The sequence below is a fragment of the Lottia gigantea genome (genome assembly GCF_000327385.1).
Source record: "Lottia gigantea unplaced genomic scaffold LOTGIsca_63, whole genome shotgun sequence".
In the NCBI taxonomy this organism is placed as follows: domain Eukaryota; kingdom Metazoa; phylum Mollusca; class Gastropoda; family Lottiidae; genus Lottia; species Lottia gigantea.
Window position 1 is genome coordinate 677056 of NW_008710145.1, and position 121242 is coordinate 798297.

At 30.9% G+C, this 121242-nt stretch overlaps 14 protein-coding genes across 14 annotated transcripts; 8 read left to right on the forward strand and 6 right to left on the reverse strand.

The window, feature by feature from the left end:
* Positions 1-1493: 1493 nt before the first annotated feature.
* On the reverse strand, positions 1494-6244 carry LOTGIDRAFT_220533 (hypothetical protein). Its single transcript, XM_009064497.1, has 8 exons — positions 6003-6244; positions 5502-5593; positions 5305-5357; positions 5035-5141; positions 4618-4780; positions 3486-3598; positions 3045-3188; positions 1494-2399 (listed from the first exon to the last, which is right to left on the reverse strand). The coding sequence occupies exons 1-8, from the start codon at positions 6081-6083 to the stop codon at positions 2217-2219; spliced, it is 936 nt and encodes a 311-aa protein (XP_009062745.1). The 5' UTR covers positions 6084-6244; the 3' UTR covers positions 1494-2216.
* A 1031-nt stretch (positions 6245-7275) lies between these two features.
* On the reverse strand, positions 7276-9585 carry LOTGIDRAFT_220534 (hypothetical protein). The gene is made up of 6 exons (XM_009064498.1): positions 9428-9585; positions 8829-8968; positions 8461-8613; positions 8017-8161; positions 7704-7735; positions 7276-7444 (listed from the first exon to the last, which is right to left on the reverse strand). The coding sequence occupies exons 1-6, from the start codon at positions 9558-9560 to the stop codon at positions 7379-7381; spliced, it is 669 nt and encodes a 222-aa protein (XP_009062746.1). The 5' UTR covers positions 9561-9585; the 3' UTR covers positions 7276-7378.
* A 1799-nt stretch (positions 9586-11384) lies between these two features.
* On the reverse strand, positions 11385-16724 carry LOTGIDRAFT_235322 (hypothetical protein). The gene is made up of 8 exons (XM_009064499.1): positions 16567-16724; positions 14752-14875; positions 14189-14435; positions 13756-13862; positions 13218-13334; positions 12742-12823; positions 12417-12502; positions 11385-11841 (listed from the first exon to the last, which is right to left on the reverse strand). The coding sequence occupies exons 1-8, from the start codon at positions 16619-16621 to the stop codon at positions 11751-11753; spliced, it is 909 nt and encodes a 302-aa protein (XP_009062747.1). The 5' UTR covers positions 16622-16724; the 3' UTR covers positions 11385-11750.
* A 353-nt stretch (positions 16725-17077) lies between these two features.
* On the forward strand, positions 17078-20047 carry LOTGIDRAFT_220538 (hypothetical protein). Its single transcript, XM_009064500.1, has 5 exons — positions 17078-17221; positions 18268-18304; positions 18748-18853; positions 19073-19243; positions 19734-20047. The coding sequence occupies exons 3-5, from the start codon at positions 18757-18759 to the stop codon at positions 19862-19864; spliced, it is 399 nt and encodes a 132-aa protein (XP_009062748.1). The 5' UTR covers positions 17078-17221; positions 18268-18304; positions 18748-18756; the 3' UTR covers positions 19865-20047.
* A 32-nt stretch (positions 20048-20079) lies between these two features.
* On the forward strand, positions 20080-24401 carry LOTGIDRAFT_207074 (hypothetical protein). Its single transcript, XM_009064501.1, has 10 exons — positions 20080-20127; positions 20333-20440; positions 21056-21205; positions 21492-21590; positions 21808-21934; positions 22428-22515; positions 22686-22739; positions 22879-23002; positions 23246-23361; positions 23782-24401. Exons 2-10 carry the CDS (start codon positions 20378-20380, stop codon positions 23831-23833), a joined length of 873 nt encoding a protein of 290 aa, XP_009062749.1. The 5' UTR covers positions 20080-20127; positions 20333-20377; the 3' UTR covers positions 23834-24401.
* Positions 24402-25429: 1028 nt separating this feature from the next.
* Positions 25430-29422, reverse strand: LOTGIDRAFT_129058 (hypothetical protein; the record flags this gene model as incomplete). Its single annotated transcript, XM_009064502.1, has 9 exons — positions 25430-25636; positions 25869-25962; positions 26214-26287; positions 26542-26636; positions 26785-26928; positions 27241-27326; positions 27720-27782; positions 28234-28286; positions 29297-29422. Coding segments are annotated over 9 exons (942 nt in total), but the record flags the coding sequence as incomplete, so codon positions are not given.
* A 915-nt stretch (positions 29423-30337) lies between these two features.
* On the forward strand, positions 30338-34189 carry LOTGIDRAFT_167034 (hypothetical protein; the record flags this gene model as incomplete). The annotated part of the gene is made up of 8 exons (XM_009064503.1): positions 30338-30352; positions 30643-30744; positions 31043-31126; positions 31375-31921; positions 32196-32355; positions 32817-32955; positions 33167-33318; positions 34009-34189. 8 exons carry the CDS (start codon positions 30338-30340, stop codon positions 34187-34189), a joined length of 1380 nt encoding a protein of 459 aa, XP_009062751.1.
* Positions 34190-35546: 1357 nt separating this feature from the next.
* On the forward strand, positions 35547-38057 carry LOTGIDRAFT_220547 (hypothetical protein). Its single transcript, XM_009064504.1, has 4 exons — positions 35547-35699; positions 36287-36395; positions 36624-36979; positions 37190-38057. The coding sequence occupies exons 1-4, from the start codon at positions 35643-35645 to the stop codon at positions 38003-38005; spliced, it is 1338 nt and encodes a 445-aa protein (XP_009062752.1). The 5' UTR covers positions 35547-35642; the 3' UTR covers positions 38006-38057.
* Positions 38058-39499: 1442 nt separating this feature from the next.
* LOTGIDRAFT_128945 (hypothetical protein) lies at positions 39500-45354 on the reverse strand (the record flags this gene model as incomplete). The annotated part of the gene is made up of 10 exons (XM_009064505.1): positions 39500-39734; positions 41036-41282; positions 41512-41664; positions 41947-42151; positions 42361-42455; positions 42598-42670; positions 43034-43120; positions 43302-43539; positions 43797-43974; positions 45204-45354. 10 exons carry the CDS (start codon positions 45352-45354, stop codon positions 39500-39502), a joined length of 1662 nt encoding a protein of 553 aa, XP_009062753.1.
* A 725-nt stretch (positions 45355-46079) lies between these two features.
* LOTGIDRAFT_235330 (hypothetical protein) lies at positions 46080-58832 on the forward strand (the record flags this gene model as incomplete). The annotated part of the gene is made up of 22 exons (XM_009064506.1): positions 46080-46172; positions 46678-46973; positions 47166-47314; positions 47509-47714; positions 47999-48370; positions 49170-51539; positions 51863-52547; positions 52755-52936; positions 53186-53256; positions 53404-53485; positions 53757-53882; positions 54012-54170; positions 54451-54543; positions 54838-54956; positions 55341-55411; positions 55604-55718; positions 56140-56248; positions 56436-56618; positions 56863-56987; positions 57296-57473; positions 57681-57788; positions 57943-58832. The coding sequence occupies 22 exons, from the start codon at positions 46080-46082 to the stop codon at positions 58027-58029; spliced, it is 5979 nt and encodes a 1992-aa protein (XP_009062754.1). The 3' UTR covers positions 58030-58832.
* Positions 58833-59912: 1080 nt separating this feature from the next.
* LOTGIDRAFT_220559 (hypothetical protein) lies at positions 59913-65602 on the forward strand (the record flags this gene model as incomplete). The annotated part of the gene is made up of 9 exons (XM_009064507.1): positions 59913-60059; positions 60760-60985; positions 61293-61443; positions 62474-62537; positions 63517-63589; positions 64028-64196; positions 64481-64564; positions 64960-65135; positions 65366-65602. Exons 2-9 carry the CDS (start codon positions 60803-60805, stop codon positions 65600-65602), a joined length of 1137 nt encoding a protein of 378 aa, XP_009062755.1. The 5' UTR covers positions 59913-60059; positions 60760-60802.
* Positions 65603-70923: 5321 nt separating this feature from the next.
* LOTGIDRAFT_87040 (hypothetical protein) lies at positions 70924-71876 on the reverse strand (the record flags this gene model as incomplete). The annotated part of the gene is made up of 3 exons (XM_009064508.1): positions 70924-71011; positions 71128-71235; positions 71632-71876. Coding segments are annotated over 3 exons (441 nt in total), but the record flags the coding sequence as incomplete, so codon positions are not given.
* Positions 71877-83463: 11587 nt separating this feature from the next.
* Positions 83464-92424, forward strand: LOTGIDRAFT_179365 (hypothetical protein; the record flags this gene model as incomplete). Its single annotated transcript, XM_009064509.1, has 21 exons — positions 83464-83645; positions 83911-84028; positions 84167-84229; positions 84605-84733; positions 84881-84955; positions 86077-86169; positions 86497-86639; positions 87018-87147; positions 87756-87853; positions 88003-88140; positions 88436-88611; positions 88894-89085; positions 89305-89431; positions 89787-89850; positions 90010-90171; positions 90457-90575; positions 90869-90986; positions 91245-91328; positions 91577-91647; positions 92231-92235; positions 92282-92424. The coding sequence occupies 21 exons, from the start codon at positions 83464-83466 to the stop codon at positions 92422-92424; spliced, it is 2430 nt and encodes an 809-aa protein (XP_009062757.1).
* Positions 92425-113549: 21125 nt separating this feature from the next.
* On the forward strand, positions 113550-114614 carry LOTGIDRAFT_167044 (hypothetical protein; the record flags this gene model as incomplete). Its single annotated transcript, XM_009064510.1, has 1 exon — positions 113550-114614. The coding sequence occupies one exon, from the start codon at positions 113550-113552 to the stop codon at positions 114612-114614; it is 1065 nt and encodes a 354-aa protein (XP_009062758.1).
* Positions 114615-121242: the final 6628 nt, after the last annotated feature.

Genomic DNA, 121242 nt, shown 5'->3' on the forward strand with positions numbered 1-121242 from the left:
CCTCATGCCCACTTTCCTAAAGGAACATTCCCCATTTTTGTAAAATGTTTTCATAATCAAAAACGTTATAAATTATACCTGAAATTATTTCTAAAATATGCTATTTATATTTCTATGTTTTTCTTGATCAAACTGAATATTGTTTTAAAAGGGTTAATTAAAAACTAATTCATTACTAATTGTTAATTAAGCAGTTTGTCCTAGTTTTGTTGTTTGACTTTTAAATGGCTCGTTATATTTAGTTGAAATCTATAGAATACGTAGGAGACATATTTCTCTACAATTAGGCCTTTATTTTATTCAAATCCGTACAGTAGTATTCTAGCAGCTTCCATAAAGCATAACGGACATAAAAACCTGACATAAAAACCGTACATATTGTTTTTAAATATTTTTGTCATTAACGGCTGGATTTTTTTTTAGATAACTTTCATATATGTTTAAGGACACATTTCCCTAGATTCAGGTGTATAGTTTTTCACAAATTTTTTTGGACCTACAAACGGAATGTCCTTTTCAAATCATTTTGGTTTTGTCATTTTATGGAACATCATCAGTGTTATTAGTCATCTTTGCTTTTCAAATTTTATTCTTACTATTTAGCTGATATTTATTTGCATCATACATTAGACCTTTGCCAGCAAATCAAATATAAAGCAACCAAGTCTATACTTGAGAGAGGTAAGCTACAATCTTCACCCATATTTGACGTTTGAACTACACAAACATACTGCCTATAGCAAAAAGGAGAATCTTTTAACCAACAGATAGCAAGCCAATAAATAAATTTGTAAAATAAAGGCACAAATGAAATGGGTGGAAATAAAACATATTTTTGATATTATATAACTCATCCATCAGCAAAAAACCATTTTGATATTAATCGATACTAAATACAACATATTATAATAATATGATCTATGATTATAGCTCAAAATAACCATATTATATTGATAGAAGTATATTGCACATATTTTTATGTTTATAAATATCTACATGTATATGGGAAATTAATCTTTGAAAAAAGTAGTAAAGCATTTAATAAAAGATATACAGTTTAACCACATAATAGAGCAAAATTTGACCATACTCCTTTAATTATAGTTAAACTTGTGAATTAATTTCAGACAGTCAAGTATTTGTCAGAAACTTGAATACCTTATGTAGTAAAAATATTTCATGTACCAATGTCCTTTTATAGGCTAATGTCATTAAACCGATATTACTAACAATATGGGCTGCTAGGCTTTGAACCCTAAAGCCATAAATAATACTGTTACATTGTTTTGTTATTAACATCACATTATGCTCATCAAAATCATTAATCTTAGAACTTCCAACATTTATAGTGATGATGACACTAATTGAATCACAACCTTTCATTAAATTATTTCTGTGACACGAGTAATTCAAAGAAATATAGTTTAAAGATAGCTTGTATCAATGAAGTAATTAGAAATAGAAGTGAATAGTAATGAATAAAATTTAAAAAAACAGACTTTCCCAACCAGATGAGTTTTTGTAGGTAACTATTGTAATTATAAGATCTCTTAATGATTTCTATGGAAACACCTAAAAAATACATTGTTTCAGTGCCTATAATATCACAATCATCAGGTATAAGTGTCATCATTTGTTAAAGTAATGGTAAACTTAATATAGTTATCTGTAAATATACGCCACTGAATAAATGGTCTCACAATACTAACAATATCACAAAGGAACCCATGTCCCTTTAGCAACGGTACGATGATTATTTACATCTAACATTATCATTATCATCGTACCGTTGCTAAAGGAACATGACAGGAACCATTCATTGTATTAATTTGATCTAGTTGGCATTTACTTCAACAATTTTGACAAGGTGAACTTTAAATATACATTTAAATCAAACTTTTCATATACCCTTCAATCATAAAACAAATGACGCCTTATCTCTTGGAATGCTTTGGCTTGTATCCTCCATTAATTATAAATGAGTATAGATCAATATTCACATACAACTTTTTCAGCCAGCTCACTAGCAGGCTTCATTCCAGATTTTTTTAGGGGGGTGATTGACACAAGAAGTGAAAGATTTAACTTTAAAAAGACTGTTCTTAATTTCCCAAATATATGATCTTCCCCAGTATAAATTAACTATTGTTCCAGTATTGTTAAATACACATAGTTGTAATATCACCATAAATTAAATAAATATTTCATTATTCCTGCTAGCTTTTAGTAGCAATCAATATAATTATTAATAATATAATTAGAACAGCTAAAACCATGACTATATACATTTTACGATTTTTCTTCTGATATTTTTCAGCCTTCTGAAGTTGTTGTAAACCTTTTTCAACGCCAACACTAGCATGTTCAATATTATAGTCTATTCTATCTAATATAGAACCCTGAAAATAAATAACATGTAGTCCTCAGAACAAAAAAATATGTTTTCATTTATCAGCTCTATACATTATGCTAAGTTTCAGGAAATTGTTAATTCTATAGTGCTTGGTAATGGTAATTATTGAGATTCATCAAAAGAGCAAATGTGAAGGATAGGGCTGCAACGATTCTTGAAATTGCAATTCGATATACTATACGATACTCTATCAACGATACGATTATTGCGATAATTATCGCGATTCATTTATTAAGGAAGGAAAAAGAAATAATAGCAGAAAGTTTGTCACTATTAAGCACTTGACAACATTAAGAAGTGAGGAATTGTGAAAAAAATCTCAAAATTTCAAAGTAAGAAATGAATTTTTGCAAATTTTGATGTGAAAATCATACTAGGAAAATGAAAACATGACACAATTTCTTATACACAGAAGAATTCTGTGTCATTTGTTATTAAAGTTGGCTAAGAATTAATTGTGCAGATAGATCACGATTATTTTTATCTACACAATGCATCAATAAGAAAGAAAGAATCACAGTTCACTGATTCATCGGTGAAACATTGCAGCTATAGTGAAGGAAGAGATGGTCATGAGCACCTAAATGAAAGCATATTGGACAGGTAACTAAAACATTAAATAGCTTTTTACCTGATCTACTATCATAGTAGATAAATCTTTAAATATTTCATTTAAATCTTGTATAGATCTAGTTATTTGTAATATTTCCTTTTCTCTATGTTGTACAGATACAGAATTATCTTCTACTAACTGCATCTGTCTTGAGGTAAAACCCTGTAAAGAAAAAATTATCAGAACTGTATGTAAGCTAACTTCGTTTTACCATTAACATTACTATCAAATCAGTAGGCTTAATCTTAAAGTTTTTCAAAATTGCACATAGTATGTATCTTATGCTTACTATGTCAGTAAACACAGACCTGTGTGATTTCTTGTGTTTGCATTTCTATAGCATGTTCTTCATGTATGGCAAGAGCAGACAATTATTTCTGTATTAGATATAGATTCGATGTACAATGAACAGTTCAATTTATGAAAGACAAACAAAATTTTTAAACCTTAAAATCTGACCTTGTCATAGACTATATCTTCTCCCCCACCCATTAAATCTTCCATTAAAGCTGAATCATTAGTTACACTAGGTCCAAAATAATGTAACGATCGTTCTTCTCTTGATTTTAATTCTAAAAATAAAATCACATCATCATTTATTGGCAATCCATAAATTATACTAGTACAATCTCTTATTATACAGTGGTGTAACCTATTTTCGTGGATATAAGGATTGAACACCGAATTTCGTCAAAGTTAAAAAAAAGGAAAAAAAATTTATGTCTCAGAGGTTTCCTCAGATATTCTACCAAAAAATTAAAATTGGTTTATTTCGATTTTCTTTATGAATCCTTCACTTTGACCCATATTTCATGAGCAACCAACTCGGCAACAGCGGCAGAATGTCTCACCTATTTTCGTGTACAATGTTTGATCCATAAATAAGTCTAGAAAAACACGTTGTATGGATACCAGGTGGTATAATTAACTTCTCTTAGTATTTATCTTTAATATCAATTCATTACAACTGGTGACAATTCTGATTACCGCTTGGAATTATAAAGAAATGCGTCAGATAAAAAATGGTGACGTTTGGTAATAAGTGAAATCCGCCATTTTGTATTTGTCATAGTATACATAATACGTTTTACCTTGCTTGAAACTACTGGATTCATTCTACTAGCTGATGTTGTAGAGAAAACTCATGTTTATCAAAACAAACTAATGCGGAGGTCGCACAAGGTCGCGCATGTAAATTATTAATCCTTTCCAGAAATCTACGAATAATAGGTTTCCACGAAATTAGGTTACTAGACTGTATATATTTCTATATCATGTGATTAGTAATATGCTATTATACCAAAATAGATTTTTAAGGGATTGATGATACAGATAAATTTCTTTCCCATTCCTTACATATGAATAATGATGAGAATCAGCCGTCCAAAGTTGAAATGAAAGATTGATTTTGAAACTACTAATGGAGAACCAACAAAACATATATTAAACTTCTAAACATCATTGAGAATCAATTGAAATGTCACCATTCTAATATTTCAAATAAGCAAAACATGTATCTTATGGATACATCCATGTTTTTGATATAAATTTTCAAAATAAAGCCAAATATTATAACAAAGATAAAACTTACTTTTAAGATATGTTGATTGAGATTTCCTGAAGTTTAAAGACATTTCTTGGATCATTCTAGCTAAAGATGAAACTATATTTGTGGATAATTTTCTCTCCTGATTAGTACCAATTTGACTTTTACTACTAATCTGATGTACAAGTCTTTGGCATCTTGTGAACATCTGTAAAATAATACAATATTAATTTTACTGACATCAACAATGCAAATATCATGTTATTCCACCACACATTCTTCAAAACTTGATGAAAATGGCCATTTAGAAGTAAGCATCATGACCTTGGAAATAAAAACCAACCTTTACTAGGTATATCAAGCTTCTTAAGATATTAGTACAATATTTTGTATTTACTTGATCATGAAAGAAATTTATTAACGCTTTCGTGTATGATCAAAACTATGTTAGTAACCACAGACCTGTGTGATTTCTTGTGTTTGTATTTCTATAGCATGTTCTTCATCAACATTATCATCTAATGTAGGGCGATTTAAATGTCTATCATGAAGAGCAGACAACTCTTTCACTGAAAAAATATTAACATGTTTTGAATAAAAACAAGCCAGGCAAACGAAACAATTGGCAAAATTTCAAATATTTTAACAGAATCCAAAATATATCATATCAAACATAGTAGCCTATATTGCAAGTGTTACCAATTTATAACTGATAAAGACAAAAATAACTACTTTTTCTCTTAATTCTTGATGCCTCAAATTGGATTTCTTCCACACCATCCACCCTGAAAAGGAAAGAATGAAATTAAACATAAACTGAAATTTGTTATCAACCACAATAATAAATTCAATAAAAAGCCTAATATTTTTGGACTGAATACTTAACACAATAGGCCATTCACAAACAAGAATCAAATAATGAAACTTACCATTCTGGTGGTAAATTAGACGATCTTGATGAAGCTATTCCCAATTCAGGATCTATAGAACTTGTCATCAATGCCATTCGGTCATCAGCAGTCTAAAATTGCAAAAGGAAATTAATGAATCATTACAAAGAAAGAATAGCTTTCTAATACTTAATACCTCTTATATCTACAATCTAGGCTACAATAATGTAATAATGTATATGATATGTACTTTTGACTGTCTGTTGTAGCCTGTAAGCTATCTGATTTTCTGTTAATTTTAATTTTCAAAATGCAAAGACAAAGCAAAATATGTGATATTTAACTTAATGTCATGGTTCATGGACCGGAGGTGTGGAAAATCTCCATAAAACAGGGCCTAGTTTTCCTGACTCTATACCAGCCAACACCTGTCATAATAGCTATCAAAGGCTGGAAATTTTTTGGACTAGGGCCTTGCAAGAAAATCACTTTTAGGGTACAAACAAATCTAATTAAGCTGATAAAAAAAGTTTAGCTTACCTGTTCTGAGAAAATATGCCTGCTTTGAAGTGCATTGTTTCTCATCAAAATAAACACTTCTGTCAGACCTCTGGTCGCCATTCTGACCACTTCTTGACCCTTTCAAAAGGGTCTTGTTAGTATTTGCTTCCAAGTATGATTTCAAACCGATTATTATTGGATATGTTAAGTGAAAACCATGTCAAACTTTTAATTTTGGACAAAATGCAAATATTATGAATGAATGAAAAACCGGTGAACATCTCATTTCCGGTAATTTAAGTTCGTGAGTTATGTCCCTTGGTTTCAAGACTTTTAATTACCGATTAATATTTAAACAAGCGCACCAAAATAATAAATTATGGAAAGCGCCATCTGGAAGATTAAATTAAAAATCTATTCTTTTAAATAAACCAAATTAATCTTTTATTCTATTGATTTCTTTGAAGGGCAGTATGCAAAATTTTCCTTATCAAAAACGTCGTCAATTATATCTGAATCTTTGATTATCTACTTGATCAAACTGGATTTGTTTTAAAAGGGTTAATTAAAAACGGAGAGTACTAATTAACAATAAGCATTTTGACCCAGTTTTGGTTGTTGACCTTAATTAATGACCCAGGGTTAACATGAATATTTCATTTTTTTTTTATATGGCCTAGTCTATGATGCTATGATGCTATGATTCATATTTGAATCCCATTTGTTGCAAACTTCTTTATTTAACCCTTTCTATAAAAGCTAGTTTTCCTTGACAGTCAAATTTTGGAAAGTAAATTTGACAAAGTTTTCCTGTTTTATCTAAAGCTGGATAATAAAGTTTTCCAACCAACATTTGCTAGTAAAATCCCCAGTAATGACAAGTTGATCAACAATATCATTTACAAATTCCAGATGACAGTAGGCCTTAGCAAAGATAAAGAGGCGATTCATCCAAAACAAGCCAATTGGGTTCTCTGATAGGGAACTCGTTTAACTTGTAATTTCCATATTGTTGATAGGCCTATTTGTATTTTTTCATATTAAAATCTGAATAGTTTTGATCAACAAAAAGAACTAATGGAAAGAATTCAAAAGAGATTTTCCAGCCCATTCTGAAACTTATGGTGGATTTGGTATGTTTGATTTTATTAGCTGTTGTTTTGTTATGTGTGCATATTTACTAGTCAAAACAAATCAAAAACCAATATAATTGAGGAGGTAATTAATGAATATAACTTTATATTATTTCTTTTAAACTAAGTTTGTAGCATACATCATTAGCTTCACTGACAGAATTGCTATAGTTGTAAATCCAAATCATTGGCACAGACTCTTGATGTGAAATCACAGAGTAGATATCTCAGATACACTGATCCCAACAATGTCATTCTCCTTTTACATATTAAAAATATTGTTCATGTATTGTCAAAAAACTTTTTAATATTTCTAGCACATGCCATTCCAACAATGTTTCCAAGGCTCTGTAACAAAGAAACCAAATATATATGATAGTTGACATGAATTAAATACAATAATCTTAAATCCTAAAAAAAATGGGATCTGAAGTTAACTCTAATCATGTTTTGTTTTAATTGCGCATTAAATATTTTTCAGATAAAAATTGATAATCTTGATTTTGAGTAAAAAATAAATTTAAATTTTATTCCCCCACGGCCCCCAAACACTTTAACAAATGAATACAGTTATATGTTTGAAATAAAGCAAAATAATAAGATATACCTCAGTTGGTGCATTACAGACATCCTTCAAACCTGAAATACAATTAATTCAAGTAAATATTCTTTTAGCAACATTTAGGGGTAGATATCACTTTAAATAACGGAACACAATTTTATTGTTTACTACTTCTTAGTTTTATTACACACTACGTTTCAAGAATCTACATTGTCATCATCAGGTGAATGACAATGTAGATTGTTGAAACATAGTATGTAATAAAACCCTGGATTAGAATAGATTTCTGTCTTTCCCAAGATGAAAAAAAATAATCAGGACAATTTCTTTGATTAAAAATTAAATATAAGATATATACTTTTGTAAGTTTGTAGAATTAATTTAGCTTTCACTTCACCCAATTTAGGGACACACATTAAAGTATTTAATACAGCCTCATCATAACTACACGGTTTTGGTTTCTTCATCAAAGGATTAATGTCAGTTTTAATTTCCACATGTACCTGGAAAAGAGCATTAAAAATATATAATTTTATATGCAGGGAGGATTATAATAAATTAGGAAAATTTTTATACGACCAATTCTCTCTCCATTAGTTTGTAATGAACATTATTTATGGCTTTGTGATATTCCTACTCTTTGTTCTATAATTAAAAGAATTCCATGACTTCCCATGCAATTATGAATTAAATTGATCTTATGCGAACAGGTCACCAAAAAAAACTGTACACCAAAATCATAAATTAGTACATCTATAACAAATCAATCACTGGCACCTACACAAGTCATCAAAAAACATACCATTTGAATCAGCAGCTTAGCAGCTTCCGTCTGATTTTCAACTAACAACAAAACCATTCCTAATTCTAAATTGGCAAATTTCTGTAGATCTAAGATATACTGCTCACTGACAGGACTTTTTTCAGCTATCACAATACCTCTTACTTTATTTGCCTTAAAACAAAAAATAAATATAAGAAAATATTCTCAGGACTGGTATTTCACATTATTTCTAAACAACAACATCTATTATGCATCAAGGATTAGCACAGAGAAATTATTTTATTCATCATTTTCGTAGTATGTATCACCCTTTCATGAAATCTACATGTCACTTCTTAGTGAGGTTTATCAATTAAGCAAAACTCCTCCTATGAACCAAAACATACCTTTCTTAATTTAGCCAATTTCCTTTTGTAACCAGTTGAAGAAACAATATCTGCCTCACTAATATAAATAACCCCTGTATAATTTGATGGATAAAAATCAACCACAGCTAAATTGTCTTCGAAATGGACAGGAATTGATGCTGGAATACAGAATAATTTCATTATAGAACCCATGATTGTTATATTTTGTTACAAAATGTAATGAAAAAAAGTTTTATATATCAAATTCATATCCTTCAAATTAAAACTAGATTACAATTCTGTTTCTTGGATAGCAAGTAGAGGAATGTGACAGCCTCTATGTGTTTTCGCTTTTCCAGAATTCATGGGTGTTATCCGTTGGTATGTCTAGTGAGGATCGCAATGGAAATTGACAGAGGAAATATATTTCCCAGTCAGTGTTCAATTCTCCAAAGCAAGTGTCAGACTGAGGCTTCTACCTGTGACAAATCTTATGTCACAGGGTGTTTCAGCTTTTCGAAATATTACTTGATAACCTGAAGTCAAGAACGAGCTCCAATCCTGAGTCTGAGAGTATGGAAGCTGGTGAGCCGAGAGGCAGTGCATTTATAGTCGTATAGACTATTATTAGTTATTACATTGTAAAACTTCAACCAAGTCCGAATTACGCCATCTCCCACTAACAACGATGTGTCCTAGAGGAATTCTTATTAGTCCTGCCATTGTACTGTTCTCGGTTGTATCAAGTTGATTCGATTTTGTGTTCGACATTTTGTTTACACTTGAACCAACCGCCATTTTGTCCAATGATATCACGTGATAGCATCACTACTTGAAGCCACTTGAAGAACTTGAAGTTCTTATTAGGCTATAGTCTATGCACTGGGCAGTGAAGACAATTAACAAGTTTCTTTCAGAAATATAAGGGTAATCGTGTTTACTTTTCAACCTTTGTTGATGATTTGCTATAAATTTTAAGTCGAAGTCGTAGAACAAAACTTATCAACAAACTTTCCTGACGTCTATCGCTACTGACTTGACAATATGAGGCAGTTACTCATATTTTCGGTAGTAAAGAGACTAATTTTGTTTAGTCTTTTAACTACCGAAAAATAAGTTACTACCAACAACCTTTCACAGCGTTGCAAATAGTTTTGGTTGAAAACTAAATAATAATTTTGTATGAAAAACTGTGTGAAATGCCACTTTGAACATCAGTTTTGTGAAAGGTAGACATTTTTTTTGTAGGTTGAAATTTGAGTGGCTGTCATGTATCCGTATTGCTTTGTTCTGGTAACTAGGGAATGTATGACCGGTCGGACCATTACCGTGTCGGACCATTACTGGTTCGGACCTAAAAAAAAATGTTTATAACCAACTCGGACCAATGATATTTTTCTCACTACCGACTCGGACCAAGGTTTTTTTTCTCACTACCGACTCGGCCCACTAGACTTGGACCAATACCTTAGTGACTCGAAGTAATTTTTACGACAGACTTGGATCACATTTTTTATAAATTTGGACCAATACCTTACCGACTCAGACCACTTTTGTAAACAAATTGAAAGTAAAATGGTAAGGACAACTCTCACTAGGACTCAGAACAATGTTAAAAGACAATGCATATGGCGGCCATTATATTGACCGTGTTTTATATATATTAAACTTTATTTTCAATGTTTAGATGTCCCTGAAAAGGGCCGTTTAATTATTTAGGGCGAAGATGGCACCACACTTCTTTAATAGTTGGCTGGTACTCATTTCACCTTCTGCTTGCTTTGATATCGGGAATGGGCACTAAAGGCAACGATAGTCTTGTACTCACGGCTGAGGGTACAGGAATAATCTCGTCTAATCCCTTAACTAATCTCAATGAACAATTCACATCAGAGTGATAATTAATACCTAATAATTGGTTGAGTATTGTTAATTAAGACTTGGTCCGATTAAAATAAAAAATAGTGGGCCGAATCGGTATAGGTCCGACACAGTAACGATCCGAGTTGGTAGTGTAATGAGTGGGCCGAAACGGAAACGGTCCGACCAGTCCTGATTCCCTAGGAGGGTATTCGGTTAACTCGGTGACAAATTTTTGTTGGTTAACTCAGTGACAAAATATCACTCGGCGACACTATTTGCCGAGTCAACTCGGTTTCAGATTTTGTCTTTTGGAGTTCATGACTTATCTTATGACTATGAATTGAATGTATCAGTGTTTAGCAACCATGTGATATAATTATGTGCATTATTCAAATAAAGTTTATTTCTCTTTAGAGTGCATGCGTCTGTATTGATTTTTCAAATGTGTCTCAAATTCCCAGTAGGAAATTTATCGCTTCCATGAGGTTAAGGAATAAAGCATTATGTGCATATTAGCCATAGGTATTCAGTCAACTTGTCTACAAAGTATACAAATTCTTATGCATGCTCTTTTAAAAAGTAATTCAATTTTTAATTAATAAAAAGTTTAACTCTAGCACAGTAGAATATAGTAATAAACTCGCTCAAAAAAGAAGACTATTATGTTAGAAAACCTCCCCAGGATATGCATACAGGTAGGCCTAAATACACAATATAAATAATCTATATGGTGATGTTTAAATACAAAATCTTTATTTTATAAATTCACATTTCTTACATCCACTTTGTAAAGTCTAAGTTAGATTTGTTGTAGACATTTACCAAATAAAACATTTCATTTTACAGAATTAACAAATACCGGTAGCACACATATTTTAATCCACAATAATCTACTAGCGTTTCTTTCATCTCCCATCAAAACTGTTTTAATGATGTTAAAGAAATATTTATGAAAGCACTGCAAAACTGACAATAAAAGCTGATCCTTTTTAATTTAATAGACCATACACCGTACATTGTAGATTAACAGTTATTGGACTATCTTCTGATTGTGCTCTAACCATTTCACATAAAGCAAGAAATTGATAATTTTCAATATCAGGATCTTTTACTGCTTTGTCTAAGATTTTTCTCAATTTCAAATTGTCTTAAGTCAGTTCTTTCCAAGAATTTCATTCGTTCAATGTACCTAAAATTAAAAACAGTTCAGACACAGGTTAATACAACAGTACAACTTAAAGCCTAATCTTCTAAGAATTTACCTGTATATTGACCTATACATCATACATATGATAATCCGAGGAAATCTGACCATATCTACAAAGTCAGAAAGATGATTTTGACTTGTCAACTAGGTTAGAAATGTACTATTTATACGAAATACAGCACACATTTCAATAAGCAATATCCACAAGTTGTACATGTCTCTTTCAGCCTTTCCCAGGCAATTTGCAGTCAAATTCATCTTTGGGAGCCAGTAGAGTAAATCGTGTTTTGAACCCTAGTTCAGAGACAAATGACTATACAATAAACATATTCAATGGCATATTATTGGTTTTGGTTCAGTGGATGCTTGTTTTCACAGCAATGATGTAAAATGTTGCTTTTAAAGATATTGTCATAATAATATTCCATTCAATACACAGTTGTACCATGATCTTTGGTTTACAATTACTTATACAATATAAAAGTTAGAACCTGAAACTATAAAGCCTCATTTTGTCAAAAACAAGCAATTTATATTCACAAACAAGATAATCTTACCCTTGTTTACTGTTATTATGGATTTTTAATTCATCTTCAATACCTTCATCTTTCTTAAAATTATTCCAATCCATTTTAGATTTCTCCTGAAATAGAAATACAAATATGATTACCAAAAATAAATTTTGTGTGACAGGATTGTTTGAACATAAAACAATGAAATTCAATAAAACATCAACAAATATCAAATATCATTCATGGAAATACTAATATTCAGAGTGTAAACAATATAGCATTTCCTTCCAAAGATGAGTCAAATATGGTACACAAGATGAAACAGTACTAAACATTACTTTGTTAGATAAAACAATGAATGGGTACTTACCAGGACGCTGATCTTTTGTTTCTTTCCAATTTTACTGAGAATACCTCCTAATCCACCCCCACTGGCTGGTCTTTTTATTCCACTAAAATATAACAAAATATCATGTTTCCATCATTTCAATAATTGAATATGATAGATCACATTAACTATATCATATTAATAAAAGCTTATTCAATACTCAGTTACTTGTGATAATAAGCGAGTAATTAGACAAGCATAGCTTTGTCATGACCTGTTACTATCTTTCTTTGTAAGTAGCCTGAAAACATACAGTTGAAAATATATCTTTGATCAGATATTCCAGATGTAATAAGAAAATTCAGATGCACATAGTACTTTAAAACCTCTGTAGTTGATCTTCAGCATAGTACATCACACACTACTTATTCAATCACCAAGACAAATATCATTAAAATCAAATTTTTTAGTCATCTATAACAGTGTGAATGATAGGCTAGTAATGTATATTTACTTACATATTTGATAATACTGAAGCACCAGAATTAGTGGCTGTTGATCCCTCTTTTTCTTCCTCTTTTGATTTCAATTCTTTTTTAGCTTCTTTGGAATCTGCTGCTACAGTTTTTGTTACCCTGATACAACAAGTATCCATAATAAATCAAATTTTTCAGTAAACACATCATATTCTAATACTTTAATTCAGTCCATCACTAACTCGCAAGACCCAATATCACTAAACTCTAATACGACAATACACAATCTAAAATCCTTCAGTTGTATTACTGTGAATAGAGTAAGTGAACAATATCTGTGATGAATTTGTGTCATAACTTCATTTCATCTAACAGGTCATTATTACAATAAGACATGGCAATATCATGAATTTCTAATTTTAGCTTATTTATAAAGAGACTTTGCCAATATGTCTGTATAAAATATAGATTGTTGTCAAAATGTTTTAAAACAACTTTCTCCGAGCATAATGTATTGTATACATGTATACACTAGAATCCATCTTTAACTAAAAGTGTAATAAATATTTTCTACACTTACTTGACCTCTTCTCCAGCAAAATCAAAAACTTTGGTAATTTCTACTGTTTTATTAGGCGCATCATCACTTTTACTGACTGATGGTGAAGCTTCACTTTCTTTACTTTGCTTCAAAATAAATAGTTTTAAGAAATATATTTAATCCTTTTTTGACATATGTTTATCCTTGATTAGATATCCAAACTCCCAAGTTTGACAAGCACTAACTCATATGTATTCAGAGTAACTGTTACGTCAAGATTCACTACAATTAACACAAGCTCAACACTTCACAAGATGACAAATTATTTTTACCGTGAATAATTTATTTGATCAGATGTTATTTTAGACATGTACGAAAAAAATGAATACATGTACAGGTCACATGAAACATACCCCCACAAGTGAATTGTATATATTTGACAAACAGTAGTTTACACATGTTTAAGACCAACCTTAGAAAGTGTACATAGACTTCCTAAACCCGAGGAAGCAGTCACTGTTTTCTTAGATGAGGGTTTAACATCTGTTAAGAAACTATTCCATAAATCATCAGCCTTTTTCTTTTCATTAACTTCTTTCTTTTTCTGTTTTTCTTCTTCTATTTCCTTTGCTAATTTCACATTTTCTTCATCAACTTCTGTTTCTTTATTTTTGTCAGTGGTTTTTTCTTCATCTAGTTTAATACCACCTTTCCGTTTCCTAAAAATACAAGTTTGATTTAATTAAGAATGTACTTTTGAGCATAAATACAACAGTTAAGATATAAAATATAAAACAAATGAATAAATTTGTGTTTCTCAGTTTTGTGCCAAAATTTTTGTTACTTAATAATAATCAGGTTTTCTTTTTGACTCCAAAATATGACTCCTAGGTTGATTAAGTCAAAGATAGCATAAATAAAATGTGCCGAAAAAGCAACCATCAATATCATTCTACAGAAAGAAATGACAACATAAAATCTACTCATTGCTTCTATTGAATCAAATGATCTGATAATGACAGGATAAGATATTACCTGGGTTCCAAACCATTTTTCTTTGGTTGTTTCTTCTGTCTGGGCCCAGTAAGTTTTTCATTGTTACCCAAAACTGACAAATCCTCATCTTCTCCAGAATTCTCTTCTTCACTTACATCTTCAGCTACAAAAATTGTCAATAATGAACATATTTTTTCGAGTTAAAGTAGAATATCTGGTTTTATGTTTTGATGAACTCATTAATGGTTTAGCTTTTAATAGATACCAAAAATTATGCCAAATTTGGCTTATGTCATGGTAAAAATTCTCAAAAATATTCTCCAGAAATGGATGGGAGCAACTCCTCTAAAAAAGTGAAATATTATATCTGGTCCTAAATCTGTGGATATCCCATACGTAACACGTCTTATGAACGAGAATGTTCAGATTGTCTGCGTAAAAAGCACAAGCAAGCACTGACCAAGATCAGCCATGCCTTTTTACATATGAAGTTCAGCCATGCCTTTTTTACATATACAAAGACTAGCGCTAGTCCTTAACAGAAGTAAATCATTGTGACATGCCAATCAAATCACTCATGCAACATGGTCCTTCAGTAAAATGGCATAGATACAATATTTTCCCACTACTCGAAGATCGATCAAAGGATGGGTGCACCCGCGAATCAACATGATGAAGTTATGCCAAACAAAAACAATGGTAGAATTCAGCTTCTAGTGTACTTTATTACAGTGTTTGAAGAATGCGTCAGAATGGGCGTTTTGCCCATGCCGTAGAACGGAAGCAAGTGTGTAAATAGCAACTGTGCATGCCGAAATATGCATTTTGTTTATTGCTGTTGGAAAACGCGATGGATAACTAGCTACTGTTAAAACAAAATAATGTCAGTTTGAAAAGGAGTTTGCCACTGCCTATTGTTGAATAGTGACCTGTTGCTTGCCAATAGTAACTCATTTCTTTTCAAGCACTCTAATCTACAAACTACAGTACACTGTTGGAAGTACTACCCGTCTACTGTTTGATTAGCATCAAGTAAACAAGTCCGAAACAGAAACATTTGCCTAGCTATACTATCCCCTGGTAGATATTTTGACAGTTATTGGCTGGAGTAGAGTCAGAAAAACTAGGCCCTATTTTATGAGGATCTGTCACACTTTTGAAGATGCGTTTTTTCTCATAAAATATTAATTTACCTTTACGATGAGTGTAAATTATTGTTTTTTAGTATTACAGGACTCTGTGAATGACCCATGAATTTTTGGCTCCCAAGATGTCCAGCACTCAATGACAAATATAAGGGGTAATCTTAGGCAGTTTTAAACATTTAAATGGATTCCTTTCACACATTTGACACACATAAATACTTAAACGCCATGGTCTAAAGTGGGTGATCTTCACCAACGCTCCTAACAGCATTCCTGTCGACAATCGCTCCTCCAGTAGAAATACAAAAAAATACTAAAAAAATAGGAATTGTCCAGCAGCCGGACAGCCTGCGCTCGGCACCCAGTTTTAAATGGCCCATGTGAAAACAGTTCCGTTAAAAAACTTTGGACTTGAAGACATGACATAATTGGTGTAGGCTGTAGGGGGTTTATTTGAGTACGACTGAACAACAAAAACATCCATATTTCTGAATGTATTTGGGCTGACAGGTTGGATTTTAATAAATAGGTTTAAAAAACGTGCACCTTCGGAGGTGTGGAAAAGGTCCCACAATACAGGGCCTTGTTTTCCTGTCTCTATATCAGCCCACAAATTTCAGAATAGCTATCATTTCACACTCACAGACCCAGAGACAGAAGAGAGGCAGAGGCTGGAGAATACTATCTATAATTTATCATGCAGACGTACCCGCTGGTATATAATCAAGATCATCTTCTGAATCATAATCTTCCTCATCTGACATATTGTTTAAAAATTTGAGGTTCAAAAATACATGAAAATGACAAAGGAACTTAGCAGCTAATATAATAGCATTATGTTTGTGATTTCCTTAGACGCCATTAATTTACTTCGGCTCAATTTAACAGGCCGGTCCAAACCATTAGCTTCCAAAATACTCATTCTGTCACATTCAGAGTAGTCTGTACCGACCTGAATATTATTCTGAATTCTGGTTGTACTTTGTTTGAAGCGTCTCGTCTATAAAATACCCAAAACGTTTAACAAAGGCAAAGGTCATTAAGATAAGTGAAGTATAATAATATTATATGGAAATATATAGGCTCTTGTATTGGAGCCATATAGCTTGTATCAAATTCTTAAAAATCTTACCCAGTGATAATAATTATATTATTTCTTATAATGATTTCGCGCTTTCATTAAACGAGTTAATAACTTCCGCTACATTAAGAGAAATGTTCACTTTTTTGCAACTTTCTGATTTGTTTAGTTCTCAATCAGCAAGAGTACAAGGGAGAATCTGTTTCTTTAGCGATATGTTTATGATGTATGATGCCGTCTCTGACCGTCACTAAATAACTGGCACCAATTGCTTAAGAGCAAAGTGAGAAACCATTTTAAGGAATACTATGTCTCAGTATGAACATACATAAAATTTAAGAATTTTAAACTTGGCCAATAAGAGCATACAGTGAAGTAACCTAATTTCGTGCTAATCAATTTTTCGAGCATTTCCGGAAATGATTAATAATTTATATGTGCGACCTCGCGTGACCTCCGCATTTGCTTGTTTTGATAAACATGGGTTTTCTGTACAATGTCAGCTAGTAGAATGAATCCAGTAGTTTCAAGCAAGGTAAAATGTATTAATGTATACTTTGACAAATACAAAATGGCGGATTTCAGTTATTACCAAACGTCACCATTTTTTATCGGCCGAATTTCCTTATAATCCCAAGTGGTAATCGGAATTCCAAGTGTCGTATGCTAGAATGTAGTCGAACGAATGAGATCACGTGATCAACTAGCGGATTCCGTGTCAGCAGAAAATTTCGATGGAACACAAAGTGGGCCATATTCTTATGTTGTTTCAGTGACTTTTAGCAATAAATCACGCTACATATCTTATTTTGTCAGTCACTATTTTTTTTTTAAATCGTGGTTCTTTGAAGGAATTGTCACTAGTTATAATGAATTGATATTAAAGATAAATACTAAGAGAAGTTAATTATACCACCCGGTATCCATACAACATATTTTTCTCGACTTATTTATAGATCAAACATTGTACACGAAAATAGGTGACGCATTCTGCTGCTGTTGCCGAATTGGTTGCTCATGAAATATGGGTCAAAGTGAAGAATTCATAAAGAAAATCGAAACAAACCAATTTTAATTATTTTGTAGAATATCTGAGGAAACATTTAAGACATAAAAAAAAAAATTCTTTTTTTTAACTTTGACGAAATTCGATGTTGAATCCTTATATGCACGAAAATAGGTTAGACCACTGTATATTCATCACTATCAGTGACAGTAGATATATTTGGTGTCATAAATAACATAACAGGATCCTTATATAATCCAATAAATCCAAAAAAACTTAATAATTATCTTTTCAATATTTACTTAAGTTTATGAATTTTCCAGATTTTACAGAGGTTCTGTTGTAACTTTATGACACCAGGTAAGTTCACAGATAAATATACACTCATATTGACCATTCTTGAGAACTTAAATTTCATTCTAAGAGTATCACTTTAAAAGGTAACGGTTAATACTGTAAAGTGTAGTGCACCAATCCTGGAGTTGCAGTATTTACGTCAAACTATTTAAACTTAAAAGAAAAGTCTCAATTATTTACACTGACTTAATAACAATCAATAGATATTGTTACTGTATATGAAAATTAGATGTTAGTACAGTTACGGTTCTTCATGAAAAGATACATTCACTAATTGGCACAAGTTCCGAATTCCTTACCTTAATATTAAACTTACGCATTTGTGAAATTTATTTGAAGGAAAAATCTGTTAAAACTTTCTGCATTTTATAAATTGAATATTATTATAACATCCTGGTAATGAATGATGTTAATTCTATTTCTAAAAATATACTTTTATCTTACAGCACGTAGAGATGGCATCGGCTGGAAAAGATTTTAAAACTGAAGATTTAGATTCAGTTTTAAATGTGATAGGACTGTCACCTAATGATCCTCTAGATAGTTTTGGGGGTAATTTAATACTTGATTCTTGATAACAAGTTTATCTTTTAAAAAAAGGAAATATACGCCTATCATTTCTTAAAGTTTTATCTAAACATTTCAACACACCTGCAAGATCATGTAACATTAGGCCTAACTATTATGTGGATACAATAATTTTATATTCAGTACAAGCTTACAATATAAAATGATTTAAAAATAAAGCTAATTTTGTTATTTACTTTTTAGAGATGTGGTATCAAGTATTTCTATGGACATTGTTTTCCTCTATGTTTGTGCACATCATTGCTTGCTTGATTTCTTTGTGTCAGTTACGAAAACACACAGTAGGGCGATGGATACCTCTTAGTGTTTTTGCCATGGGTGTTATCTCCCCTTTGACTGGTGGAGTTGTGTCAAGTAAGCATTTTTTGTTTGCATGTGAAAGTTCATCTTCCTTTCAAAGGCTACTCTTGTATGTGGGCTACTAATTGTTTTGTAAACTCTGAGAAACAGCATCTTTGTTAATGGTTTATTTCGTTTTTTATCCTCACAGTTTATCAAAGATGTTGATAATGAAAAGCTTAATTGGTGACACCTGGCCGACCTTTTGCCGGCTGCATAACAAAAATTTGTGTTTAAGCTTGTGTATATCTATTAACACTTGATGACTTAAATTTCTTTCATGGAGCTGGGCTACTTCTAGCAATTACATACTAGACTGAGTGGCTGTCACATGTTAAAACTGTTTCCATTCATTCTATAATATAGCTATGTCTTATTTTCTTGTTTTTCATTAAACTGGAAGATATTTCAATTTTTTTTGTGTTAAATACCTTTGTCCAATTGATATTTTTTTTACAGTACATAGAAACTAGTAACAACTTTGTATAATTTGTTTGCATTTCAGGTGCTGCAGTTGCTGCCTTGTATAGAGCATCTGGCTTTGTTATGATGCCTTTTTATGCCTTAGTTTGGGGTGTGGGACAAACAATAATTGTGTGTTTTGTGTCGTTTACACGAATATTAGCAACTTTATAACCAAAGAGTGTAACAATGAAACTAAGCATATCTGTGATAAAATTTTGAAAAGTTGGAATGTTTTGATAAACTGAAATCAGTTGACTTTTCATCAAATTAAATCTGTTATGAACTTGGAATAGCAAACCCACAGCCAGAAGTTATTGCATGTAGTTCAAGACTACGCTTAAAGGGGTACAACTCTTAAATTTTACAACTGTTACTGTTTCCTGTTAAAAGAATATCAGTTTTTAAGGATTCATTCATACATTGTTTATCAAGAGGTAAACATATTACACTCCCAAATTTGTTTAAGGTTTTTTTTTTTTTTACTTTACTGTTATAAATCAAAATGAATTCAATTGCATTCTAGCAATGTTTAGCTGAGTGACTGAAAAAAATTACTGTACTTCAGACCACTTTCATTATTGAACAGTATTTAGTGCAATGAGTTTTTTTTACTGTTATTTATTACTTATTAAATTGCAGCCGTGGCCTATTTATTGGTTATTTGTTATCTGATATTAAAGATCTATGACATGTTTATTAAGAAGGTTTCACCCCAATATAAGATTAGTCAAGATTCAAATCATGGCAGTATGTATATTTTTGTTTCATTGTTTTTGAGCCTAATATTGTAAAATTATTATAAAAAAATAAATTTTCCATGGCAACATAACAGCAAACTGTCTGTGTGTAATTACTATAAATTATCACAAAATGTATGTTAAATAAAGAAATATTGAGAGAGTTCCAATGTAGTAGTAGTGGAATTCATGAGGGAACTCATTAAAACACTTTCATACCTTTGATCCCAGAATTTAGCCACAGGACATAGATGCTGGTCTCCAACTCATGATCTTTATGTTAGCTTGATATTGGTTGATATCATAGCATAAACTACATATCATTATTAATGGGATTATAAAAAGGCTTTCTTAACTTTTTATGTGTATGTGATACTAATAGTATTGAATCATACCATTCAAATTTTCAATCAGACGTCTGTGGATCTTGCAAATCCAATTAAACTAAGTGATGGATGATTTCACTTAGGTATTATTAGAAACTTTGAGATAGTGACATCATTGAACGCTTAGATTTGGTGCAAATTTATTTTATCAATGTCCCCAATACACAAAAAGTTTAGAAAACCTTATTTACAATCACTTTAATAATTATATCTTAAATATACTTTAAACATGTTTTCAGAAACGACCCAGTTCTGATATGGCTGGTTTTAGAGAAGAATTCTCCAAGGCAAAACACATAGTAGTATTAACTGGTGCTGGGGTAAGTGCAGAGAGTGGGGTACCAACATTCAGAGGTGCTGGAGGTTACTGGAGGAAATGGCAAGCTCAGGTAGATAATCAGTTATAAATGAAACAGTAGTTTAAAAGGGAAACAGTCTAATAACATTCAATTCTACTAATATTACTTTTTTATCTAGAATTTCTGAAAGTTAGATAAAAGTCCTATAACATATAGACAACTAAGCTTGATTTGAATTATACTTTCAAGATATTACCAAGGCATAAAACAAGAAAACAACAAAATTGCTGATTGAATAATTTTCATAAGAATTAGAGGCACAATAAATATCTGTAAAATGATCCAAATTGATTGTAATTTCTGAATATTTTTCTAGCAACTGGCATCTCCTGAGGCTTTTACTGACAATCCATCCTTAGTATGGGAATTTTATCATTATAGAAGAGAAGTTATGGCCTCAAAACACCCAAACCCAGTAAGTTGTTTTAACAGATACTATTAATATTATTATGCTTTCTCCAAATTACAAAGAAAAGAAAATATATTTATTATATGCATTGTGCCTAAACTGTAAACAAAGGAAAATAAACAAAAACAAAAATTGAATACAAATGTATTTGAAGTAATTGACTTATCTGATTATTTCAAATTGTTAAGATGCCAAGTTATCAAATGTTATATTTGTGGTTTAGGCCCACATTGCCATAGCAGAATGTGAAAAGCGTTTAAAATCCCAGAATAGAAGAGTTGTGATTGTTACTCAGAATATTGATGGTTTACATAAAAGAGCCGGATCAGAGGATATTATAGAATTACATGGTAAGTTTTCATACACACAGGACAAACTCTCTAAAGCAATAGCTGAAAGTATTTTGCCTTTCAAACCTATTGCAGATTATTTCAAAACAGAGTTTCTTTTTTTAGAGAGGTGTAAAATAGGTGAAGCCAGTTCTCCAATCCTTTTCATAATTAAATGTATATCTTTGAATATAACTGTGAATAACATATTGTTGACTAATTTTTGAAGTATGTAACACAGATTTTAACTGAATACATTAGACATTAAGTATAAAATCATATAAAATCAAGTCATAAGTACTGTACAATCCTCCTCTACCTTACAAAGTCAGGCGCCCGTCATGCAAACAAGTCAACTAAAATATTGATCTTCATTCTCAAATGAAGACTCACCTTGGCAAATGGTTATTTGTGGAATCCATCATTAGAATAAAGTTTGTATTTAGACATTGTATTGAGCTGGGTTAGAATGTTTGCTGTTATATATTCAACATATTATGTTAATTTATTGTAGGTAATTTGTTTAAAACAAGATGTCTAAAATGTGGAGAAATAGCAGTTAATAATGATAGTCCTATTTGTGAAGCTCTACGAGGAAAAGGGCAAGTTTCAAATTTACTGATTTCACCTCATGATTAGAATTAATTCATCTTATTCTGCAATATTGAAACCCATAGTTTGTTAGTTTATATGTTGAAGTATCCTTTGATTACTCAGTCATAAGACAAAAGAGAAGTAAAACATATTTATAAAAAGTGTGAAATTATTTCAGGGCTCCGGAACCAGACGCTCCAGATGGTAAAATTCCTGAAGACCAGCTTCCAAGGTAAGTCTCTGGTTTTTGGTGATATCATATAAGTTCCTGTTCAGTATTTTTTGTTGTTCAGTGTCAATCTAAACCGTGATACAAAACAAAGACTGGAAGTATTCTAAACAAGATGTTAAATTTAAATTTTAATTTTTAGATGCAAGAAAACAGATTGCTCTGGTTTATTGAGACCCCAAGTTGTCTGGTTTGGGGAAAATTTGGATCCAAAAGTTTTGGACAAATCTTTTTCAGAATTAGAAAACTGCGATCTCTGTTTAGTGGTAAGTGTTGTAAAAAGTATTGAGGTGAGAAAATTGTTTAATAGAATTTTTCTCATTTCTTAATAATGTTCATATTGTGTAAGTTGCACAAATTTGCAATTTAACTTATTCATCTTCATACTCTTTATATATCAACAAAAAAAACCATTTAGTATATTGATTTGCTTTGTAAGTTCTAATACTAAACTATTTCAATGCAACAAATATTTCCACATTTTAACAAATTATTATTTGATAATGTAGGTAGGAACATCATCTGTTGTTTACCCAGCTGCCATGTTTGCACCACAAGTAGCCAGTCGAGGTGTTACTGTAGCAGAATTTAATATTGAAGATACTGTATCTACCGGGGTTTTTAAGTTAGTTTTCATTTAAGTGTATATCATTATCAACCCGTTGCCCAAAACAACCAAAATAATACATTCATAAGTTCCTTTTATGGCCAGATCACCAGAATAACACATAAATCTATAGTTACGCTGAAATTTGTTAATTCGAAGGATTATAGTAAATTTTCCATTGGGTAATGGCCAATGGTAGCACATTAATATGATATTTATGAAAGCATATTACATACTAATAGGCAAAGATATAATATTTTAACAGTGGAATTACTTTATTATTTTAAATAAATATATTTTATATTATCTTTGCCTTTTATTATACAGACTGCACCTGGAAATTTAAAATTCCATTTAAGCAAGAGTTAATGAAAACAGCATTATTCTTCCCTTGGTTATGTTTTTAGCACTAATGTTAGATCAATTCTTTTATTGTAGGTATCATTTTCAAGGACCTGCTGGAGAGAATTTACCAATAGCTTTAGCTTAACATGATACAGAATAACTGATTTAATTTCTATTCTTTCAATCAATATTTTCTTTATGAGATATTAATTTAATAATGAATCACAAACCGAACAAACTGATGCCCATCAAAACCATAAGCTTTAATACATACATGCCCATACTGATGTATATTTGAGATTGTATTTTATTTTATTATCTAATTATCTGGATCTCAGCTGTTTGCCTATAGTAGAGCTATGATATTGGTCCAATTAAAAACATGAACAGTCCTATTCAATTTCAGGAAGTCTATCAACACAATGTATAGTATCAGTTATCATTTATTTTAGTAATTAGCAGTCGTTGAAAGTCAAACAATGCTTATAATCATTGATTCCCAATCATAAGTCACCAACGTCTTGTATTTTGTTTGTTTGTGTTGATTAAGGAAATATAAATTTGCATTTTGTGTTAAGAGTTGACTTACATTGTAATTTCCTTCATCAAAACTATCATAATTAATCAAACAACTTTGCTCCACTTACTACTAGCTAATATAAAATTTTTTGTTTTGTAAAATATATTCTGAATTAAAGAAGATTTTTACTAAGAAATTAAGTTTTTCATAGCCAATGTCGGGTCTGATTCTATATTTTTATACGCCCACATGAAAAAATATTTAGTACGAGTTATTGCCCTTGTTCTTGAAAACGTGTTAAACTTTTAGTCCAAATATTTTTTTAAAGAACAAAGCTGCCAGTGGGTGTATATTACCTTGCCTGGCAAGCTATCTTTACAGTTGGCAAGGCTTCTCCATATTTTCAAATATGACAATTGACTGTACTACTACCAAAATAACATTATTCACAATAGTTGTAATGAAAACTTTGAAATAAATTAGACTTTTTTGGCTTGTCTCGTGTAAATTAGGCTATTTAAATATAGAATCTAGGGGTTTCATTGTCTGAAGAGACATACCCTATTTCTTTTGCAATAAAAGTCTATTCCAGATAACAATAATTTGCTCTAATTGAAAATACACGGTTAACATGAAATAAATGAAATATTTTCGATTTGATTTATGTGACAAATGCATTATTTACATTGAGTGTTCATAAAATATCATTTAGATTTTTTACTTTTAGGACCTTTCTTCTCGCTCTGAAATAACAAACACATTAACGATGTTAGTTTTTTTATTGATTTGATGATAACACGATAATTAAAGGAATTGTAAAGAGGTTTTCTATACTTGTTATGTTAACACTGATAATATTAATTTGCACCTTTTTAATTTTCATTCTGACGTCTGTGGTCTTGCAATTCCACTAAAACTAATGCGTTTTATGACGTCACTAGAGAGGAACTGCATAGATATCATTTGTAGCTTCCGGTAGCTCCCCTCTAATGACGTCATAAAACGCATTGGTTTAAGTGGAATCGCAAGAACCACAGACGTCAGAATGAAAATAAATATGGTGCCAGTAACATCACCAGTATTATTCACATGAGATATGATTATTAATATATGCATAAAAAGGTTCATCAAAACCAGATAAAAACTCTAATCTATCTTATCTCAATACAAGTAGACAAAATGAGAGATACTGAAATATGCAACTACATTTTCATAACCATTTCACATAATGATATGCATGAATGAAAGAAAATTTATAGATTTGAGAATAAATGTGCATAATATGAAATTTACCTTATTTTTGATATAACCACCCTGTTCAAGTATATTTCTAGCACAACAATTTATATGTTTAAATCTATCGGGACCTAAATGTATACCACCATACCACCTTGTTATAACAACTAATACATTCGTAGCTTCTAAAATCTGTTATAAGTATATAAGAATCATAATAAAAGATGTTGAAGAATATAATTTTGTTGGTGAATTTGACTGAATTCTTAAGATCATGAAGCTGCTTTGAGATTATTCAACACTGTGTTCATTGCATCCAAGGCTAGGTGATATAAAGTGGAAATTTCAACAAAAACTAAGATTCTCTACCATGTATTTCAGAAATTTTATGTTTTGATTCAAAAAATAGTTTTGATTAAATTACCTCCATTAAATGAAGAATTCTATTTCCTGCATGTATTTCACCATCATCTTTACAATCTTGATACCAAACAGTATGTTTACCTTCTTTACATATTCTATATTTGATAAATGTAATACAAGTGTGAATGTAAAAACCAACTTGACATCAAAAGGAGTGTCAAGGTAATAAACATTGCTACAGTGTGGCATCAGGTGTTCAAAAAGAGTGAGCATGAGCTATATGCAAGTACATGTAAATTAATGTCTTTAGGGTTTGTAACATTTATTTGTTGTTTATCATGTTGCATTTACAAGCAAATCTAATTATGAAAGACATAGTGTCTGTATAAACTGTATAGAATCTCACCTATATGCTTGTATATTATGTGTTGCTGCTGCTACTTTCCTATTTTCCAATAACTTTTCCATGACTAATTGCACCTATAAAAAATTATCATACCGCAGACATGACAATAGGATAATTTTTGTTAAAGTGACAGTGCAGGGTACATTTGTATATTTGTGAACCAACGAGACCATTACAATATACACCCAAATATTTGTGTGCTGTTGTAGGACGAAGTCAGACTTCTAAAAATAAAAACAACCTTTTTTTAAAATTATTTCGAATTACAAGCAAATATGATTTGAAGATTATTATCTAATACATTGAGGGCATAAGATTTGAAACATACTTCTTCCTCCGAATGAACTGGTGCTAAATGAGCTTGAAAGACACTTTTTCTATCATGAACAAATTCTCCATGTAAAATTTCTGGACATTTATTACCTGAAGCAGAAGTAGAACATATATAAGATTTTATTTTTCACTTCAATAATATTTTTCAGCAACAATTCTTTAAAAACATTTGAGGCTTTTAACAGTCATGCCTTATGAAATCAATATGCTCTATAATTTTGTTTTAAATGTGACTTACTTGTCTCCATTTCTTGTGTCTTTTTTTCATATTTCCCCGTATACTCATATTTATAATCTTCAAAATCTTCGTAATTCACAACATCTCCTCTTTCTTCCTCTTCTAGCTGTTCATCAATAACATCAATATCATTGACAGCACCAGCTTTTAGCACTCTATAATGGGCTGCAATAAAGGAAAGTTCTGTGTAAACTCTCTCTCTTAACAAGCCAAAACAATGTTTTACAAGAGACTGAATGTATCTGTTGATTAAACATCGATAAAAAACACCAATGACGTAGATTCACTGAAACCTGTTTCGTGATTTCACATAAATTTATAACATCAATGTAGTAGAAGTGATTTCATCTATGTTTTAACATTTCAAAAACCACTATTTACTTTAGTTGTACAGTTTATATGAACATTAAAATATAAAATCTAACCAATTATTACAGGCCTTATGTTATAACTTACCATGGTTGGCATCATCTAAAATTTCTTGTAAAAATTCTCTAATTTTCTCAATCCACAAGTAAATTATACTATCACCCATATTCTCTCTTAAAACAAATAGACAATTTTTGGGTTAAAAAGCAGTTAGCATGTAGTGAGACTTATCAGTGGTAAAAGGGAAAACCTAAAGAAAATTCATGTATATTCTACTAAACTTAGATAAAAGTTGACGTTCTCTTTCATAAGGATTTATGGAGCTACAATATTATAAAGAAATTTTGTCAAGTCAAAAGCTCATATGACTATCTGTGTTAATTTAAAATCTAAGCAAACATAAAGCTAGGACTAAAACAAGCTCGGTTTCAAAACCATCAAAACTAGTCTCCATCATTTACAGCATGTATCTTGTTCATCATTCAGCTGTTGATTAATCATGGAGTAATCAAAAGAATTAACTAATCAGTTTCATATAGAATACTGATATAAACCATTAAACTTACATAAATATATCAGCTAAACCATTATCTAATACCCTTCTTTCATCTTTACTTAACCAGGAGGCTCTTTAAACAAGCAAACATTACATTATATTTTATATTCCTTCATTTGAAGTTGTTCTTAAGTTGTAGAAATATCACTTTCAAGAAATACCAAAAGAGAGCGCCATATTTCATTTACTTTGCCCTGTGTCCTAAAAATAATTGCTATTTCCTAAGCAGTTGTGATTTATAATGATAGTGTGCAGAGCTTTTGTCAATAAGAAAAGATGGATTTTATTGTCATAATATATTTCTATTGCGTTGGAGTAACACACTAGTTTATTAGAAGGTATATCCGTTATTGTAAATTTGGTCAAACTAAATTTGTCACAGGTTAACCATCATAAGGTAAATCGATGACAGCAATAAGTCATAAAAGTCTTAGTTATTTGGTAACAATTTTGTTGGAGCCCTGTCTATTGCTCTGTGATCACTCACTTTGATAAACAATTTATTTATTACTGATACAACTTACTTGAGTTGATATTGAGGTGGTGAAGATGTAGGGTAATCATCTGGTAGAGTAAACTGTAAAATTATTGACTATCAATAACAATATGTGTCAAATAAAAACTTTTTTCAAATATCCTCACATTATTTACTTCAAAAAATTATGACTGATATTAAGGTTACAGGAAATGCCTGGATCATTTTTGTTGATTTTTAATTGAAATGAAACTATCTATAAAGAAGTGAGATAACAATCTAACTCTGGTTGGCTTTTAATCCATGTCAACTATCATAGTTTGGCTTCCTTAAGCCCAACGCAGACGTGGAACATTTCTGTCGACGAACAAAAACATCGAACAAATAAATTTGTTTTCCGTTATCCGCAGACGACAAACATAATTCCGCAGACGAGGAACATTTAGCTCGAACAATACGCCAGTGCCACGGAAAATCACATGACCTCAACATGGCGACGTCTAAAAGAAAAAGTAAAATTGCGTTAGCTATTTTATTAATTTTAAAAAGACGCCAACGTTGACGGTAAAATAGGAGCATTTGGGTCCGTATCTGGATTCAACGTCGTACAGAGCAGGGTGTGTTCGGCAACCTTGTACAGGAGCTGTCGGCTGACGACCCAGCAATGTATCGGCAATATTTCGGGGTTGACAAAGATGGGTTCAACACAATATTGAGGCAGATTGCGACCACATATCTACTAAAATCTGCTCCTTCTCCACAGTCCAAATTTTGTGTTGGTGGATTCACTGGACGTCGCCATTTTGAGTGTCATGTGGTCTGGCTTCGATCGCTGATTGGTCTTTCGTCGATGAATGTTCGGCGCTAATGTTCGTCGTTAACGCAGACGGCGAACAAAGAATTGTTCGGGAGGCGAACAATTTTAAAAAATCAAACATGTTTGATTTCACGAACAATTCTCACGAACATTTTTGTTCGTGTTTCTGTAATCCGCAGACGGTGAAAAAAATGATCGAAACAAAATTTTTATGATTGTTCGCTTAAAATGTTCCCTCATCTGCGTTGGGCTTTACATCAATTTTTAACATACATGTTGTCACTTTTAGACCTACCTGTAACACAATGTATTTATCATTCTGTTCATCTTTACAAACTTTTATTTCATATTCTCTTTTACTTTCATTTACCACTTTCAAATCATCATTATAGATAGCTGTGAGAGCTTCAATTTCTTCAACCTAAATTTGAAATAGTTGATGTCATTAGTTATTTACTTTTCAATAGGTATAACATAACATACAAGATACAGGTTCTAAATGTCTCTTACATTCTTACAAGTCATCTCTCGGCTCCAAGAGTGCTACGTAAAATGAGGATGGAGTTTTCTAAGAATTATGTAAAAGTGAAAGTAGGATTTGATATTGATGCTATTTTCGTATTCATGCATAAAATGACGTGTCATGAAAGTACATTGAAAAACCCTTCACCTCATATAGACTAACCAATGATTTCAAAATCAAATTTTCTGGAGAGAAGTCCCGTTACCTGTTTTGTGAGATTGTCCTCACATATCATAATTAATTCAACAAAAAGTTCAATGCTCTCGATTTCAGCTGATTTTAAAATCCCCCATTTTGTTAAAAACAATATCACGTGATATCTATTTGTAGCTTACTTTTTACTACCGACGTCTGCAAAAGACTGCCAATTAAACCCTGACCACATTTGAAACAAACCATTGAGTACACAACAACTTTATAAATAAACGAACTATTGAAATTTCTGAGTACAACCAGTAAAACAATTTCAGCATGAAAGTATTTTTAATAGAAATATTAAACAGGAATATTAAATAAAATTACAATGATGTACATACTGCACTTATAGGCTATATAGATTTAGAAATCATATCCATATTCAGACAAATTAGATTCAGATTCTCAAGAGAAATTGAAACGTAACCTTTATTCCCACTATTTGGAAACCTTTTATGCAACTCATCGTGTTGTTCGTACCCACTAACCTTGTCATGCAACAATGTATCAAAGCAACCAAATTCGGGTTAAAGTTATCAATAAGAGCCTGTATAAATATGGTATGTCGGTCAATGAGGAAGGCCTAGATTGAAACTAAAGATATGAAACCAATAAAAGATGGAGTTTAAAGAGGTAATCTTTAGAAATATAAGAAATATGTAGCATAAAAAAAAAACAGAAAAGAAGTCTTGAAGTGGTCCTCAATCCAGGCTCTGCATGGTCACGTAGGCCTAAGGCCAATAATATATAATCCGAAACAACCGCCTTTTCTGTGAAGTCTTACTTTATCTGCAGGGGCATCCTTAATTGATTTTGAACCATTTTCAGGTGTAGTAAGGATTTCACCAAACAGGATTTTTTGAAAAAAAACATAGCCTCGGCCTAGGGTATATGTATTTACAAGCTTTATTATAACATTTCAGAAACAGGAATCAGATAGTCCAGTAAGCTCATCGTTTTCTACCACTACAATATCACACCCACAGAAGAATCTACAAGTGAAAACTTGCAGGCAGATAGATTGGGTGAGATTTTTAAGACCGAAACCAATTACAAGAACAGACTAATGCATAGCCTTGAAAAAAAAGTGGAAAAGGCCTTCGACTTCATGTCAGAGTTGTTTTCCAGAAGTATTTGATATTGTTTTACGTGGGGAATCGTAACCAACATAATATTATAAGTCTATGTGTATAGTTCACTTAAAAAAAAACTTTATAGTTTACTTAAAAAAGCCCCATATAGGTCTAAGTTTCAGTGTACATCAAAGACTAGAAAACCCTTCTTTTTTTCATCACTTTAATGTTGTTTTCTTTCTGTTTCCAGAATCAAATTGATGAGAGAGAAGCCACGGAATATTTATGGAAAGAGGTTGAAGCTCTATCGTGTTTAGATCCACCACATTTATCTGTAAGTTGTTATTCAATACTATGTTTTATCACGTTTATAGTACCGTAGCAGTTGGTATAATTTTTTTGAAAATAAAAAGAAGAGAATAGTATTGAATTGCACCTAAGTGCATTTTCAGGTTAAGGTCAAGGTCATTATAACCACAACAGGGTTACAGATGGTAAAGTCAATGTCCTAGCACCACAATATACAGATTGCAGAAAACTACTGAATCTGTGATGCAACGCTTTGTCTTTTCTCGTTTTCAGGAACAAGTGTTTACTAATATTAAACCATTTCCAACGACTGAGGGTGATGTTTTGAAAGAGGAGATCTCATGGTTAAACGAAGAATATTATAAAGACCAACAAGAGAATTCACTCTTCTGTTTCGGTTCGCATTCTACCTTATTTACTCCCGAAACTCTCATTGCTGGAGTGCATTTGAAAACACTTACTGCTAAAAATAAATATCCAGTACAGCATGAAAATCAAACCAAAGCAGATAGTCATGGTCATCCACGTGGTAGCCCACAATATAGTCCGTTATATGACCGTTATCAACCACCCGACACAAGATTACCACAACTGCTGGGCCACCATCAATATTTGAAGAGATCCCGTACCATTTTACCTACAAGGTTTATCTTCTCCAATGGTGTCTTAACAGATGCTCACATGCTGGTTGGAAATGAGGGAAAGGACATTGATAGTTTTCACGAAACAGGCGGACATCCCCAAAAACAACAACTGAAATGTGAAAAGCCAATTGATCCAAATAATAATAAAGATGATTCTTTGAATCGTGGGACTTTGGGTAACTTATTTATTTTTTTCCATAATAGGATATTTCAGACAATGTTAATTACATTTCTATAATAAATGTTTTGATGTTACGAACTCAATATCAGGTAATGTATCATTATTGACTGGTTATGGTTACCCAACCTCCATCCCCCCTCCCCCACACCTCGGTCGTAAATCAGAGTAATAAAAATATTGAAAAGGACGTTTCATGAAAAGTATTCCTAATATACAATCCCAGCCCGAGAATTACATTACTTTCAATATGGATATGGTTTGCTTTTCAGTGGTTGAACCCAGAAGACCAAAGAATGGGTTTATGAGATATTCTATCGCTTGTAGACAGATTATAGCAGCTGAAAGACCTAAACTGGATAATCGTGAAATATCACGAATTTTGGGATCTAGGTGGAGAAAAATGTCTGCCGAGGAAAGAAAACCTTATGAGTAAGAATATTGTTTTGTTAAAGAAGGGTTCCCTTATTTTCATTTATGAAAATGAAATTGCTAATACTTATATGAATGAAAATGGAGTTGTTCTATTAACTTGGAAAAATACCAGTTTATCTCACGTGTCCATAATTAATTCATAATGAGCTAAATTAGAAGATAATTACCAGCAGCATTCCAATGAGTGACCGATCAAGTAAGGTAAAAATGTTTTTTTTTTGTTTATCCAGACTGTACATACATGAACATTTATGATAGGTTAAAACTCTTAATTAACTTTAATAAGAACATAATAATAAGATTAAGAATACACGATAATTCATTAAAAATACAAATTAATCAAATTGTTTGCTTAATTTAACTCTAAAACAGAAGAAAACCCATCTTTAAAATATGTAGATCGCGTATTCTGTGTTTTTTTTACAGGAGCATTGCATTTATTATTTTTCTATTTTCAGACTGGAATTTGCAAAAGATATCGCAGCAATTCGGGAACAAAATCCAGATTGGAGATACGCTCCAGCGAAAAGGTTCACAGCCGAATTAGTTGAACCTATGCCAAGTAGGCTGAGACCAAGAGAGAAATTGAAAAGAAATGTGAGTTCAGTATCTCGGTGGTTTCATGAAAGTTGCAACAATCATTTAAATGCAAATTGCTTTTGTGACGACAAAATTCCGATTGACATTCTGAAATAAATACATCATACATATTATGTAAATTATATATTTATATTAATACATGGTATTGGAAAGAAATACTAAACATTTTGTTCCTGTGTTCGACAGGATTATATTAATATTCTTTTAGATTCCAGCTCTAGTTCGGCCATACAGACGTAAACGACCCAGAATTTATAAAACTAAAGACGATCTTTCAACAGCTTTAGTTCAGTGTAGTAGTTGTGGTAAATGGAGAAAACTACCATCCTGTGTAAAACTATCTGATATTGATTCCAACTGGTATGTATATTACTGCATAACTTTTAATGGGGTTCGATCAGACAGTCTGATTGTCACTATTGTGCTAATGATATCTCACTTAGGGTTGAATCTATCGACAATACTATAGATATTATATTACATTATAATTTGTCTGTATACTAATAACCGCCGATTATATTATGAGTTGGTTTAAACTATATATAAACTCTCTTAATAATTTAGTAGTTGGAGTGGCTCTATAAGTTATATCCCGGTTATAGGTGATACCTTCGTATTTTTTCAACCAAGTCTCACCTTTAGTGATGCAGGTCTGAGGGAACAACCGATGTTTGATACAGGTGGTAAAAAAATCATCGATAGTTGGAAATAAAAAAAAAAAGAGTAGGCTCATGTCGCTGCTTTTCCAAAATTTCTTCCTCTTTCATACTGATGTTGCTTGTCCCGTTAGATTCCATTTTATCAAGAAAATATTATAATTTTTTTCTGATATTTTTCGTTTTCAATGGAGTAGGTAAATATCAGGAAACAAAAAAGAAACGAAATTGTAATCTGAATTGAATGGATTGCATTATAGACTTAGACTTATTTAACGTGGAACTGTCGATTTCTTATGAAAAGGCTTTTTACAGCCCCTGTTCGTCGTCAAAGTAGCACCTTTATATTAATCTATGTATAGACAATATTTTCTCTCTTTCACTTTACCTTTAGGAAATGTGAGATGAATCCGGATGTAGTATATAATGCATGTTGGATACCAGACGAATGGATTATATCTAGAACCTCACCATCAACTTCACCGTCAACAAAATCTCAATCTATTGATGTTAAACCAACCAATAATTCTCAACATAACCAAAATAATTTTTACAATAACTGCAAAGAGTCTTAAGATTCAAAAGTCTTACAACGCGAATCGAAAGATTAAAACTGTCTACATATCATTTCCGATGAAAGGATAGGGCCAGATTTGTCGGGCTCTCGAAATTCTTGCAAGACTAATTTTGGATTGCATTGAGTAAATGTAAATTAATTTTATGTATAAAGTCTTGCTTTGATAACAATTGCCTCTTATTGTTATCCTTTCCAATAGATCGACTTTATTTTATTGTGAAAGGTAATTAGGAAACCTGACGATTATCAACAATGTAGGCCTACGTTCAAGCACGATTTGTAGCTATCTGTATATCTTGAAGAATTTTAATCCGAATTTGAGCCTGAAGGAAAATAGTTGCGCCCAAATAAGATAAATCAAGTTTGAACATGCTCCTAAATGTTTTGACATTTAGGCTATTCCGACTTATTTGATATCATACATAAACAATATTGTATTGAAATGATATTCAGATACCTGATAAATGATATAGAATATTTTGCCTACGTGGATTGTTTTGATTTAGTATCTATAGAGGCTACATGATACTATAAAAGGTGTGGATTGTGAGTCATCAATATAGGGGTTATTGTTTATTGAAATATCTATAAATAATTGTTAAAGGAGACGTTTTAGCTTTAAAAAATAGCAATCGGTCTTTTTCACTATTGAGGGATACCCGAAGAACCAGTATTCAATTCAACCACAGATTGAGAACGTTGTTATCTGTTACTATCAACCAAATGACGACGAATCGGAAGATTTTAATCCTGATTTTATTACTTGATTATACACATAATTATCAAGAATAATTTGAAGGAACTAACAATTCAAAAAATATATAGGCCTATGACCCTATATGTAGGCCTATATGGCTTAGGCCTATAATGACTGTCAGACAGTTGCGTATAGGGTAGGCCTATTTACCCCCCCCCCCCCCCCCCCCCCCCCCTTTTTTTTTTAAAAAAAAAATAACCTAAGCATTTTCTTCTCAGGCCAGCAAAATTCACTAATTGTGTGGACCTAGCCTTGCCCTCCGGTTTGCGACCGAAAGATATTGGTCAACAACCAGAAAACCAAGAAAGACAGGTAAAATTCGTGATAAAATTTCGAGCAAATCAGAATTTTTTTTATTCACAATAAGCAGTAAAAATCTAAAAACGAGAAGGTTTATTGATAGGTTTTTGTGGTAGCCTACATGGTGTTGTACGAAAGTGCTTTGTTCATCAGGAAAAGATTAGGTTACGGTGTTATAAACCGTTGCTAGGGCCGCTCCTATACGGTTTCCCGCCTATAATCTGTTCAACCAATCAATGACGTTGTTAAGGTCTAAGTGTTTACACGTAACCTAGTAACCATGAATGCTATAATAGTATGTTGACATCATCGGTTTATCAACACAGTCGCAGTTTTAATTTCAACAAGAAACAAACTAAATCTTACAAAGTTTACTAGTCGGAAACAAATCAAAATGAGAGAAATTGTACACATGCAAGCTGGCCAATGTGGCAACCAAATCGGTGCTAAGGTATGTAGGCTATGGTTTCATTGATAAGTCTAAGATTTAGGCCTAGTCTTGTTAAAAAAAAACTCGTGCCGCGAGAATCTAAGAATCCTTGATTCTAAATTTCTTAAAATTTCTTTTAGATCGTAGGCCTACTATTGTTTTGTTTAGTCTGCTGTCTGATCAGGGTGATGGGTCTTAATCTGTATGTGCGCAGTCCAGACCAAGTTGGCAAGGGACAAGAGCCCCAGCATAAGAATGTGGATCTAGCCTACTAGGCCTAGACAATATTCATAAGGATTATAATATATGCCTATGGATATATTACGTGCGTGAGGTGTCGTTAATAAATTAAATTACTGTTTTGAAGCTGGTACATCTTAGAAAGTGAGATACATGTGGTAGATCGGCTTGATGAATGAAGGCTATGGCCTAGAGGTTTTTCAACCCTTGTAATTACCGGTACCCTATCACTTTCAGGATCATTGATGATTGTATTAGCCTCAACAGTGTCAGTAGTCTAGTGGTAGGCTTATATTTATAAGTAACTTCAACTTCAATCAAAGGACTCTTTTAAATCAATGTCTTAACAGGTAATTTTTTTGTTACAGTTCTGGGAAGTTATTTCTGATGAACATGGTGTTGACCCAACAGGAACCTATCATGGTGATTCAGATTTACAATTAGAGAGAATTAATGTTTATTACAATGAAGCCACTGGTATGTATTAAGCTTACAATTACATTTTATTTTGTCAAATAATTTTTTTTTTATGTATTCACCACAAGTTATTTCTATATCAGTGTATTGGAATTGAGCAGAACTGTAAAGTTCAATGTTTGAAATTCTTTTAATGGCCACATAACTTGAGTAGATATTATTATATAAGATAATTATGATCTCCATTAAGTTTTTGGTTTTCATTCATTATTTATTATATTATTTCAGGTGGCAAATATGTCCCCAGAGCAGTTTTGGTTGATTTGGAGCCAGGAACAATGGACTCTGTTCGTTCTGGTCCATTTGGGCAGATTTTCCGACCAGATAACTTTGTTTTTGGTCAGTCTGGGGCTGGTAATAATTGGGCTAAAGGACATTACACAGAAGGTGCTGAATTGGTTGATTCTGTATTAGATGTTGTCAGAAAGGAAGCTGAAAGTTGTGATTGTTTACAAGGATTTCAGTTGACTCATTCTCTTGGTGGTGGAACTGGTTCTGGTATGGGAACTTTACTTATCAGCAAAATCCGAGAAGAATATCCAGACAGAATAATGAACACATTTTCAGTTGTTCCTTCACCAAAGGTAAATGTTTGTTTTTTTCATGAACATGTCATTACATCGGATGCAGAGTGCTAGGATTTGAGAAATTAAATTCAAGAAACACAACCAAGATATGGATGAAAAAAGTAGAAATTGCATGTGAAAGTTGCATCTGTTAAACTGAGAAGACATTTGATTCGGCATCATCCACATTTATGATCAAGATTGTATAAACCAATTTTCTAATTTCAGGTATCAGACACAGTAGTTGAACCGTACAACGCAACCCTTTCCGTTCATCAATTGGTAGAAAACACAGATGAAACTTATTGCATTGATAATGAAGCCTTATATGATATCTGTTTCCGTACATTGAAACTCACCACACCAACTTATGGTGATTTAAATCATCTGGTATCAGCCACAATGTCAGGTGTTACAACATGTCTTCGATTCCCTGGTCAACTTAATGCTGATTTACGTAAATTGGCTGTCAACATGGTTCCCTTCCCACGTCTTCATTTCTTCATGCCTGGTTTTGCTCCCCTTACATCTCGTGGCTCCCAGCAATATAGAGCTCTCACAGTGCCAGAACTTACTCAACAGATGTTTGATGCCAAAAACATGATGGCTGCCTGTGATCCTCGTCATGGCAGATATCTTACTGTTGCTGCTATGTTCAGAGGTCGAATGTCAATGAAGGAAGTTGATGAACAGATGTTGAATGTTCAGAATAAGAACAGCAGTTACTTTGTTGAATGGATTCCTAACAACGTAAAAACAGCTGTCTGTGACATTCCACCAAGAGGTCTTAAAATGTCTGCTACCTTTATTGGTAATAGCACGGCCATCCAAGAACTATTCAAAAGAGTCTCTGAACAATTCACTGCTATGTTCAGACGAAAGGCTTTCCTCCATTGGTATACTGGTGAAGGTATGGATGAGATGGAGTTTACTGAAGCTGAATCTAATATGAATGATCTGGTATCTGAATATCAACAGTACCAGGATGCTACAGCTGAAGAAGAGGGCGAATTTGATGAAGAAGAAGAACAAGAAGAAGCATAAATTATGGACATTTGAAACCGATTGTCAAAGAAATAAAGATATGAAAGTCTAATTTGCCTTTTTCTTTTTAAATTCTCAGCTTATTTCACATTTCCAGTTATGAAGATGTAAATTGGCATTTTACTGATCATATTTTAAGAAACTTGCAAGACAAGTTGAGTGTCCTGAATGGTGGACTAGATAAGTGTGAAGGATAATTTATATATAAGATGTCTAACTCACTATTTACTCATCTTCACATCTAGAACACAAATTAGGCATCCATTCACAACATTCTAAATGAAAATTCATCATAAGGTCAGTCATAAATAATGATTAAGACATATAAACTGGTAGAATTGAATTTTCTTGGAACTTCCCATCCCAGAATGAAAGTCTGCATCTGATCTATATTTAACGAGTATTATATACATTAACAAAGTCCTCTTGTATTTTAATCTTATCTTGATTATCTGTACCTATTAACAGCTGAATCAGATTTTGTACACTGAGTTAGTTACATTATCACATTCTGTTTTACTTATAATGTGCATTCAAAATTTGCTTTTGGTCTGAAGAGTAAATGGTTAAAATGAGGAATGGTGACTTAATAAGTTTTTGATCTGTATAACCCAGGACATAAATACCATAACAATACGAATTATTACATCATGATACATGATAATGAAGTTAATTTTATTTCTCAATAATAAATGGAATGATTTAATACTAACAAAATTTCAGCTATTCATATCATGATGTATATTTCTGAACATGTTTCAATGAATTATTTTACCATCATACTATAAGGCAATAATATGCTGATTCAGTATTTCTGTGAATAGAATCAATTTTTCTTTACTTTTAGCAATCTGTCATGAGAAATTTTCCAACTTCCTTTCAAGGCACCTGAGCAGATGAGAAAGATTTGTTTTGTCTGTTTCATCCTGTGGAAAATTAAATTATAAAGTAAATACATAAAACTTTGATTAATTTACTCATAATATACAAATTATTATAAAAGAAAAATAGTCATAAGAATATAAACATACAAAAGATGATTGCATATTAGTGTATATTAAAGTGTTTACATTATGTTTTAAATTTACACATCCATATTATGTGAGCTATATCAAAATGGCAGAAAACTAACAAATAATGTAAATATCTTTCACACCACACATCTTGGTTTTCAAAAATAAATTATATTTGGAGACATTTCTCTTGAAAAAATGAAAGGTAGAAACAAAAAAATCTGAAGAGTTGAAGCAATATAAAAAACATCCTATATATTTAGAAGTCAGTTTCAGCATGTAACCTCTGATCCAACAAACTGATATAATTACTACAATAAAGATTAAATAGTCAAGATTTTAGTAAAAAGGCAATTTCCACATATAAAGTGTTGATACATATCCGTACTTGTCCTTTTATCAACTAACTTAACACATTGTACAGTCAATTCTTCTTTTACTTCTTGTATATTAATATAAATCAATCACATTACAATTGTCTTCATGATCTCTTAAACAATCCTTTTATTTTAGCTAAAATTCCTTTTTTCTTGGATGGATCTAGTAGAGTAAAGCGTCTAGTTGTTAAATTATGTATAGATCCAAAAGCAATAGCTACAACAGTGCACGCTAAACATATCACATTATAAGGCATACTAAAGTCTGGAGTTGGTAGGGAAACTAATAATGTCTCTGTATGTAATCGTAAGAAGTAACTCTCTGAATCATCTTTAAAACTGGGGAAAGTAAAAAAGTATTTGTTAGTATTAAGTAGTACATTTTAAAGCCACATCTAATAATAAGTCAAATAAGACTGTACATAAACTGGAGTAGGGAACTGTAGTGAGACACCCACGCCATGTTTAATTAATGGAGATATTGGTACTGGTTAGTGCTGGCACCATATATTGGTGAATCAATGTAATGCAATACGATACAACAAAAAAATCGTAATTCTTTTAATTATTGGAAACTATTTATAAGTCTACATTACCAAATATCACAGTTACAAAGAAATAAAACAATATATACAGAAACTTTAAAGATAAAATGTTATTATATTACCCCATATTACGAAAGGTATCATGACATGTTTGGAAATACCCAGCACTAGTACTAGTCACTAACCGCAATTTGGTTAATGAATTATTTTTATCTAATTAAGTCAAAGTTATCATAAATCAGATTACAAAATTTTGTGTCCACAAAAAAAAAAAAAATTCTGATAATAGTACGATTTTAATATATTCATTTGTTTTTAATCCCAAATTTAAGCATAGGATTTAGAGAAAATTAAGCCTTGATTTTTTTTTTTTCTGACCAAATTGAAACATTTTACCCATACCCACTGTTATCATCTTTGTATGTAATCGTAAGAAGTAACTCTCGGAATAATATTCTTACAACTAGGGATAAAATATAAATTCTTATTATCAAGCAATATGTTCAAAAGCCACACTTATCACAGTTAAAACTAAAAAAAAATTACAATTTTACATAAACTAAAGTCTGGAGTTGGTAAGGAAACTAATAATGTTTCTGTATGTAATCTCAAAAAGTAACTTTTTGAATCTTCTTGAAAACTGAAACAATTTTATCTAATTTCAAAACATTTTCCTTTTCAGAATAGATATATCTTCATATTCAATTAAATCCAGTCCAGTTTGAGCCAAAGTTTAATAATGATCAGGGAATAATAATATGGTGACCACTTATGGCAAAATAGTTTGGACAGTTCAGACCAACTTCAAATTTACCTTTTTAAAATGTTTTTTTTTTCTTTATGTATGAGCATAAACATTCCCAATAACAAACTACACAGTAATGAATGTATATATATTCAAACAAAATTGGTAAGTTGACACCTTTTGATCACCTAATATTTCATGTGATATACGGTCACGCTATGGTTACTAGTAACTTGCAGAGACACCGATGTGCCATCACGATTATGTTAATTATGGAAGTGTTTTAAGACTAGATACAAACAAGAATTTCTTTGTTTTACAGATAATTAATATGATTTATAATTACTGACCTATTTTCTAGAACAGTAGAATACTGGGGAGGTGTGGTATAGTTGACTGATGTAGGTAATACAGTAGATAGTATAGCTGAACCAATATAAAAACCATGATTAGCATCTGGAGGATATTCTGTCCATTTTAAAAATGCTCTCTCAAAATCATAGCTAATTTTAGTGACAGAGTTGGCTCGTAATCTAAAAACTATTTCAAGATGATAAGGTCTGCCTCTATCTTTACCAGGTATATAATTAATTTTATCTGAAATAAAGTGATAAATCAACTAGTGAATCTTTCTTAACTTTTGCAAAGCACTCAAACTGAACCTTAATTTTCTGATATATGTGCATTTAATGTTTCATTAAAATCTTTTGATTCAAACCTATGTAGCAAAGAAAATGGGAGTTAAGTCTATAACAATATATTGCAACAAAATTAAGAAATTTATGTGCACAAAAATAAGGAGACTAAGTAAACAAGCTCTACTTACAAGGTTGTACCAGTGTTCCTTGATTTGATAATGTTAAAGATTTATAAAAGAACCTAGTAAACCATGGTAAAGTTTCCATATAGATAACTGTTAAATTACTATCTAAATTATTATAAATCAAACTAGTTACACCACCCTTCTCTAAACCATAACCTATCAATACAAATAATAACAAATTCTTTATTTTACACACAGTAGATAAATCTAGAACCATGACACCAAAGTGACATGGTCCTGTTTAACACTCATCCTATGGGAACAAACATAATTCATATCTGCTCTTTTATCAAACACTGATGGATGTCAACAGCTTCTCTGGACTTTTGCCAGTTATAAGCAACCTTTACAAAATATAACTACAAACAATGGTAGATTTTAACCTTCAACAAATACTGCTAATTAAGTGTGTAAAAAATACCTAATCACACAATCTACCTGTTATAAATCTTTGGGCAGAAACAGGTGGTTTAACTATATCAGTGTACTCTAGTGGTTTATCATATCTACTAGCTATATTAAATACACGACCATTAGCTGTCTGTAGACCTATATCATATACTGCATATTGTCTAGTATCATCACCTCGTTTAACTGTCTTTATACTATCAGCTTCAGGTGACAGAGTAAATATAGGATCAGGCTGAAATTATATATCTACAGATACAAATACAAGTAAGTAGCCTTATACATATTACAAAGTGCAAATTCAGTCTTATTCACACAACTTAATCTAATTTATTTGTGTCACTTTTCAGAAATCATTCTTCAAAATTTAACTACAGTACAACAATAAATATTAGATAAAGTATCATTACTAAATCATAATTCATCATAAAGTTTATTACTCACTAAATTACTAGTGATATCTACAAATATTTTACTGGAAGTTGTTAAAGGACAACGACTTGACAGGAAATCACCAAATATTTTCTTTAAACTCCAATCTAAAAAAAGAAAGTATGCCACAGGATATTCTCTTATTGGTCAGTATTCAATTTAGAGATCAAGACATAACATAACATAAAATAACATTACATTTATACATTAATATAAATATGGTTAAAATACCTTGATAGCCATTGGTACTGCTGGTTACTGGATCAAATACAACTGATAAACTTTGACTTAGTTCAATACTTGTTTCCTTACACTCAGAATTCTGAAAACACAAAACATCTATATCTTTCGTTTAATTTTTTTTTATTAGTTTTTATTTTTAGAATGTCACTTCACAGTAGGCTCCAACGACCAGAGTCTTAAACATTCGTCAAATTAACCTTTCGATCTAACCTGATGCTTTAACCAATCAAATTCAACTGGGTCAATTTGGAACATCCAATGAAAAGGCATGTGTTCTATTTCACTTTCAGTGGACTTGATAAACTAGTCTATTGCTCCTGAAATACACCTTTTGATTGCGCCACAAAACGCCAACACTGGAGAAGGCGTAAATTTGATTGTTCAAAGCAAGTCCTATCTATCTCAATATGTTAGATGATAAATAAAATCTGTAATAACTTACTCTACAAACTGGTCTCACATGTAAACCAAGGGAATGATAATTAGCATCATAGAGTTTAATTGCTTTAAATAAACTTCCCAATCCAACCTATAAAATATAACAGAAAACTGACATAATCAATTAAAATGTCGAGTGTTTCCAGCCTTTACAAAAGAAAATTCCTTTAAAGATATGAAATTTATGAAAATAATGAAAATTAATATCACACAATATGACTATATTGTTTCCTTTCACGTACACATCCTTAAATTTAAACAAAAATATTCACCTTTGTATTACAGGGTAATAGTTTTTTCCAAGGAGTAAGATTTTCTGTACAGACGATTTCTCGTGGTAATGCACCATATCTGATAAATCTAGAGAAACTAGAATAACCCTCAGAAGCCACTCCATGTGGTCGGAATGACCATCTTGGTGCAACTGTTGATTTGGAATCAAGGAAATTCAAAGAAGAACAAAAGTGGCCTGATAAAGCATTCACTAATTCTGACCAGGTTTCATCTATGCTGAAATACAGAATATTATAAATTCATTGTTTAATTAGTTCTTGGATGGAGGAGAAAAATAAATTCTTTTATCGCAAAACATAATCAGTTTTGATTTCTCTTATTACCATAATAATTTTATAAAGCATAAAATGTTATGTGTTATTTAATATGGTAATTGTTGTTAAATTATCTTATATAACTATTGCCTATAATTATAAATTAATATGGCTCTACCAAGAAAAAGTCCTGAACTTGAGCTACTTTTCAGTACATACTTTGTAATGGTTGGCTGAAACCAAACCCACAATTCTGCACCAGGTGGAGCACTTGTTACAGGATATCCCCATTTATCATGATGCCATAAACCTTGGGTTTGTGATAGATGAAGTTCTTGTACTTTATATGTCGTTAAAACATCACCAAGTGACTTTGGAAATAAACCATAGTGTTTGACTAAAATAAAAAATTTTTTTAATAATTTTATGTAAGTTTTTTGAATTTATTCAATTATTTTATGAGAATTGGAATAGCTGCCTCAAATGGTACTGATAGTCTTAGAATATCTTTACGTTAATAAAAATATACACATGTCTTCAAAATTTGTTTTTACACAGGCCCATTTTTCAGCCAAAATCTATAAATTTTTTTTGGGCTTGAAATTCTAGGAGGAAAAGTGGTTCTTTTCAATGTAAACTTACAAAAAATTATATTCACATCAATGCAAAAGCATGCTAAGCATAACCGTACTATTTTGAGGCTGTTATTCTAATTCTCATAAAAATAATGGACAAAATTAGAAAAACTTTTTACTTCGCTCAGACAATAGGTCAATATACATAATTAAAAAAATACGAGCATGTTCCGGAGCTAAAAGGAGAGCAATATACATGATTTTAATTTTTAAAACAGATTTGGGTCGCTGAAATTGAGCTTTAAAGGAATAGAACGTCTTAGAATAAACTTGTCCTACGGCTAATATTTGTATTTAATAGCGACCATTGGTTAAACAAGTATGCATCCCACACTTCATCAATGTTGCAATAACGGCAATAAAACTATATTCAGAATTTAAACAAACAAGTGAGCAACCGATGAATCCGTTCAATTTAAATAAAAGAGTCTGGGTAATCAACGCTAAAACAGGGAAAAAGAAAAGCCAATCAATGTGCAAGCGCAAAATGACAATCATCTTCCAGTGTATACAAACAAACTTTGCCAATGATTGATTTTCGTTGAAAATTGTGTCAGTGGTGGAGAAATCATTCTAAATGATATGATTTGCTTCTTCTTGGTCTTCTGTGAATTTATATATCGTACAATCTTCAAAAAATGTTTGAAACGCCATGTGAGAGTACTTCCCCTTATGATCACAGCAGATTTCCAAGATTCACAATTTGAAAACACTTAGTGGATGTATTCAGCATTTTATAAATAGTTGCTTGATTTTTTTGGATTTATCGGATTTATAATTGTAGAAGGATTTTGATGTTTATTTATGACCCCAGTCCACTGATGCCGAGTGATGGATATGTAAAGTTTAAGTGAAATTAAAATTTAAAGTACTTTCTAAGACGATCTATTCCTTTAATATGTACAATAGCATATATTGTGGTTATTAATTCTTTCACACTTGAAAATCTCATGTTTGTAGAATATTTCGGATTAAAGAAAATAGCAATTACATGAATCCGGTTGATCCAAACTTTCATCCCATTTTGTTGTGAATTGAAAATGAAAATAAACATGTCCACTTGGCAGAGGCTTGATTAATAACTCCTCCACATGACTGTCAACTAATATTGCCACAGATTCCCCAAGTAATGTGGAAATCATACAAAATACAAAATTTATTAATTTCATCTTCGTGGAAGCTGACATATTTACAGCTTCGGACTGAAAATGTAAACAATGGGAGAAATGACGTCGAGAAAAATTAAGAAAGAAATAATTTGAATAAGAACATTTCAAAGAGAATATTTTTAATGTAGAATGTCTTATATCATAATATAATATTTTAAAATAAATATTCTTTTCATATTCTAAACAATTTTATCCAATAAGCGTCAGTAATGCCCGATTGTTAGTAGCCCGAACCAGTCCGCAAAAGTTGAAAGAGTTATTTATTTTCATCTTTTACCGGTGTATTTTATTGTAAAAGATTGATCAAATCTGTCAATGTTTTTCTGTAAAAATCAATTAACCCCATTTTAACAGTAAGACATGTCTTAATTATGACTCATAATCTCTAGAATTAACGATTTTGGTGGCAGAATTACTGCAATTGATCTACAAACTCGCTTACCTATCAAAGGGTTTGTTAATCCGAAACATTCCGTGATTATATAGAATTTTAGACACTCTTGCCTGTTGTCTGACACTGATACTTCCACTTTTAATAGAATTAATAGAGAATATTGTTTGATGATAAATCTATATAATTGAAACTTTTGATTCTTGATTCAAAATGATACAACATAACAAAATGGGAGGGCACATCAAAGACAGTAATATGTGACCTAAAAAAATAGTAAATTAGAAAAGTATTTATATTTCAGGAAATGGTTGGCAAGCGCCCGTGCACTCAAGGTGGTAAAAAGCATACACCTTCAAGTCCTCGAAGACCTAAGAGAAATGTACCAGTTAAAACTATTGTAAGGATTTAAACTTCATTTATTTGTCTATATTGTAGTTTGAACTAAGATTTACTCTCTCACTACATTGAGCTCTGAATTGAATTTTTTTTCTCATTTCATAAATATTAAAAATAAAATTTTCAACTGTATGCCATTTTTCTAAAAATGTCTTCGGTTCCATAGAAATATAAGGTTAAATGATTTTACTTTTAAAAAAGACACACTTTCCTTCCAGAAAATTCACATGAAAATTCCCCTTTGTAAAATCATGTTTACAATTAATAAATTTTCCAGTGGTTGACATTTTTAATCAATCTATCTCTCAGTAGTATTTTGTAGTTGATATTTCATTTCATTCGAAAATGATTGGCAAAAGTCAATTCAGCAATCATTGTAGTCAGAGGGTAGATGATTATAATTGTATTTGCAAGCTACTATAACTCCAATTCTACTAATTGTATTTGATAAACATTTTGGTTATTTTTTTTTATGATAAATTTATGTTGTGTTTTTTTTTCAATAGGATGACACGGTAGGGCTTTCTAAGAAAGAAGAAAAAGAATTGAAGAAGGCGTTGTATGCTTCCCTTCAAGAAACCAAATTAAAAGTGACTTATACATATGAAAAAGTTATTGATAAAAGGCACTCTGGAAGTAGACATGGATCGCAATCTGCACCAGCATCACAGACAACAAGTCGCAGAACAAGTACTGTTACATCTAGTAGTACTACTACCAGTATGGATGAATCAAGTCAAGATTCTGTCAAGTCTTACACTAGTACTAATACAACTGCTACATCTACATTAGAACCTATTAGGTATTAAACCATTTACTGTTACTCATTATATATTGTATGTCATGGAGCATACCATTTACAGTTATTTTTATGACTGCAATTTTCAGAAAAGACATTTTGAAGTAAAATTTATTTTGGTGTTTAAAATTGTGGATATCAATTTTCTGAACTTGTTAAAATATATATTGACAATATTAAACTTTTTGCTTTCAGAGCCAAGGTTCATGCACAACGTAAATTTGCTCAAGGTTCTTTACCTGTGACACCCAGCACAACGCCAGTTAAAACAGTCACATCACCTTTTAAACTTCTTCCCAAAACTCCCAAAACCGAAGATTTCATAACATTTCTTTGTTTAAGAGGTAATAATTTCAATGTGCAACTTTTTAGTGCTTAAGGTTTTTATGTATATGGCAAACGTAGAATATGTTATGACCTGTTTGATTGCTTTTTGCATTGTCCTTAGTTTCATAAATATGAATGTAACAATAATGAATGATCCAGACTTTGTATACTTTGTGTCTTATATATTATATATTTTCAATTCCTAATCCAGGTACATCAGTTCTTCCACCACATTTAGATTTTCTCAAATATTCTGGAGATGAGTCTAATGAATCAAGTAAAGCTGAGAGTAATAATTCATGTAAACAACCACCAACACTAGGTGTTAAGGGAGAGGAAATAACTCGTGAATCCACACCAGAATCCTCTAGTGCCAGTAGTAATGATGAACTTTATCAATTACATACACCTTCTCCTGTAAGTTTTTTGCGATAATAAGTTAGATAAATGAACACCTACAAATCTGAAGCATGGATCTAAAATATGATCTCTTGGAAACGGAAATCATAAAGAGAAAGAATGTTAGCCTCAGCCAATATAATGGATATATCAATGTGAACCATTTCCGACTTAAGCAGAATTGGTACGGTAAGAGCTCAAAATGAGTTTCTTAACTTCAACTCTATTAGTGGAAACAAAATACACACATTTGGTTCCATATTATTTAGATTTATCAGAATATCTTCCGATATTTTTTCCAGAGTACAAGAAATGGTGGAATAAGTAGTGCTTTAAGGAAAGCAGCAAGAGCAAGTGCCAGTACTCCAGAAACTAATCGTGGTATAGTTTCTTTAAGACAAGGTTTATCACGTAAAGCATCCAGTTTGGCACAAACACCCCCATCATCTCGCTCACGTTCTTTATTATCAACTCCTGATAAATCATCACGTTCTGGTAGAAAACACAGTTCATTATCATCCAAACAAAGACTAGGTGTTAAACGATTAACTAAAAGTTTTTCTAATTATTCCCCTAAGAGAAAAGAAGCAAGTATACAGAAATCTGCCTCTACCTCAAAACTTGGTTCCAAGAAAAATATGTTTGGAAGAGAAAAAAAAAGAAGACAAATTAAGGTAGGTATTTTTTTTATATATCATACAAATGACTGGTAGATCTTCTGAGATGTGCCTTTGGCTTCAATAATGCTGATATTGTGTGATATATCTAATGATACTTTTCTGCATAGGTCATTCATTTCTCTTTTTAACAACCCCTTTCTATGTCGTCACTTTCTATTCTTACATAACCTTAAAGTAGCATCTCGTATATTTAGCATGTTTAATTAATGTAGCTCCTTTTTAAATAGATATAAAAATAATATCACCTGGACATCAATTTTCAAATTCTTGACTTAAAGGGAAAGTTTAGACATTATTTTGACCAATCATACCTTATTCTCAGAAACCCGAATTTTTTAGCTGAGCCAATCAGTAATAGTGTTCACATTTAACTGTGTTCAGAATGATCTACATTTGATAGTTAAAAAGACAGGTTAACTTTTCTTGAGACACTGCCATATTCATAAAATCTATGGAAATAGAAAAAGAAGTTCCTAGTTTGAAATAATTTTTGAATGAATTATGCGACTTTTGTCATTTCTAGTACTTCTGAAGGCTATTAACATATATTCAAGACTCAAATCAACCCACCCTTTAAGATAAATCCAGATTTTGGAAAATACTTTAATGCAATTGGTTAATATAACCAAGATCATTTTTGATGATTGACCAATTCAAACAATAGAATGTTTAAATTATATTTAGTTAAGTTTTTGTGAATTAGGTCCAGCTCTGTATATCTATATAAACTTAATGAACTGCGATGTTTTGCACATTATTTCCAATTCACTCAACTCACTAAACACTTTTTTAGGTGAAGTCTTGCAAATGTTGTTTTGCTAGAAATTCAGAGAAAAAATCAGTTCATTTTGATTCAGTAACTGTTATTGAACCTAGTGATTTCTCAGGTGAATCTGGTGATGATAGATTTTCAGATCCATCAATACAACCCCTGCCAGTAGATTCTGAAACTGAAGATCAGGAGATCATCTTTCATAATATATCTCATGAGAATGATAATAAGGGTGGAGAAAAGATGGAATATAGAAATCCTGGTGACAACGGTAAAAAATCAGAGAGAAATTTCAAGGTGACTCTTTTATCAAAGCTTGTCAATGACAAAAATGAACATTCAGTATGGAAGACACAAAATGATAAAGGGTTGGACTGTCAGTATAATTTGAATGATAGTGGCACCTTGAAAATAGATAAGAATTTAACTAACCCAGACGATTTACCAGAGAGTTTATCTGGTTTCCGTAACTTTAAAGAAAGCAATATAACATCATCTTTATTGGATGACGACAATTCCTTTCAGTACGGAATAAGTAATACTGAATCCAATTTTACTCAAATTAAGACGCAAAATACCAACAACATTTCTTGTGACAATGATTTGGAAATAATCACAGGAAATCTGAAAATCAAGCATTCAGACAAAACTGATTATACCAATGTAATTGAGAATATGCCTGCATATAACAATGTAATGTCAACCAGTCAATCAGTTAGACCTGAAGAAACTTTACACAAGATAAGCCAGCTTTCTTACTCTCCATTCAGTGATTATGGAAGTGAAAGAAATATTGTTACATCTACAATAACTACAGATGTTTCTTCTATCAATATCACAGATGGTTCACAGCCTTATTTACCCTCTTGCGACTATGAAAATGGTAAGAAAAGAAGAGGACCTTTTGAAAGAAGTCACACTTTAAAAACTGGTTCCCAAGAAAACGCCCTGCATATTTCACGATCATGTTCCCCTTTTACTGATAATGGAAGTGGAAATAAATTTCTAGGAACATCCAATATTACTTCACTTTGTGAATCCTTATCACCTCAGTCTTTCAGTGTACAGGTTACAGATCATAGTCAAGAACCTTTTTTTTTAAAGAGAAGGAGAAGCCAAGAAACTAGAATGAGAAGAAGGTTTTTAGCTGAAAGTGATTGTGATAGTTCTGGAACATCAGAAAAGATTTATGAATCACTTGGGTCAATTTCACAAGATTTAGAAAAATTAAGACAAGCAAGTAAAATGAATACTACTGAGGCAAGTGAAGATTATAAGGAAAATCAAAATAGTGAAAATGAGGTATTCAGTTATGAAGAGTTTGAAAATGGATTGATGAATATTTCTTTCTATGATGCTAATCATTGTAACTCCCCAGTAACTGATGCTGCTATATCCTTTAACAGTACTGAAGATTTGGATATCAGTGATCCTGAAATAGAGTTCAAATCACCTCCGGCTCAATTTATTCTCACCTTTGAAAAGGATAAATCTTCCAAAAGCATAGATGAGTTGCCAGTTGAAAGAGATGGATACCTTTCACCAGTGTTACCTCAATCAGAAAGTCTAGATATAGATATGAGTGACAGTGCACAAGATTCTCCATGTATGAAGAAAGCATCTTTGAGTAGAAACGAAACAGAATGGCAGTTGATGTTTAAAGAAACAGAGTCTGGTCAAGTTAAAGTTATTGATACACAAATAGATATGGATGGATCTGTAGTAGATGATAATGAGTCTATTGTAAAAGATAACTCCTGCTCACCTGTATTTGCTGGACCTGGTTGTTACGATTTACCAGCATTTAAATCCAGGGATAGAGAGATTGAATCAGATGTGAAAAACACAGAAGAAGAAAAATATTATAAGCCTATTAAACCTAATATTACCTGCAATATTTGTCCAATTATAGCTACAGCACAGTTCACTCCCTTGCCTGCACCACCTCTGTCTATTTATAGATCTATACAAAACATACCGCTGTCCTTACCATATTCTACAGATATTGGACAGTTGTCTCATCAAGTTGTAAAAGGAGGAGGTTATACAACTAAAGGCAATTCGCCATTGAATACGAAAACAGTAAACAAGGATATAAGAAAGTCTGAAAAGCTAAAATCTACATCTGTGAAAAAAACTGATGAATTGATAAAGGAAGCAAAAGATCTTAGCAGCAAGAGTAATAACTCTCAAATCCCTGGAGCCCTGGTTTCAAACAATTCTAAGAATCTAACAAATGTAAAGGATGTAAATGTAAAGGAGACTCCAAAAGAGAAGAGTTTTAATAATCACCAGTATTTTACCAGACTAAAGAAAGTAACCACTGGAGATGATCAACCATTGTTACTTCTACCGTCTCCTCCTATTTTATCTTACCCTATTCTAACTCAGGTATCATTGCATGTGTTTTCAATTATCATCATGGAAAGGTGTGGGGCCTCTTACAGCCTTTGAATAGTTTGCTAGCCTGTAGCATACTGCTCTTGCTTTTAGATATTGTATTTTTGTGTGTAAATGACAAATCACTATTTCTCACAATATTCCAAGCTTTCTATATATATTTTCTGTAGAAGGCTAAGGTTATTCAAATACTGTACTCTCTTTCAAAAAAACTGATGTTATTGGTTATTGATGTAAACAAAATTAGGGCTTGACATTGGCTTTAATAAAAAAAAAATTTTAAAAATGTATTAAAATTTTTTGACATTTTGTAGGATAAGAAGTCATCTGAACCATTAAGAAAACGAAGAATGAAATCAGAGGATGTTGATTGTAAAAGAATGGGTGGAAGACAAAGTCGAAGGTCAAGTACATCAGATTCATTATCCCTGTCCCTTGATAGTGGATTACGAGGCAAGAGAGCCACCAAGTCTAGATCAGAAAGTCTGGATTCTAGATGTTCTCCTTCAAGAAAAATACCAAAGAGACGTAGCAGTTCGCGTGTTAAATCTTTAACACATCAAAGAAGATTACAACATTATGAAAGTGATCATGAAATTGATGATGAAGAAGTGTTTGTTCTTATTGATGACCTGGATTCTGACAATAAAAAACGTGGCAGGCCTAAAGGTTCTAAAAATAAAAAATCTCTTGGAATGGCCATGTCAACACGGCGTTCAGTATTTTTACAGAAATCTGCCAAAAAATTAACTTCTGCAGGGAAATTAGCCACAAAAAGGAAAATAGCAGCCATGAATACTTTAAAGAAATCCTCAGTTAAAGAACAAAAGAAACTTTCTAATATGATAGAGAAAAGACGTCATATAAAGTCTACTAGTAGTGATACTAAAGACAACAATGTACGTAGTAAATCCTTAGATCAGACAAATAAAACTTCTAGAATCAGAAATAGTCCCAGTACCAGTAAAACTTCTCCTAGATCAACTCGCAAAACATCAGGTATGTTAAGTGCAGATTTTCAGAATTTTAACCATAGGTCTTGATATTAAACTTTACTTATTCAGACATATTTCAGATTTCAAAACTTCAGTATATACGCTGAAAATCAAGTCAGTATAGTCATTTAAATGGATTAGGGGAACCATTTGAATATTATGAAGTAGTCATTTTTCTTCTTTTTATTTTATAAGGGCTGTCTATTTTTAGTGTCCCCAAAAAGAATTCCTCCAGAAGGTAGAGCAAGCTGGAGATCAGAGATACTGGTAGATATACCAGTTTATCATCCGACTGATCAAGAGTTCCGTGATCCACTGACTTATATAGAAAGTATTAGATCTGCTGCTGAACCTTTTGGAATGTGTAAAATAGTACCACCACCAAGTTGGAAGGTTAGTTGTTAAAAATAGTGATGAATAATGATGAAATATGTTTTAAAAGGTTCTATAACAATCAAATGATTATAAAACATTGGGGATAACCTGACATGCAAATAAAGGAAATTCTATAGCCCCGTTAAGAAACATTATGGGATATGATGTTCTTTGCAAGCCCATTTAGGACAATAACATGTAGGTCTAATAGCCATTGCTGTCATCTGAAAAGAGTGAAATATAAATATAATATATGATATTTTTCAGCCTGATTGTAGAATTAATGATGATATGAGATTTACAGCACAAGTTCAATATTTACATAGACTTTATAAACGGTATGTAGTTGTTTTCATTACTGATGATATTCAAGAATATAACAGAATGATATGATTTTTCCCAAATTATTTTATAGATTTCATTGAAGTTTTGTATTAAATCTATTAATTCCAGATTTTGTAAAGAAATTAATTTATTTATTTCAGATGGGGTCCAAATGTTGAGAAAACAGAATGTATATTAAAATATTTACAGAATATTGGTGTAGATTTTGATTCCATTCCAAAGGTAGGTTAACATCGTCATCAACATGAAATAGAATGATTATATATATGCAAATTCTTGAATTTAAGGCATCTTCTAGCATTATTAGATTATACTGCAGAGGAGAGATTGGTATTGTAATACTGTCAATGGTTTTTATTATAATGCAGTTTTCATGATTTATGTAACTGGAAGAGACGCCTGTTAGTTTTGACATTTACTCAATGAAACCAATGTCTGAACTTTCATGGATCATTATATCTAAAATTCTGATTTCACATTTTTATTTTGACAGATTGGAAGTGTAGATTTGGATTTACCTAAATTATCTCAAATAATACAAGATCATGGTGGAATGCAGAATGTTATAGATAAGAAAAAATGGATCAAAATAGCTGATCTTCTTAACATTCCTAAAATGGTGAGAGTTCTGTCACTATAATATTTTCAAATTTAAGATCTGCACTGTTTAAATTCTTTCAAAGCTTGAAATTGGGTGTATTTGTCTAATTTCAGTATGAGATATTTATAAGAGTTGTATTTATTGCAGGCAGTTGATAGAGGTACCAAACTATTTGATGCTTATTGTAAATATTTATTACCCTATGATACATTGAGTCCAGAAGAAAAGCGTAAGGTGAAACAACAAGTTTTAACTGAGAAACAGAAGAAAGAAGAAATGAATGAAATAGATGATGGTGTAGTCAAGGTAGGTTATTACTATTGATTTAGAATTAGTCTGCTACTAATCATTTTAATAATATTTGGTAAGGATAAGATCAAATATGAGAAACTATGAATTCATTTACGAAACAAAGAGTCAATTGACAAGTGATGGTTTCAGGGGTGGCAGAAACTTTGTGCGGTTGGGGAAGCAAGAGTAAGGTTAGTAAGGAGGGGCTCCCTGTACACATGACTCTGGTGCCATCTTGATAGAAAACTTTTTCATTGAGTGATTCTATCCATAATTTTATATTTTACATTTTTAGGGGAAATCTAGTCCATTAAGTGCCTTTATTAGAATAGCAAGAAATGTCCATTCTATGTGGTTTAAAGATGAACCAACTGTTGAACAAATGGAGGTAGGTAATGTTACGTTATCTGATATTTATAGCGATGATTAACACCAAGATAAATTACGGTAACTAAAATGGTGAATAATGTTGTCAAAATAGTATATATAGTAGAACAGTAACTTTTAAGAGCAGTGTGATAACTCAGGGGTTATGTCAAATAAGCAATAACTAACATGGTCTTGAATTTTCTTTAAGAAAAAAATGTTCTTTGCATTAGGATTTGTCAAATAATTTATGAATTATGTTTTTGTCTGTGACCCATGTTAATCAATAATGTGATATTTAAATAATGTGTTCTAGAGTGAATATTGGAAGATCTTAGATGAAGGTAAAAAACATGTTGTAGTTCAATGTGGTCATGTTAATACTAAAACACAAGGTACAGCCTTTCCTACAAGACATGACAATTCTTATACCAGGTGAAACTTAATATATCTTTACTTATTCATTACATTTCACTTTAAACTGATTAGAAACATATTAGAAGTTGAGTTTTTCAACTGAGAAAGAAGAAAAAATTAAATCATTTTGCATTTTATCAGTAGGCTTAGAAAAAAACGATTTTTAATTCCTGGATTAAAGTATCAAAGCTATGGTCATGAAATTCTAACCTCATAATAATAGATATATTAGACACAAATATTAGCTTCACAGTTTCAAAGTGATTCGACTTATGAAGCTTTTTTTTTTGTCGAAAATGTCTTATGTATTGATAATTGCGAGTTTAACATATAACGATCTTATGATCTACATATGAATTCAATTTATTGTCATATTATTAATTTCATAATGTTTATTTTCAGACATAGTTGGAATTTGAATAATTTACCACAGAATTCTAAATCATTGTTAAAGGTTTTAGGGCCAATTACGGGTAAGTTTACAAAATATTGGTATGCCGAGTTATTGGAAATTCAAAGATAATTTGTGTCAAGATCGAAGACTCATTTATATCATACATACTTAATGTAATAAGAGTAAGAAAACCACGTTTAATTTTCTGATTAAGAAGTTGATAACAAACTAGAGTAAGTAATAATAATTATATAGTTATAATATCTTTCAGGTACAACTATACCTACATTACATATTGGTATGTTATTTGCTACATCTTGTTGGAGTTGTAACCCCCATAATTTACCTTATATACAATATTTACATACTGGTGCTGATATAGTATGGTTAGTATCAATTACTTCAAATATTGTAAAAACTATCAAGTGACTATATTTTTTTACTGAATCTACTTATAAAAAAAATTGATCCCCCATCTGATTACTTAGGCACCAAATTTTTGAAATTTTTCTTGGAGATGAACCCCCAAGACACTCCATGAAAGGGTTGCAACAATGAAGTTTCCACAACACTTCCTGGTTTGGAATCTCAACTTCAACAGTTGTCCCCCTTTAAGTTAGTCTGCCCTCAAATTGTAGTTCAATGAGACTGGTGCGGTCATTGGTTGCAGCATGTTCCAATATTCCCTTCTTAGATACTTTACAATTATACCATAAGATTTCACTGAAACACTGTTATTAATAGTTTCAGTGATTTTTTCCCTGTATATAGACGATACAAAATGCAACTGAGATGTTCTATTTCTAGGTATGCTGTATCAAAACAACATGAATCTAAACTGAAGGAAGCAATGTTAAACTTAACTCCAGATTTAATCAGTGAAGATCCTCAGTGGCTGAAAGAAGATGTTGTAATGGTCAGTATGTTAAATATGTAAATTTTTGATTCATTTTGTGCAGGATCCAGGAAATGTTCCAGGATTATTTTTAAGATTATCAATCTGAACTGGTCGAAGTAATTGGATTCTCTTTTAGTAGCTTAATTATTATTATCAATATTTCCATCACCATAGTTTTGAGTTCGTGATTCTTTGTATGTTCCAGATAAAGCCAGAATTACTATTAGAGAAAGATGTACCAGTTGGTAAATGTATTCAGAAACCACAAGAATTTGTTGTCATATTTAATAAATCATTTACAGCTACTGTTAGTTGTGGTTATAATGTATCTGAATCAGCTCATTATGCTACTACAGATTGGTTACCTCATGGTATACAGGCAGCACAAGTAATTACTATTGCACTTTGGCAGTGTTTCCTTCATTGCACACAACAGGGTGTTGTGGTTTCCTTAAACTTGGTATTTCATTTCATTTTCACTGGTATTAACTACACTATGATATTAATGGTAACTTGTTTCTAACCAGGTAGTGCTTGTTAATCAAAGTCTGCTTTCACTTTTGGAGAATCCAAAGTTAATTCTAATATATTATACTGTACAGATATACAGTCTAAATCATTATGTATTTTAGGATTTAAATGGTAGTTTTGAAAGAGAATTATTTTCTATGGATGCTTTGTTATATAATCTATGTACTAGTGATTCTACAGATAAAGATGTTTTATCTGTGGCCTTTGATTATCTTGAGAAAATTATGTGAGTATTTCTTTTGGTTTGCTGAATTTCTAACATAAAAAAGCAAGTTTTTAAAATTTCATCATTATTTTCACAATCAGCAAATACTTTGAGTCATTCCATTAAACCTTTTTCCCCAAGTTATATTAAGTGAACCATATGGCTTTAGGGTAATGTCACATCAAATAGCACGGAACACTTCCAGTGGCATTAGTATATATCAAAAGAACATGTAACCAATAGATGGTCTCTGGAGTTGAAAAGTTTTAAGTTTGATCTTGATTTCCAATATGTGCTAAAAGAATTAAAATTCGTTATATATATGACAGTACAGAAGAGATTAGTTTAAGAAGACAAGTATATGATAATGGATTAAAGATATTTGAGAGAATGGCGATATGTGATGATATAATGATGTCAACATATCCTAGAAAACGTCAACAAGATTTATTAGAATGTGATGAAAATATCTGTGATATCTCAAAGAAAATTTGTTATTTATCTATGGTAAGATACAAATTTGTTTTCTAACTATCTGACTTCTGTCATGTACAATAGAATTTTACAGAATGTTAAGAACTCATTCTCAGAACTCTTATTTTTGATTAAGTTTTGTTTTCACATTTATAAAGATGTTTGACATGGAACAATTCATATTACTGTACAGTGAATTAAAAATCAATTCCATGTAAATTGCATGATTTTAAATTTTAGGTAATAAATGATGTTGAGAAAACTACTCTATGTTTAAAGGAAGCTTTACAACACCTTGGTAAAAAGAAGAATTTAAAATCATGGAGATTACTATATAGATATACTGATGTAAGATTTCGATTATTTTTCTAGCTTTAATTGTTCTTATCTTAGTTTGAAGTTGACTTTGCTTAAAAATTTGAATAACAACCAGAAACTTGACTGTTGTGGGCATTTTATTTAAGAAATTCAATAATACTAGAATGTGTAATCTCTACTTCAGGAGGAATTAAAGCAAGTTTTAGAAAATACAAAGAAGAAATTGAATGATACCCCAAGTAAAAGAAGAATATCAAGAAAATTTGAATAATATCTGCTATCTGTGTTCAGTTTTGTTATTTCTGTTCTTTTAAAAGCATATTTTAAAATTTTTTTGTTGATGGATGTCATTTGATTTCATTTTTAAGATGGCAGTTCTTTTATGTATTTTATTTTTGTTTTACAGTATCGTTTGGGATTCTTGAAATAAACATTATTGTATGGCAGTATGTATTGTCTTGTAGAGACGTTTGTACATCTTGAGGTCTCAATGCAAACATGAACAGTCCACTATTTTGTGGTAATTTGAATGGTAAAGAAACTATTCTTGAAAAGGTTTGTGAAGTGCAGGGAATGAGGATGTAATTGTTTAACTGAAGTTACATGTAATTAATGTTTTGATATGATTGTTGTTATTAAGAATAACGTTTGTTTGAATGTTTTTATTATGTATGAGTCTCTATGTTATGATAATGTGTCATTTGTAAAACAATTTATTGAGTACAACATCTGCCGTATTAATAATCTATTGCTGAGGGTATTGAAATTTCGAAACGCTTGTTCTAAAAGTATTTTGATATTGTTGCAATTGTTTGACTCCATTTTGTATCTGTTTTTTTTTTTAAGGTAAATGTTTTTAGAATGTTGTTATGTATTTAACTTTTTGATTTTCATTGTAACAAGGGAAGTTACTGTTGGATATTTTTATACTGATTTCATATAATGTTTTTGATTCATTTATTGTAATAATTTATCATAACCATTTCCTACTGATATAGGGCCCAGATTATTGTATGACTTGTTTACTATTCAGTACACTGACAAAATGTCTCAATAAATCATTTTTTAAAAAAATAGTGTAAGCTTATCTATGTACATACTGAGACACTTCCAAACATGAAAACAAACAGTTTATATTTCAGATAGCATAATCATACTAATATAGGTTACCTCTCTCACTTCCTAATTTACCATGATTCCAAATAAACTGATTATGTTTGGAAATGCTTTGACAAAATAAATCACTTAAGCTAATAGCCAAGCAAAGATATTTGTGCACATCTTAGTTGGATTCGAAACTTAACATGAGCAATATATTGGTTTTTGGGGTTTGAATAAAAAGCAATTAAAAGTATGTAATCTAGATTTTGATGTTTTATACTTAAATTTCCTAAAATGAATGTGAATCGGACTGGTATTTGCATAGATATCTTTGCCCAACTAAACCAGTACCAGCTACAATGCTTGCAACTTGATAATATAATAAATCCGCCTTACTGTAAACCTGTGAAAATCTCTTATAGGGAATTTCCTTGTTTATGGGACCATCAGTAATCCATCAATGATGACATTATAGCATTATTCACAAGAATTTTATTTAAGAAATAGTTCAAGTTCTCTCCATTTCAATCTTCACCCTGGAGACTTCATGATTAAAATCCATCTTCAATTCACTAGAGCTGTTCACAATCTAGTATAGTGTTGAATAGTTCAATTTCAGAAATTAGCCATTGTTTTATTGAATTCTTCTAATGATAAGCTATATGTTGAAGAAGATATTCCTTGAATAATGTTATTGGTATCACAGAGTGACCCTCTGAAGAGGCATCAAAATGCTTTTCATTGGTATATCTTGGTGTACCTTTAAGAACACATTAGTCTATTTGTAAAAATATTTACAAAATGAACCTGATTTTAAAACTAATTTATGAAATGAAAGTATTTGAAGCCTAACATAGTTTTATCATGAAAAACAATATTTATATTTCAATTGTACTTATTAAAGGTCTTACAATTTCGTTTCGGATTAATTTATCACTCGTTGAAGGAGTAAACTAAAGAAACCGGCTTCTACAAAATTAGGATTTCTGTGTATATTTTGATTGTCCAGTCTTTCAATCCAATCATCCTTAAATTAACGTCTGGTCAGATTAAGTCTTCATTGATTACACGTCAAAATTTCTGCAAATATACAATCGTGCATCAGTAAATAAACAAAACAACAGTTGAAAGCTAGTGGAACCTGACATATTCAGTCAGATTAGATTCTATCTGCAATTCATTGAAATTTACTGTGGCATTGTAAGTTGTTTCATCTAGCCTTGCTGAGTTGTCAACATTTACTTAAAATTTCCAATATTTGAAAAAATGAATATGTAGGCCTACAACCAACAGTAGGCCTATTTTTATTATAACCACCTAACTATCAATGTCAATCAATGTGTCACAGCAGAGACCTACTTCTGCCCAGGCCAACAATGATCAAATGTTTGAAAACTATAGGGCCTACCTACAACGAAATTTAAAGAAATGTGTCTCTTAATTTATCAGAATGTTTTAACTTTTTAAGTATGGTACCTTATCCTAAAGTTTATAAACTATTTAGGTTTTATGTTTATGTTTAATGTCCCTTCCTTTTTTGATGTTGGAAAACTAATGTATGAATTTTAATTAAAGTTAATACTAAATTTTCAACAAAAAAACTCCAAAACAAGATATTAATTCAGGTTCTTTCAGTAAAAAATAGCATTTAGATAACTTTTCATGTATATTTACAATGTTTCTAATGATAAAAATTTTGCATACTGCCTGTGCCTATGACATAATGTAATTAATGGCGAGGTCTGTTGTCACAAAGGGAATTTTTTAATTGAGATTTGGTTTGATTATGAGGGAATACTAAGCAAGGTAACATATGTTTACATCAACATTGGTTATATCCCACCATCTTTTTGCACCTGTGCATTACCTTGGAATAAAATCTTTTGTATTTCTGTTTCAGTTATTGATAAAAATCAATATGGCTTGAAAGGATTTAGGATATTATGAAAGATAAGAAACTGGCAAGACATCTGATACAAGATGTGGTGGAACCTAAAGCCAGATTAATTAAAAAGTCTGTCTGCTCACGTTCATTTATTACTCAATTAGTCAAAACTGGCTGTTTGGTTTTATTCTATTACTTTTTCTCTATCAGTTTGACTTTCTATAACCAGAGATTTATACATGTAAGTAATTCTTACCTGTTATGATTTTTAGTCCATTTAGTCTTTTATAGAGACTGTTGTAATGTGATTAGTTAATTTTAGATGCTGATCATGCTAAATACATGATGGCACTCTGAAAATTAAATGAATCAGGTGACAGTTGTGGAGTTATAAGATAGAGGTCTATATCTAGATGGGTTTTTACCTCAACTATAATAAAAGAATGGAACTCCTTTTTCTTTTTCTTTTTTTATTAAATTTTCATTATGATGAAAGTATGGTAGAACTACTGTCAAAATAATCATAAGAATTTTACTTTTAATTTCAGTCCTATAAGTATCCATTATCTATCACAATGTGTCATTTGATAGTGAAGTTTGTTATTGCTGGTATATTCCGTTCATTATTACAATGTTATTCTCATACACCCAGAGCCACATTAAACTGGACAGATTATTGGAAAAAAATAGCTCCAACAGGTTAGTGGTTAAAAAAAACTTTTCTTACATTATTGAAAATGCTATTGCTTTTTAATTTAAGTCTCAAATTCCAAATATAGTAGGGATGCTGAAATAGTTCAGTTGTCTGAAGAATGGACAGTTTCAAACTCTGTTGAGAAATTTTAACCTGTTTCAGGTTCTGTTTTAATATTTCTTTATTTCTCTACAACTGATTTTAACAGTGAAAATATGTTATTTAGTCCAGGAGCATTAGCCAAAATTTTGGTCAGAACAAATTGAAGGAACAACTTGGTGATTTCTTCAGTATTTTTGTCCAAAACCTTTCTAAACAACATATCACAAGTCCTGGGTATCCTCCTTGAGCCTTTTGAGAAATTTAAGATGGCATTCAAGATGGCACTTGTAATAAAATTTTTGATATATCTCAGCTTCTAGGCCAGCTAGAATCACAAACTTGGTGTCTATATGTAGGGGTCAAGGAAGTAATTTATGGCATTTATAATAATGTCAGACTAGAATTGGGTAGCCATGTTTTTTTTTTTTTTTTTACGAAGGCATCCACATTAAAAACTACATACAGGTATTTTAAATAAATATCTGTATGCCCGACATTTTAGGGCGACAATCTATTTTTACAAACATGCAGAATATAATTATAAAGTATTCATTAATATTATGTCTTGGTTTTACATCCACCTTCTTTACCAATGTTGATAAATTAGTCTGTTGCAAACTTAATATCAGTTTTTTTCGAGGTAAGGGAGTCATCTGATTTCATCTGTGAATTTGTTGTTAGCTTGTCAGCTTTGTTTCACCTTTGACCCTAATGCTCCTGGATTAATTGTAGATTAGATACTACAAGGACCACTGTTGCAGGTCTTGTAAGTGAGGCAAATCACATCAAATCAGCTGCGATATTTGATGATGCTCAGAGATTATCAATATCCATTCAACGTCCCTATCATATGTTACTACCAGGTTAAAATGTTATTAAGGACATAAAAGCTAATTCCCAAAGTTCTATCATTGATATTTTTTTTTTTTATAGGAATTGCAAGTGTTTTAGATATAGGTTTCTCTAATTGGAGTTTTGAATTTGTTACTGTTTCATTGTGAGTAAATTATCAATATTGTTTTTTTTTTGCTTATTATAGTTATTCTGATCATTTTCCTACTTGTTGACTGGCATAAATGATTAAAGTGATATATTCTATTTTCAATAAATTAAAAATTATCCATTTCATTAAATGACAGTTTCTGCTTCTGTTTTCTAAAGGAAAATTTAAGGTCTTATTAATTCACTTTTTTAAACGGGCAGTATGCAAACTTTTCATTGTCAGAAATGTTGTAAATAATGCCTGAAAATATTTTTAAAAATATGTTCCTACATAGTCTTCCTACAAGTCTTAAACTTGGTCAACAAGTATATATATATTCATCAGTTGGACTCAGTGGCTATGCCAGCCTCTGTAGACTGGAGGTACAAATAGGGGGAAAACTGACTCCATGGGGGGGACAGTTGTCGAGGTTAAGCTAAAAATTCAGCAACACTGTGGAGGCGTCATAGTCGCTAGCCTCTCATTGAGCGTCTGAGAATTTTTGGGGAAAAATTGAATTGATTTGGTACATTCTGATACATATTTTGGGGCAAAGACATAAGCAAATGTTGTTTTTGAATTTGTTAAAATGATAGGGCGATGCCACAGGTTGGACTTACCAAGTACCATTTCTAAAGAATTGAATCTCTTTACAAGATATATATCCATTATACTAAATAATTAATTAAACTCGCTTCGATCAAAAAGCGAATGTACATATAATGCATAACAAACCAGTAGCCTTCTGATGTGCTGAAACTCTTTCTAAAATGAATAATTTTTACCTCATTAAAGTTTCTTTTGATATTCATTATTTAATTGGATAGAATCAATAATTTCCACATATATGCATATTAGAGAAATACCCTGTAATAAAAAAAATGGTCAAACTACAAATTCTGTAAACTAGAAATAGCTGACAGAGGGAATTGAACAATAGCTAAAAAATCTGTATAATTGATATAGTTTGATTGTTTTTGTTTTGCTTTTTCAGGTATACTATGTGTAAATCAACAGCCATCATATTTATTTTATTCTTCAGCATTCTTTTTAAATTAGAAAAATTTGTAAGTGATTTTGAATCTATAATCAATTTTAGTAGTATTTAAAGGGTAGGAGATACTAATTATTCTTTAAAACAGCTGATTCTTATCTTTGAACATTGGAACAGCAGTTTCTCAGTGAGTTAGATTCTTGCTTGCTAACCTGAAGGTCTAGGGTTCAATCCCAGTATAGATCGAGATATTTAGTCCTTTGGATGAGACAAAAAAAATGGAGGTCCAGCATGCTACAAGCTGTGCACTTTAGATATAAGAGAAGGCTAATACCACTGTCCTGACAAAATGTCACTCATTGCAAACTTAGCCCAATCAGGTGCATAAAAATACACTGTTAAACTCCATTCACTTCTTTTCAGTTATGTTTGAGCCTGTTATTGTCTTAAATTGATATAGTGGTCACAGATCACATATATTTACATATTTGCTTAATTTGTTGATTTGCAGAGGTGTAGTTTGTTATTTGTTGTGTTGTTTATATCTGGTGGATTGTTTATGTTTACCTACCATTCCACACAATTTAACCTTGAAGGTTTCTTTATGGTCATGTTAGCTTCTTTCTTATCAGGAGTAAGATGGACTCTGGCACAGTTTATTCTTCAAAAGAAAGAATTAGGTGAGACAATTTTACTGACATGTTGAGCTAAATTGGCTCCTTTGATATTTGTCATCTCAATGAGCAGGAACCATGCTTTGTGTATATGAATAGACAAAAATGATGACAATATACAAAGATACCATAAATCAAATTAAGGAGTTTACAATTTCTTCTTTTAAATAAGTATAGAAACTAGGCTAATGAAGTGATACATATGGAATCAGATGAGAACCAGCAATAACAATAGCTCTAAAAAACAAATTGTGCTTTTTCAGAATTATTGCACCTAATTATAATTGCAGGTTTACAGAATCCTGTAGATATGATGTATCATATACAACCATGGATGATGTTAGGCTTGTTACCATTATCTACTATATTTGAAGGTTAGCATTTTTCATACCCATACTTCTATTGAAACTATGCATTAAAGAATGTTCTCTATTGATGTTAACTAATTTATAAATCTATAGCTTTCTAACATCAAGCACTCAACTAACTTACTTAAGTGAGGTACTAGATAGTTTCGAAATAATTTTAACTGAAAGATGATGCATGCTAAATTGGTGACAAAATTTAAGAAATATTATATATGTATGGGATATGGTGAGGTTGTAACCATAAATGTTTAATTATTTAAAATTGTTTGCTTATGATTTGGTTGTTGAAAAAACAGCTCTATAATCTTTTAGATTATGACATAAATCGGCCAAAATTAAGCGTATGAAACCCTTTAACTTGCTTTCATGTTGTAAATGATATTAATTTTTATCTTTTGTAGGTTTGGACATATCTACAACAAGTCGGCTATTTCGTTATGAAGATACTAGTGTTTTACTAACTTCTATAGGCTTAATAAGTCTTGGAGCAATGTTGGCTTTCTTTCTTGAATTTAGTGAATTTTTATTTTTATCACATACATCCAGTTTAACATTGTCTATATCTGGGATATTTAAGGTATTTATATTGTAATTTATTTTCTCTGTTGATTTAACCATATAATTATTTCCTAGTGTTTATCAGTTCTAAATGGTACATTAGAGTATTTAAACTTCAATACCTTAAGATTTGATTTATTGTGTTCAACATTAGTAACAATAACTCTCATTTAAAAACAAACTAATAGGATATGGTAGAACTATTGAGAAGTAAGTTGAATATATGATGTATAATATTATATTTTCCAGGAAATTTGTACATTATATTTGGCAACACAAATCAATGGTGATAAAATGAATACAGTAAATGTACTAGGTCTATTAATGTGTTTATGTGGTATTACATTACATGTTATTTTACGAGCAGTTTCTAGTAAGTCAACAATTCTCGCCAAGATTTGTCTAGTAAGTGCATGTTGTCATCATTTAGTTTCAAAACTGTTGCATTTACATAAAATTTGTCATTGCTACACATTTAGTCTTTGAAAGCTACCGTACCAGATAAAATGTGGAACATAAAAATAGATTTGATGTGTTTCTGTTAAATCTTATTCAAGATATAGAGCTAAAATTTAGTCATCAAGGAATTTGACCTGTCTTGTCTCTAACATTAAAAAAATGTTGTATTAGGCATTAAGTATATTTTAACCACCCAAATATTGTGTATTGGGGTCACAGATAGCATCAATTTGCACCATTCCAATTTTCAATCATCTGTGGTTCCTGCAATTCCACTAAAAGTAAGTGTTCAATGACATCACTAATCAAGAAGTCCTTATGTAATACAAGCATATTGCAATTAGTGACGTCATCAGACACTTATTTTTTTGGAATTGTAGGAACCACACATCATCAGTGTCTGTGATCACATTTAGAAAACCTTTTTACAATCCCTTTAATGTACTTTATTCAAGTGCAAGTTGTGGATTTTTAAGAAATGGATTTATCTGGTATGGTATCTTATATATATTATATTTCATAAATTTAAATAATATTCCACTATTTTAAGGCTATACTAATTCATTAAAGGCTTATTAAAAAAAAAAAAAATAGATACTTGAATTATAACAGTTTTGAAGCTAATGTAGTGCAGTTCTGGGGAGTTTGTATTTTGTAGGTGTTTTTTTGTTGTTCACTAATGGTCCTCCTTTATCAACGATTTAGCACGCAACTTTGTTTTCAGTCAAATTTATTTTATTATGCTTGTGAAAGGCTTACCAGTGAAATATCAACTTAAGTGATCATAAACAATAAGTAATGTATTGTAAACTTACCTCTCCACAGCTGTTTTGTGTTTTTGTTTTACATTTTTATAGACCCACATCTCTCTATGTGGACGTATATTGTCGGCACCCCCGTCCGTCCGTCAACATTTGCTTGTAAACGCTCTAAAAACTAGATGTATACATATACTTTAAACGAAGATCAAGTTCAAATTTGAGCTTTTTTCGATCGTTAGAAGCAGAATTATTGCCCTTGCCCCAAAATCTTGAATATGCAATTAAAATGGATGTTTCGTTTTTACCATCCGCATGCCATGAAGGGCGTATATAGCTGTGGTCCACTATCTTTGCTTATTTCAATATATCCATTTATTAATTTAGCTTGGTTCTAATCACTAATTTGATTATCTACTATACTTACTTACCTTTGCATGTGAATATTAGTAGGACAAATTCATTTAGATTGAGTATTAAGAGGTGGTTATTTATTATTCAATTAGTATGTTTAATTTGTCATCTGTACAAACTTACACTATTAATTGAAGCCTGTACACTGTAACACAGCTGGTTCCTTTAACCATTTCTTCATATTTGTGCATGTATGAACGTGGGAATGTTTATCAAATATATTATTTGTTGTGGTTCTCCTACACTTGTGATGACTTTGAAACAAATCTTTTGGTTCATTCACTAACTTAACATGGCCTGCGTACGTCAAGATACACCCTGTTTCCCATGTCAGTGGTAGAGGGCTGACTCAGAAAGAGCTTCTAGTCATTTACACAAGACAAGGGTTTTTTCCTTGTGCTACAGGCTGTGCATGCTTAAGGTGCAGCTGACAGTTCAGTTAAAAATCAAAAAGAGTAGTCAGCTGTATGCTGTTTTTCTTCATTAGCCCAATAAGGTGCAAAAAGTAGGATGTAATTTAAGTTTGCTGTATGATTCTATTATAGACAATGAAAAAGAAAAGAAGGCTGCTATTAGTGAAGACTCTATGAATATGTTAACTTTGAATGGTGATGCTAATAATGATGATGATGATGATGAAGAAGATATATTCAACGTAAACCGTGACAGATGATGATTATCATTCTTTAGACTATTGTGGGTTAGGGCTGTATTGTATTTGTTAATTATGCTATAATATGGGCAAGGTGATACAATTTAATGTATCAGTTCATGTAAAACTTTTTCTTAACTCATTCCTATATGCCAGATTTAGAAAGCAGAGATATTTATTCAAAATTGAAATTGTAAGTAACACATGTCCAAGGTTAATGTGCTGATTAAGACTTGCTTAAGTACAACCCAATTTAAAACAAATATACATGCATATAACTAGAGCTATAAATACCAAAGAAGCAGGTCTTTGGGATTTAGTGGAAAAATTAAAAAAAAAATGAATTTTATAGGTAATTTAATGTGCCAATGTCATTTTGGGGCATCTATGTAATTTCAAAACTTTAAGCATACTTCCATGTGCTAATATTGTAGATATTGTTTTTTTCTATGTTTGTCAATAACAAATTGTATCTCTCAATAATCAATATATAATTATTATTTCAAAAGCAAGAAGTTACCCACCTGTATGTCATTTTAATTTTGAAAAACTGATATCAGAATCTATTTAATCTACAAAATAGTCATGATAATCTTGATTGATAAAATCAATGGCACATATCACTTTTAAATTTGTTTTTACTGAACACAAACTCAAGGACATGTTTAAGTAAATTTCTGGAAAGAAGTCATTTTAAGATATTTGTTGATATCTAACTTAATGAAGTGCTTCCATCCATTTAAAAGACTGAAAAATTAAATGATTTTGTTACTATGTTGAATGGTTGAATGTATTTGAAGATATGGGTTATGAAAGTACTGTGAAATCATTAATGTTGTGGAATTCCCACAATTATGCTTCCTTGTGACCTTGAAAATAAAAGATTTCACACTCGATAATTATGTTATTGTTAAATGTTCTACTGTTCTAGACCTCATCAACACAGAGTAGAAACAACAAGGTAATTAAGTGTGGTAATGGGATCTTTAATTTCCAGTTTGCTATTATTGAATCACTGGCATGGAGATTGCAAAAATGCCACAGTTGGCTGTTACTATATATATTTGCCATCACACTAGCTCTCGGTTCTATTGGATTGCGCCAATTCTGTTTTCAATCCTGTCCAGGTCTTTTTGAACTTTTTGAACAATCTTTGTGAAATGCTGTAAGATTGCTATATAAATCTCCACAAATAAATCTGATCTCTTTTCTTTTATACTGAAACAGAACAGCCTGTTCTTAAAATTTTGTTTACATCATATGAAAACTCCCATTTTAGAACATTTCATCTTTATAAAGTGACAAAACTTTAATGTATAAATAAATATGTGCTGAACATTTTAGATCTAGAAAGCATAAGCCTAAATAAGTGAACTTACATTTCATCTGCAAATGTATAAAGGATGTTGATTCAGTTTTTTTTTTCCTTCATGTCAAATTTCTGGCAAAGAACAACAATTTGAAATGAAATACAGTTTTAAAATGATTATTTATTCTTTTAATGTAATAACAAAAACACAAGAAGTCAAAGAAATTGAGCTCTCTCAAAATGTTATAATTAAAATCTATACCAGCAACAGACATCAGAACCCTGTCATTAAAGGGATTATTAAGGTGTTTGCTATATTTTTTAATGTTTATCAGGGACACTGATAGCATCAATTTGCACCATTCTAATTTTCAGTCAATGAATATGGAATTTCTGATTGAAAATTGGTGCTAATTGATGCTGTAAGTGACGTCATCAAACACACCAATTTCATTTTAGAAAAACCCGTGACAATCCCTTGGAGTATAAGGTGTTTTCATAAAACAACTAATGATACATATGAACAGTGTTCATTGGGATATTCGAAAGGTGCTGAATGACATGTAATATTAATACATAAATTGAAAGAAGTAAAGATCTATATTAAGAAATATCACAGATATGCTACTACTCAACAAAACCAAAATCTTTAACATATGCTCCAATGGTCTATATAAATTTCAATAATATTCTAGATGAACTGGACAATTTTGTACTTTGGTATCTGCTGGCATTTATTGTGTAACCAAATAATCATTCTCAACATTAAGAGTATTCTGTTTTTGATAGGGTGCTATAAAATTAACATTTTAGCACAAATTAAGAATACAACACAACTATGATGTTCTAAATGTTAATATGGTTGTTGTTCTGAGCGAATTGAAAAAGTTTTACTATGGACCATGGTAATTTTGTTAAACTTAGTAAGCCAGTAAATAAAATGAGGCTAGCCTAACTGACCATTCTGAGCATTGAGCATAATTAACTCTGATTTATTCTTAAAAAATACAATATTCATTTAAATTCTCAATTCAAAATACAATATTGACTGTTGTCAGACAGGTCATAACTTTAGTGATCAGATTTGATTGATTGTTATTGCAACCAAATTCATAGAAATTAACTAGATAAAAAAAATTTAAGTCACAACCTTTCCTGATACCAGGCCAAAACAATTTTTAATCTTTTTTCAGACTTGTTAAGTCTAATTTTGATAAAAGCTAGAATATTTCAATAATCATTCGTGTTTTTTTTCCCAATGTTCTTTCCATATTCCGCCTCAGAATCAGAATAAACTTTGGAATTCTTTGTTTCTGGACAACTATATGAGTGAGGCAGACACCATATAATTATCTATACACAATCTTTTTTAATTTTAATACTTGCTGATTTGATGATGTAGAGCTTTTCAGTTGCTAGTTTCACAACATAGAATTTAAACAATAATTAGTCAATTTATTGATATCTGTTTCACTCGCGTGATTGTTTAACACAGACAATATTTGAGTTTCTTGATCTTTCTCACCAAACACAATTTTTAATTGCTCAAAGAGTTGCCTTGTTTCTATTTCTAAACGAGCATGTCTTTTTTTATCGTGTTCAGTTGATTCTTGGTTAGACTCCCTTCGCGACTGTGTTGCAGAGAAATTTGGTGTTTGATTTCTTGGAATTTGAGCCGGTGGTCTTTCGTATCGTTCTGTTTGACTTCTTGTGTTTTCACGTCTAGAATAGACGTATAAAGAAACATATTTACACTAAATGAAATTAAAAGAGAAATAGCACTTCTTGGCTGGCATGAGATATCTTCTTCAGCAATCCTTTATATTCTTCATATATACACATAAATAAGATTTCTGTTCATGATTGTGTTAATGGCTAGTAAAGTTGAATGAATGATGATACGATGAGAGTAAAAGACTAGCGTAAGGGAGTATATATAAGCTGAAGGTAGAGTTTATGAAAGAGCAACATCTAACAACAGACAGTGTATTTACCTCCTATAATAATGATTATCTGTGCTAAAACACGGTTGTTGGTAATTATGGTAATTATATGGATTATTCTTGTGATGATGATATTGTTGGTTATAATTCTGATAATGTTGTTGTCTTGGATTATTATATTGTTGAGCTTGGTTATAATGATGAGTGTATGGATTAACTTGTCGCAAATTATGTTCTGGAAACAGTGGCCTAGGCCTGGGTACAGGTTTAACTAAAATATCATCCAAAGATCGTCCATGCTGTCCATAGGGATCCTCAGGTAACATAAAATTATCCCCAACAAACACATACGGTATACATCTGAAAAACCAATATTTCACTTATATGAAGGACAGATTTTATACCAAATTTCTACAAGAAACAGAACTTTATAATGTATTTTTAAAAAGTGATTTATTCATCAACAATATACAAACCTTTCTTCTAACAATCTTCTATAACTAGCTTTATCTTTGAAGAAATCTCGATACTGATCATTAGATATAATAACTCCATCTTCTTTATCAGCTAAATCTAATATAAACCTACAAAAACAAAATAGAACTCGTACATCAATTTAGAGCAGTATATTAATGTGTACAAGGTTCTATTTCTAAGCCTACAATATAGTATCATTCTATTGTTAATACAGCTCGTTTACTTTAAATTTTATTTAAAAACAATGTGTATCAAAAAAGCATCAAATCACTACAGAAACTAGGTAAACTAATTATCCTTAAGTAGTCTTACCTCATTTCTGGATGGTTTAATATAATATCATGGTATATCAGTTTACACTCCAAAATTTTCATTACATTTCATGTTCTCTTATCTTCCACTCCGATATAATACAAATATACTTAATGCACTACAGAAATGTAATTAGTTGAAGCATATTTTTATGATTCCATGCAAAAATTATAACTGGATTGATTTAATACCTGTCATCATAACTAGCTACTCGCTGACCACTTGGTAGCTGTTTATGTGGTGTAAAAGCTAAATAACCTTCTGTCTTCAATTTTTCAAGAATTTCCTGATTCCTAATAGGATTAGCAGCAGTTCCTTTCTTTTGTCTCCATCCAGGTACAAATACTGTAATCTTATTATGCCCTCTTTGCAGAAAATGTTCCACACAAAGTTTTATACCTTGACAAGAAAATACAGATCCATTTCCATGACTAAAAAAGGAATCAAAATATGTTTTGGAAAAGTAATTAAGTTTGAAAAATCGTTCTAAATTACTTTTAACTGAGCTTTAAATATCTAGCACACATTAATTCAGAACAAATCTAACAAGATACCAGTATCTACAAACTTCTTTAAATCAATATAATAAAAATAAAGCTGTCTTACGCCCTAGCTACATTGCTTCCATCAACAACAACATAACGAAGATCACCATTTTTCTTTACTGCTTTAGGCAAATTATCTTTTATGTTTGTGACCAGTGTGCCACTTTTCTCTTTTCCACTGTTCTCTTTCCCATCTGGGCTGGTTTTATCCCATCGAGTTGGTCTTGTGCGAATTTTTGAAGATTGTCCATCGCTATTGTCAGCAGTTTTGTCAGCAGTTTTCACAGGCTGACTATCTTTAGTGGCAGGAGTAGTGTTTGCTGTAGATGAGGAAATAGCTGTAGTTTTTTGACTAGTTTTAGGAATAGCACCAGATGATGGTGAGGGTTGGTTCCAAATAGTCATCAGAGCTGTTTGGTCTGTATCTTTTTTCTTTTCTCCTGTACTATTTCTACTTCTTTGACGGGTTGGAAGACTGTCAAGTCTTTTTATTTCTTCTTCATCTTGAATTTCAATAACACTCACATCATTTGGGTTTTGTGATGTATCTTGTTCTTTCTGTCTTGTGTTTGATGGACTTATACCTACAAACACTACATCATCATCTTCATTTTTGTTCTTCTTTGGGAGTAATCCTAACTCACGTTTTCTTTCACGTATTTTATCCAACATTGGTAAGAATTCATTTGGCTTAATATCACCAGCACTGGGAACATATAATAATCCTTCTTCAATTTCTTCATATGAATAACCTGCAGATTCAGCAATCTTTTTTAAGTCAACAAATCTTTTGTCGGATGTGTCGTTGTCCCATACACGTTTGGTTTGTCGAGTTTCTATTCCTGATCCTGAAGCTTCCGATACAGGTATTTTTGATCCTCTGGTATTTGATGTTTTAGGTTTGACATTGGTAGGTGTCAATGCATGTGCACCAGCTGTTTTTTCAATTAAGACCTCATCATGTATGTTTTCAAGTGTTGTATCATGAAGAATAGAGTCTAACATTGCTCGTTTCACATTACTGGGTACTGATTCAAAGTCATCCAAATCACCATCTAAATGATCAATATGAGATAAAGTTTCACGAAGAACATTATCGAGTCTTCTTGAGCAAGACTCTTTTTCAGCAGTTGATTCCAGTTTGGCGCCCAATAGCTCTTCTAATGATGATAAAGCTAATGTAACAGACAAGATTGAACCAGATATTTCTATTTTATCACTTTCTTTCTCTTCAATGACTGTTCTTGTGTTCTTTTCAATACCAGCAAAGATTTCATACTTGAGACCAACATCATCACATGGACAACAAACAGTGGCTGATTCTTCTGGATAACATAAAGCATTGACATAATCCTGCAATAAGAAAGGATAGTGTAAAATAGATCAAAAAATGCTAGCATCAGTTGTCTCCGAGAAGTTAGTTTTACAGTAGGCCTACAAACAGTAGGCTACCCTTTTTGTAAATGTTTAAATTTTTAAATTCAAATAATTAATATTTCTGCTAGGAAGTCTTTAGTTCAAATAAACACAAATGTTATTCTGACAAATAGGCCTAGAAATATGACATTTAACAAAAAACCAGATCTATCTACCACTGACAGAGGTAGGTCTGTGAGTGCTTCTAATCTAATTCTAAGAGTGGAACTATACTTAAAGATAGGTTCCCTCATTTTCATTTATGAAAATCAAAATGCTAATTATATGAGAATAGAAAGTAGAGGAGTTCTAATGACTTGGAAAAATACCAGTTTGTCTCACATGTCCATAATTAATTCATAATTTGCTAAATTAGAAGAGAATTATCAGCAGAATTCCAATGAGTGACCAATCAAAAAAGGTCAAAAAGTCTTTTTTTGTTTATCCAGAATGTACAGTCAAGTAACCTAATTTCGAGGAAACCTATTATTCGTGGATTTCCGGAAAGGATTAATAATTTACATGAGCGACCTTGCGCGACCTCCGCATTAGTTTGTTTTGATAAACATGGGTTTTCTCTACAATATCAGCTAGTAGAATGAATTCAGTAGTTTCAAGCAAGGTAAAATGTATTAATCTATACTTTGACAAATACAAAATGGCAGATTTAAGTTATTACTAAACGTAACCATTTTTTATTGGCCATTAAAGTGGACCATTTTCTTATATTGTTTCAGTGACTTTTAGCAATAAATCACGCTACGTATCTTATTTTGTCAGCCACTATTTTTTTTTTTAAATCGTGGTTCTTTCAAGGAATTGTCACCAGTTATAATGAATTGATATTAAAGATATATACTAAGAGAAGTTAATTATACCACTCAGTATCCATACAACGTGTTTTTCTAGACTTATTTATAGATCAAACATTGTACACGAAAATACGTGACGCATTCTGCCACCGTTACCGAGTTGGTTGCTCATGAAATATGGGTCAAAGTGAAGGATTAATAAATAAAATCGAAACAAACCAATTTTAATTATTTTGTAGAATATCTGAGGAAACATCTAAGACATAAAAAAAAAATTTGTTTTTTTAACTTTGACGAAATTCGGTGTTGAATCCTTATATCCACGAAAATAAGTTACACCACTGTACATACATGGACATAGATTAATACATTGCTTTAAACTACTGAATTCATTCTACTAGCTGATATTGTACAGAAAACCCATGTTTATTAAATCAAACTAATGCGCAAGGTCGCTCATGTAAATTATTAAACATTTCCGGGAATCCAGAATAATAGGTTTCCACGAAATTAGGTTACTTGACTGTATGTTACAAAAAGCCTGACAGTGACAAGACAATACAAATTAAAGTTATTTCTACCTTGGTATCCTGGCAATCACAGCTTTTACCCTCAACTGACAACCATTGTTTATTACAGGTCTGTTCATCTTCATCAAACTTGATATCAACATCAAATATTCCCTCTATTTTCTGTTCACTTTTTTCAACTGCCTCTTTCTTGTTTTTGTCAATCGTAAAATATATTTTAGTAAGAGTGTTATCATTATCATCAGCCATCATTTACACCTAAACAAGACAGAAAGTTAGTCAAAATGAGTCAATTTCTAAATTACATCAGAATAGTCTTAGAAAATTCCCATAATGCAAACGAATAATTTCAAAAGTGAAAGTGAAAAGTTTGGAAAAATTGCGATCAAAATCTAATACACCTTCGTTACCTAAACGCTGAAGAACAGATCGAAGGGAGGCAATTCTTCGTGGCATCAGACAACAGATCATTTTTAGTTGTTGTAGAGTTGCATCTTCGTTGACGCCACTGAAGATCCAATTCTTCGGCGAAATTTTTTTTTTCTAAATCAAGAGCAATCCACAGACAATAAGTTCACATTTAATTCAATGCACAATGTGTGATGATGATTATAGCCATCAAATTCCCATTTAAGAGGATTGTAATATAGACGATAGTGATAGGACAGACAAATACAAAGGTTACACACAAATATCACGTTGGCAAATGCCAAATCAAATATTCTGTCAAATAAAACATTTCCTCACCATACAATGTTAGTGAATTTAGGATACTCTTTATTGAATATTGACTTGTATTTTCAGATCATTTTTAAGAGTAGGTCTGTTTTTGACAACTTATGACCCTTATGGACATAATTTCACTGAATATGATTTAAAGGAGACTTTTGCAAAATGGCAAGCATAAAAACCCTAAAAGAAACATCCATATTCAGATTGAATTGCTCACACAACTCATGATAATGTCAATTTAAACCCCAAAAATTCAAATCTTTTTAAGATTATTATAATATGTGAAGTATTATTTTAATAATCATGATAATAACAATAAAATCAACAAAAACATAGAAGACACATAGACTATAATTTTTTTTAAAAAGATATTGTAAAGGAAATGAGACAAAAGCTATCCCCAATATAATGACTACTATAAAATTCTAGAGATATAAAAAGCAAGTGGAATATTTGTTGAGGAATGTGAATACAATTTAAATATAATACATTATGAAAGTGTCCAAGTGATAAATTACAGACACACGTGATTAAGTCAACTACTGATTAAACAGAATAATAAAGTCATATTTGATGATACAAAATATAAAATTCTTACATGGAATACAATGTATTATATTACAATTACAAAATAATCAAGTTTTAAGTCGAGTGAATAGAATAAATAATCAAGTTTTAAATAGAGTGAATAGAATAGATATTGTTATGTTGGAGAATAGGGTGTTGTTGACTTGATGACTTCTCCATTCAACCGTTCAGTGATTTCTATTGACACTTGACCTTCACAAGACCAACCTATGTAAGCCCTAGTTACAGGTCCCTAGATAATCACCACACTTCTTTAGATAAAACTATGAAATCAATGGGATTAGGGTCAATCAGTTAGTTTCTACAACAATGATCTATACTGTTTACAATAATTTGAAGAATGAATATTGTCGTTATACCTTTTCTAAACTAAAACCTACTACTAAAATACATGCAAATAACAAATCTTTGGTTTGAAAAATTAATCAGCAAATCAAATCAGAGTCAATTAATTACCTCAATAGAAAATAACGAACCTAATAATACCTATTTATAACAGATGTTTCTAAATGCACTTTGCTCCTTTTCTGTGCTAACAAGGTTTTCATATAAAATAATTGTTCCATTCATTACACTCATTCATAATAGTTTCATAACACTATGTAGTTTTGTGATTAAACAATAAAATAAGAATAAACAATATTAATTCTTAAACATTATTAAGTAGATAAAATGCTAAATGTAATGGTTTTGATTTAAAGAGACATATCACAGCTAAAACTTTCCTCTTACACCATCACAATCTGAATATAATACAGCTCTAGTTATTTTTTTGAACTAGTGACTCATGTGAGGAACTGAAAATATTATAAGAAGTACATGTTAACAAATTCAACCAAATTATTCAGTCTGTATTTTAATCAGATTGCTTACAAAATCATTAAGCACATTGTTTTAGAGTTAAAACTAAATCTTCTTTTGCAGCAATAATATCATCAATTTGTCCTTCTTGTTTTAAAAGTTCTTTCATCAAATAAGTTCTATCTTTTTCACTACCATTTATAACTTCATGTAAAGCTCTTTGCCACTTACTTTCACGAGATACCCTCACTTCTATTTCTGATTTTAACCATTTCAGTTTATTTTTAACATCAGCAATTAAATGACACACACTTCCAAAAATACCAGTTTTACCATTTAATGGCTGATAAACAGATGAAGGACAGAATGATGCTACCACTAAAAGTTCATCAATTTCTTGTGCAATTTCAGCAATGACTGCATGTTGATTTTTTTCCAATCTTCTTAATTCTGACTGAGCTACAGATAAACTGTCTTCTAACTTTTGTACTCTGTTAACATCATCTTGGTGTAAGAAGTTGGCACGAGCCTCTGTATCTATGCGTAAAGTATCCATTTGTTGTAATAAGGCTATACTTTCATCTTGTGCATCCTTTAGTCGACTCTCCAGCTCACCAATTTTACTCAACAAGGCTTCTTCGTTCTGTCTGGCTATTTTACGGGCAGATTTTTCTTCAGATAAATCAATCTTCAATGCATTAATCATAGCCTCATATTCTGCTAAACCATGTTTAAATCTTCTAGAAACCTCTAATCTTGTTTGAGCCTCTCTATTTTTAAGTTGATTGAGCTCATCTTTCAGTGAATCTACACCAGATTGATGTCCACCCCTTTCTTCCAAAAGTTTTTGTTTATATAGCTCACTTTCTTCACGGGCACTCTTCTCTTTGTGTTGTAATTCTATAACTTTTTGCTTCAAATCATGAACATTACCATTTGCTTCCACCAATTGTGCTGCCAGTTCCGCTTTCACAGAGCTGACTTTATGGAACTCTGACTGAAGATGTGAAGTTTGATCATGAGACATCATTTGAGAAGCTTCTACTGATGACAGACGGTCCTCTAATCTAGACTTTTCTTGTTTCACTGATATAAGTTGACTTTGACACAAGTGTAACTCACTTTCTAACCTTTCTAAAACAGAACGAGAATCTCTCATCTCACGATCCAAGTCCATTCTATACGATTTAAGTTCATTCACTTCGATGTCTTTGATTCTCAATTGCTCCTCTTGTGTAGCTCTGATGGCTAAGGCATCTGCTAATTCCCTTTTGATAGCATCAACATGCATTAAAGAATGATTGGTACCATGTCGTAATGCTTCCATTTCTTTGATTAATTGTTCATTTCGTTTCATCATTTCACTACCATTATGCTTATGTCTATCTAGCTCTCCTTCCAACTGTTTCACTTTCATTTTCCACTGACGAACAGTTTCTTGAGCTCTTCCTTTAAATTCATCCTTTTTCTTCTCTGTAGTTTGAAGAGAAGATTGGGTGTCACGAAGTTCGTTGCTTGTTAGTTCATAATTCCTTGCAGTTTCTCTGAATTTATTACTAACCTCATCTAACTGAGCACTGATAGAGTTTTTATGATTTTCACATTGATTATACTTATCTGTTATTTCTTTTAGTTCATTTATCAACTTAGCATTGATTTTATCACGATTTTCAAGGTCTTTCACTAAAGTTTCAATATGATCTGAAAGTTGAGCTCGCTGTCTTTCACTTTTATCCACAGTTCTCCTTAAATCATCAACCTCTGTTACAGCACTAACAGATTTATTCAACTGAGTTCTTAGTTCATAGATTTCACGTTCTAATGATCTTCTTTCTGGGTTGTAATCATTTTGTGGTACAGGTTGTGGCGGTGGAGTAGCCATTCTTGTTTGTCTCATTCTAAATTCTTCTTCCATTCTCATCTGCTCGAACTGCATCTTGGATCTTTGTCTGTCTTGTTCTGCTTGTGATAATTGAACACGCAAATCTTCAACTTGTTGGGCTAAGGCTCTCTTACCTCCTTCACTTTGATCCAGCCTTTTTTTAACATGTTCCAAATCTAAATCCATTTTATGTTTGTAGGTCTCCGATGCCAGGTACTCATGCCTTAAAATTTCATCTCTACTTGGTTGATTCAGTAGTGCTGATTTCAATTCAGAAGAGAGGGTATTCATTTCATTGTTTCTTTCTGGAACGTAACGGTCTGATTTCAGGTCATTTTGTATAGCTTGTAATCGTCTTTCTACCCTCATTGTTAAAGGATCTGCAGGTGAAAGCTGTCGTACATTGGAATTGATTTCTCTGAGAGTTTTTCTTGTATCTTGATCATGTTTGTCACGTCTTTCAATCTCGCGGTTAAAAGATTCTTCCATTTTCATTTGATCTGCTGATAAATCACGAACTGTACCATGAATATTGTGTAGTTCCTTTCTCATATCATCAGCAAACTTGACTGATGGTTTTCGTCTTCTACTTCTTCCTCGTGCATTTTCATTGTCACTTAAATAATCTCTATCACGAAAGTCAGCACCTCTATACATTTCGTCCTGCAATTCCTCTCTAGTATGATCAAGTTCATCACGTAATCTGTCTACAGCTGATCTTTGTTCCATACTAATGTCACGATATGATCCTAACATTTTATCCAAACTTCTTAAATTGTGAGTTGTGTCTCTTAGGTTAGAAGTTAATTGTTCAACTTTTCTTCCATCAACGGGCACATAATGTTTACCCCCAACACTCCTGTAGTATTCTTCACTAGTTTCACTAGACATCTTCACATGTGCTTTTATCTCCTAGTACTACCACTAACTGTGCAACCAATTAATTAATGTTTGTGTCTTTAACAACCAGTAATTGGCAAGGGAAATTCAATCAGACAAATCATTTAATCTCATTGGTTTTTAACAATTAATCCACAGTCCACAACACATTCCTCATGACACAAGTACAACCAGTTTCCACTATTCCCATTCAAGTCTTTGACAGTTACATCACTGCCTACTACATACTGAAGCAATTTATTTTCTAAAGTAAAAATTTCCAATTGTCATTTACTTATTCGTTTTTAAACGCGCTAACTCCGACATGTCCAAACAAAAACATATCCTTCCCGGTTGCGTTCGTAGCGCCACCTATCAAAATATTGGACCAGATTTTTCCCACAATTATTATTCAAGTTTTCTTTTGTATTTAATCTCATTTTGAACCTCTTGGGCATTGCAAAAAACCAAGTTAACGAAAATATAATTTTTTTCAGATGGTGGGACGTCTGACTTTCATAAAGATATTATTTTATAAGATATTAAGTTTATTCTCTTGTTTCATGGGCGCTTCCATATTGGATTTTTAATTTTTAAGTCAAGTGCAAGATATCGTAAAACGGATAATATGTAAAAAAAAAAAATATGGCGATGTGACCTGTTTTGTTTGAATTATTAAAATATTTTGTCCGTTACATTTTGTGCTGGGTTTTATCTTGTTCATTTTGCGATTTGATTAACAACCTTGCAAGGAATAGGAATCAAATAAATATTCGTGACAGAATATTTATCAAGTCCCACATTTATAGAACCATTTGATCAAAGGAATAAGGTTGGCGGCTCTTTTATCTTAATTTGTCTATGAATTTATGCCTAAATAAATTTGTTGGTAATCAAAACTATTTAGTCAACGTTTGAATGTACCCTGCTATTAACTATCAATAGTAGATTAATCTTTGAGTGGCATTAATTAAGTAAAGACAAGGAGGAACTGTCTGCAATCATATCCTATTCTTTTTAAGTATGCATAATGGGGTTATGCCCTAGTTACTTAGTAATTGCCCCAGTAATTATAGGCCGCGGTATCTTTCCACATACAAATTTATGTCAATTTTGTGGTATTTCTCAATGCAAAAAATTGAGAGGTGCTACAAATTCTTAGGGAGCTGCGGTGGCTCAGTGAGTTAGACGCTTGCTCGCTAACCTGAAGTTCCAGGGTTCAATCCCGGCATAGGTCGAGATAATACCATTGGATTTTTCAACCCGGTTTCCCCCTGTCAGTGATGCAGGTACGAGGGGCTGACATGTAAAAAGCGTCTAGTTGTTCGGATGGGACAATAAACCGAGGCCCCGTGTGCTACAGGCTGTGCACGTTAAAGATCCCTCGACAGTTGGAAATCAAAAAAGAGCAGGCTAATGCCGCTGTCCTGGCAAAATTTCCCGAATTGCACCCTAAATGGCTTCCATTTTGGTCTGAAATTTCTCTTCGGTAAAATCCTAAGAACCAATACTATTTTGATTATGCTTCATTCAAAACTGATTGCTGAAATGTAATTGTGGGACTTTGCTGAAAGCTTGTTATCGAAATATCAATTTTTTTTTTTTTTTTTTCTTTTTTTTTTTCGAAATTTACACACCTTCCTGAGCCTAGACTGCAGTAGTTGCAGTAACCATTCAACTTCTCTAGACCTTCTGTAGTTGCGACGTGTTCCTTAAGTGTATTATGGAACATTTTTGCAAAACCGGAAATGCCACAGTTCAACATGTGCAAAAACGGGTTTTTTGACCCTGGAAGCCACATTTTTGGGCCGATTTTGCTTGGGTCTTCATTTTTGGAATCTGTGACTAAATTCCGATGTGATATGAGTTAAAAAATTTCAAATTTTCGAAAATTCGTAGCATACATTTTTTGGCCGATTTTCGAAATTTTTGGACCATTTTTTAGTTTTTTTCGGATTAATCTGAAATTTTGATAAAAGATGCATGTCACTAATGTAAACCATTTGACGTATTCAAAATTTTTGCGTCACTTCCGGTTAAAGTGGAAAATTGATTTTCACTTACGGTTGAATAACTTCCGGTGTGATTGAAATATTTCAACGAAATTATGTATATCGTTATTAATCGTAATTCTATGGTCGATTTTAAAATAAAATTTAGTCCGAAAAAAATACTTCGGCCGCCATCTTGATTTGATACTTTTTCATAAAACTCAAAATGGGGCTTCGGGGGAGAATGGGATTGGTCAAATTTTTATGTTGGTGTATACTTTAGTCGATGGCGACAAAAATGTTGGGAATGGATTTTTGAATTTGACTTTTGCTTTTTTGCAACTTCCGGTCGAATTTTTTTCAATTTTTGAAGGCTTGTATCTCGTGACCTTGACCTTTGATGACCTTGACCTTTATAGGGTCAAAGGTCATTGACCTTGGCTATCATTTGATACTTTGACCTTTGACCCCAGACATGTACTTCCGGTTTTATAGCTATCTGTAAAAAGCCAAATTCGCAACTTTGGACTGCTCTAACACGTGACCTAATTAACCTAGAGGGTTAATTTCTTCGGTTTCCTAATGTTCTTCTCATGCACTTTACATAGATATAGAACAATTGCTCTTTTAAAGCAAAATTGAAATTCGTGATTTTTTCAAATTTGAGTTTTGTTTTACCATATTTGTGTCTTTTTGATCTTGGTGTATGTATATCTTATGACCTATTTTATGGAGAACTTTGATATTTGGAATACAACTAGACACTTTGAATATGAATTCACCTATGACAAAAAAACTTATGTGGGCGTGGCACATCCGGGTTGAATCACTAATTGTTTACATTTTGGGGCTGGGGCATAACTCGCATAGGATGCGTTTGTTCAAAAAGAGACTTTGCACACAATTACGTCATCCTTTTGGCCAGTATGTATTAACAGCTCAGTTGTTTCAGCTTTATAGTTTCAAAAAAGGAACGGGTTTTAACATTTGGATATTTTCATTTTTCGATTTTGACCTTTGTTGACTTTTGTTGACCTATATCTTTTGACCTCTATTATGTAGGAACTTGACATTTGGAACATAACGTAACATTTTGAATATTGATTAACTTATTCAAAAAAAAATTGAGTTGGGCGTGGCACATCCGGGTTAAATTACTCATTATTGACATTTTTGGCCATGGGCATAACTCACAAAGTATATATTTGTTCAAAATGGAACTTTTTACACAATTACCTTATATTTTGAGCCACTTTGTCTTAGAATTTTGGTTGTTTCCGCTTCATAGTTCAAAAAAAGGAACAGGTTTTGGAAGTTAAAATTTTCAATTTTTGACCTTGACCTTTGTTGACCTTGACCTTTGTAGGATCAAACGTCATTGGCATTGGCTATCTATTTATACTTTTATATTTGCTGTCCTAAGTCAACTTCTGGTTTTATAGTCGTTAGCAATTTGAAATTTTAATGGCGTATATCTCTTGATCTTGACCTTTTTAGGCCTTCTCCTTTACAAGATCAAAGGTCATTGACCTTGGCTATCTGCTGATACTTTCATTTGTGAGGTCTGACGTCCACTTCCGGTATTAAAATCTTCTAAGAAATGAAAATTTCTCAACTTTAGACTGTTCTCGCGCTTGATCTAATTATCGTGGAAGGTTGATTTTTTCAGGGTCTTTTGCATTTTGCTACATTTGCAAAGTCCCACTCTGTGCCACGTGTGGTTCTAGTTCTTTATTTAATTTTATTTTTTTTATAAATCTGTGATTTTGACTCACAAAATTTCTTTTCAGGGTCAATTTAAGAAGTTTTTAGATTTGAATTGAAAGAAATTGGTTAATTTTTCCAAGATGGATATGGATTTGGAAGGATTTGGAGATTTACTCCAGAAAGCAGAACAACTCACTGCTGAAATGGATAGTGGTACTGATTTGCCTCATGTAGATAGAAATTTGCAACAGATATTAGAAGCTGGAAGTAGATTGTTGTCTAAAACAGCTCCAGTAAGCCAAGATGCAACTGATGTAAAAGCGTAAGAATCAATTTATCCAAATCTTTAACTCTTTTTTTATCTTTGTGTACCTTATAAAGATTATAGTGCTTGTTTTCAGATCCTAAACACAGACATTTATTTATCTTATTGTTTAAATCAAATATTTCTTAATGATCTAACAAGATGTTACAATACCTGTACTGTACATTTTTCTTGAATGTTTCAAATTTCATTTGATCTTTCTAATTTAGGTTTGTCTCCTCATTTAAACATGTAATTAATGTCAATTATTCTCTATTATCAGATCAATTCTACTGGGTTCTAAAGGTTACAATGTACCAAAGATATCTGAAAAGTTAGAAGGATTAAGTGCTATGAAAACCTTTGAACCTTTAGAGCCAGTTAGAGATACAGATATACAAGTAAGTTGCTTTAAAAAATTTAAGAATCAATGTAAGATTTTGAAAATTGTATAAATTTGCTTATTAGATAGGTTACTATTTTGAAATACTATGAACTTACATGTAAAAAATTGTATCCATCTTATTGTTGTATTGCAGGGTTTTTTAAGAAATGAAAGGGAAAATGCATTGTTAGCTGTTATTGAACAAACCAGAAAACATGTAAGTAGGCTAACTGGAGGGTAAGAAGATATTATTTAACACATATAGATATCACCTATAATTTAATATTGATTTCATATGAAGATCAGTTAAAGTACATTAGTTTTGGATTCTTTCGTGGAATCTGACATTGAAAAAAAAATTTTTGATATAGAGAATGCAGTAGGAAATTTGAATGATCAATGTTTTAAGGGTTAAAGCGTTATCAATGTTGTCCAGACATAAATTCCAAAGCATAAATTTGTACAACATAAAATTGTATATAGGCAGTAAAGAAAATAGAAATATTTGAATAAAATCATTAGGATTGTCTTTGAGGTAAGTCACTTGTCTACTTTCAAAATTAAACTTACCTTTAACTTTGTTCATTTGTAGACATTTGAAGAGGTAGAGAGAAGACAATGGGAATCATTAGAAAATGAATGGGAGAGAGAAAAACAGAAAATATTAAATACTTTATTGGGTTCTGGTCAAGAAACCTTAGATTTTCAACCTGAGGCAGAGGTATAAATTTACAGTATAATAATCTAGTAAATAATGTAGTATGCAGTAAATGTTAAATAAGAATTTCTTTTAGCATCATAACTTCCAACAATTTAGTTCCAAAAATATGATATTCTATTAATTGTTAAATTTTCAATTTGATTTTAGAGTTTTATTGGAGATTCTGTGTTTACACAAGGTAGAAGTAATTTAGATCATATAGAAACAGCTTATGCTAGACAGGTAAATCTTTTCTTTTGTTACATCCCGACAAACAAGAACTCTATTCATCAATCTGGTGCCCAGGGTTGTTCAAAGTGTGTATGTTTCTCCCTTGTCTACGTCATTTATGTAAAAAAAAAATAATAGTACAGTGTACTCTGTGACATCTGAGTATTCCAACATTCTGCTTAATCTGACATCATATTCTGGTCCCGATTGATTTCCTTCTTAGGCTAGTATAAAAAACTCTGAGTACTCCGACACTCTGTGTATTCCGAATTATGACACTAATCAGTGGTCCCGACACTCAGAAAAAATCCGACATCTACACATCTTAATCACTTATCGTCAATTAGATAATCGCTTATTTCATTGATAATCCAGATCAAATCACATGAAAACAAAAGATCGCTGAACTAAATTCTGCTGATTAATCACCGCCAATGACCTCGCTTCAAGATCAAGGTCATTGCCTTGAGACCAAATGGCATGGGTACTCGTATCATTCATTAAACGTATAGAACAGAAATATGCAACTTGACCATTCTTTGTTACTTGTTTTATCAAAATTCTCAGGCTAGCAATATTCGTCCTGCGAAGCGTGCCCGTACTGATGTGTCTCTGGATATGAAACAGCAAGCTATTGGACAATGTGAGAAAGGGCCACGCTCTTTGCAGAAATATTTAGCTATGAAATTTGGTTTACGTCGAACAACAATAAGCAGCATTTTAACACGTAAAGAAGAATATAAAAAAAGTTTGCCGATTAATTCTAATAAAAAGCATATGTACGGTAGCTCAAATATGAACAATTAAATAATAGTAACAAATACAACTGAATTGTCTTTTATTATTGTCTTATTATTAGAAGGGTACCGTCTGTAGAAAGTTAGTCACTGAGCTATAAATAGCAACACTTGGCACATGTTAAAAAATGTCTAAACTCTGAGTACTCCGACACTCTCGCTAATCCGGCATTTTGTTGCGGTCCCAGTGTATGTCGGATTACGCAGAGTATACTGTAATCTTATCATAGTTTCTTTTCTAGGATATACTGTTAAAACTATGAGGATCATTGGTATTAATTATTGTCCTTTGTACAATGTGTTCTCAAAAAAGAAATGTTTGTTATTCTATTGTAGGTATATGTATATAATGAACAGGTTATTGAAGGTGGTATCAGACATAGTTTAGTTGATATGTTCTATGAAGTGGCTAAGAGTTTTGATGACAAGGTATTATTATTTAAAATTACTTTCTGTACAATATACAGTCATAAAATAACTGATCTCAAACATAGCAGTAGTAATATTTAATAATGAATTTTTTTGATGTACCAAATAACAAAATGATGACTAGAACATTTCATCAATAACAAGTTAAAGTTCAAACTAAATCTTGAAAGTCTGTTCATATTAATTGGGTTGACTTAAAAGGATTTTAAATTTTTCAATAGTGGCTAAATGTTTGTATTGTTTGAGCACAAAATGCAGATAACAGTTCAGAGATATAATGAATATAATTATCAATTTATGAAGCTGAATTTATTTTATATCATCCAGAATGTAACAGATCTATGGGAGATGATGAAGTGTATGATAGAAGTTCCATTTGGTAGAACAGGAGATTCTATATCTAATATTAGATCTGATAAACGAATACAAGCAGCTTTTGTTGAAAATGCCAAACATTATTTAGAACAAACGTAAGCATCTACTATAGCTTGGTAATTTAGAATTCAGTATTGATGTAACATGCATTTGCTATTGTATTAAAATTCTAATATTTCTATACCTAATGTCTCTAAAGATATACCCTGAAAATCTTGATGTAGATACTTGCAAAGATATTCTGATAAATGAATTGAATTTTTTGGCCATGTTTTGATTTGACATTGCCATTGGAAGTGACGATAGTCTGAAAGTATTTATTTTTATTATTTTATTGCAAGATAACGATTTAGTACTAATCTTAAAAATCAACTGTTGAAGTTTAGATCTATCTGACAATAGTCTTTGAAATCTAATAATTGTCTTAGATCATATTCAAACCAATGATACATTTAATGATGAAAATATTGTAGATATTTAAAGTATATAACAACAACTATTTATGGTAATTTACAACAAGCACAGCTAGGAGGTGTACCTGGAACCTATAATCTTGTTAAAAGTTTTCTGAAAGTTCGACCAGCAGTTATGAGAGAAGCTGAAGTAGGTAAATTTTATAAGCGCACATTATATTGTCTTCACCCATTTTTGTCTGTCCACAATTGCTTGTGAACACTCTAAAAGGCACGAAACTTTGTATGATTGTTTGTAAGCACCCAAGGATGAACCCTTGTTCTTGAAGTGCTCGTAAACACTCAAGAAGGTGCAACTCTTGATAGATTTTGATGAAACTTGGTGTGAGTGTTATCAACCAAAGATGGACCCTATCGAAAATCAGAAGAATCGAAATATAGTTAGTTTGAAGGCTCAATTCTTGGTAGATTTTGACGAAATTATTGAAAATCAGAAAAATCAAACAATATTAAGTATGTGTTATTGCCTTTGTTCTTAAAAACACAAGTTTTAGTCTGTAATCTCTATAGAAGGCCCAATTCATGACAGATTTTAACGAAACTTGGTAATAATATTCAGTATTCAGTATTCAAAAGAAGTGTAAGACTGAAGGTTGTGTATTTCATACTGGTAATTGTTACTTTACTTCCAAATATTTTCATTTAAGATCAAAGCCTCAAGTAGGCATATATTATCTTGGCTGGCAAGCTATTTTTTCAATTTCATTATACCATAATAGATTATTTTGAATATTCCAGGATTTTGTTCTAGATGGCCAACCAGTATGGGCTATAATATATTACTGTATAAGATGTGGTGATCTAAAGGCAGCAGAAGATGTTGTTAAAAAAGCTGCGTAAGTTTATCTTACTCTTTTATTATTGTCTTAATATGTCAAGTAAATTTTGTAAAATTAAAATTTTGAGTAGTTTTTAACTTAAGACTGAGTTTTCAAGTCTTCCTGTGAGAGTTTTCATTGACTCATCAGCATATAAAATTTTTCAGTCACAAATTAGGTGATTTCCCAGCGTTTTATAGAGAATATGTACAGTCTGATGGACATAGACTATCACCTGGTAACTATACTAAAATTAAACTGCAATACAGAAGAGTTGTGAAGAGCAGCACAGATCCATATAAAAGGTAAAGGATTTTTAAGACTATAAGACAAATTTATTGATATTGAAAAGGTTTTTTTTAAAACAAAGACTAATTGCACAATATGTCACTCAAAAAAAATAGATCCAATATCTAAGACACAGATTATTTTTGGATATTGTGGGTTGGTTAATGTACAAATTCTATTAAAATGTTGGAAAATCTATGGTGAAATCTATATGATTTGGCACCCCTAAAGTAGAAGAAGATGTGTTGAAAACATCAGTGTCCTGTCTGTGATGTTATTAAGTTTTTTCTATATTACAATGATATTTTGTAGAGCTGTGTACTGTGTAGTAGGACAATGTGATTCTACTGAAGATCATAATGAAGTATCAGATAAAATAGATGATTATTTATGGTTGAAATTATCACAGATACAGTTTGAACCTGATGAGACTGGCCAGGATCAATTTACTCTACAAAAACTTCAAACTTTATTATACGAAGATTTTGGTAAAGTGGTTTTCTATTTCTTAATCATATATTTGAAGATTCAAAGATTTCAGGAGACATTCTAATCTTTTTTTGTCTCAAATCAAATAATTATTGATTGAAAAGGAAGCTACACTTTTCACAATCAGTGCATGTGAGAGACATTTCAGTCGATCAAGTTGTGTTGTCTGCTTTTCAAACAAAATTTCCATCCTTCCACATTGCATGTTGTTGCCAGCCTTAATAAGAATAAATAGAAAAGGAGACTCTACTTATACCTAATCAGTAAGATTTCATTTTCAGGTGAAAATCATTTCAATGGGTATCAACAACCATTTATGTACTTCCAAGTCCTAGTTTTAACTAGTCAATTTGAAGCTGCTATAGAATTTTTATCTAGATTAGAAAGGCTAAGATGTCATGCTGTACATGTAGCTTTAGTTTTATTTGAATTAAAACTTTTACTGTTGCCAAATAATTCACAGTCACAATTGTGTAAGTACTACCATAGTTTTTTTCGACATTTGTTTGTTCTATTTGATGATCTGTGAAACAAATGATTCAAAATAAATAATTTTCAATGCACATTGATTGTGAGTATTATAAGGGAGCACAGAGGTTCATATACTCTCAATCTGAAATTTAAATAAACAGAAATATAGACAGTGTCTTCAATGAATTGAAATAAAGCTAGTTGATGTACTCTGATTACAGTAACAAAGGATGCTGGAGATCAAGCACCAATGAGAAGAATAAATCTAGCCAGATTGATTATGATGTATACTAGGAAGTTTGAAGCTACTGATTCTAGAGAGGCTTTACAATACTTCTACTTTTTGAGGTGAGAGTCATAGTGTAGAATCATCTGGATTCCTCTGGCCTATACATGTCCTGTTGTCAATTATTTGTGATTGTATTTTTGAATAAGTTAATTTGAAAACCAAACATACAAGACTATAAACATAGTTGCTCAAAAGAAATTGTATCTAGGACATTTGTGAATTTTCCATTCGAGTATTTGCTATCTACCACTACCAAACATTCTGATAAAATCATCGTTTCAGATATGTTTTCTGTACATTTCATCTCATACAGTTACCATGTTTTCAATACACCATCCTGATAAGGACATCATTACTTTTGGAAATGGGGATCAACTACACTTAAATACATGTGTGTGTTGATTTTTATTGTAGAAATTTAAAAGGAGAGAATTTGTTTATATCTTGTGTTAGTGAATTAGTGTTAGAAACTAGAGAGGTAAGGATGTAAATATTACTGATAGACTTTATTGAATCATGAATAGAATTTTACTCAAGTGATATTTATATTATTTATAGAAACTTTGATTAGTGTTCTTGTTCTGTGAAGACCAATATAGTTTGATTTGATTTGACTGTTATTTGTATTTTTTTCCAGTTCGAGATGTTATTAGGTAAACTAGAGAGAGATGGAAGTAGGAAGCCTGGTGCTATAGATAAATTTAAAATTGATACACATAAAATAATTAAACATGTAGCAGAAGATACAGAAACTAAAGGATTATTTGAAGATGCTATTAGATTATATGATTTATCTGAGGTACAACTGGTGTTTTCTTTGTGTACATATGAAAATTGGCAACCATCATCATAGGCAAAAAATTTTTGCCAAAAATTGTTTGAAAGAGGATACAAAGTGCTACAAGATGACTAGATTGTCTTAAACTGCTTTATATTGGTAACATAAGTTGATAAAGTTAAGATGAAGGATGAAGGATGTCTTATCTAAACAGAATGTAGAGTAGCTTTTGGTCAAGGATGCATGCTTTTTTATGTGCCTATTGAGTACCAATTGTACTTATTGATAATTTTTTTTATATTTCAGAATCATGATAAAGCTCTATCATTAATGAATAAATTATTAAGTCAAGTTGTACCTCAGCCTTCATCACCACAGAGTAATAGAGATAGATTAAAAAACATGGCAATAGGAATGGCAGAAAGGTAGGCTCAGTTGTCATTTCATTGTTGTTATTGTTGTGCTGTAACCCTTACAGAAGCACTATTATACAATATGAAAATAAAAAGAATTTTCTCTATCCCGCAATGTGTTGTCAAAAAGACTTGTCACTTGATGTCACTTGACTGCATTTGTTCGTCCAGCAAGTTAGCATATATCCAAATTAATCTGTTTACGGTTTAGGACATGTAAAAAGAGAGAATGTATGTACTTTATCTGCCTTGTAGATAGTTCGGAACTTGTCAGTTTATATGTATGTTCTTTTGTGTACTTTTAGATATAGAAAGATGCAGCACACAGCAACAACTTCAAACACCAATACATTTTATCTTTTATTAGATTTAATTACATTCTTTGATTTATACCATAGTTCTTCTACAGATCAAGCTTATGATGTAAAGATATATTTATTTAGTATTTATGCATGATTTTCAACACATATTAGTAATGCAATGTAAATATTGAATGCTGAGTATACACTTTCATTGCTGATTCATTGTTGTTTTTCACCTGAGACAAATTTTGATATTTATCATGCACTATTGGTATTGTAGAGAAAGTAAAGGTTCTTTTACTGTAACAAAATAGTCCTGGCTATTCTCCTGGCTGTATATATAATTATATATAATACTACAATTTTATTCTCATTACAGGTTTTAAAACAGTTAAAATTACTACCATTAACTGCTGAAGAAGTTGAACATCGTGTTAATACATTCAGACATTATACAGATGAGGTAATATTTTATGTCATTCTGTGTCACTATCATTGAATTTGTCTTGATTTATATATATTATATAATGAATATGTCCCCTTAGCTTGTTTTGTTATTTTGTATCATTTCCGTATTTTGTCTGTATATTAGCCTTCTGTATGAACATGTGAAACAGTAAACTCAGAGACAGTGTTTTAGATACATCTTCTGATTAAACTTACACCCTATATTAAAAAGACCTATTGTATTATGCTTATTAAATATTGTAGGTGAGAAGATGTCTACCTGATATATTACTAGCAGCTATGAATACATTACACAGCCAATATAAAGCTCTCAGGTATGTTTTCCTATGGTATATTTCTATATCAGTATATGATATCCCAAAATTTTGACTACAAGGTAGTTAGTGATGGTAAAAGGCTTCTCTGCTAATGGTCCAGTAAGCCAAATACTATCACCAAAGTGTTGTGATTGCTAAACAAAAATTAAGGTAATTAAAAGAAGACACCATTTAATGCAATGAAGGGCATTTTAATTCAGGATTGGCCTGTTTGGTAAATGTTCTCCTGAAACTCTTCCATCATGTAGGTCTAGAATGTTCTTAATTTCTAACTGAATTATTATTTGAAATTTTAACATCTATTTTGTAGAAATTCTGGTATTAATAGTCCTATACCTGGTCGAGGTAATCAAATTAATGATGGTGGTAAGGAAACAGTAAGTAGTGCTTGTTGACTGTTCTTACTAACACCTAGTTCTTACTTTATTGTTTTCATTAATATATTATGTTGATTTCACTTGATTCTCAATCATAATATTTAGATAAAAATAATATAGATTAGACTCCAAATGATTTGTATTTTGTTCATCATAATCTACTGTTGTTGTTTTTTTGTTCTAAAGTTTATTTTTATATTTAGATATTGTATAATTGTGACTACAATGCGCACACCTGCTCATTTTAGTTGTAGACAATTGTTTATGTTTATTTCAGTATTTGAATTATTTACGAAGTCAAGCTCGTGTCTTAATAATGTTTGCTGGTATGTTACCGTACAGACTACCTGGTGATACTAATGCCAGATTAGTACAAATTGAAGTACTCATGAATTAAGTTCTAGAAGTGTTAGATTTTTAGAAAGGCCTTATATGAATCATGATAATATGCTGATTGAAAAAGACAGCTATTGAAAGATGTTAGTAACAAAAAAAGTATGCTTTGCATTTCCTAAGAATTTTTACTTTTTTATTGGAAATTGAACATGACATTAAAAGACAACTCCTCGTGTGTTACACTTCTTGAAGAATTTTGAACAGAATGCTAATTATGGAATTCAGTGTTGATAAAATTTCATATTGTTATTATTAACATCATTCAGTCATTATTTTTGTATGAAATCAGTTGATACTGTATTGTTGAAATATTTTGTTATGTACTATTAAAAAGAAAAATAAATATTAAAAAACAATTGTCAGTGTTGATATTTATGACATTTGAGTAGCTGTTTGGCTATTTCACAATTCATTTGCAATTATGGGGCACTGGAAAATTTTTTACTAAGAGCCTAAGAAGCTTGATAAGGCATGGATGAAACTTGATTGGAATTGTGGTTTTGAAAAAAATCTGTGATTATTTTATACCAGATTTGTCTACCTTGGATAATTTCTAAATTTTATTTTATATATATATATATTGAGTGACTTATGGCAGTTTTATATCCACATTATGTATATAATGATATGTAGGATATAAAATTAACATAAGATCATCATAAACTATTACATTAACATAATAAAATATTGCATTTTATAAGAGTTTTATTCTTATCTTGATTATAAAGCCTATCAGTAGTTGAAACTTAATGAGAGACTTGTCGCTGCTGTCGCTGTCAAAACATTTATTTTGAGTTTGATTAAGTATCCGTCTTACATTGCTAAGTTTTGATCCGCAATAGAAATGTTTCATGACTTCATTCAAGTTTTGGTTGTCATTCAAGTGCTGACATGTTTGTAAATTGAAATTTATTAAAACTTGTTTTGAATTTATGTATTACGTATTACAGGGGGGGCTAAATTTATTTCACAGTGTGATATGGAACATGAAATTGATGTTAAAATGTTTGATAGTGTTAACTAATTTGATTTCATATGGCTGATATGAAATGCCTAAATGTAGAGATGGAATCAAATGAAATTCGGTATGTGTATACATATTCATAAAATAAAGATCATGTTCGAATTTGAGCTATTTTCGACCGTTAGAAGCAGAGATATTGCCCTTGCCCCAAAATCTTGAATATTTACCATCCGCATGACGTGGTGGGTGTGTATGGCTGTGGTCCACTATCTTTAACCAACCTTTTTAAAATAAATTCAGTTTAATCAAGACAATGCATAATTTAGAAATATTTTCAGGTTTTATTTATAACGTTTTTGATCATGAAAATGTTATACATAAAAACTGCCCCCAATATTACTTGTAACACCAAGAAAAGTTTAAAAATGAATCAGTTGATTTATACGGGTTAACATAATTTTATAATGATATTAATATTAAAAGAAATGATTCAACCACAGATATTAGATATGATGAGATGAATGATCAAGTCTGTTAGTCTGACCCACTGACATGTGAAACATTATTTATGATTGATAACTTTAAATTATCATGTTATAGCTTAGATCACTTAGTTTTCATCTCAAAATGGACTTCAGTTACAAGTCTTAAACTTTTATTACCTAATTTCTTTTAAATCTATGTTGTCTTTGATAGATAGTATTGGCATATGTTGCTTACTCTTTTCCTGATGGTGCTTCTCTTTGGATGAGTCCACTGATATACTTTTTTACTGCCGATTTTGCCATTCTTTGGATGAGATATTTGATAGACTGAATTACCTTGCATGTAATGTATGGATTTTTATTTTAGAATCTAAATGATTCTTAAACATGAAAAGTGTTATACAGTTATGTTGAATATCTAAGACTTTTTCTCTATCTTGTAGTTTTTTAAAATGATACAGGATTTTGACATGACATTGCTTGGGTTACATGTAATAAGAAATTGTCTAGTATTGTTACACCTTAATTTGTCATTGGGTTTATAAATTAATTTGATGACTAAATCTGTCCAAATCTGCCGTTTCTATATCCTTTTCACTCAATTAGTCTTGTAAAGGACAAAATTCTCTGCCAGTTATGTTTAGTGTATCAAAGGTATTGTACAAAAAGGATTCCATAAAGGTGGCTAATTCTAATAGCTATGTTATACTCCATGAGTGACAAAATCACTACTTTGTCAATTTATCTTAGTATACATGTTTAGTAATCTGTAATGTGAAGAATATAGACCTGCTGGGTCTTGGGTTGTCTGTTGAATATACTCCTGATAAATCAAGTAAAAACCCAATTTTTCTAGTTAAGTTATGAATTTTGATTTTTCTACAATGTCAATTAGTCTTTTTCAATAACAATTTTTTTTTTTTAAATATTCAGTATAAGTTATTGCCCTTGTTTTTGAAAACGCATTCAATTTTTAGATCGTAAACACTCCAGAAGGCACAATTCTTGACAGATTTTGACGAAACTTTGTGTGAGTGCTTGTAATCACCCAAGGATAAACCCTATTGAAAATCAGAAAAATTGAAAAATATTTAGTATGAGTTATTTCCCTTGTTCTTGAAAACACGTTTAATTTTTAGCTCGTAAACACTCTCGAAGGCACAATTTTTGACAGATTTTGATATTATTCAGTATCACCTCAAAAAGTTCCAAAGAAGTGTATGTCTGAAGGTTGAATATTTCATACTGGTAATTGTTATTGTACTGCCAAATATATTTATTTAAAATCAAAGCTGCTAGTGGGCGTATATTACCTTGCCTGGCAAGCTATCTTTTAGCTCATAATCATTCTAGTTTCTAGATGGCACAATTCTTGATGGATTTTAATGAAACTTGGTGTGAATGTTCATAATCACCCAAGGATAAACCCTATTGAAAATCAGAAGAATTGAAAAATATTTAGTATGAGTTATTGCCCTTGTTCTTGAAAACGCTTTCAAATTTAGCTCTTAAACACTAAAAGTCATGATTCTTGCTGGATTTTGACAAAACTTGGTTTTATTTTTCAGTCCCGCGCTGAAGATTGAATATTTGCCTTCTAGAGTTTTCACGAGCTAAAAATTGAACACTTTTTCAAGAACAAGGGCAATAACTCATACTCAATATTATTCAGTATCGCCTGAAAGAGTTCAAAAGAAGTGTATGACTGAAGGTTGAATATTTCATACTGGTGAATTACTGCTAAATATTTTTAACTAATAAATTGAACTATAGCAGCACTTCAAACATTATGATACCTGAGAAAGCTGTATACTTCCAGTTGAAAGCTATGTCTATATTCAACAAAAGGTGAATAAAAACAATAAATACTGATTAGAAACTAATAATGAATACTGACAATAATTATTGGATTGATAGATCTTTCTATATAGTTCTAACTTGTAAAGATAATGTAACTTTGATCATGGTGCCAAAACATAAGGTTTCAGACAGCTGGATACCCTACATACTGTAAGATTTCAACCACTGATGAACTTTCTATATATCTTTTAATGTTTTAATATAGTCTGACTAGAAACATACCTTAGTATAATAACCCTAACTAACTGCATGGCTGACCACATGTCAATGTTTGCTGGCTAATAATTCAAAACTTTGCTGACATGATGTACTTTTTTAATTTCTATGCTTGAAATAGATTCCTGTATGTGAATGAAATATTTTGGTAATTAAAGGAAAGAGTAGAATTTTCATAATTGTGTTTTATTTTCTAATGTTACGTTTTACTTTTAAATGACTTTTCCTTTTACAGTTAATGGTTTTTTATACATTGGACAAAGTATTCAGGTGACCAGTTTAAAGATATGAAATTGCTAAATTTAGTTGTTTTGATCATATTGACAAATAAATAATGAAAATTTGATCACACTAATATCTCAAATATTTTATTTCAAAATTTATAGTTATTTTAAATATTACTGACTTAAACCTAGATTCTGTTCATTTTAAGGTCTTGTAACTTATCATGAATACACAAATTATAATTAAACTTTTGATCATTAACAATAAACAGATATATTGAATTGATGCGATTAACCTTAAATGTTGACCATTGAATTAATTAATATTCTCTATAGTTTGATACATGACCTTTTGCAAACAGCCATTTTGTCACAAAGCTGTATTTATTCAGCAAAAACTGCCTGAGATTTAATATTTTGAAACAATATTCAGCCTGTTAAGGTTAATATGATTAGTGTCAAATTCAAAATAAGACTATCACTCAATCTCTCTATTTTGTTATCAAATGATAATAATGATCTGTGAATGATCCAATAATATACTGACTCAAAAAGTTTTACTAGCAGTCAATTCAGAAATGATTTGGTTCTAAATAGATATAACCTACAGAAGACAATGATCCAAGCCAACTGTCAAACTGCTATAACAATGTAGGCCTTTAATTGCTTAATAGAAACATTATTAGCTGTTATTTACGCCATTTAGACTCCCAATTCGACATCTATAGTTCTAGAAATTCCACAAACCCATGTTGTTACCCTCACAAAAGCCACCCAGGACATTCAGAGACTAGAGAGACTTTTCAGTTCATCTGAATTGGAAAAAATCATTTCGGTCAAGATGTGAGCCATTCTAGATTATTGGCGTTTAAAGAGTCTGCAACAAATTGAGAATTTAATGTTATTACCCTGAAAAGACATTAACCTAATTTGAAATGTGAGAGAATGGTGTTGAGGTGAGATAGATCACTGTACAACATCTCTTAACAGCTTCTCTTAAAGGTAACTTTTTCTATATTAACCAACTCTTTTTTTACACTATGTAAAAGTTTCTCAAAGTAGCCATTTAATCAAAGCCTTTGTGTTTGCCAAGATAATTTTTCTGTGAAGATACATTTTCCTGACAAGACCAATCTATTTTTATTTTGTTGCAGGTTTCATCTTGGAAGTTTTAGGAATTATGCTATTTTTTAAAGGTAGCTTGTTTGTATTCATTTCTATCTTCTTTGATTTACCTACTGGCACCAACTTCTCACAAAGCAAACATTTGGTCTGAAATCAGAACACATGCAAAAGTTAAAACTGTGACCCAAGTTGTAGAGCGTTAGTGTCCTCAGTATGAGTAATTTATTCATAAACTAATCAACCAATGATTAATTGACCCCGTCTTCTGTATTACTACAATAGATTAACCACAGTAGTGGAAACTAATTTACTTCATTTCCATGTTAATATTATTGTGGTGGTTTCTTTTATTTAAGATATAGTGACTTTCAAGTGGAGAGCATGCTACAAACATCCCTATAATAGAAAGTTGACTCTTCCACAGCTTGTGAATGGGACTTTTACTTTGTGGTAATTCAAAATGGTTATTCATGATGTGTTGACTACACAACTTAAACTCTAGGAAATAAATTACAAGAAATATGATATAAAGAATTTAATAATTTGACAGAATATAAAAATTAAACTGGTGAGTCAAGTAGATTTTTAATTTTTCTTTTGCCAAATTCCTTCTTTTTCCTACTTGATAATTTGTGTCAAGTTTTTTAACTGTATGATGGGAAGTTTTTAGTGGTTAACGATAGTTTATTACAGAAGCTTAGAGATTATTGTACGCTTTGATTGATTAGGAGATTAGTTGCTGGTAAGAAGATTAAATATTTAGGATTAAGACCTCAAGACAGTCTACAGTCTCAATAAGGTCTAAAGGTTTTCTGTCTGTATTTGATAAAGGATATTTTGTTTGGTTTACTATTTCGTTATTGTTGATGATATTTTGATTCTGGATTTGTATATTAAGAGTGACTTGATTTTGGATTAAAATATGTATTTAATGAGGTAATATATTTAAATTATACAGATCATTTTCTTCAAATTTTCTTATACAACTTTGTGACAAAGATACAAAACAAGATTTTAGATTGCATTTTCCTATTGGCAAGACCTTCAAAATTTATAGATGATTTTTGAAAGATTATATTTGATAAGATAATATCTTGATAGTATTGAATTGTGATCAGGATTCCTGGAGACTTGTATTATGTTGAAAAGCTTTAATAAAAGGTTTGGAATTAAACTTGACAATAACCTATAAGATAAATATTTATACATACATATATTGATTAAAAATAGTTAAAAGCTTTTTCACTTTTTTGTGTCAGAATACTGTTCTGGAATTGTTTTGAAACCACAAAGTAAGAACAATTTCCTGAAAAGAAACTGATTAAAAAATAATCAGTTTGTATGAGAACTACTAGTATTAAAGTAGACAAGTCTTGAAAAACAATCATGTGAAGGATGTTGACTTCGCTCCACAACAACAAGTATCACATTTTTTCATTTGTTATAGTAAAAATTTGTGTACAGAGTTAAAGAATTTTCAAAGTCTGAACAATAATTAGTGTAAGGAAATTTAATTAAAAACTTCTTAAAGTTTAAAAGTCTATAATTATGTTAAAAGTTAAATCATGTTGGTAGTTCTATATATACAAATTATTATAGTTTATAGTCTACCAGTCTATAACAAAAGTTAGTCAGCTGATTTTCTTCACTTTTCTCTTAAAGTTTTTTCCCCACACATGGTCTTAATTGAATTGTTTTATCCAAGCTTTCTTTCACAACTTTATTTTCTTTGACTTGACTTTGTCTCAGATTTTAATTTTATTTCAACAATTATTTATACTATATTGTTATTCTTTTTAGGAATTTGAATCAAAAATTCAAGTAGAGGTGACTATATATCCTGGTCAAGACCAATAAAAACCTTAACAAATATTTTATGGCAGGAGGTTTTACATAATATATTTTCAGCTCCAGTTGTTGGCTAATGAGGACAAGTAATGCTATTTTCAATGAAGTTTTCAATGAGTGAAATTTTTCAGGAGAGCAACACTAGAATACCAATTTGTAAGATTTTTTCAATGTGCACAGCCTTACACTTTGATGAAACTAGAGACAAAACACTGGTCCAAATAAGGCATTTATGTGACAATACCTTGACTTTGAGGGGCTGTAACTCTGAAAGCACATCCAATAGGCAAAATACAAGTTTGTATCACTTTCAAGTAAATACACATTTCTTCTATGTCAGTATCATTGACAAGGCAAGATCTAAAGATCATCTCAACCTATGTCAGTATCAAACCACAAAACCTAAGGTTAGCAAGTGAAACACTCTAAATTATTCTTACAGATCTTGATAAAATCAAATACACTTAGAGTAAATAACCAGTCATATTTTATCATGTTTGTAACAAATTGTTTGTATGATATTAAGGACCATTTCAAAGTTTTACATTTAGTTACTTAAACAAACGCGGCAGTCATAAATCTGTATGATCTAGTTATAAAAATCTCAAGTTGTTTACAGGTTTTTCTTTGTAGAATCAGTTAAACAACATACTTATTCTTCGAAATATTGCACTGCAGTTTATAGATTTTCCAGTCTGTTTTTGAAAAGAAAGTAAAATATGATCAAAATGAGTTTTAGTAGTCTTTGAGGCTGTTCTTTGATACTTCACAAAAATATCATGCTTTCTTTTTAAACGAAAGTTCCTGATGGTTTTAATGGCGTCGGAGGCACATTTGCATAGGTCATGCAAATTAAAGCACATCATTTGGGGATGTTTTTGATTTTTGTTGTTATTGGCGCCTTCCGTTGACCAATCATTTAAACAATATAATTAATAGAAGTCCCAGGAATGTGTAATTGACTATTTGGTATTATGTATACAAGCGTGCCTCCATTGAGCATATTTTGAAAAGGAACGTGACTTAAGTAAAAAGACCAAGGTAACTGACACTTTGAGGAGGTGTTACATGTATGATGTAGGCCTACCGGTACCATTTAATTTATAGAGCTGGGATCATGCTTTCTTGTTTTCATTTCACATCATTTCACCTGAACATTATTTTTGATTCAATCATCATGAAGAATGACAATAGTAAATTTTTTTGGGCCCCTAAACTTGAAGTATCAGGCACTATTTCTAGAATTATTTTGCCTGAATAGGCTTATCCCTATTATAGATTTGTTAATTGTAATTAAGCTAACTGTGTCATGTAGGCCTGTGGTCAATTTAATTAATTTACAAGGCTTAAGGCTTGTTTTAAAAAAAAATAAATAATCAATTTGGAGTTTCAAAAGAATGAATTTACGTGCTTTGAAAAAATCTCCTGACTTTTCACCCAATCTCCAAATCTACTGACCTGTACACATATTTGTTTGTACACAGAAGTTTTTCTTTAGGTTACTCTGTAATATATCATGCCTGAATTGATTTTGTGTTGGATCAAGGACATGTGAATTGAATCATTGAACATTAATATTAATCAAAAAGGGTCATAAACATGTTTATTTATTTACCAAAACCAGCTTTATGTAACATATAATTCATTTGTATGTCTATATACTACATGCTTTTGTGCACATGGTGGTTATATTTTCACTCATGGACACTGGACATTGACTGTCCTTTTTCTTTACCTTCTCCTCAGGCCAGGAACAGTTTTGTATCTCAGTGCTATTGCTGTGGATTATTGGCTCAATGGAAGGTCTTTGTTGTATTTGTATAATTTCTATGTTTATATAAATGTACATGTTTAGTTTAGTATAAAATAATGAGAATAATATGATTATAATTTAGAGAAGATATATTACAAGATAAAGATCTTAGTCCCCTGATAATTGTGATGGTAACATTGATTTGTTATGTCAACGCCATATTTCTCTGAGTATATCTGATTAGTCAGTAACCTCAGCTCTCCACCAGGAATTGTCTCAGACAATTATCTTAATTGTCTTTTATCTTTACACAGTTCGTTATATTTTTATTCACCCTTTTGATGTGTTATCTCTATAGAGATTATGACCCCATGTCCTGACGACCTTAACAATTGGTAAATATTTACTGTGAAAGCTTCAAGTTAAAATTTAACTGACCATAATTAGTCTAGCACTTCTAACACATGTTTGTTAACTTGCCTGTAAGTAATGCAATATTGTACTGTCTTGGCACTCTTCATTGAAATATTGGCCTAAAAAAAGTTATAAAGTGGCTTGGTGTTGATAAATATTAACATGTCACATATTAAATTTTGAAATTTGTATTAACAGACAAAAATTTCTGTCCGAATTTGGAATATTCTGTAAGACTGTCAGTACTTTTCTTCAGCTGATTTTCAAATTCACTTTATAATAATAATTGGTAAAATTCTACTTTTGGACTAAGACTGTACAATGGTGTAAGTTGAAAGTTACTGATTGCATTTTAGATATGATATAGTTAATTTCATCACTGATGTTGAAAATTTCTTAAGCCAGAATCAAGTTTGAGAATGATGGTTTTTGCATGTTGGTTTTGCATCAATAAAATCTCTTGGAGAGATGTATAGTGACATTTGTTAGTATTTGTTTTATCATGAATGTAACATATTCAACACCAAAAATGCCAGACATCTTCAAATACCAGACTGCATTAATTAGGTATCTGAAGGGTTTAATTTATTAAAACTATGATATCTAGCAAGTCTCAGCTGGGGCCATAATTAATAGTAATTTTTCATAATTTTAACATTATTTGACTAACCTATTAGCTGACCTTTTCTATGTCTATAATTATGGTCTTCCAATCATACTTCAAATATATTCAGATAGCTATTACCTTGTCAAGAAAAATTATTGTATGGCTGGGAAAAGTAGTCTTATTTTTTAGCACTTTAATGTATAAGTACATGCCAGAACAACTTGTTATAAATAACTTTCTTTTTAGAATCCAGCTTTAAAAGAAATAAATATGACTTGATATCAAACTATTTAAGACTGGGAATTATTTTGATTTATATCTGTTACACTGTTAACTGAACTTGTTTAAGAGAATAGAGGAATATGGACATGAAATGGAATGTTTATGGAGAGGGATAGCTTTGATTCATTCCACATATATTAAATCTTATGACTATATTATATACTATTTAATAGCTGATTAGTTTGAATGTGATAATATATCCTTTATTTATTATTCAGGAAGCCATCTGATATTAGAGATATATTTTTTATTATAAATAATTTAATACAGGTGTTGTCTTATTAATAACAGGATGTACCTTTATTTCTATGAAAAATAACAAAACGATGACACTGTCTTAAATGATGAGTATCATCAAACCTAGCCTCCAGGATAAACTTGGGATCTATTTATTGTAGGGTATTTTTAATTAGACAGGTATATCAGATGATTTTAACATCAATATTAAAGGGTTGGAATCATATCCATTAAAGGACAAAGAAACCACTTCTTAAAAACATTGTAGTATGAACTGTTTATTTCTATCAACAAGGATTGTTTCTGCTGTGGTTTCTGAAAAACCGTGTATTCAATGGTAAAAGATCAATCAAGTATAAATGAAACAAAAGAATATTGGGCCATAATTACAGTCAATTTTACTTTAATAATGATGATTATCTTAACGTCTGTAGACCGAGGACCAGAACGAGATTGTTATAAAGCAATGCTAGGGAACATTTATAACCTACCTACTATTTTTTATATTTTCTACGGTTATGAGATGATAGTATGTTATATTGTAATATTCTGAATATCTTACTGGTGACACAGGTAAAACAAAGGATAAAAAGCCCCCAGTCATTAGTATTAAAGGTGATATTGTTTCAGTATAGTGTGATGAGTAGCTTACAGTGAATTATCTAAACAATGACGATATCTATAGGGGTAAACATTTGACTGTTTAATTTGTCATTATTCAACTGTTCATTACATCATGTTGTAATCTAGATTACCCTGTATCATCTTAATACTGCTTTGTTATTATCTAGACGTGACCTTCAAGTTCAATAAGTTCTTAGCATCAATCCATGTAAGTCAATCAAAGAATATATACTGAATGAGAAGTTTTATTTTCAAATTACTACCAAGATCTGTTGACTAATGGAATCTAAAGCTACTGTTGAATGGTACAAAACATAGTGATACTCAATACTATGTAGTGTGCAATGATGAAATTTTCAGAAAAACATAACTGTTCCTTAAAGTTTTGTGTAGAATTGTTTGATCATGGTTACTATCAGGGATAATTGATTACAAATACCCCTTTTACATTACAAAATTGATCAGTTCTCAAAACGGACTGGTGTGATGTAAATGGTAGCCGTTCCCAGAACACTTTACTGTGCATGCTTCATAAGTGACCTTCACTTGCAGTTAATGGTGTCTGAAAATTTCTTAACTCTGGAGCCTTGCCAGATCTGTCCAAATTACATCAACTGCCATTGATGTTATGATATTATTCACAAGTTTTTTGTCCTGCTTCACTGATATAAAAATAATGAATACAGTATGTGCTCTGTGCCAAATATTTATGGTATTTTTTGATATAATTGAAAATGTAAATAAAGTTGATAAGAAATATAAATTAAGTTTATTGGAAATGTAAATTGAATTTATTAGAAATATTAAGTTTAGAATATGTCAATGTGCCATAGAAACTGACTCTCTATGTAATTTAAAATACTTGTGATAAGATTGTTCATCTTGATGAGAATGATATTTTTGTAATTATTAATTAATAGAAAAAAACATACTTACCTCTCAGGTAAACATTATAACATTTACATTTAGTTACAGGCTGAAGAAAATATATTGAAAGCTTAACTATATATAAAAGATAATATGTAGCTTAATTATGATTAGATTTTTAAATTGGTCAATTAAAGCTACTTATTTACCCTGGTCTTTCATGCAAATATGGTGGCTGGCAATAAACAATAATTTTGATACCCTCAGATAGTTCTACTTAAGAAATATTTTTGAAAAAAATGTTTTCTCAGAAAACTTTTTTGGCCTAATGACGTCAGGCTTAAAGAAAAGTAAAAACCATAGAACTGGTGGTAATCAGATATTAATTTATCTTTTGATTTCTGTTTTAATCATTATCTGGTAATTAAGTATAATCTTTTGAGATAAAAGTCAGAATAACCTTTTTGACTTTTTTTTAGAACCACAAAAATGTCATTAAAAAAGGAACACATATATGTTTCAGGTACATATCTATAAAGATAACTATGAATTTTTAACTACTTGTGGCATTGAAAAAAACTTTATTCTGATTCCATTATTCATTTAAACAATAGTACAATTTGCCATGTCAAGTTCAACGTCAAGCTCCATGTCAAATTATGTTGAGGAGAGTCTGATGATGAAAATAATTTCTCAGGAGTTGGGAAATTATTTAGAAATAAAACTTAGAGTCAATTGTAACCAAAAAGAAACACATTGTATCCAAATGGTTTGGTAATCTGAAAGTGTTTCTAACTAGTGTTACAAGGCTTGTTTGTGAGGTAGATACGGTTTCTTGTTAGCACTCACAACCTGGTGAATTTTTGTTGAAACAAATTCCTTTTGTGAATGATTTAATTTACTTCAAGAAAGCTGCCTGTGCTCATTATCATTTTGGTTAATACTGTGGAAAGCCATGGTACCAGAAAGATTTAATTTATTATGTTCTTTGTGTTGAAGTTATGTGGTATGTAGAGTAAATGTAAAGATATTGTGGCAGCATTGGTTTTTGAGATACGATATTGTGTTATAACAGTATCATCAATATTAGGGTGTAAGTAAGAAGTATAAGTGATATGAAGAATTTATGTACAGGTCAAGCAGTGAGAGTTGGTAATGAAATAGACTATTTTTATCAATGCTAAATAGGAAATACAAACTTTATATTTTATATGATTTCAATAAAAATTCAGTATTTTATATGGTTACGTTACAAACTCATAGTTATTATCATTACATTACAAACTTATAGTTAATATCATTACATTACAAACTCATGGTTAATATCATTAAATTACAAACTTGATATTTGATCATATCATTACAATCTCAATATTCTATATCCAAGTTGCCAACCATTGCCAACTTTAGTCTTTAATATCATTTCATCTAATTTGAAAGTTCCCAATGGATCTTACTTTAATCTTTTACCTAGTCCATGCGTGTTTACTGTCAATAGTGTTTCTGATAGGAAATTTTATCTTTCGCTCTAATCATCTCAAATTTCTTTTCATTACGGTTGTATAATATGTTAAAAAGTTCTGCGTGATTCGTTGGATATCTGTTGTGTCCTAGGAGTTGTTTGAAGCTTCTCTTTTAACTTGATTTAATCTTCCAAATTGTGTGTAATTTTCTCTGAAGCGAAAACATTAGATCTCTTTAATTTCCAAATATAGTTTAATCAAAAGATATTGAAACAAGAATAGAATGGTTCAAGTTGTTTTCAGTGACATCAACAAGCTTTGAAAACAGAATCCTGTCTTATTAGGAGGGGATTACATAGATCATTTGAAAGATTAAAGAGTAGATTCTGGTCTTCAGAGAAAGGATTTCCTACTCAGACAACTGCTTGTGTCTTTTGAAATTTTATTGCTGCTCTCACAGAGTATTGAAATTTTAAATGCTTTTCAAATTGGTAGACTTTATTCAGTTAATTTGAAATAAGTTTGCTGCAGAAGAATCTTGTAAAAAGGATGAGAATAATCAAGTGACACAGCAATTTTATTCAATGATTTCTGTCTAGCTTTTGATCTTTTAAAAAAAATATCATCACACTGGACATTTGATTATAATTTTGTCAGAAAGTTGATCAATATTGGTTTAGATATTGAAATTATCTGTACCAATACCATTCTAAAGGAAATTGCTTATCATAATTCAAAAAATGAAATGATCTGTTTCTTGTATGGAATTCTGGTTCAGTAGTGTTAATCTAAATCTAAAATTGTCTAAAACATATAGCAATTAATCATTTAACACTTAGTCAAAGTAAAAGGTGATGAATAACATTTGTCAGATACATGGTGTTGCTAACATTTGAATAAAGTGCCTGTTCAGGACTGTAAATTAATGAAGCTACTGTTTAATTTCTTCAGGTGAGTGTATCCATCTGTCGGCAACCACTCTTTAATCATAACATTTTCAAACACTGGTGTTTTTTTTTTATTAAGTATCACCAATCCCAAGGTAAAGATATTCCATCATGCAGGAATTTGTCTATTATCCTAATGTATTTATCATGTTTGGCCAATGTCTATACATCAATATTGAATATTTGTATATTGTATATCTTGAAGTATTATAAAGATTAAGAATGTAAAAACCTGCCAGGAAATGAAGTGATGATATTTTTTAACAGATTAAATCTCATTTTCTCCAATCTTGTTGGAGGTTTTGAATCGCATCCAACATACATATAACTTTCAATATAGTATCCTGTGTGTATATTTTTTTACTAAAAGGAACATAAATGATTGTCAGTTTTCACAGTATAAATTATAAGATACAAGTATGTAACATTAACTTATCTTGTAGGAGTTTATTAGATTTAAAGCTTGTGTTTTATATGCAATCAAAATGGCATGTTATTACAGCAAAGAACATAAAGTACATTTGGAATGATATAATGTGTTAAAAGTTATTCTCTTCCTTGTTTCTTTGTCTCACTTTAATCTATCTGTAGTAAATTACAAGCTATATTTAGAAATTTATGACCATTTTAAGTTGTTCAGAAATCTTTCTGGAGATGTGGTGTTGAAATTATTCGCACTTACAGATCCAAACCCTACGTCATGGAGAAACAACATAAATAAATTCTGATATGCCCCATCAAACATCTTCACCTCAGATTTTATGGGATATATTCCTATTAAATTTTATCAGTTTTAACAGAAACTTTCTGAGAACCACATTTTCTGATAAATAACAAATTTGGCATATAATATCGGTGGTTTTATCAAATGAAATTATAACTGTTGAATATTATTATTAAGTTGTCAACATAATGATAACTGAAGTTTATCTTTATTTTATTGATTGTTTATTGAAGTGCAGTTTAAATAGAGTTGTGTCTGTCAAAATTCAAAAAAATGATGTGATAACTAGACACTGGAGTAACTGTGACTTTTTTTGCTTGATATAGGCGTAGTCAAATTTACTGAATGATGTAGAAAGGCCTGGTAGTTTTGACAGACATCCATATCACAAAACAGATAATTTTGGTGTGCTGCATTCAAAGCTTTTTACAGGTCCATAAAAGATTCTATATGATATTTTAGATTTGTTTATGTGTAACTGTTTATTTATTTATATATATTTTAAAGTGATAAGTTTACTTTCAATTCACCTTCTGCCAGCAACTCTTGTACACTGTTATTCATATGTTTCTTCTTTCAAAATTCTGAACTTATAGTCACAATAGAATAACATTTAGTACAACTGAATTGAACCTATCAGTACTAATCATCCTTCATCATTCTTTTAAGTAGTACCACTGCTGTAACCAGATCCGAATCATATCTTAAAGGATATCTTACTTGCCCTGTGGGATGTTTCTTTTAATTTCTCCTCTGATGTCTAGCTGAAATTAATGGAGCATTCTAGATACCAACATTACATCTCAAATTACTCTCAGAATTGCAGTGAATGAGTTGATATAACAAATATTATTGTATTATCGATACATAAACTAGTCTTTGCAGATTTCTTCAAATTTTCTTTGATCAGATATTGAAATATTTGATTATTTCAGCTAGGTCCAGAATTGTTTCAATGGTAGAAAAGAGATTGAATTGCAACAAAGGCATGTTTCATTTTCCGAAACCAAATTTATTATAGTTTATTTTTCAAGACTCTCAAATTCTGCCTTCACTCTTTTATTCCTAACCAGATTTCATAAATAACAGACCAAGTAAACAAATAATTATTGACAGTTGAAGAAATGTTGGAAAGATGAAAAATAGTGATTGACTGTGATATGGGTAAAGTTCTTGGGTGAAAATAGATTAATTTACACATTAAAGTAGAAAGTTTGATTGCTTTGTGGCTGTAAAACTTCATGCTTTCAGTAATAATTCTGTTTGAAATCAGTTGCTTCAGAGCTTTCTTCATTGATTTCTGTCTGGCACTCAAGTGGCTTGTTTGAAATCTAATTATTTTAATTCTGATTTATTTCAACATTTATCCAGCTGAGAATCATTGAAATAATTAAAATATTTGACAAATCAAAAAATTGAAATGATATGAAATAGAAGTCTAGAAACTAAAAATAGAAATGGAATTAAATTGGACAGAAACATTTCCTTTTCAATTGATTTTTCTAATTTATTAGGTGCAATCTGTTGAAATAAAGTCAGATTGACTGGATTCGTCTTTAAGTTCTGTCATGGGACTAGGTTCACATTGATCTTTCAATAACATCTTTAAATGTTGCTGGTTGACCTCACAATTAATATGTATAAAATAAACATGATTAGACCCGAAGACTATCTCCGTTAAACTAAAGATTTAGTTGGTTTATTAAAATCTGTGATGTTTGATTACAGAGCCAGCCTTGGTGGCTTATAGTGTTATGCAAGAGCAAGGAATCATTGCTGTGTTTTTACAAACTTATTCTCTTCAGGATTAAACAATAAACTTTATGTAAAGTGAATAGTAATATATTTCTATAAGAATGTTAAGACAATGATGTCTGGTACACCACATGGTACTATCTCTCTCTTTATATCTAATACCAAGTCTAGCAACCTAAACTTGATAGTATATATTGGAAGAACAGATTGCATATTAGTTGAGAATGATTTATATTAAACTTAACTGATATATAAACAGTGGTATCTTCTCTTATGACTCATATTTTAAAGATAACTCTTCTGCAAATTAATCTTCAATCATCTTTGGGGAGCTGCAGTGAATTAGAAGGTCCAGGATTCATTAATTTTTCAACCTGGTTTCTTAAGCATGTACACAAATTGCTATTTCCATTTAGAATTCTGAAGTACATATAGCAAAGAACATTATATTTGTTATCATGTAATCAAGAAATTAAAGACTTGCAGCATAGCCTCAGTGTTACAGAAACCAGTTATAAAGGGAAGAGAACTTAATGTAACTCATTCACATACCAGAAACAATATAGTTGTGAATTTTATACCTGAGCCACTTTAAGTACAGTATAAAATTTGAAATGGCTAACAGGAGTGAGATATTTCAGACTTTATTTATGATATCTATTCTATAAAATATAAACAGAAATTAAGTGATTTCTTGACTAACACAAAAGATAAATTTTCAAATTTTTGTATGCAAAACTGATGAACTTTATAAGTTTCAGAGCTTCAAGTTTCCATTAGATTGAAATGTAAGCATAAAGTTTTCATGAATAAATTACCACAAATGACCATTAGATGTAGGATTTTTCGATTTTTAAAAATGTTATTCATAAATAAAATTGCACCAGATAAACTGATGAAGCAAATATTTTCACATTTAAATCACTTTAATGATATATCACTTTCACCATATATCAATTGAATGTATATATAGATTTAATATTCGGTATGAAGTTATGCAAGTTTTATGGTGATTCACTTACACTGAATTTATTGAGCCCATGAAATTTAATTTTATGTAATATTTTTTTATTTAGTAGATTTCATGTGATTGATCAATGCGTTTAAACCATTCTATTGTTTTGTCCTTTTTATTCAGATAATAGGTTTAGTGTGTCAGTAAGTACTAAAGATGTAATAAATATATGATAAATTGTCATTAGGTTATTAACGGCATCATTAATCTCTATCTTCTAATGTGTTTTACTATCTCATTTATTCTCTACTTTATCCACTAAGACATTCTGTATTGATCATATTAATACAGTATCTAAATTAGATATCTTATGATTTATCTTCCCTTTAAACCAGAGAATTTCTGAAAACAATCAGTTACCCATCTTATCTTAGGTTCAGAATAAGAAATAATGTGATAAACTCATTTCCCAGTATTATCTATTAAATTCTGAAACATGTACTCTACTGACACACAGAGAAGATGAGAAATATGACTTGACCTGTAGAAGTATTTATAAACTTCTTCACTCTTAATACTTTATAGAACTGCAGTAAATTGATTAATGTATTGAGCAGTACTCAATGTGAAAAATAAAATAAATACATTGAACTGTCTAGATTGGGTGACTTTTTGTAGGCCCCATTGTCCACACATTCTTATGGAACATATAACAAGATATTGTTTTTTACCATAACAAGATAACCTTAAAGGTATTCAAAGTAGGTTTTAAATTTTAGTATGAGTTCTTTGTTTCCAGTAATTCCAGAAAAACTTGATCAGATTATGATACCATGTTCAAGTTAAATGATGGTTGAGTGAAGTTCTGGAATTGTAAAAGAATAAGTAAGGTGCAAATAGAAAAAGTGGGTTTCTCTGAAGCACTTACAGGCTAAGAAAACCTCTGTTAAATCCCTCATGTAGATATTATATTGAAAAATTAATTATAGAACCTTTAGTAGGTAATGATAGCTCCTGATAGTTTCATCATAAAAATTACTTGTGGGATTTTGAGATGTTCTCAAATTACACTGTGTTACATTGATTAACAGATTTTATAGGAAAATTAATTTCTTAAAGTGGCACTTGTACAGTGTCTGGTTCATGTAAGAGAATAGAAAGATTTTAGAAGGAAGGAAAGACTAATTTAGAGAGTGATACTAGTATTTATAGAAGATTTAGAGTAAGATTTAATTGATCTTTGTTGTATTAGATTGCTAAGAAGAAGTCAGTAACAATTATTGTAAGGCCTACCTTGAGATTAACTATGTGGTTGTTTGTCTTCTAGCAGGAAGTGATCTATCCAATAATCCCTTCATTATTAGAAATGCCAGTCTAGAAGCTGATAGTTTTATCATGACACTGTGTGACATTATTAGTTAAAAATGTTAGTGCATCATGTTTACATTGTGGTTTATTAAATAATAAATAGTGCATGAATTCATATGTATTTTTGGTGATTTGAAATAAAAATTAATTGTGACGTTTGTGGAAATTTGTAAGATGACTGGCTGTATGGATTGAAGGCTTATAGCTTTAGTTGTTAGATAATATAATTATCTTGTTTACAAGATAGCAATACGATTAAAGGAAGAAAAATTGTCAAGAAGATGTTGTATAAATTAGATAATGTAACTATTAAATGGTATGTTTATAGCTTGTGTAAATCAAGTATAAGATTAGATATCACAACCACACTGTACTTTAATAAAGTTTTTTGTTTCTTAAGGATTTTTTGTAAACTCTTAACAATTTCGAATTAAACAATTGTTATCAATGATTTAACTTAAATTCGAAAGAACCTTATCTCAAAGATTTAAATTATTAAAAGTGTTATTAGTTTTATATGGAAGCATTAAATCAATACATTTTAGAATATTTTTGATATACAAGCAGTAGGTTGATTATTGTTATCGTATGCAAATGAATTTTAAGCATGGTTTCAATTACATTATGCTTTTTTACATACAATACATTAAGCTGTCAAAATATTTTTTCATGGTATAACCTGAGAAGAGAAGCTTGGTTGAACACTATAAATCATTCACAGTCTTATATATTCTATTTTAGGCTTCATTGGCTTTGTAAAGACACTCTTCCTGGTCTCTTGATACAACATTCATAAATTATAAATAATATGGTAAAAAAGATATATTTTCAGGTGTAATAAAGTATTATACAATGACTATACAATATACAACATATAAAGTTTTAGTTCATAAGACCTTAGTTTACTTTAAAAGGAGACTTCCTAATTTAACAAGCAATAGATGTGATTAGTTTTACTTTCTCTGACTGCTGACAATTGCTTTTTTCACTGTTGATTTCTCAATATCTCCAATTTTTGATACATAGCTTAAAATGCTTTTGACCCTTTAAACCACAAAATTGAATAATATTACAAGCATTAGATCTGACTAGACAACTTACTGGAAGAAATAAACTGTGATGGAAGGTGCTGGTGAAAAAATTGTGAATACCAATTTGTCAAAAACAACAGATTTGAATAAAAATTGATAAATGAAACATTTTCTGTTGTTGAGAATTCCTGAAAGTAAAAATTCACATATCTTGTTCTGGATTTATCGTTGACATAATTTAAATTTATATCATAATTAAGATAGATACCATAATTAACATAGATACGTATATATGACTGACTGACTGACGTATATTATAATAATCTAAGTCAATGAATTTATTATTTCCTGCTAAGATAAGATTATAGTAAATATAGAGTTTCATGTAGTGTTTACCCTTATCTTCAAGATTTCATGTCTACCAAGTTGCAAATTCATGACATATAATATTTATATACGTTGGATCTAATAATTAGTGGTTGATTAAAATAAAGAATTTTCAGGTTAGATACAAGTTTATTACAATAGTAAATTTTTGCAAGATTTGAACATTTTAAGTAATCATTTCCAATGTCATCATACACTTGTTGCCTGAATACTTTGATCTATCAAATTGTGTCATATCCTATTCACATTCTTTTCAAAATTGCAGTTAGTTGTAGTTTCAGAATTCAAATGACTATTTTCATAAATTTATTCAGAGTTTCATATACAACGATACGGCAAAAGTTCACCTCCTAGTTGCTTCCTTTCTAGTAGTTTGCTATAGATATAAACACGCTTACTCATGCTTTAAAAAAATAAATGTGAAAAGGTGAACTTTTGATCGTTTCACTGGTAACACTTTGGTCTAAAGGTTTTATTGATCTATATTTATAAGAGATTTATTTAAAAATTCATAAAATAGAGGCTGATTTACCCCCAAATAACCTCTCAAGATGAACTCCAGTCATTTTGTACAACTGCCAATTATTAGAGATTAAAATGATAATTATATAAGATGTTTTATGCTGATAGCATGACTATATTAGATTATAAGACTTAAATTAAAGATTATATTATGTTGATTATATAGACCACACCAATAACATGTGGTTGATATTTAAAACTATCGGACTGTTAAAACTCTTTGATTCACTTAATATCAATTATTAGTTATAATGGTTTTTAACACCTTATTTTTATTATTTCAGCTTCAGATGGAATGTGATTAGTAATGGACAGATAACTCACTTATTATGAAGGAAGTAACAAAATTTGGTGCCAAAATTATGAACTTTGAAATACTTTCCTGATTTGCTGTTTAATTGTGGACATCAACTTAGATGTACTATGATGGAGATATATAATACAACAATGAATAACAATAATTCCAGTATGGAACATGTGTTTAGAGATACGGACAAACCACAGGAATCAGATGTACGAATTGCCAGAATATTATTGTTAATGCCCAGATTAGTGTTTTTAATTCTGGTGTTTGTTGTTGGCTCTGTAGGAAATGTGATTGTACTGTATGTTTATCATTTTAAATGGCGGAATTCTACCTTTACTTTATTTGTAAAAGTGCTAGCATTATTAGATCTGTTAAATTGTTTTACCAGTACACCTGCTGCTATTATTTTAGTTCTTGGACAAGATCATGTTTATGTAGATACTCTGTGTGCAATTACTCCTTTTCTGTCTCTGTATACATCTATCGTTTCCGGTATATTATTTGTTATCATAGCAGTACAGAGATATTTGGGTATATGTAAACCATTGAAAGTTTCATTTGAATTACCATTGGCTAAAAAACTGTGTCTATTTGCGATATCTCTGGGAGTGTTACCCAGTATGTTACGATTATTTTTGGACAGTGGATTAACGTACCATGTGTCATTTAACGATATAAAATTTAATATAACTATGTGTGTTGTAACAGAAGAATCACGTTTAGTACCGATATATAAAGTTTATATGGGAGTGTTAGCATTGTTGTTCTTTGCAATATTTGGAACTTTAATTCTGCTATATGTGTTAATGTGGAGGAAGATGTTTAGACATGCTGATCAAAGAACAGAATTATTCCAAAATCAACAGTCAGTGAGAAACATTAGACAGTGCAATGCCAACAAATACAACTCGTTTAAGATATTTTTTGCAGTAACTGTTGTATTCTTAGTGAGTTATTTACCACATTTAACCGTCTTAACAGTTCGCACTCTAGATCATGATTTAACAACTGTTAGAAGAGCGTTTTATGATCTGGCATATTATAGTCCGTTGTGGAACAATGCTGCAAATCCTTTAATATACAGTTTTTTCTCAGCTGAATTCCGATTTCAGTGTCGTGAATTATTCTGTTCAAAATGTTGCAGGAAAGAAAAGTGTTACAATGATACATTTAGAATGCAGTCTATGAATCAAGCCTCTCGTAGAACTCTTCACAGTATTGCTTAATTTAAACAGAATGAGAAGATAAATAGCAATCAAGTATGATTGTATTTTAATTAGTGCCAATTAACTATTAGGGAGTTTCAATTTAACATCATCTATGATAGTTAAAACTTTTCTGATGGACTTCCAATTTTTAACAGAAAACCGATAATCTGACAGACTTATATAATATTGATAGCGCGAAAGGGGCCGTTTTAGGTACATTAATAAAAAATGAAATGTCCATTGGAAACTTTTAATTGCCTTCCTATTGAATCGGTGATATTATCATTCAACATTTAGGTGTTTAAGTTGCAGTAAATATTTCTTGGGAATCTAAGAATTCAGTGCCACATGAATTAAATAAAAGTTGTATAAGGTGCTTAAAGCCAGCTCTTCCAGCTGAAGATATATAAAATAAAGCTAGGCATTAGCTGTAATTTCCTTAATGTGATACACCAAGCTATACATCAAATCTATATGTGTGTTTGAACACCTGATTTAAATAGTATTATTGTACCAAAGATAAGTGTGATTGTGATGAACTATATTATTTGTTATGATTATTATTACGTTTTATTTGAAATATCTGTTGTTATTTTGTTAAAAGATATTTATAAATCCCAATGGCCGATATTGATATATAATCATTATCAATAATATAACATAGCTTCATGAAGAAAGCAAACACATTTGTATGAAACAGATGCTGAGTGTGTCAAATATAAACCATTACTCTAGATATCTAGATGTACCTTGCTGAATTGTGCAATATATTATGCAATTTGTTGATTAAACATTAACTTGTAATCAGGTTTTTTGTTATGCTTTATAATTTTGCGCAAGAAAATTCTGAATTGGACATCAAATTCTGCAAATTTTACTGTTCAAAATTTTAATCCTGTCATTGTATTATGAGGATGATTAAGTCCATATTTTGTATAACTATATTATGAGTGGCAAATATTAACACCAGGGCACTTATCTCATCCCTACACAAACAGCTAACTTTATTCTGTGGAAGAAAATCCAAAATGATGCTTCAGCAGATGGCAATGCCAATTTTCCTATACTACCCGAAAAGTGGTGGACTGCTATGGTTTATGTTTCAACATGCTTCTCAAATTTGCCAAAATAATTTACATGCTTACTTTCAATGTGCTTTTGATTAGCTATTGATATGATATTATATGATTGGTAATGGTATAGAATCTGTTAATTATCTCTTTTGTATTAAACACCTACTCAAAGACTGTTGACGGAATAGAATCAGATGAATGTTCCCAACTACATTATATTTTTCAGTTCAAAATTGCCTTGAGCTAAATCTGGTATGTTCAATAATTGTTGGTATATTTGTTGAATTTTTGAAAAAATACTAGTACTACCACATGTCTTAAAGAAACTTAAAATCTGCAGATTGCAATTTTGATGACTATGAGCTGTATCTTATTCTAAATATTATATTCCACATGAATGGTTAAATATTTCTACAATGCAAATTTGTTTGTAAGCTCTAACAGATCTGGGAAAATTAAAATCTCCACTCTTTTTTGACAATAAAAATGGTATTACTTTTGGAAATCTGAATCTGAAGACAAGCCCATCATGCAAGGAAATTCAAACTTGGCACTGTTTTATTATGTTTCAGGAATATTGATATTTTCATTTCCTATCCTAACAATAATTTGTTTTATCAGCACACCTGGATTAGTTATTTGCCAATCCATGTCGAACCTTTTTATTGAAATAGTAACATGTTTTCAGCTGAATATAGTTCTAAAAATGTCTCAGTTTCTATTAAGAAATTAACAGATTGTAAAATGTTCCAAGTGTTGGTATTAGTGTAGGTGGATATCTAGAATATAACTTCTTAATAATGTTCAGTGATTAACAAAGTATCACCTCAGTATCAGATAGAAATAGTGAATGATGATAATTCATCAGACTATCCAATATTTACTGGCAATGAATGTGATAGAATGAGAGTTCAATTTTGATCATATCTTTGTTGCATTGGAATACCATTATTATCTGTGTTGTTATATTCAACTTAAAAACATCAGTAAAATCTCATGCTGTGTTCAACAGATTTCAACAAAACAACTGTAAATAACAACATGGAGACAACTGATTGATTCATTCAAGCCTATCAATAGGTGTCACTTTCACATGATATCTAACACCAATAATATTTTAGATTGATTAATTAATATTAGACTAGAGGGAATTAAAAACAATTAAAAATTCTAGAAGCTATTGTGTTGGATTGTTATGAACATGTCAATATATGTGATTTGATAGAAACAATGCCTAGATCTGTTGACAATCAAATTAAATTTATTCAAAACTGATTGAAGGAAAATTTATAATTGATTACTTGATTGGTTATCTGAATCTTAGAAATTGTTGATATAATATTATATATTGTGTTTAATAATTGTCTTTATTTAAAGTGACAATAGCTGTCAAAAAGCTTTTTGGTCCAGGATATTTCAATTTTCATGTTGATAGAGCGTGTGACAACTACCAGTCTTTATCTTTTTATGGAAACTTTTATCAGCAAAATAAATTAAAAGAAATACTTTTGATTTCTATCCTTAATATCATACAATTAAAAATCTATTTTGAAATTACAAAAGCAGAAATGAACCAATTGGGGGAAAGACAAAGAACACCCAAAAAAAAGGTAACATGTAAGGTTAAACATGACAATGTTTTTATATAGTTGTTTATAAAAAGGAAATACTGTATATTGATTAGCTGTATTAATATAAAGGAATATAATTAGTGAGTATTTAATTATATCTATATTAATTCAACAGTTAATGTGTATTATGTCTTATTGACATTACCATTATATTATTATATACTTTAATCTGATTTATTTTATTTCATTACTGACTCAACAAGTTACCCCATGTCAATTACTTTATTCAGAGAAGCTGACAGTGGAAAGAAGCTGGACAATCCAATGGGACAGACTGTTTTTTACTTTTGAAAAATCAATGAAGAATTTGCTCTTGTGTTTCCGCCAAATTTCCTTTATTGGGTTTTACTTGGCCTTGCCTTTTTTCATGAGGCAAATGATGTGCAGAACATGGAACATACAATTCTCTTCACTTTGTTAAATTCTATTTCAACTACAAAAATGCCATTCACAGCAATTTCTTTTTGAAGCCAAGCTCATAATTAGATAAAACTGTCTTATCAGGAGTATTCTCACATGATTTATCTTCTTGTATCTTTATACTGTAATGGAACTGTGTCATGTCCTAACTGCACTAGTGGTAAAAGATCAACTTAAAATAGCTGTAAAAAAACTGGTTGAACTTGGTTACAGCGCTTCAAACACAATAGCACTATCAAAATCTATGCAACAAACCATTATAGTTTAAAAGGGAAATATTGTCTAAATTTTGGCTTATCGAGCTTGTAGAGTGACAATCAACAGTAATTTTTGAAACTAAATTCCATAGTACCATATGTTCAGATAATAGTATGAAGTTGAGTCATTGATTATGTTATGTTATGTATAGTGTCTCATAAGCCGTTACCGGCTGGCATCTTAATAATTTTGTTTTTATGAATTAGTGCAATTTATTTTTGTAAAGATGGTGACACTGATTAAATAAGTTATTATTATTATTATTATTGATAATAAGATAAAAATTAATGTCACAGACCTTAACTGTCTGGCAAGGGCCTTTTTCAATCAGACATTTTAGACTGACAATTCCACCATGGATAATATCCATATGTAAATAAGACCTGCAAGTGAAAACTGTGTAAGTCCTATGTTGTTTAATTTAAGGGAAATGCACCTCATATTTTGATTCTGTAAAGAGATATAAAAAACTGAATTTGAACTCTATTATCTGGTAAATAAATATTAACTATGTCCCATTCATAGCCAATAATCTACAAAATATCATATCAATCATTTAGAAAAATTGATCAACTCTTTTTGCTATCCTAAAATTAGATATTTTGGAATGTTCAGTTTAGGTTATTTGTAATTAAAGAAGGTAATTGCTGAGTAATAGTTACACAGACCAGACTCAGTCTTTATTTATTGATAAAGGTGTCAATACAAATTACTTTAACTATTTATATTGGAAAACAGACATCAGACAAAATACCATCTTTAACTCTTATTTCATCAGAAAATACCTCTCATAGCTCTTAGCAATCAGTCAAACTCTCACATTCTTTATTTAGTGATAAACCTTCAATTTCACCTCCAGAACTGTTCACTGTTCAGTTTGTATTTATACACTCTTTATAGTTCGAGCAGCCTGCAAATATCCCTGAGATTTGAATATCATTTGACTTTTGTAAAAGGAATTCTATTGTTGACTTAAGCTTATTTTTTGCTGCAGACACATGTATTGGAGGTTCAATCCCGGCATAGGTCTAGATAATACCTTAGAATTTTTCAACCTGGTTTCCCCCTTTCAGTGATGCAAAATTTCCCTCATTGTACCCTGCATGGCGTTGCCCGTCTTCATTAGCCCACATGGTGCAGAAAAGTAGGATGTAAAACTCAATTCATTTCATTTCATCAGCATAGCTAGCTTTCCCTATACAGAACACAAAACAATGAGCAATTAAAATGCACACAGTGCACAGGAGTCAAAAGAAAGAATATTCTAGTCTAGTATCTAATTGACTAGAGCAATGAGAATTTATTAGTGATGGATCTTCTAGTATTACACCTCCATATGGTTTGTAGTGTAAGTTAACAACCTACTGTATCCATACCAAGATAACAAACTAATGAGTCAGATCATAGTTCATAATAATTCTCTAGAGTCTGTCAAAAACATGATCAGAATCACTGTGCAGAGAAAATAAAGATAAATTGTAAATGAAAGACGTGCTAATGAATGATAGAGTTGTGTTTAAAGTAACTTTATTATATTGACTGACTACTTCACTAATAAAATAAATTAACTATGATTTGACCCCAACTAATTTCTCTTATCTTTCTAATTTATATCATCACTTGAATCACTGAGTCTTGATTATGAACTCGTCAACTTATGACCGTTCATTGCTTCCTAAGACTTTTGACTCTTGAAAGAACTCTAGCTATTTAGCAACAATTTAGTTGACTGGGATACATGAAAATATAAATATTACCTTTACGCAATTAATTTGTTTTCTTTTTTTAAGCATACAATGAATGTACTGCATGTGTGGGTAATCTTGTAGCACAAAAAAGTATTTTTGAGTGGCCTTTATAAAAATACATTTCAAAGGTAGGTTAAAATAATTGACAGAATAATGTGATGAAATTGGACAATTGAACTTTAGTTCACTAATTTTTTGGTTAAACTGCAGATTGCTATTTGTTTCAATTGAAAATTAAGAAAACGCATTCAGAAAACAGATCAGATACCACATTAACAATTGACAGAAAAGTAAACTATAACTCTGGGTCCAATTTTTAATTATACACAATGTAGAAATTAGCAGATGCTTGAAATAAAAACCATAATTAATCCATCAAATGCTCAACTACCGGGTCTGTTCTTATAACTCTCTTTGATGTTCATATTGTATTGCATGTATCCGGATCATTTAAGTGCAGTAAGATTTACTGAGTAAAGATATTATCAGAACAGATAATGTATGAACCTAACAAATTAAGATATTGTATAATTCCCAATAGACTTGTTCTAAAAACAGATCTTACAATCAGTAATATTATTAAGAAATTCTTTATACTGAACTTAAAGATAGCTTGCCAGGCAAGGTAATATATGCCCACTGGCAGCTTTGTTTTTAAATAAAAATATTTGGCAGTACAGTAACAATTACCAGTATGAAATATTCAACCTTCAGACATACACTTCTTTTGAACTTTTTGAGGCGATACTGAATAATATTACCAAGTTTCATCAAAATTTGTCAAGAATTGTGCCTTTTAGAGTGTTCACAAGCTAAAAAATGAACACGTTCTCAAGAGCATACGGACATGGGTGAAGGCAACATACGCCCCCCATTTCATATGGGCGTATAAAAATGTGTGCAACTTTTATCAGCTTTCCAACCAATAGTGACATATTATGATGAAAGGCATTATTTACATTAATTGAGTACATTTTGTAATTTACACAAATATCACAGTTGTCCTAGTGCAGTTACCCACAATCCATTGAAACCTATATTGGGTAAACCCTCGATTGAACTTCTGACCGAGCTAGAGTAAATGGAGAAATGAGTGATGTCCATGATGTCCATTGAGGGTTGCACTTGAACTTAAACAGCAACAAGGACTAACGTGTTTGAATTGATCAGATATTTTGTTCAAATATCTGAATAGTGAGGGTCTGATCTGATCTGTACAACTGAACACTGGACTAAAACCTTTTCAACTAAAAAAAAACTTACTTGAATAGATTGATATATATATATTACTTTCAGCTGGCCAATTAGTGTAGGTATAATAATTGACTGTGACAAATTGCTGAATAAAACGTTAACATTCAGATTGAATAAAACCAGGTCAAGTTTCAGATAATTCAAGGGAAAGTAAGTTCAAAGTAATTAATGATTATTATTTATATTAATAATTAGTTAGTAATTATCATTCCTTCTCAACCTATTTTACGATCAGATTACATTCGGTTGTCATTATTATGTT

What these genes read in the sequence shown, in the direction of transcription:
- LOTGIDRAFT_220533 (XM_009064497.1), bottom strand. Translation starts at nt 6,083, where the DNA reads ATGGCGACCAGAGGTCTGACAGAAGTGTTTATTTTGATGAGAAACAAT. An exon ending in AAACACAAGAAATCACACAG is followed by an intron (nt 4,781 to 5,034) that starts GTCTGTGGTTAC and finishes ATTATTTTACAG; the next exon opens with ATGTTCACAAGATGCCAAAG. An exon ending in AAGATATAGTCTATGACAAG is followed by an intron (nt 3,189 to 3,485) that starts GTCAGATTTTAA and finishes TTTTCTTTACAG; the next exon opens with GGTTTTACCTCAAGACAGAT.
- LOTGIDRAFT_220534 (XM_009064498.1), bottom strand. Translation starts at nt 9,560, where the DNA reads ATGTCGAACACAAAATCGAATCAACTTGATACAACCGAGAACAGTACA. An exon ending in CTTGGTTGAAGTTTTACAAT is followed by an intron (nt 8,969 to 9,427) that starts GTAATAACTAAT and finishes TCTGTATTCCAG; the next exon opens with CATCAATTCCTGTCCATTTC. An exon ending in AATTCTACAAACTTACAAAA is followed by an intron (nt 7,736 to 8,016) that starts GTATATATCTTA and finishes ATTGTATTTCAG; the next exon opens with GTTTGAAGGATGTCTGTAAT.
- LOTGIDRAFT_235322 (XM_009064499.1), bottom strand. Translation starts at nt 16,621, where the DNA reads ATGTCAGATGAGGAAGATTATGATTCAGAAGATGATCTTGATTATATA. An exon ending in TTTGCTGGAGAAGAGGTCAA is followed by an intron (nt 13,335 to 13,755) that starts GTAAGTGTAGAA and finishes TTGTTGTATCAG; the next exon opens with GGTAACAAAAACTGTAGCAG. An exon ending in CATAATAACAGTAAACAAGG is followed by an intron (nt 11,842 to 12,416) that starts GTAAGATTATCT and finishes TTTTAATTTTAG; the next exon opens with GTACATTGAACGAATGAAAT.
- LOTGIDRAFT_220538 (XM_009064500.1), top strand. Translation starts at nt 18,757, where the DNA reads ATGGCATCGGCTGGAAAAGATTTTAAAACTGAAGATTTAGATTCAGTT. An exon ending in TCCTCTAGATAGTTTTGGGG is followed by an intron (nt 18,854 to 19,072) that starts GTAATTTAATAC and finishes TTTACTTTTTAG; the next exon opens with AGATGTGGTATCAAGTATTT. An exon ending in GACTGGTGGAGTTGTGTCAA is followed by an intron (nt 19,244 to 19,733) that starts GTAAGCATTTTT and finishes TTTGCATTTCAG; the next exon opens with GTGCTGCAGTTGCTGCCTTG.
- LOTGIDRAFT_207074 (XM_009064501.1), top strand. Translation starts at nt 20,378, where the DNA reads ATGACATGTTTATTAAGAAGGTTTCACCCCAATATAAGATTAGTCAAG. An exon ending in TCAAGATTCAAATCATGGCA is followed by an intron (nt 20,441 to 21,055) that starts GTATGTATATTT and finishes ACATGTTTTCAG; the next exon opens with AAACGACCCAGTTCTGATAT. An exon ending in ACTGCGATCTCTGTTTAGTG is followed by an intron (nt 23,003 to 23,245) that starts GTAAGTGTTGTA and finishes TTGATAATGTAG; the next exon opens with GTAGGAACATCATCTGTTGT.
- LOTGIDRAFT_220547 (XM_009064504.1), top strand. Translation starts at nt 35,643, where the DNA reads ATGAGAGAAATTGTACACATGCAAGCTGGCCAATGTGGCAACCAAATC. An exon ending in GCAACCAAATCGGTGCTAAG is followed by an intron (nt 35,700 to 36,286) that starts GTATGTAGGCTA and finishes TTTTTGTTACAG; the next exon opens with TTCTGGGAAGTTATTTCTGA. An exon ending in TTATTACAATGAAGCCACTG is followed by an intron (nt 36,396 to 36,623) that starts GTATGTATTAAG and finishes ATATTATTTCAG; the next exon opens with GTGGCAAATATGTCCCCAGA.